The 120726-nt window shown below is 48.7% G+C and overlaps 1 protein-coding gene across 1 annotated transcript; it reads right to left on the reverse strand.

Annotated features, from left to right (window-relative positions):
* Positions 1 to 1530: 1530 nt before the first annotated feature.
* On the reverse strand, positions 1531 to 68390 carry TNFRSF19 (TNF receptor superfamily member 19). The gene is made up of 10 exons (XM_054586663.1): positions 68100 to 68390; positions 51269 to 51371; positions 48390 to 48500; positions 37536 to 37714; positions 32253 to 32338; positions 10156 to 10320; positions 9589 to 9714; positions 7185 to 7287; positions 6233 to 6599; positions 1531 to 1729 (listed from the first exon to the last, which is right to left on the reverse strand). Exons 2-10 carry the CDS (start codon positions 51335 to 51337, stop codon positions 1724 to 1726), a joined length of 1212 nt encoding a protein of 403 aa, XP_054442638.1. The 5' UTR covers positions 51338 to 51371; positions 68100 to 68390; the 3' UTR covers positions 1531 to 1723.
* Positions 68391 to 120726: the final 52336 nt, after the last annotated feature.

A 120726-nucleotide genomic window follows, 5' to 3' on the forward strand; every position in this document is an offset into this window, starting at 1 on the left:
GAAGGAGGGCCCACGAGGCCTTGCTAGTGCCTTGCAGAGAGAGAAAAGCGTGGGGCCCTAAGTTAGACGATAAAAATGTCCAAGGAGAGACAAATGTTTAATGTTCAGTTTGGGTAAAAGACAAAAGACGCTGATTTGGGTGGGGTAGTTCAGAACGAAATATTTGCGTGCACTCTGATGTTCAAAGGTCTTTTTCTTCTTTAAGTGCAAACGGGGCGAGCTAATATAATCAGTTAAAAGGCAGAGGGCAGATCTGGGCATGCAGGTTCAAGTAGCAAAAAACTACCGGTAAATCCTGCTCAGGTAACCCCTCTCCGGGCCGGGAAGGCGAGGAGGAATGAACCACCCGCGTCACGGCTGTGCCGGGCTCGCTTCAGCTGGGGCTCTAGACGCACTTCTCGCACATAAACACCCAGGGGAGAGCGGGGGGAGGGGGGGCGAACGCCCCCAGAGGAGCGCCGCACCCCGACTTCAGCATCATCTGGGTGGGATGGGCCACTCTTGTCCTAACTCAGCTGACAAGATCAGAGGCCACACTGTCATACCCTGGTCAGACTGCGTGCAGCACGTGACAGGCTGTTTGCCTACAGGCCGCTCACAGGCGGCTCCCTTTCCTGGTCCCAGGATGTATGTAATGTGGCCTCAGAAGGCTGCTCGCTTGGTGGTGATGCGTTCCAGCAGCGGGGGGCCCGGGTGTGGTGTAGTTTCTAAATGCCTTAGCAGGATATGCAAAAACAAAAAGAGACAAAACAAAACAAACAAACCCAACCGAGCTCAAAGATGCAGAGGACAGGTGGCTGCCAGAGGAGGGGGTGGGGGAGGGGTTGGAGAGAGAGAAAAGTCATCATCTTTCTAAATACCGCTTTCCTATGAAAGAGAAACGCTGCATCTTCCAAGCTCAGTCACAGGAAGAGAGTAACAGACGCTCCCGTGTCAACTGATTTTCACAGGACGTGCTCAGCTTTGTGTGCGAGTATCTGGAATGCGTGCGGCAGCGGTTTGGGGGGGGTGGGGGCTGGGCAGCCTTTCCCCGCTCGTTCCCTGACTCCGTCCCCTCGCTACCTCCCAGGCGCCTGTGGGAGGGGCTGAGGCTAGGAGTGTGGCTTCTCTGAAAGCCTGGCTGTCCTCTGACTTCCAGGCGGGCCGCTGGCTTCCTCCGAACCACGCAAGGCCGAGGCGGCAGAGTGAAGCCGATTCCAGCCTCCTCAGCCAATGAGCTTGGGTGACCAAGACGTGGCCTTCCGCAGACAGAAGCACTGGTTTCTGAACCCACTGTACATGAAAACTAAAGCACCTAGTCTAACGCGGACTTTTAGTAGGGTAATCGGCTACGTGAAGTTATTTTTGGAAGAAAATACAGATGAAAACATAGGCTCTGGGTCTGCAGGCTCGGGGAGCCATGTGCACCGTGAGAGTCAGCATGACTGCCGTCCTGGTTCCTGTTACAGGCCCGTCATCGCGTGGGCTGCCAAGGGGACACGCCAGCCTGGGAAGTCACGCCTGCATCACAGAAGCTCCTTGTTCAGGGCGGAGGCGAAGCGGCGTGAGCTCCTGCAGTCCTCCCTCGTCCGGCCCGAGGTCTCAGCTCACGGCTGGTCTGGCTCAGCGGCGCGCGGAGAGGCTGCGAGCCATTGGTTTGGTTCAGATTCGCTTTTCTCCCCAGAAGCCACGCGAGGTCCAGGCCGCTCGGACCACGAGCGAGAGCGCAGGCGTGCGCGCCCTCCTAGTCCTAAAACGGCAACAGAAGGAGAGCTTTAAAAACGGGCCTTTTGAATTAAAGCTGCGAAACCGGAACTGTGAAAAGTAATGTGCATAACTTCTACCAGCAACACGCATGACTTTGACCACAGACAGACAAGAAGCTCACGTAATGTTCAAACGCCCAGGTGCCCATGTGCTCCGAGGATAAAATAAAGATTCCCTAACACCTCTGAGCTGCTCGGTATTTGCCAGCAGCACTTAAAAGACGCGCACGTAACCCGTGACACACAACATGCATCAGCAAACAATTCTGCTGGCTTCAACCTCACTTAAACGTGAAAAGCTTGCGTCTGTGTCGCGCTCCTTCAACACATTGGTGGGTAAAGCTCTTGGGAGCCTCAGACTCTCACTTAGAAGGGAGACTATTAATGAACAGGGCCAGTCTTCGTCTGGAATCTAAAACGCGCGTTGCGCTATAGGAGGAAGCTCCCCTACGGGCTCCCTGGGATCCGGCTGGTCCCCGCGAGGTCAAGGCCCTCCGCGGAGTGGGGCCCGGGAGCTGCCCTCATCGCAGAGGACAGCGCCCCCACTGCGCGGCTGCCGGAGACTGTCACCGAATAGGTGAAACCCTCACCTGATGCGCTGGCTCTGCATGAACCTGGGTCCCACTAACGTGGCATTGGTGACGTTATCAAGTGCGCTTACGAAGAGCATTTTCCCCCAGGCCTAAGGAGATGGTGTGAGAGTGGGAACTTCTGAAGTGCCCTGGAAAACCAGAGGCAGTTTCGTCGCACGCATCCATCAAGAGATACAATAACCACATTCACACTGCCGTGGGAGGCAGAATATACTCACTTTGCCAAAAAAGGAAATAGAGATTTCAATAGAATAAAACACTATCATTTCACATCTTTTCTACCATTACTTCCATGGTTTTTTGTTGACACTTACAATGTTGGTTAAAAAAACAAACAAAAAAGACCAAAATGAACTTTTTCTGTGAGGAAAGAGGCTGGCTTCATTCTCCCAAACATCTTCGCAGGTGATGCCCCAAACACCGTATCGGTCTGTTCCCTCCTGGTGGTCGGGGGAGGGATTAAAATGAACCCACAGGCCGCGGAGGCTCTGACGCCTGTTTGCTTTATCCTGAACCCTGACTGTCACCGTCAGACGCTGGGCGGCCTTCACCCACCCACAAGAAAACTGCTGTGTAAAAATACAGCTTTAGGAAACACGTGCATCACACATTAGAAATCTGAGCTTTACAGCAAGTAAAGACCAGGGCGCTGTGACGCAGCCTGCAGCGGACACGCGCAGTGAACCGCGCTGGGCATCTCTGACCGATATGATGCCGTGCGCAAATTGTGTCTCAATACACCAGGGGGAAGAGGGAATGGCTGTCAGCAAACCGAAACTGTAAGTGAATGCCTGGGGAGGAAGGTAAAGGCTTATTTAAAATAAATTAATCAATCACTTAAACAACTGAGGAAGGCTGTCCCAGCTCACACATCTCGCAGGCAGAGGCCCGGGACTCTCCTGACTCACGAATGAGCCCGTGCCCGCGAACCAGGCCGCCGGAACGTGACCCTGAGGAAGCAAAGCCCTTTACTTTGGCTCCTGACGATGAGCCGCTCAAGTCGGATTTTTAGGAGAAGTGAGTATATTCTCCACCTGGACAAGTATAGCCTGCTGAGGGAAGCCTGGATTGCTTTTTGGCACCTAATGGGTTGGAAAACACAGAACCAGCCGAGTTCGCGCCTCGGCTGACCCTGGACCCAGAGCAGAGGGTCCGTGTCCCAAAGATGGGCAGTCACCTCTTCCCGGCTTCATTTTGAAGATAAAGCTTCAGTCACTAAGTTTCCCATGTTCAGAAAACGCAACTGAAGAGAAATGCATTTCAGAATCTGGAAAAGATTATCTCTTAGAATGGGCTCAAAAATATCATTTGCTGTTTTCAATTTTAGGGCAAAAATGGAAGTGATTTACACATTGACAATTTCTTTGCTGAATTCAAAGTGTCTTATTTAGATTTACCAAAATTATGTGATAATTATAACACATCTCAGAAAGCTAACAGAAACCTTTCATTAATAAATTACACTGTACGACTTGAATGTAACACTTTCTCGTTCATTTTATGTGTAATTATAACTTTCTTTCCATAATAGTTTGTGTTGAAAAATACCTTTGTACAGGCCATAATCACCTTGAGAATGCTCTCTGAAAAGGACTTCATGTCATGCCATGCCACTCACACACTAAACTACGTTTCTAAATTTTCACATTCATGTCACTGTGATCGTGGTGCTTATCAACCCTACGTGCGCCTCACCGACAACATAAACCGAAAAAGGGGGAGAATGCGTTGGTTTTCCCGTGACTCAGTGTTGGGATGTTTCCTTCTCTGCATCGCCAGAGTGGAGACAAGCGCAGGACTGAGACCGACACCCGGCTGTTGGCTCGGAGGCCCCGGATTGCGACGGCTGGGGAGGTGGCACAGACATTTGCAAAGGCAAGGTCGCCATCAATGCCAACTGGCTTGATATAAAAGAAACTTCAGCATCTAGTAATGACAATGGAACCCAGGCTAATGCTAAGAGTCCTAAGAGTTTGACTTGGGGGCCCCCGGCCGGGCATCGGGCCGGGATGCCGGGGCCGCGGCGGCGCGTGGGGTTGCCCCGCCCGGGTCTCGCGAGCCCGTCGACGGGCAGCCCCGCGCGGCCGAGCGCTGAGGCCCGCGCCGGCCGGGCTAACTCCGAGGCCCGTCATGGTTGTCGGGGAGGCTCAAAGGAGCGGGGCCCGGAGACGGCCCTTCCCAGCCCGAGGCAGGCAGCCTTCGTCGCTTTTCAGAGATGTTTGTTTTCCCTCCCTTTCCTTCTCTCTCCCTTACCTCCTTCTTTTTGAGAAAACCAACATTTTTTCCTCCAAAGTCAACACTTTTTAATATAATTCCTTATAAAAATGTTTTGTGGTTTTAAGAAAAGGGCGGCAGATTCAGGTCAAACTATAACGCAGGTGCTGCTCTTAGAAGGAACCCATCCCCCTCTGCACTCAGACGCCCACGGGGCCCTGACGTCAGCGCGGGACCCACGCAGGGCCAGCGCGTCCGCGCCCAGGGCCCGGCTGGGGCGGGAGGGACGGCAAACGAGGGCCTGGCTGGCCCTGCGGGGCAGGGGGACGCTGCCCTTCGCCCCCTCGAGCGCGGCCTCTGCCTCCCAGAAGCGCGCGCACTGACAGTGCACCCACAGTGCACGCGCTTAGCGGGGGCCCATATTCATAAACGCCGAGTCCGCCCGCCGAGGCCACCTTGTCGCCTGGAGGACAGAGCAGGCTTGGGGCCCCGGCGTCCCCGAGCGCCGCCCGGTCTGCCTGCGGCCACCGCCTCCACCCCCCCTCCCCCGCCTTATTGTAAACCCTTTGATCTAGAAGGTTCTGATGCGGCATTAAGTCTCAGGTCACAAGTGATGATCTTTTTCCAACCAAGCTGCTCATCGGCCAAAGCAGAGTGACCTAGAAACCACCAGTGGGCGAGAAAGGCAGGGGGAGTTTCGGGAACCAGATGTGGGAGGAAGTGCCTCCGAGCAGCGGGCGCAGGAGGAGCCCAGGGAGAACCAAGGCGAGGCGCCCGCGGCTGCAAGGTGCCCCGAGATGAACTCGGGGAGGAGAGGCGTCGCGGGCGGGGCGCTGGCCAGGGAGCGCGGCCCTGCGGCCCCGCGGCTGGAGCTGGTGGGCGCGCTTCCACGTGGGTTTCTTTCCCAGACCCATGCAAGGTATTGTAAGTGTATTTTCTTAGTAACATTTTCTCTAGCTTAATCGTAAGAATACAATATATGACTAATAAAACATAAATAATATGTGTTAACCTGCCTTCTGTGTTATTGCTAAGGCTTTTCTGGTCAATACAGGGGTGGGCGAAAGTAGGTTTACAGCTGTGAGTATGGGAAACGAAGTTTATTCTTGTATTATTATTTATTGTTTATTTCCCATGCAAACAACTACACGCTTTCTTCTGCCCACCGCGGTAGGACGCTACAGTCGTAGTTAAGACTTGGCAGGGTCAAAGTTATACTTGGATTTTCTAACCATCCTGTGCTGGGAAGGGGGGGCGGGGTTGGGTGCCCATAACTCCCACGTTGCTCAATGTGGACTGCAATTGGATTTACAAAGAAGAATTAAAAAACGGCAGCCAGGTTGGGGGCTCAGTCCCTGGCCAGGGCACATACCAGAGTCAACCAATAGGTGCATGGATAAGTGGAACATCAAATCGATGTTTCTCTCTCTCCCTTCCTCTCTCTCTCTCTAAATAGCAATAAATTTTTAAAAATTTCTTTAAATGCAGCTTCCCTTTATAGCCTTATACATTCCCTGTCAACTTTAAAATATCTTGCAATTTAACGTAAAAGAACTTCTTCTATAACACACAAAGCGTTCAGAAAGACGCCAAACCTCCTGGTCGGGTCCTCCGACAGGTGGTGGTTGGAACACAGCTCCGCCCCCTCTGCCTTCCACGGGGACCCAGCCACCAGCTTACCTGGGCCGGCGTCTGAGTGGTGGGGGCCGGCTGGCGTCTGGTCGCGGCTGTGTCCTGAGCGAGCGCCGGCCCTGCCGGTGAGTTGTATCTAAAGAAATCAGTAGTTTCCGTGCAGTTTTCAGAAGGAGCTTGAACTGCAGCAGCGCCACCAGCCAAACCCTGACTGCTGCCCGAAGCCAAGGGTTCGTTTTCCAGACTGAGCGAGTGAACGTCTTCCGGGAGTTCAGGGTAAGAGTCACAGAAGGAGATGTCATCGCCAGACATGGGATCCCGCATCAGGGGCCATGCGTCGGAAAACTCGCCGCAGATGGAGCGGGAAGGGGACCCGAACAGAGCCGGCACCGTCTCCCCCAGCGGACCTGCGCTTCTGAACACACGTTCGAAAGACCTTACAGTGGCCTTTTGGGACAAAAAACTCTACTGCAAAGCAATGTGAACTATACTTTTAAGTTTTCTAGAGGAAATAGCAATTTATTAAGTCAAAACTAGGTGTTATAAACTGGCTTTAATACAGTAATTCCTCCATTTACTTTGAAACTGAATTAGTAAACCTAATTTTAATCAATGTAGTTATACTTCACACAATGTCTAAAACGTGGTTTCTTGGGTTTTAAATGAATTTCAAGGCTGTTCTAAAGTCTATGAATATATAATATGTCAAAAATTACTTGCAGATGACCGAAGTGCCACAAACCATGACTATAAGACAAAAATAAAATTAACTAAGTGTAACAAATAAAAGAAGTCGCACTGGACATCAGTCACCCCGAGAGACCGACCTGAATCTTGCCGAACACACGCGCCCTCCAACCACAATGTCATTCATGACATTAAAAAGGGGGTTCCCTCATGAAACATTTCCAGGCGTCTTGCATGAACGCTGGTCAACGAGGATAACGCATAACTGCACAAGGGACTATCAGATTCTACTGCGTGAAAGAGGCCCGCTCACCTCTCCTGAAGTGTGGCCTGGGGATGCGCCCTGCACCCGAGGGCCGCCTGGTCGAGGCTGCAGGTGTCATCACAGCACAAGGACGGGATCAGGTGGACGGGCCCTGGGGAAGCCGGCAGAGGTGTGAGGCACGGGCGCCCTGGGCCATGCTCGGTCCTGCCAGCCCACCCTCGCTCCAGGGACTTCAGCGAGCCCCGTTTGGGTAACTTCGCGGGGAAAGGGCATTGGAGGCTTACCTTTTCCCTCTATTTTTATCTTAAAAAAAAAAAGATGAACCACTCACATGATGAACCTGGAGTGGTCCAATTCACGGAGACAGGAAGTCGGGTGGCGGGGGGCAGGGGCTGGGGAGGGGGAGGGGCACGGGGTTTCAGGCTGGGAAGAGGGACAAGTCTCAGAGGTGGCTGGCGGCGATGGTGCGCAGCAGCGCGGGTAGACTCAGTCCACTGGACTGTGCACTTAACAGGTATTGAAGAAAAAATGTAGAAATAGACTAGATACACTTTAAATCTTCCTCAGCCCCATAAACTAGAAATAAACACTGTCAATATTTGGTGAACAGCTTTCTAGACCTCTCTCCCTATATATACATAAACATATAATTCTCATTTGGTAAAACCATAAACATACTAAAGCATACAGCCAAATACAAAGACACACACATATATACAGAGGAAAAGACTTGAAGTGATTGCATATTTACATATGCATATATGTTTGTGTATATTCAAAGTTAACATGAGGATTATCTCTTTTACAAACAGGAAGATGTGAATATGAAACTAATATTTCCTTTTTGGAAAATGCATGTTGTATATTGAGATGCAATTGCACCCAACACACTGTGGCCTGAATCCCTCCCAAAACAGGCCGCGTCTCGGGCGATCTGAGCAGGCACCGCTACGACCGGGGCTCCCCAGTCACAGCCCGGGCGCTCAGCAAACATGTGCCATGCTCACTGTGGAACTTCTCAAAACTATTTAGAAGCAAAAGCCACTGCCATTCTTTATTGAAATGGCTGGTTCTAGGGCCCAATCAGGGGAAGTACAAGGTGAGCCTGGAACTTCTTTTCACACGAGGAAGTAAGAAAGTGCTAAAGGAAAGACGGGACGCGTCAGACGGCTCAGGAGCCAGCCTGGAGGGCGCTGTCGCTGGGCAGGAAGCGGTTTGGGTAGAAACCTGCCTGCACCTGGTGGTAGCGCAGGCAGAGCTCAGTTCGGTGCTCTGTTAAGTGGATGGGAGACAAGGTGGCCTGTGTAGCTCATTTTCTTTTCAGACAGAAGTTCAGGTGAGGCAGAGTTTGCCAAAGCTGTCTTTCCTTGCATTTAAAACTTTATCTCTCAAGAAACTGTCCCCCTCCCCTGACTGCATCAGTGTCCCGGTCGAGTGTCTAGGAGACGGCACTTGGGGCGCTGTGAGGGTCCCCAAGCAGCTGCCGGTGGCTGTCTAAGAGTGGGTGTCTGCGGGGGTACAGGCAGAAAGGGACCCACACACCACAAAAGCCTTACGTTTCCTCCTTAGACCTAGTCCTAGTCCTACAGTAGACTATAGTGATGATCAGTAGAAAAATAATTCTGGTGAAAACTCCTTATTTCACATATAAAATATTAGCTGGAAAAACTGAATCCTGCAATCTCTTGAAAAGAAAGACTGAACAGTTCCAAGTGGGGAAGTCCATCTCCTTGGGACTTGTCGCATGTGAAGAACGAGAGGCCACAGGGCACTGCTGGTGTTGCCTCGAAGCGCTGGGCGGACTGGGAGCGAGGGCCAGGGCAGGCCACCCCGAGTCTGGCTTCGTGAGGAGCCGGGGTCTGGCGGTCGGTCAGGGGAGGGGCGGGGGGCACACGGCGGGGAACCTCGTGTTGCTGAATATAAATAAGCGGCAAAGGAAGTTGGTACGGCCTTTGCCCATTTTTCCTGCATTAGAAACCAACTCCCCTCTGAACGGCTTCCCGAGCTTCCCTTTCCGCCTGCGGTCTGGCAGGTGGTGGCGGTGCGTGGGACTCCCCAGAGCTGCCTCCCCGCTCTGCCCGGAGGCACCGGGGGCAGGAGGGCGGCTTGGTGAACCCGAGGCGTGAAGCCAGCAGGCGGGGGCCGGGGGGCGGTGCACGCTCCCACTCGACTCAAGCTGGGTCGTGTTAGAAATGAACTGACTCAAAACAATGAAGGCAAACCTCAAAAAGTTGCTGAAAACTTCTAGGGTTTCTAATGAGAAGACTGCTTTCTCTTCCATGTTTAAGAGGCATGCCACATGCCACCACAGAGCCTGGTGGAGAACAGTAACTATTCAGCACGACGTGTGTTAAGTGGAAACCAGGCGGAGCAGCCGCCTGGCTGCGGGGCGCCAGGGACAGGTCTCTGCGGCTCTGCCGCCAGCCCCCCCGAGTTCCCCCGAGGGACTTACCGCAGGTGGGGGCCGAATCCCGGTGGCACTGACGGCAGGCTCGGGGGGCGGGCTTGCTGAGCCGAGGTCGGTCAAAGCAGGACAGTTCGGAGCCGCTGTACTGAGAGTCCTGGGCTCTCAGGGACCCTGGAGGAGGGGGACAGTTCCATCAGGGAAGACAGGTGCCTCTGGCAGGACTTCCCTCCCAGCGCTGCGCCACCCCGGCGTGTGGATGGTTGAAGAGAAGGAAGGCTGTTGGTCACATTTAAAAACACCTCTCCTCACACAGAGGCATGGGGATGAGAAAATCTGTTGAGAAAAGCTCAGGATGGAGAGTACTTCTGTTGCCAGGCCTTGGGATGATTTTTATTGTTGCCTGGTGGCCAGGGGACCTCCCTGCCTTTTAGAAAACAGCGGGGCCACCCACCGGTCTGACCCCTCCACGCCCCTCTGGGACCAAGGACCGCGAGGCCCACTATCATGGGCTCTCTGTCCCTTTAAAGGCTCCCCGCCTCCCGTCCCACTCAAGTCCCTGGCGGAACCCGCAGGCGCGCCCAGCGCGGAGAAACAGAGCGGGCGCAGACTCACAGCTGGGCTTCTTCTCCGTCAGCTGCCTCTTGCAGTAGATGGTGCAGAGGGTGAGCAGGGCCAGCAGGACAGCGGCCAGGGCGCTGCAGATGACGGCGGCCAGGGCCGTGTCCCGCGGGCTGGAGGCCGCGGACGGGATCCGCACGAGGTTCACCTTGCTGGTGCCTGCAAACCAGGGCACGGGTCAGCGCCCAGGAGACCCAGGGAGGTCGGGCCCAGCCTCGGCGGTCACCGCAGGCCCTGGCCTTCAGGCTGAGAAATCCGGCCGGGAAACCAGCGGGGGTGGCGGAGCTGGCGCGAGGGCTCCCCCCTCATGGTTTCTTGAATACGACACCTCCTCCCTGAACCCCAAAAGGTGTGGGTATGCCGCGCCCCTGTTCCCACAACACTAGACACTGGATGGCAGGAATGGGCTTCAAGGGCCCCTCGACCAGAACTGTGTATGAAGTCAGGAAGTGGTCATCTTTCTCTCTGTGTGCCCAGTCCTTGGCAACGAGTTTGGCACATAGTAGGTACTTACTATTTATTGGATTGGAATTAAACCAGCTAACTTTTTAAGCAGATGGAACTCAGGCATGCTTTGGAGGAGGGCAACTTCAGGGAAAAACAAGGAGTTGGATTGTTCATGACCTCACACTACGGCCCCCAATTTCTAAGACAGTCAATGCTTTTACATCTTAGCTGATTACGGAATGGGATCTATGTTGTGGAGAAAAGATGGGCACTGCCATTTCGCACGGGGGAGGGCAGGCACGCTGGCAGGTTAAGGAAGCGCCACGGAGGAGGTTCTGCTCCAGAGGACGGCACTGCGTCGTGGCGGAGGGTGAGGCCCTGGGCCCCTCCGGCCCTCGCCTGTTCAGACAAAGGGGCTCCCAGGGCCCGTCTCGTGTGGGTGGAGGGTGAGGCGGGCGACCGCGGAGGCGCAGGAGCAGGCCTGGCCCCGGCGCTGTGCCCTGGAGAGCGCCGCTGGCCCCGGGCCTCTCGGGTCCTGGATGGACAGACTCAGCGCAGGAGGCCCTGCTCGGGGTCACACCGTGTCCTGCCTAACTGGCCTCCAAATAACTTGCGAGGTGGGAACCTAAGTCAGGGCAGCGCCGCCGTCTCTGGCTCGAGTGGCGCGGGGGTGGGGGCCCCCATCTGCTCCCTTAGCTGCTCCAGCTCCTGAGCCACCCCAGCACATGCTGCCCCTGCTGGGGGCTCCTCCGGACCCCAGCTGCCCAGTAGAAGCATGTGCTTCTCACGTACTTTTAAGTGGTCGAGAGTCTACGTTAAAAAAGTTAAAAATAAACAGATGAATTTAATCTATTTCTCTTAACCCAATGTATCTTCAGATATTACCATTTCAATGTGTATTCAACATAAAAATTATTCCTGACATCTTTTGCATTCTCTATTTTGTACAAAAACGTCCGAGCCGGGTGTGACTTCACACGGCCAGCCGCCCCCCCGGCCCGCGCAGGCCACACTGCGAGCGCTCACTGGCTGCGGGGCGCCCGGCCGCCCTGGGGACAGGCGGCTCCAGGGGTCAAGGGCTGGCACGTGTCTCCGTGCAACATGGCGCCACAACCCCAGCCAGCGCGTTAGCCGGCACCTTCTCCCATCCTGGCCGCATGCGACCTGCTCCCCCGCCCCTCCCCGCCCCAAGACTGGCTTCCACTGTGTGACGCTTGAGGCTACAACCAGGCAGAGCCCTTTGGGTTAATGTGATTGCCTTATAAATACAGCAGAAAGGGACTGTCTTGGGACGCTGAATCGTGGCGTTTCCCAGCTCCATGATTCTGGGCCAGCCTGATAAATGTTTCTTATTGCCACCTGGAAAGACAATTATTTATTCAGGATTTATATAACCTGTATGCCTTGGCTAAACAGAATATGTGTTTGTGAACATCGTTAATATAGTTTATCACTTAGAGCTATACTCTATACTCTCAGACATACTGTAATAATCAAAGAGCACATGTTAAATGTTCATTATACATCAAGTTGAAGAGATTATCATACAGCCCTGACTTGATAGAGATTAAGTCTGAAACAGCCTCTACCAGCAAATTCACAAAGGACACAGGAACACAGGTACAGCTGTACGGACACAGACAAACAGGTGAACGACCGGAAATTTACGTCCTATGTCAATAGAACAGCGCGCTTCGTGGAAGGGGAAGCAACTCGGGAAGTGTAAGCATCACCTACGTGGACCACAGGGGAAAGCTGCGGAAACCTGCCGCCCCGTGCGCGCTCGCGAGGAAGGCGGTTTGCCCCGGGGACAGCGGGCCCCGTAGCTTTGCCTCCCCTTCAACGGCCTGGCTCTAGTTGTACCAAAGTGGGGCACCGTACACGGTGCGAGTTGAAGATACCAAAGCGTCTAATCGTGTGGTAACTACCAAGTTAAGGACCATCAATTAACGTGGCATTGGACGTTCAGAAAGACCCCACTACGAACAGCAGTTTCCGGCTAATGATTGGAGTCCTGTAAGTTCTTGTTTGCAAACTTTGTCTCCATACCAGAAGAACTGCTTCTGACCTACAAATAAACTGAAAAGCCCCCCATGGGAATTTTATTTTTCATTTGATGGTTGTGGTTCAGGATTTATTTTCCCCAAGCCAGTCATAAAAGAGAGAAAACTAACACGCTAATGGTGATAATGTAGAGTTGACACAACACCACCAACTTCAAAGGAAGTGAGCCCCTTCGCTCTGTACCTCCCCGGGCGGCGCGTCTGCAGATGAACAAGAAAAATGCCCTGGTTTTACCACTCAGTTTTGGGCACCTCGTTGACTCGCACACGCCCTCAGGGAGGCCCGTGGGAAGTCGGGCCCCGCGAGCCACATGCTTGACTCTTGTTCGTAGGCGTATGTTTATGACGCAGCCAATGTCATCTTTTTTGTAGGACACGGGCTCATCATTCTTAGGGTCACTCATCACAAACAGCAATGCAACCCTGAAGTGGAGGCCATGGGAGACCAGCTCCCATTTGATTTTGGAACAGCCCTGGAAACTTAGTCACTTACATTCCTGCTAGAAGCCCACTTTCTTTTTGACATGAGCAGGGAAAAAAAAAAGTAGGGGAGGAGGTTGGTTCTAATCACAATAATGAGGAGGCTTCTACCCTTCTCTATTAAGTTCTTGCTCGCTGAGGTGCTACTGAGGACTCCTCAGGAAAGGATTTACCTGCTACAAGCTACGGAGCGTTGTTCTGCTGGCCTGTAGCTGCAGCAATGACATTGAGATTAAAGAGTCTTCCTGCCCACAGGCCTCGGCTAAATTCTCTGCCCATAGCTCACCAAGCACGTCAAGCGTCTGCAAGGAATTTCCCCCAAACCTCGTTAGGGTGCTGACCGTGCTCCTGAAGGACTGGGAATGGGAACGCTCACATTCTTCGGAAAGTTTTAACTTGTCTGGACTACGAAGGCCTCTCTCACCCTAACCAATTAACTTATTAAATTCCTCTGTGGTCTTAGTGCTGCCCTTTGGCAATTTACCTTAGTGAGAACTGTTTTCTTAGCTTACATTTCACATCACATTGCATGCATGACATAGGTCCAGTGTTATATTCTACATTTCCTTAGTTCTGCTCAACTGAACATGAGGTGACCGCGTATCTGCTGTACATAAGGCAATAAGGCAGGAAGGCATCCTACACGTTGGATGAGAATCTGAACAGGACAAGAAAAGAGGCGGAGGCCGCGGGAGACACATGGGGTGCAGCGATCTGTGTGGTCGGACTCTGACGAGTCACGAAGAGCCGTAGAGGAGGAGCGTGTCTGCAGGCCCCGGTGGACTTCCGCGGGGACGCAGGCTCCCGCAGACCTCAGGGGGCCCTCGTGCACCCGGGCGCCGCCAACGCGCCCTCCTGCCAACCTGGCGAGGCCGCGAGTGCAGGAGGAGAAAGCCGGGGCTTCGGGTGGCGTGCGCGGCGGCAGAGCCAGCTGGAGAGCCGGAGCCGGGCCTCTGCTCCCTTCCAGGGGCCCTAGTGTCCCGGGGTGCCCGCAGCTTCCAAGAGGGTAAAATACTCTGTGAGAGAAGAAGCAAAACTTGGCCCAAGGCTGTGTCTGCGGAGGCCTGGCCGAGGCCCGCGGGGAGAGACCAGCCGGGCCGCAGAGGTGCTGTGTGTGCGGGTGCGAGCCGGCTCCACCCGCTGCCCCTGCCCCGGGAGCGCGGCGCCCCTGCCACCGTGTGGGCCTCGGTGTCACCAAGCGCGCCGCCCCGAGCAATGACAGAGCGTCCTGAGGCGAGGCGGAGGGGGGCGACGGACAGAGGTGACTGAATGGGGAAGGGCCGATCAGGGAGAGATGGAAAGGATTCGCAAAGATGGCTGCTGGCGGGCGGCTCCTCTGCACTCTGCCTGGGTTCCAGGACCCCCTCCTTCGTGTGGGCTGAGCTCTGCTTTTTGCTGACCTCCCCGCCTGCTTACCTGCTCCAACCTCCAGCCTCCTAGCGGGCTGTGTTTGAACACCCGCCAAACCAATGGCCCTTCTTCCCAAAGCACGTTCCTGACAGAGGCCTGTTCGGGAAGGCCTGGCTTGGGAGGAGGAGAACAGGCCTCCAAAGTCTGGCTTGCGCCCTTTCCTCCCGCGCGTGAACAAGACTTTCCACCTCCGAATCTCACTGTCCTATTGCCTATCTACGTGGCGCTGCTGAGGTGGCATTTGGGTATCTGAACGGGGGAAAGGAAGGTTGGAATTGGAGATGAAGATTTGGAAATCATGAGCGCAAAATGTCCAAGCCAGGGGACTGCTGGTTGCCGACGGGTACAGCGTAGATAAAGGAGGGGGCCTAGGACAGACCCCGGGCGCACGGGGACACGCGGCCCCGAGGCGCGGGCAGACTCGTAGCCGCAGCATCAAGGGGCCCCAGAGAGTAACCCGTGGAAGCTGCAGGGGACGAGTTCTCCCGATGCTTCAATAACGAGGCCGCCTCAGGCTGCCTTATGCTGGGGGTCAGGCACAGAAGGCACGTTTCAGCGCCGCCGAGGAAAGCTAAAGGCTGAGTGACCTTGCCCCTCGTAGCTGCGTGCAGATTGATTGTTGAATAAATCTTTGAATTAAATTTAAACCAAAATGTCATTTTGAAATGTGATGTCACAAAGAGAAGAGGAGCCAAGCTCAGTGGGAGTTTGTAACAAATAGTAAACATGACAATCAAGATTCCATTACTTAATAGCAAGATTATGTAAACTAAGAAAGCGCCATTTTTTTCCAGATGAATGATAAAAGGATTCTACTAGGATCTGCATCTTCTTCCTAAGGAATCGTTCCGATCTTACTTTTGAAGCACCCCCAAACATGCACGTGTATTTTTTTGGCGTGACACCTCTGGGTTTCCCAGCATCCGAGATCAGTAGACAGAAGCAGCCTCTCTGCTAACATCTGCATCTGGAACCAGAAACGTTCGCCCTGCCAGACCAGTTTCCAAACGTTCTCTGAGGCCTGAGCTTCCCAGTCAGGGCTCTGAACTATGTTTACTGACTTTCTTTCTTGAGCAAAGAGCACTGAAAACACAGCCCAGCTTCACCCGCCTTTTTCCTTTGCTGAGCAACGTTGTAACATTTGTTTATAAATTCCGAATTTCTAGCTCCAGTCCTCCTTTTACATCCCTTCTGGCGTGGCCCTCATTACCAGTTCTTTCATGATTCACATGCTAGTGGATCAGGGAAGAGCCCCAAGGTAGCCCCGAGCTTGCTTTCCTTTAATACCAATACACGTGAGTCACAAGGATGGCTTTATTATAAGCAGAACTCACCCCTCCAAAGTAAACTTTTAGATCTTTATTTCCCATCTGGCCAAGCTGTATCAAAGGGCTAAGCAGTGAGTGTACGTAAGGTGAAAGGTAAAAGGTGAAAGGACAGCCCCAGAGTCAAGGCAGGCACCGCCAGGCGCTCCCACGCGCGGCACTGCGGGCCGGGCTGGCACGGCTTTCGGGAGCTGCACAGAGCAGCAGACCCTCCGGTTCCCCAGGGCCTGCTCTCCCCGCGAAGGAGGCTCTGACCCGCCCCGAGCCCTGTGTGCCAGTGCACTGCCTGCCCACCGCTGTTTTATGCCCGTTCTCAGCCTGGCGCCCTGTTCGTTGGGGAGAAACAGTGAAGAAATTGTCAAATGTCCTTCCTGAAATGGGGAGGCAGGCGGGGAGAAGAGATGGGGGGGTGGGATATAATCACCGTTGACCCTTGATCAATATGGCTGCAGACCACTGTTATTCAGGTTTTTCTCAATGAACGCCTACACGGTTTGTGCCCGCAATTGGGGGCCCGCGGATGTGGAAGGTGGGCTGTATGCGTTGACCTACGGCTATTCTGCACCAGGGACCCGAGCGTCTGCAGGTTTTGGCATCCACAGGGGGGTCCTGGAACCAAACACTCAGTTTTGAAGGAGTCAGAGGTTACATGCGTCTTTTTTTTGGAAAAGCGTCTATTCAGGCAGGTCCTCTGCCCATTTTTATTTTTGTTAGATCGCTTGGTTACCTTTCTGGTGTTGAGGTGAAAAAATGAAGAACAGGCTACCATGTGGCCCAGCAATCCCTCTTCTGGACATCTACCTGAGAAACCCAGAAACACAGCAAGTATGCGCACCCCTACGTCCGTTGCAGCATCACTCACAGCACCCACGACGCAGAGACAGCCTGAGCGCCCTTCGGCGGAGGCTGGATAAAGACGCGGTGCCCACACCCGCGGGACTGCCGTTCAGCCAGAGAAGATGAAATACGGCCGCTGCGGCAGCGTGGGTGCACCCGGGGACACCGCGCTAGCGGAGAACAGACCGAGAAGCGCAAGGGCTGTATGATTTCACTGCCATGGGGATATAAAAGGCAGCAAACAAGCGACATAAAGATCCAGACAACAACAAAAAGCCTCCTGGGTTCAGACAGCAGAAGGGCAGTCAGCAGCGGGAGGGGCGCTGGGGGGGGCGAGGAGGGTCAGCGGGGTCAAACACATGCCGACGGAGACAGGACTTCGGTGGTCAGCGCGCAAGAGAGGCTACCAATGTCCTATTATCAAGGTGCACATCTGAAATTTACATAATGTTATCACCCAATGTTACCCCATTTCTTAAATCAAAATTTTTAAAAAGTTATGCATGGATTTTCAACTGCATAGAAAGTCAGCACCCATCACCCCCTCTGTGTTAGAGGGTGAACTGTACCCAGTCTTAAATTTAAAGCACTTAGAAGTCTTCTTCACACTTAGGTTTACTCTCATATTCATATATGAAGTCATTTAAATAATTTCCTTTAGATTATTGATAAACATTCTCTCCATTATAAGACACTTAAAAATATGATTATGGCCAATATTCTAAAATTGATCCAATTATTCCATTATCTTTGAATAATAGAAGGGAAGGTCCAAATCTTGCTATTAAAACATCAGTGATAGGAATCAAAGCCCTTCATTGCGTTCTGTAAAGTTTTCATCAGAAATCTCTCTGAGTTCTTTATAACAGGAGATGTATGTAATTAGAAAAGTAGACACGTCTTTAACGGACCTATCGGTTATTGGCTCTTACCAGTAGAATAAGCTAATAAAAGAAATAAGGGAATCGACTGTTAATAGTTTGGTACTGACAGTCCACTATTATGCATCAAAGAGTTAAAAATAAGAATGCAATGTCAATATTTTAATTATAAAGAACAGCTGCTTTTAACTGGACCTAGTAGTGATGAAGCAGAAAATGGTAGCAATGACGGTCCAGCTATAGTAACACACACAGTAACAAACAATGAGCAGATCCTAGTGGTAAACAGCTCATAGACATAGAGCACACTCAGGCTGTGTTTTCAGGAGCCTGATTTTACTAAGGGAGAATTCAAATAGCAAACACCGCCCCTCCTCGCCCAGAGGCCTGATGCGCCCTTTCGGGCAGGACTCGGGACCAGGCAGCCACCGCGGGAACTGGGAGCATTGCTTGTGGGTCAATTTAAGTCCCTTGCTTTTTCAAGGATGATAGATCAGATTTTTAAGATGCGTGCCTCTTAAAGACTGGAAGACTCTTGGTTCCACTGCCAATATTTAAATTGTCTTGCCTTGTTGCAAATTCTGGCACAAAAAAAAAAAAAAAGAAAAGAAAAGAAAAAACCACCCATTACACAGACATTGATAATGATCTTTGTGGACAAGTTAATTTGACTTAATTTATTCATGAAGGTGGATCAGCGACACGCAGATGAATATCTTCAACATTCCATGTGGCCAGCACGGGAAGAGGAAGGCTCCTGCCTGAAGACTTCAGGAGGCTCTCGGGCTGGCACCGCATTTACTGCCGGAAAGGTGCACTGACCAAGGGGAAACCGCATCCTCTGCCGGTGGTATTTCATCCTACGCCTCTTCCCTCTCCTCGACTTCACCTTTTTGTTTTTGCTTGGCGAAAATCTAGCTCTCACTCAGAGCTGGGTGCGTTTTAGCAGTCAAGGGCGTCTGGGAGAGTCTTCATTTGGCAAGAAGCTGACAGAATGCAGTTGAGGGGAAACTTGGCAGTTTCTAATTCTCATCAACACAGCTGGCCCCATCTTCTGACTTGAACTGCTCACCTCTGTGGCTACGGAAACTGTCAAAAATGAGGCAGAAGCCACCCCGCCCCTCCTGGGTGTGTGGAGGCAGGGGCTTGGTCTCCTGCCTGGCCGAGACCGCTGTTTTCCATCGCAAACCTCCTCCCGCAAAGCCAGCGGCCCCACCACAAGCCTGAGCGGAGCCTCCGGCCGCCGAGCGCCCTTATCCTCGGAGACAGCGCCGCCCAGCACTCTTGGCCACCCCGTGGCTCGCCAGGCTGGTGAATTAGACCCCTGTAAACACTGACTATAAAGGATGGTCCTTAGCAACTTCAGCACAAAGCACTGTTGCGCCGCCAATACAATTTTGTTTGGTTTCTTGGTCTGAGAACCACAGCCTCACCCTTCACTCTGACTGCAATAGCGGGCACTTTGTATCTCAGTTGTTGTAACAACAATGACTTGAACCTACCCTTCACCCCCAGCTGCGCACGCTGCTTTGAAACCCTTCTTCCCGAACTCTGGGGTCTCTCTCCTCCCCTCCCTCCCCTCAGCGACTGACCACCTGGCTGGGGCGCATCACCTCCTGCTCAGCAGGAGGCCTCCCGCCCGGGCGGCCATGGGGTCTCCTCTGCGAGGACCGCACGGCAGTGGCGGAGGAGCGGCCTGTGAAACAGAGGCCCAGAGTAGATGTGCGGAGCCGTACCCGTGTGCGGTTTGCAGGGAGACACCGGGGCCGAGGGGGACAAGTGTGCCCCGTGGGTGGTCGAGGCGGGGCCCGGGTGTGGCTGCTGGCCGGAGGGGGACGGGAGGGGGACGGGAGGGGGTTCCGCCAGGCCTAGCGTCCCCCAAGGGCGCCCTTGCCGGGCGCTCACTCAGTGATTGTTGACTGTTGTCAATGGTGAGCAGCAAGGGTTTTCTTAAAACTTTCCCTGCATTTGGCTCTGGGTTTTATTTATTAGTACCAAATGTGCATGTTTCTATCCAGAAAATGAAAATGAAGTGTATTCATAAGGCACTGAACTGAACAGTTGCATTTCTTCTCAACAGGACAAAAGAAAGTGACAGACAGACAGGATGAGGAGCTTCCCGGGCTCTCAGATGAGTCTGTCCTCAGGTGTGCGGTTGAGACGCAGCAGTGAAACCCAAGGGAAATGGGATCAAAGGGCGTTCTCGGCCCAGGGACGCGACAACGCAGCTGTACGTGGAACCTGGGCGAGCAGCGGGGTCAGGGGGCTTGGGGGGGACGTGCCGGCCCCGGCCCCGGCCCTGGCCAGTGGGGCTCAGCTGGTTGGAGCGTCGTCCCATAACCGAAAGGCTGTGGGTTCGATCCCCAGTTGGGCGCCGATGGGAGGCAACCAATCAGTGTTTCTCTCTCATATCGATGTTTCTCTCCCCCACCCCCACCGCCTGCCACCCCTTTCTCTCTCTTAAAAGAAAAAGATCAATACACAGGCCTGGGAGGCAGTGAGAGTGGTTTGAAGAGCTAGAGGTTAAAAGGGTTCTTAAAGTTCTACCAGGACACAGGTGAGGCTGAAAATCACCACAGCTGAGACTCGGTCAATTATGTACCTAACTTAGTCTCTGCTGTTCTTAATCTTGCTTCCAAATCACCTGGCCTGGTAATCTAGTTGCCACCAGAACCATGTAGGTCAAATAGTACTGACTTGTCTTTAAGGGAGGGGGGAGGGGGAGGGGGAGGGGGAGGGGGAGGGGAGGGGGAGGGGGAGGGGGAGGGGGAGGGGACAGAGAAGGCAGCTATCACAGGACAGTGGCCGCTGAGGCGGGGAGGCGGACAGCAGGCCATGGCTGCCTGCAGCCAGCCCCTGGGATGGGCTGGAGAAACTGCCAGCTGCTGCCCAGGGAAAGCTTGTTTCGCCGAGAGCAGGCTCATTGCTTTACATTTCTCTCTAGCACTTGGTGGATTCTAAGTATAACCGCGTGGTATGTTAATTAAGATAAACACCGTAATTAACATTGAAAAGATCATAAGCCACAAAATGGCAGCAGATTGTCTACAGCATTGCCCTGCAAACACGATCAAGTAAAAGGACTTTCTTCCTGCTTTCAAGGATGTTTTTCTTCTTTTTATTATCCCGCAGAACTATAAGGTCTTGCTGTGTTTATTTGACTGATGGAACAATGAAGCTTTCAAACTTTTGCACCAAGAGGCAGAAGAGACACCATAAAAGAAACACATTATTATGGCCTTGAACATCTGGGCTGAAGGATACACAAGCTCAAAAATAGTTTTGCTTCAATTGGGACCAACAGACAAGGCTGCCATCTGGGAACTGAAACAAAGATATGGAACTCGGGGCAGCTGCCCTCGGCTCCTGCGAGGACTCTGCTTAACCCTGCGAGCGCCGGGCTGCGTGGGGAGCCCTGGGCCCCCAGCCCAGGGGAAGCGTGGCCAGGCCTGCCTGGCCTTGCCGTTGAGGAGGCACAGCGGGGACAGGCACGCTGTCACCGAAGGACAGCTGCATCCTGCTGTCCTCAGGCTCCCTGTGATTAACAAAGTAGATAATTCTTATTTACCTCACTGGAGCATTAAAAGAAGTAATCTTCTGTGAAATTATTCTAAGATGATGAAACCCAAATCATTTCCACCCACTAACTTCCTCCTCGGGGGAAAAAAACGGTTTACTACGGCTGGGTCCGAACTGGAAAGGAAATCTGGGTTTCGACCGTGGACCTTGCTGTCCTCCATTCCAGGAGGCTTGATGCTGCTATCGTGACTTACAATTTTACAGCTGACAGAACTTACGTCAAGGAACAAAACTCTGGGACAGGTTGGAAAGAACACACTTTTCTGGAGGTTTAGAAGATGAAGCGGATTCAGGAATTCAACCAAAACTTTATTCCTCCTTTTTTTTTTTTTTAAATCCTCACCTGAAAATAATCTCACTGATTTTAGAGAGGAAGGAAGTGGGTGAGGGGAAGAGAGAGAAACACCCATCGGTCGCCTCCCGCAGGCGCCCAGCAGATGGAACCCGCAGCCCTTCGGTGTCTGGGAGACACTCCAACCGACTGAGCCGCCTGGTCAGTGCTACTTCTCTTTTTAAATTATTAGGATCTTTACTGGGTACATGAAAAACTGGGGCGACAGTTAACTAACTCATCTGAAAGTCAGGTGTTGGGACGAGGGCTCAAAGTCAAAGCCTATTCCTGGGGAGGACCGAATAATCTAATCCAGGAAAAACAGTCACGTCGACGCTGGCAGGCAGTAGCCTGAGGACGATGAAACGAGGCCGCTAAGAGAAAGTGTCCTTTCAGGGATAGTTGGTATTAGAAGCTAGAAACTCCCCCGTAATGTTATTTTTCAGATCTCTATCCGTGTCCCCACTGCCTCAACATGAGAGAAACCACTTATGGTGAAGTAAAATCTATGCTACACTGTAACGCCTTAGGTTAACCTCTTCCAAATTTGTGTTTTGCCCGAGTTTAGGGGAAAAAAAAAAAATCACCCAGATGCTATGCTTCTGTAATTTTCTTTGATATCACACAGAGCAAGCAAAGCATAACAGATATTATATTTTTATAACTAATAATTAAATAAATTAAATGTATTTTAATGACGTTAAATTAATAAAACTAATAATTAACTCTGGAGAAAGGGGTGGAAAGCCTGCACTTCTGAGTGCACGCACTTACTGTATCAGCGAACACTACCACGTCTACCTCGTCGCCCGGCCGGCCTCCCGCCTCGCTCCCCTCGAGTCCCACCCCTGCGGCAGCGGCGGGTCCCTAGAAAACGCCAGCCCAGTCGTGCCCCTCCTGTCGTCCGTGTTCTCCACCCTCCTCAGAGGGGAGCCGGTCCTTTCAGTGGCTCACAGCCCAGCTGGGTCTCCACCCGCCTCCCAAAGCCTCTGCTGGGTGCGCGGCCCCCTCTGCCCCATGGCTGGCTCCCCCCGCCCCACTTCCTTCCCCCAGGACCTTGCCCTGGGCTCACCTTATTCAGGCCTTGGCTGACCACCTGATTTTAGATAAACCCACACTTGGGAGCGTCAGGATGCCCACTCCTCGAGGACTGGGAATTTAGTCCGGGCGTGTCACCGGAGGGTCCCAGCCCCCACATGGGCGCTCACAGTAGGCGTTCAAGGTGCCAGTCAGTGAACGAGAGGCCCAGACGTCTGCAGGCAGAGGGGGGCGGGGGTGGCGCGCACGGGACGGGGGTCTTCAGGGGGCATCTTGCTGAGACCCGGTGCTGGGTGCCCAGAGCACACTCCCTGACGTGCCTCCTGCGCTAAAGCCCAATCCCACGACTTTTAAAAAGTGATTTTCCTCATTTTGAAGAAGGGCATGCCTCCTGTGACCACTAAAAAGTTTTCCGGAAATGACTGATCTTCAATGACTTGGGTTTTGTTTTTTTTTTAAAGTTTGATACTGAAGATTTTGCAGAAAATCATTTAAAGGCACAATTTAACATTCAATACCATAACCTTTTGGTGTCTTGATAGAAAATAAAACATGGACAGAAAACACTAAAATGCACATGCTTACATTTAAAAAATAGAAGACAGCAGGAAGAGGCCCAAACTGTATCTTCAAGGCCGTTGGTGTAAGACCAAGGGGACCCGCCGGGCCCGCCCCCAAGCCCTGCACGGCGCCCCTTCCCCCTGGGGCGACGCCGGGAAGACCGCCCGCCCTCACGGGGGCCAGGGCACCGACGCACAGCGCCTGTCAGACCGCACCGAGGGGCGCACTTAAAACGGTGCGCTTCCCGAGTGTCCGCTATATTTCATAACAGCGAAGAATTATTTTGCAACAGTTAAAAAAAAATGCCCTTCCTCCCTTTAATTATAACTGTCTATATATATCAAGCAAAGATATTTCTTGAATACTTAAGTGGAGGGTGGTTCTCTCTTCCCTTCTCAAAATCACGTTTCTCACATTCAGCCCCGTCCTGAGCAGCTGATATAGGATGCGGCCAGGGACTCATCTACGTTTAAAGACAAAAGGACCCTACGCCGCTGGCCAGGGCTCTGGGTGGCGGTCCCCTCCGGAACGTGGGCCCACGGGGGTCAAGAGCCGGGCCCCGGCAAAGCGCGAGCCCCAACACACGTGAGAACACATGTTCTGTGTATAAAAGGGAGTGATCGCGCCCTGGCCGGGGTGGCTCCACGGGTTGGAGTGCCGACCCGAAACTGAAAGGTCAGGGTTCGACCCCGGTCGGGGCACAGGCCTGGGCTGCGGGTCTGGTCCCTGGTCTGGGCACGTACGGGAGGCGACCGATCAGTGCTTCTCGCTTGCATCGATGTTTCTCTCTCTCTCCTCTCACTAAAAGCAATGAAAAATAAAATGTCCTTGGGTGAGGTTAAAAGGAATATTTTTTAAAAAAGGAAAAGTAAGGAGTCACCTCTGTGCCGACACTGAGTATCTCCACGGTAGGTTTGGCACAAACTGTGAGGTTGCTTTTCTCCACATATATTTATTTTAAGCATTTAATGGGTACACACACAAATCACTGCTCCATTTGCGAAAGCCCATAGCCTAATGAAACAGGCCTGCTGGATTCCATGTTTTTAAAATAAACTGTACTTAATCTAACATTCATTCAATTTAGTGACGGCCTTTAACAAACCACAACCTGTTTCTTCGCGAGTAAATATTTAAACCAGCTCATTGACTTGAAATGTCGAAGAGACTGAAGATAAAGGCAGAGAAGTTAGCTTTAGAGCTGACTAGGTAATAATCAACTGCTACTGTTCTCGGAGGCCCAATCAAAGCCTCTCGGGTCCTGCGGGGACGCGCCTGCCTCCCGACGGTCCAGGTGGGCAAGGGCTCCCCAGGGCATCGCCCGACCCCAGGCACGTGGTCACCCGACGCGGTCAGGCATGTGCACTTTTCTTGTCTTCACTTGGGGCAAAGTTAATGGCTTACAGGTATTTAGCAGTTCTCTCTGGAGAGGAAAGAATGCATGGAGAGCACACAAGTCTACGGAATTCTTTCAAGAATTATTTAATGCCTCTAATTTTAATGCAACCAGAGCTAAGTAAAGAAAAATATTTGAAATCACTAAATAATCCTCCAAAACGTGGCGTTTATAGCACACTTGTTCTCCAGTGGGGCCAAGCCATTGAACCTGCCCTGCTACTTCGTCACCATCCTGGGGGAACGAGGACCTTGCTCTAACACACTTCCACCGTAATTTCAGGTAACGGTTGCTTACCTCGGAGAGCAACTATGCTTCAAAAAGGACTGTGCTCGATGGAAATCATCCTGAAATAAATGGTAAGTTTTCTGCTTTCTTAAAAAGACTACAGCAAGTTTGCAATCTGATCGTCCCCCACCCCCTTGTCACATCCAGGGTAATAACGAGAACTATCATTATCGTACCGCGTGGTATTAGAGAAACCTCAGGGGTCGGTCACTGGGCTGCATGGGTCTGTTTGCTCTACACTCAATGGCACAAAATTATAGTCTTAGGAGTTCTGGCGGCTGCTTTTTGCTGGGGTTGTGACTCCTCCTTCCCACCGCCCTCTCGCTTCTTGCTGCCTCCATCCCCCTGCCCCTGTTAGCGCGTCCGCGTCCCCGCCCCCCGCCCGCCCCGCACCCGGGCTGTTTGGTTTGGCAGAGCGAGGCTTACAGCACAAACCAGTGGTCCCATGGAAGGGCAGGCACCCCTGCGCACAACGCCCCGGGGCCGGGGGCCCCAGGGGAGACTTGTTGGGTTTCCACAGGCGCCACCTTTGACTACTAGTACTTTACATTTGTTTTTCAATAAAATTAAATGACATTTTGACAAAAAGCAAGGACAAGCAGGGAAGCTACAGAGAAGGGAAGGAATAGAAGAGCAATAGCACCCTCAACCCACACACAGATTAGTGAAAACAGAGGGAATCTCAGCTGCCAACGCAGGCCGGGTGGGGAGGGCTGGCCTCTAACCTGCCTGCCGCCAGCCCCGGGCTGTTTCGCCGCCAAGTTCTCTTTGGGCTCTGGCCCTCCGATCCCCTCCCGGAAAGTCTGACAAGAAAGGGCTACATTCTTAGGACTATTCTTTAGGAAGCTCCCTATCTCCACTGCCCGAGCCGCTTGCCGGGCACACAGCAGCGCTCATCTCGTTCCCGAGGCCGCCCCAGCGCACGGGCACCATCAGCACGGGCGTGGCAGCGGGCCTCTCGCCGGACGCCTGAGGGTCGTGGCCCTCAGACAATTTTCCGGAGGATCCAGGAAATGCTCGGAAAGCCAGGCCGCTACCCACCGGCAGGCTCATCAGGACTCTGCGGCCAGAACAAAAGGACAGACCTGGAGGCAACAAATAATTCTCCCAAAACAAAATCAAATGTGTTTGGACTTCACGCTTCTCTCCTGTGTCCCACTGTGGATCCAGTGGGCGTCGGAGCTCCAGGGCACAGGGGCTGGTTCCTGAACTTCCAGCCGAGAACCCGGGGGCAGCTGACGTCGGCCTGCAATTCCCCTGGCCCTCCGCTCCCTCCTCGGCCGCCGCACCCGTTCTCCCTCCTTCTTTAAAGAAAACCAACGACTTATGTTGGTATTGATTTCAAGACACTCCCAATGAATTTCCTTTTAAATGTGTTTTCTTTAAAAGAGGCATTTACCAGGTACCCTTGTTTTGAAATAATTTAGCATTGTATGCCAAGAGACCAAAAATATGAATACACCTGGGCCCGTAAACCCACCGTGGGCACCCCCTCGTCAGTGTGGAAACACGGGGAGACGCCCTCCCACGGGCGGCCCGCGGCAGCGTGGGACTGACGAGCCGCAGCACCGGCGTGGCCCGCACGCCTCCGTGGCGCTCTGCTCGATGGGTGTCAGCGCCACGGAAACAACGCTTAGACCAGGAGAAGGACTCAAGGTAATATGTACAGCGTAATTACATCGGTTTCTAAAAACCAGTGGTACGGACAGAAAAAAAGACCAAAGGAAACCCTCAAAAGGCTGTCTTTGCTTTGCATGTTCTGATGCAGAAACGTTTTGTACACGGTCTTCTCCCCTTCTTTTTCTACCAAACCTACGGACGATCTTGAATGAGCAAATATGGCTTTTAAAAATGTATTCTGATGTTACTTTGATTCATTACTTGGAAGGTGGGTTATGTTTCCACGGGAAAATAGTCCTTTTTCAATTGTGTGGTGTATTAAAGGCTTACTGGTGCGGAGGCCTGCTCTCTCCCCTGTCTGAAGCAGGGAAACTCCCAGCAGCCCGGGCCAGCGGCCCAGCCTTCCTGGCTCCCCCACAGAGACTTACCTGGCCCTTATCTCTCTGCGATCACATGGCTTGTTTTACAGAGCCCCCAAGAACAAAGCAAACATCTGGGTTAAACACAAATAAAGCTGCACCGCGGTGAAAACCCGCTTTGAATTTGTTTCAAAACCAATTGTTCCAACCACAGTGTTGGTCCCACATTAAGCAAACAGAGCTAAAAGAACGCAGACAGAATCTGCATTTATCAGACCTAGGCAGAGTGTAGTCGTTCTAAAATTTCTCGTGGGTTTTTGTCTGTTTCTCTTAAATGCCCTAAATGCGCGCATGTTATCAGGAAGAGAAGGTACAGAGAGGAGTGAAGCCTGAAGCACAGATTCCCTTTCATTCACCTGCAGTCCACGGCGACGCCACTACCGGCCTTGGGCTCCGAGCCTCACCGGCCACCCTCACACATGAATGCTATTCGTGGCTGACCAAGAGGTGACCCGTCCACCCTGCTCTGGAGGGGCCGGGAGCTTGAAGCCCAGGCCAGCTGGGCACAGGGCGTACGGCCTTGGGCTGCGGGACAGAGAGAGACTTCAGCACAAGCAGGGTCCCTTCGGCCCGCTGCCTAGCCCTTCCAGGGACAAACACAAACCCACTGCAGACGCTGTCCAGCTGTCTTCCCTGGCTCGCCCACCACTGCAGGCGGAGGATCAGCAAGACAAACATCCAAGCCAGCCGCACGGCACGGTGAGACCCTCCCGGTCAGGGGCCACGGCCCACCCCACCGGGCACACCTGCTCCGGGCAGGGCCCAGGGCTGCAGGGCGGCGGCGGCCAGGCCAGCGGGCGGCCAGTCGTCCCTGAGTTCACTCTGTGGCAGGTGCGCCTCTGGGCACCCACTGCGCTCTGTCTGAGGCCTGCCAGCCTGGCATGACTCTCCCCGCCTTCTGGGGGCAAATGGAAGCACAGGTGGTAAGGAGATCTGCCCAACATGATGCTGGCTGTCCAAGGCGGAGCCTGGACGTGAGCCTGGACGTCCCGTGGCGGGTCCTCCACCGTGTGTCGCTCCACGCCACTCCCTCTGGCAGACGCCAAATTGTCGAGGATTTCCTAATGCTGGTGCGGTGTAAACTAGTACGAGCACAAAAACTTCTCTCTTGTTTTCAGATTCACTTCACCTGGAAGACAGGTGTGCCCTACAAAGAGAGGAACTTCTACGTGGACACTTTGTGACCAATCTAAGCTGTAGAGAACCTCTCTGTCACGTGCTGCTGGAGTGCCCTCGCCTCTCAACACACCAGCGCCTGTTGCGTGGGGCGACCCCATGCCTGGCTGCTCACGGGTCTTCTTTGAACCCCAGCCTCCGCCACATGCCAAGCCCCCAGGCAGTTACTTGGTTTTTCCTTGAGGCAGCGTGTCCCGCCAAATGCGAGAGGACAAGATCTCAGCACCCAAGAAGCGTGGCACAGGGGGCAGAGCAAGGAAGGGAGGCGCAGGCCCCGCTGGCGGCAGACACCGCCCTGGACGTCTTCCACGTATTGACTCTTCACTACTTACAATGCCCTTCACAGGTTAGTGTCGCCCATTTTACGGGGACCAAACCTAGCCCTGGGGCGTTAAGGAGGTCACCTGGCCAGAGGTACACCAGACGCGACGCCTGTGGACCTGGGGTGCCCCTCAGAAGGATGACAGATGCGCAGGAAGTTTTCCATCTTGTGTTTCCTGTTGTTACTTGGTTTGCTCCAGGTAGTATAGAAATATTTTAGAAAGTATGACATTAATTTAGAGTTATTCCCGTGTCATTAACACGGACAGGCACCCTTTCTAAGCCCTTGTTTGCGGCGTGCTATGTGGGACACACGTAGGGCGCGACGCCCGTGCATCGAGGCGCATCACAGGCGGCCAGAGCAGCCGCTGCAGCACGGGACACCCCAAGAGGAGCAACGTGTCACCGCTACCCGTGACTCCGACTGCACCCCGGCCACCGGGAAACCATGCCTTTCGTCTGCCTCCCAGCCTCTGCCAGGAGAGCTCCCACACCTGTCTTCCAGCCGCTTAGCCGCGCGGCCCGCCTGGCCTGGCGGAACTCGGTGCCCGCTCCGTGGCACACAGAGGCCCGTTGTCGCTGTCAGCGAATGCCCGGGCCGCTCCCTCTGCCCCGCCCCCTCCCAGAGGTGGCCCGCCGAACCCCCGAGCTTCAGGATCCTTCTCCAGCCAACCTCGCGTGCCTGGTGATTTTGTTCTCTCGATGTGAAAACGTGCAGATGTATCTGCACTAAGAAATTGGATTAAAAAAGCAAAAGCCGTCCCCGGCCTGCGCAGACCGCAGGCCACCGGCCCGGACGAGCGCCTGCAGAGCTGCCCGCAGCCGTCTCCGCTCTCCCCTCCCTGGACTTCCTGCTTCCTTCTACTGTGGCTTCCATCCCTATTAGTCACTGAAAGGGCTCTGGGCAATGGCACCAAAGGTCTCCAGGGCGCAGAGGTCATTTCCAGTGTTGACTCGCCCCGCCAGCACGCAGCGTCCCACGCTGCGGTCCCCCATGCGCCCTGCGTCCCCGGGCCATCCGCGGAGCCCCCTTTCCCCCCGCGTCCTCCTCCGGCTGATCCCGTAGGTGACAGCGGCTCAGGGACCCCGTCGGAGCGCCGCGGCCGCCTGGATGCGGGACGAGCAGTCACGCTGTGCCCCTCCACGCGTTGTCTCCGAGCACCGCTGTTCTCAGAACAGCTCCTGGGCCACAGCCGCCCTGGACTGTCCCCTCCAAGAGGAGGTGGGCCAGGGTCTGCCTGTCCGGCCTGAGTGCCTGGCCCCACACGGCCGTTCCACAGGCAGACGGGGCAGCCTCGGCCGCACAGGACAGGGTACCTGCCCAGACTCTGTCCTTCGGGGCCGGGACGGGGACGGCCAGGCCCCTGCCGCGCGTGTGGGAGGCAGAGAAAGGCCAGCAGGGCCGGCCGGCAGGGCCAGCCGGCGGCTGTGCGGTGCTGCCGCGGCCCCGGGCTGTGGAGGCGCGGTCCCCAGGCTCCCAGCGCCCCCCCTGGGGTCCAGGGGGCTCCCGCCTGCCTCGCCACGGCCTGCCGCCTCGTCACAAACCCCATCACTCGAGGCAGGTGAGTGGTGTCACTTTCTTGCAGCTAACGAAGAGCCTAACTAAACCAGGAGCTCCTCGCGGGGCAGAAACCGCCAAAGAAGCCCTTTTTCGTGAGTAAGGTGAAAAGCCTGAAGTAAGAGAAATGAAAACATCAGGCGCCTTACGTAATCTCCCCCCCAAAACATCAAGATCTCCTTTGAGGAGATCAGTCGTGTCCTGGAGTGACTCCCAAGAGCGGCGCCAAGGGCAGCAGACTCCCCCCTGGAGATCAGGACCGTGGCTCGCCGAAGACCACCAGCCGCCGCCCCACAGCTCCACGGGGGCTCGCTGGCCCACTACCGCTCTGATCAGGAACACTAACGTACTTTGCTGCGCTTTCTAAAAAGTGTCCTATATGGAGAAATATACCTGTATGTATAAACTAGTTAATTTTCTTTTCAAATTATAACTTAATTAGGGCTTTACGAGACATTAAATGTTAAACGTAAAATCAATGTTTAAAGCCTCATTTATGATGTCCAAACGTAGCCAGATCCCCGAAGGCAAAACATTCCAATGCCTCCGACTTATGACTAGATTATTAAACAACAACGCGACATTAACCCAGCGCTTTCCAGCTCGAACCCAGGCAACACCGACTGCTTCCCTAAATCCTTTCACGGCGCTTGGGGATGAGGAGCGCAGTGTGCCTTCCAGACAGAGCGAAGGCTCAGCGGACCCCTGGGCGCAGCCAGGTCGGTGCCTGTGGTGACTGGCCAGGGACCATGTCATTTTATGGGCAGTTTAGCCTAAAGAGGCTCTTTCGAGATCTCTACGCTAGATTTTTAGAGTTTTCTTTAAATTGTGAACATTAAAGCAAACAGTGTAAGAAAACGTCAACATGCGGCAGACTCCATCAGCCAAGAGAGGCGAGACTAGCCAGCCTGGTTTTCCTGGGGGGCAGCGGAGTGCGGTGGAAAGGACGCACCCCTCCAACTGCGGACTTGGGTTCGAACACTGTCTCTGCTAGTTACCAGCCAACAGTGAGACGCCGTCCGCCTCCCTGGGCCTGGCGTCCGCCTTGACAAATGGGGGCTGATGATGATGTGGTGTTGAGAAAATTAAGTAAAGCAAATTGCTTCCCGATGATGCTAATACTTAACAGGCACTCACGACTGCATTCATTAATCGCAGTGAATTATTTGGTGAAAGTTTGGATATTGCAAAATGGGGGTCAAAACACATTTCTATAAAAGTCAGAGTCTGTGTTTTTTTGTTTGTTTGTTTGTTTGTTTTTGCTTTTCTATCACTTTGAATGAAGAATAAAAAAATAACAATATGGACCGCAAAATTCCATGACCTGCCAGGAGACGCAAGTACCACGTGACCTTATCCAATAATGCAATAACTTTCCATCAGGTCAGAAGAGGCTTTTGTCATAGAAAGAAACAACAGGACACATCCAATGCATGAAAATTATATCTAAACAACCCCTCAATGTACACACTGACGTCGACGCTCCCGGACAAGCATGAGCGACGTGTGCGTGGCGCCCAAGCCCTCCTGCCTCCCGCGCCTGCACTTGCGACTTCCTGTGTACAGTGAAGCCTGGCTCACTAACGCCCTGCTCGGCAGAGACAAGCGTGAGCTGGGCGCGCCAGGGGGCCACCTGCTGATCTCTTCCCTGGCCCGACACCTGTGGGTTGTCACTGGCCAGATTCGTACTTAGGAGTCCCACTCAAAATCAATGCAGGTTTATAAAACTTGTAACAAACACCTTTTGTATCTAAGGGAAAGGTATAATCAAAAGAGCCATATTAATATAAATAGAAAAAGATGAGGTTCTCATTTACAGGTATATTCCCAGTACACAATGGGTTTCTCTCTTATTCGTTAAATGAGGAAAGCAGAGGAACGAATGAAGTGAACTGAGACTCGCTGAATGACGTGTTCATTAGGGCAGGCAATTTGCAGAGAGGAACGTGTCCCTGGAATGGCAGAAAAGACGCCGCAGGACAGCGTCTGGGGACTGAGACAGGGACACACGGGCTCCCGTGGGGCCGCGGTGCGGACACAGGAGGCATTAGGGGTCGGACCACCTGGCTGATGGGAGTTGCCTGCGCTCGTCTAGAATGAAAGCGGGGAGTTCGGACGGAGTACAGCGGCCGCAGAATGTCTGCGTCTCACTTTGAGATTCAAATCAATGGGCCCAGCTGGCTGACCGAGGCACCAGCCAGGGGGCTCTGCGCGCTGCCTGCAGCCGGACGAAAGCGCGCGCCAGGAGCCGCAGTGCAGAGAGAGTGCGCTCCATTCGCCGAGTGAACAACGGTTTTAAAAATAAAAATAAAAAAGAAAGGCCCAGAACCCCTCCGCCGCGTCTGCGGGGCGTTCACTCACAGTGTGGCTCATAGGGAGGAGGCGGGTCTCCACAAGGTACGCACTCCATGTCTTGAAAACCGACAAGTTTTGTCTTCCTATAAAATCTAGGAGAAAAAGGAAAATGATCCTTGTTAGCTCATTCACTTACGCTCACAGTACGGTTGCAGTGCATATGATTACAGAAATTACTGCCAGTCTCCTTGACCAGATCTATTATTTTTTTTTAAAAAAAGGTTCTCAAAGCCTTAACCCTGGCAGCCCCTGAGGCAGGCAGCCCCGGAAAGCCCTCATCAAGTAAATATAAATTGCAATGAAAATATAACATTTTCACTTAGAAAATTGAGAAAATATATACATGAGTGGTATATATTGCCAGTGGGAATGTGCAATACCACTTGGAGGAGGGCAATTTAGCAACGTGTCATCAGAACGCAATAGTGTATTTACACCCTTCACCCAATAATTTCATTTTTTGAAATGTATCCTAAAGAAATAATCAGGCAGGTGGAACTACGTATAAGAATGCAATCACAGTATTGTTTATAAAAGAAAACCAGCCAGTCAGGCACAATCTCAATATCCAACAGGAGATACAACCAACTTCAGCAGGACCAAGGCAAAGAACAGAAGGTGGAATTTAGAAACAATGATGCAGATCTATTACGCATGATTTTTTTTTAACTCATAAAATATCATTGGGTGAAAAAGAAAATGTGTGAATGACATAATTCCATTTTGTACAAATAGACTTTGATACAGAGTCTTTCAGACTATTTACCAGTGCAGCTAAAGACATTTCTATATATATATGCACTGAAAAAAATAGAAAAATATTATATGGCAAATATTAAAGTGATTATTTCTGATGGTGAGAATTCAGGCAATTTTCTTTCATTTGGAAAACTTCCAACTTCTTTTCTATGACAAAAATAGTGATATAGAGCATGAATTTACAAATCTAGCCTGTAGAGGACAAGTAGATGCAATTATTTTGTGAAACTGGATAATGTAGTAACAAATGTGTATAATTTATGATTGAAGCAAAATTTGCATTTGAAACTAGATAAGTTACCTCAAATACCCATGATTGTAATACAATGAGTTTCCACCAAATTTTAATTGAAGATATTTATCTTGGAATTTATAAAGTCAAAATCAAAGGATGATGTTGGAGTATACACATTTCATGATATCAAAATATTAGGAAGCTCTCGTAAATCAATGCAATGTGGTACTGGCATAAAGAGACACATGGAAACCAAGGAACAGAACAGAGCATCTAGAAACAAACCCTCGTGGGTATGGTCAAACGGTTTTCCACCAGGAAGCAAAGACCGCCTAATGGGGATAGGACATCCTCGTCAACAGGCAGTGCTGGGAAAACTAGCTATCCACATGCAAAAGCACGAATTTGGCTCCTTATCTTACACCATATACAAGAGTTAATGCAAAACAGATTAAATGAAAGACCCAAAACTATAAAATTCCTGGAAGAAATCATAGGAGAAAAACTTAATGACATTGAATTTGGCAATAGCTTCTTGGATATGACACCAATAGGCAATCAAAAGGCATATATGAAACACACAGAAGAGAGAAAGAAAGGAAGAAAGAAAGAAAGAAAAAGAAAAAGAGAGAGAAGAAAGGGAAGGGAAGGAAGGGGAGGGGAGGGTGGAGAGACAAGCTGGAGCCCATCAGAGCTGACGCCCAGGGCCTCAGCACGCGCCCTGCGTGCACACTTACACCCAGGCTCCCTGAGCTGTGCACATTGCATATGAACGGCTTTCACACGTCACCCCTACCTTACTAAAGGTGTTCAAAAATTAAGTCCTGCTAAAAAGTAGTTTTAAATCACAATAAAGTAATGATTCCTTCTGGGATTAAAAATAAAAGATAACAATCAACATGAAGGGCAACCTGCAATAAGGGAAGAAGTATTTGCAAATCACATTCCAAGCTGGATGAGCCCTTCTCAAACACTCTGGAAAATCTGAGTAAAAATCACCATACAATTCTTGCCTGCCTCATACGCATGTGCACGCTGGCTTAGAAAGGATGTAATTTTAAAGTAGTCATATAAACAAACTATTAAACATCATTCAGATGTTTACACCTAACTTGCCTGCATCTAAGCCTTTATTCAAAGATGAAGCACAAGCTGTAGAAACTAAAGTGTGGGTTCAGGTGACAACGGACGGGCTGAGCGCGGGGAAGCACGTTTGGCAGGCGCTCCCGGGGAGACGGGGCCCTCCTCACACCCCGGCAGCACCCTCCTGGGCTCCTTCTTCGTGAAAGCCTCGTCCTTGGGGCCTGTGCTATCCCCACCCTCTCTGGGCACTGCCCGCCTCAGCCCTGTCCCTTAAGTCAGGCCTAAGGTGGGCATGACCTCCCGCGGGTCCCCCTTCTCCTCGCCCCTCAGATGAAGAGAGCAGACGTGCACAGACGTGCTTTTGTCAAAACTGGACAACAGCAACAACAAGACTGTGTCAGACGTTTACTGCGTGTTCCTCAAATAGACTGGCAAAGGTCGAAACTCGGGGTAATGATATTCACAGCTATGGAGGTCTTCTGAGATTTAGATCATTACTTTTTAATTAAATAACAGATGTACTAGAATATAATTTACAAACTACACAATGCGTTCATTTAAAGTATACAAGTACATGGTCTTTACACACTCACAGATCCGTGCAGTCATCAGTACAATCGATTTTAGAACATTTTCATCATACCAAGAAATGAGCTCTGTGTCCCCCGTCCTTTCGACCCTCCGCCGCCGCCGCCGGCCCTAGACAACCACTAACTTACTGTCTTTATAAATTTGCCCGTTCTGGGTATTTCATGCAATGGGATCATATTAATAGATAGTCTTTGGGGAGTGGCTTCTTTCACTTAATGTTTCCTAGGTTCATCCATGTTGTAGCATGTGTCAGTAAGTCATTCCTTTGCATTGCTGAATAACATTCCAGTGACTGAATACACTCCATTTTGCTTATCTATTCATCACTTGATGGACTTGTGGGTTGTTTCTACTTTTGACTATTATGTATAAAGCTGCCATGAACATTGGTTGATGTGTTTTCAAAGACCTTGGTTATGTATCTAAGAGCAGAATTGCTGGATCTCGTGGGAACAATGTTTAACTTGCTGAGGAGCTGCCAGACATCACAAAGACGCTGCACCACTTTGCATTCCCTCCGAGGCGAACATTCCCAGGTTCCCTGCATCCTCACCAGCACTTGCTTTTGTTCATCTTTTCTGGTAACAGCCATCCTTGCGGGGATGTGGCATACAGTTTCAGTTTGCATTTCCCTGGCGGCTAATAGTGTGGAGCATTTTTTCATGTGCTTATTGAGTGTTTGTGTATCTCCTTTGGAGAAATATCCAATCAAGTCCTTCGGCCATATTTTAATCTGGTTCTTTGCCTTTTTATTACTGAGTTGTAAGCGTTCTTTATATATTCCAGATAAGACAGCCCCTTATCATGGACATGACTTACAAATAATTTCTCTAATTCTGTGGGTTGCCTTTTCATTTTCTTCGCTGTACCCTTTGAAGCCCAAAATATCTTAATTGCATGAAGTCCAATGTAGCTACTTTCCATTCGGTTGCTTATGCTTCGGGTGCCAGACAAGGACGCATTGCGCCTGTTTCCGTGCTGAGTCGGAGCCTGGGGGCCACGCTTGACCTCCAGGCTCCTTCCCATCCTGCTTTGGCCTTTTGGGTCCAGGCTTTCTCTCCCCCTCTGACCTCAGCAAGAGTCCCAGAAGGATCCTGTGCCATTCGGTCAAAACGCCCCAGTCTTGTGGGCACTCGGGCCGGTCCAGCCCGGTGGCAGTTCCTGCTCCGCAGGGACTTAGAGCGCGGGCCGTGGTGGGCTCCCGCCTGTGGCCCCACGCCCGCCACACCCTGCCTCAGTGATCCTGCCCGAAAACCTGCAACCTGGGTCAGACTCTCTTTCTTCATTTTTAAGGCACTGGGAACATTACAGAATATAACTCATGTAAAGTACCCGGCCAAGTGCCTGGCACATTATAAATAATAGCTGTTTGCTGCTCCTGGCTGCTATTCCTGGTTATTTTACTTCTGCAACAAAGCCTGCCTTCCAGGGCTCCAGGCGTCCTGGCTCCCCTCCGCTCTGTCTCCGGTCGGTACGGGGGACCACGCCGTGCGCCCGTGAAGGCCCCCAATGTCCTGCTCGGCCTCCTCCGCCTCCCTCGGGCAGCAACGCCTCTCGCTGCCCCGCACGCACCAGCAGTGCCGCCCCGAGCCCGCTCTGCCCACGGGGCCTGGCCCTGGCGGCTTGTTTCACCGACCCATCTCTCCACTGCGCACCTGCCCAGGGGCAGGCCGGCCTCTCACATCCCTCGGTCCGGGCTCTGCCTCTCCACCCGGCCCAGGGACAGGGCCTCCCTTGCGAGGCCCGGGGCCCTGTTCAACGCCCACCGTGAAGGTCTCCGCCTTTCGCACGCACCCGCTCCCATCCAGCCTCTTCGTTCCCGCTGGACTCTCCCCTTCTCCTGGGGCTGCCCTGGCCTCCTGGCAGCTTCCCGAAAAGCGCCAGGGGCGCGCCCAGCCGCGGGCCAGTCTGCGGCCGCGCGCTGTGTCTGCAGCGCTCTTCCCCGCGCGCCCGGCTCGGGCAGCGGCCTCCCCTCTGCAAGTCTCTGCTCGGCCGCGCCCCGCCCCGAGCGCTGCCTCCGCTTTGGCGCTGCAGCCCGCCTGTCTGCGCCCCTGCGCTGCGCTGGGGTCTCCTGTTTTCCATAGGGATCGCCATCTTCTGCCTTTCTAGGCAATTTACTTCTTTACTATTTACCGTCTAGATATCCTTAAAAGCCTAATTAGGATAGAAGCTCCGTGGGAGCAGGGACCTCTGCTCCTGGCCTGAGCAGTGTCCGGCTTCACCTGAGGCCCTGCCTCCGGCTGCTGGACACGTACCCATTGAAACGGCTGAATAACCACGCTTTGCATCTCTCTGATCCCCAGCAAGGACGAACCATATGATCACGGGCCACATGTGTTTCCCTTTTGTCCGTTTGTCCGCGTTTTTCTTACTGATTTATAGCAGCACTTTAGAATTACGTGGCACTAATCCTTTGTTGGCGTGCGTATTCATTTTATTTACAACCAGCACCTGGCAAGGGCCCGGGGGTGGCCGTCCTGACGCAGAGTCTGACCACTCGCTCCGCCGGCCCCAGTGCGCAGGTTCGCGGGTGCATCCGCCGTTGGAAAGGAACGAGAAAAACGCCTGTTTAAAAATGACGGAAAAATTACGCGGGAAAGGACAGGAAGCGTCCGACCTACCCCGGCAAGCAGTCCCCGCAGACGGCGTCGCTGGTGGCGGAGCAGTTGGCCTTCTGGAAGCGGTTCACCCCGGCGCAGTCCAGGCACGGCTTGCACTTCTGAAAGCCCCAGTCGTCCTTGAACCTGTGCGGCCGGCAGGTCACACACTGAGCATCCTCCCCGTAGCCAAAGCCACATTCCTGCGGGGATTAACGGGGATGGAAAGCTATTCAGACACCGCAGGCGCGAAAAAGGAAAGACGCAGCCTGAAAGAAGACCTGCTCTGGTAATTGCCGAGGGCCCGCCGCCCCAGAGACAAAGGCGGCTCTCCTAGCAATTTCCAACGTGTCTCCCGCTGCTAATCATCTCTCTTACTATGACAAGTATACTTAGTCATCTGCTTTATTCACGGAGCGGAGAGCATTTGAATCATAAAGGCCCCCCCGCTGCCGCATTATTGCAGCGGCCCAGAATTACGGCAGTTTCCTCGGCTCTAATTAAGCCAGTCTTGGGAGTGTTCAGAAACTGAAGTTGGAGAAATGTTCAGACCAAAGTCAGTGAACGTTCATTATTCACTTATCGAGGCAGAAAATAAGTACTGCGGTATCAACAGGGGTATTTTAGGAAATGAAGTGAGCTCATAAGAAGTTTCAGAAGCTTACAAGTCTGGGAGTCCACCCAGCCGACAGCACCCTGAAACGTTTGGCAGCTTAACATTGTCTGAGGGTAGGAAGGTTCTTACGTATTTCTTAAAAACAACAACAACGCTACATTCTTGTCTGGATAAAGCTGTAGTACTAAAGGCCTTCGGCGTCCCCGGGGGCGGACGTCAGAACCCAGTGCTGCTCTCCAGGGATGGGCGAAACAAGTAGCTCTTTGACCCACATTATGACCCCTCCCACGAGTTGAGGCAACTTGCTGGTAGAGCAGGTCACGCAACGTAATTATAATGCCACCGTGAAAAGATTGAGGCAGGTGTGTGTTCATGATTGTTCAAAAAATAAGCTGTAACAACAGAATTAGACGTATGATCCCATTTCTTACGAAACATTGGGGATGAGTACTAACCCTCGCTGGGTGCATACTCTATGCCAGGAACTTTTTATTTTTTATTTATTTTATTTTTTAATCCTCACCCGAGGACACTTTCATTGATTTCAGGGAGGGAGGAAGGGGGCGAGGCAGAGAAGCGCACCCTGACCGGGGAACAAAGCCGCCCCTTTCGGCGCACAGGTCGGTGCTCCAACCGGCTGAGCCACAGGCCCGGGCTACGCCAGGAACTTCCTACACAGCAGCTCACTAATTCACACTCCGCCCCAGCGAGCTAAGCGCTATCATTGTTCCCGCTGCACGGCTGGCCGTCTGGGGTTCCCCGGAAGGTAGCACCTTATGCAGGGTGATACATTCGATAGCTAATGTTAGAACCAGGAACTGGGTCTACACGGTTTAATTCGAGAGTCAGACTTCACACCACTGCACTGCACGGGCTCTCCGGCACTTTATTGGACATCTACAGAGGAAGACGTCCGAAAGGTTGCGTACCAAACGTCAGCGCCGGTTATCATACTTTGTGATGGTCTCTATAGGACACGGGTTCATTAAAAAAAGGGAAAAAGCAGCTGCAGAGCGACAAGGAGGAGGCACACGCAGAGGGCAAGCCGAGCAAACGCGCAGACAAGGCTGGAGGCGGGAGAGACGCTCACCAAATACACCCTCCGGCGCCGGCCTCCCCACCACAAACCGCAGACGCCAGGGGCGCATCCCAGCGGGCTTGAAATTCCCGGTTTTTAATAAAATTCATATATTTTGATTTCTTCATCCATATTTATATACACCGTCAACTAAGCAATACTTATTGGCCAAATATTAAATCAAAACTAACACAAAGAAAAGTATTTCCTGTACTCAATAAACTACCCAATAGAGAACATTAACAATAACACTTCAGTGTAGATTTCTCTTTTTTTATTTTTGACTGAGGGACGCATCCACATTTCGGAGGAGCGACGCCCACCTCCTTCTGTCCGCCCTCCGGTCTCAAATGTGCGCCGGGGGCGCACTGCCAGGTGGGGGGAGGCACAGGGCAGGCCGCCGGCCCGGCCCGGGCGCTCCGCCGCAAGGCGCTCTGAGCCAAAGCTCAGACGGGCAGAGGGAAAAGCCAACCATTCGACCTGAAGAGCTACTTCACAAAATTGGAGTTTCTTTAAAACGGTTAATGGACATTAGTGGAATTACGAGTTATTCTCAATTTTTAAAATTCTGTAATAATTTGTGTATGTGTGTTGTGCAAAAGGCATCCAGTGTGTGTGCTCTGTCTGTGGGCAATACGGTTCTGTGTGGGGGCCGAAGTGCGTCCGCACTGAGCCTTTAGTTGCTAAGAGAGCCGAGCGCATCCAAAGGCTTTCTCTCCGTGTAGAAGCGGGGCTCCAGCCGGTAGCTCAGGGTCAAGGCATGCCCATGACTCCTGGGCGGTGGGGACCTCGCTGACCCCAGGCTCAGCGTCTGCACGTCAAAGATTCAAGCAAAGGCAATGTTTCAAACTCATGGTCTGATCCACGCAGCTTGGACCGTACGGTCTCATAGACAAGTTAAAACACAACGAGGAAGAGAAAAGGGACGCGTTGAAGGGAAAACAAAGGGAGAGAAAAGAGAAAGAGATGGAAGAGGCTGCATCAGCTGGAGTCCATGTCGGACGTTTTGTTTTCTAAGCCAGGCTGGCAGAGGAGGAGAAGGAATATGTATTTCCCTGCCTTGGAGCCAAAGTCACAGGAGTCTGAATGCCAACCCTGCCCCTTGTCAGCAAAGGCTTCTGGGGGATCTCTGAGCCTCAGTCTCTTTGTGCGTGGAGTGGGGATAATGACACCTGCCCTGCGTAGCTGTTTTGAGGAATAAGCCGGAAAACTTACTAAGCCTCTAAACTGTAAATGAAAACAAGCGATACCTACAGCTATAATTATTTTGGGGTTTCTACAACACAACAAACCAATGTTCCCTATTCAAGTATGATCACCAATGAACAGGGCATCTTCGGGCCCCAATTTTTTTTTTCTAGGTTACTTAACACATTACTTTCCATCTAAAACATTTTTACTGAATAAAAATTTTTGTGAAACGAACCGCCTTCTAGAGACGGGCACCTAAAATAGAACCTCACCTGGTCTGGTTGAACCAGCTGCCACCGGCGCTCCAGCACCAGCAACCAGGCCCCGCGGCGCGCACGGGTGGCGGAGCTGCTTCAACGCGCCTGCCAGGCAGCCCGCTGCCCCTTCTGGCCCGTCTCTGAGGACCCCCTGCCTCTCCCTCTCCGCGCCTAAGAACTACATTAAATGGCCCAAACAGAAATGCACCTGAAGAAACAGAAATGGGGGCTGCCGTGCTCTCGCCTCTTTTGGGAAGGATCACAGGCCGGAGTGCCGGGGGATCTGGCGGTTATTTGTGGGTGGCCTGCGCTCTGAGTCCATGTGGTGCATGGGACTATGGTCACCAACACGTACTTGCCACCGATCACCGTGTGCCATTACTAGTCATTATGTTTTATGGAATGAGGATGTCGTGGAAAAACATCAGGGTTCTATTCTACACTGGCCCAAAATCTTGTACAGAAAGAAGGGCCCCCATGCATGATGGTTTGCTTTTGCTGTCTGGGTGTCAACTTACTATGTCTGCTTAGAGTGTGTGTTTTGGTGACAACAGGCGTAACCTTTGTGGTGGATTTAGGTGAGGGGTTGGGTTGACTAAGGCTTTGTGTCAATTGCTACCACAAATAGTGCCACAATGGACTGAGCGTGCACTGTGAACTATACAGTCTGCTGGGAACTTTTATAGACGTTATTTGGAGGAATGTTATTGAAATATATTTTCTCTAACGTATGGGCCAATATAAAAAAGGCATGAGAAAGCCAGCCGACTATTTTTAAACTTTTAAAACTAATACAGTTTGCAGTCTACGACAGTCTAAGAAACTGATGAAGTGACCACCAGACATGTTACATTGACCAGAAACACTGAATTAATTGAAAATTAAGAGAAGTTATTTCCAAGAAATTAAAGTACAGTATAGTGTACACGGCAGCAGTCACTTAGAATGAGCTGTCTTGTTTCTACGGCACTAGAAACACAGAGACACTGTAATTATTGGAAATCCAGGCTAGAAATTAAACAGCATTGTGTATGTATTTTCAATCTGAGATGAGGACTCTGGATTTATAGAGCTGTAAGGGAGGGGGGTGGCGTCCCTAACCCCTGCATTGTTCAAGGGTCCACTGTACATTTTAAATTACCCACAGTAGAACTGTCTACTTTCAGGTTCTTATTTCATGCAGTAAAATTAGGTGGTTAAAACGCCTTGAAATCTTCCCGGCTAAGTTCAGTAAATCCCTACAAAGAGAAAAAGAAAGGAGGCTGGAGACCATTTCTTTCCCCTTCTCGTTTTCACTTTTTATATCCCGCGACATCCTCACCGACAAAACGTGATGACTAGTAAATGGCACACGATGATCGGTGCCAAGTACGTGTTGGTGACAACAGTCCCGTGTACCATGTGGACTCCAGAGTGCAGTCAGCCACCCCAAAGCTACTCTAACACGTGCGATGTTATTCTAACTCAAAAAATACACCTTCCTCCCTGTCCCTGGGGCCTGACTCCCTCCTTCCTCCCTGCAGCCGACAGCCGCCGCGACCATCTGCTGGGGTTCCCCCGCCAGACACCGCCCCGTCTGCACCCCTGCCCTGCAGCTAGCACCCCTGTTGCGTGCTCAGTGCACCCTGGAGGGTCCCTCAGACCCGCAGGCGGCGAGACCATGCCATCCTGGGGCTGCAGCCTCCTCGGCTCTGCAGGCCGTATCCTTGGCCACGGCGGGCGGCGGGGGCTGGGACAGAGGGAGCAGCATCAGCGCAGGCGAATCGCGCCCGCCCCGATCCCCGACCTGGCTGCGCACGTAATGAAAAGAGTATCCAATCTTTGGGGTTTTCTCGCCCGTTACTTTTGGACGGAACGGGGCCATTTCCTTAGGCGCACTGTGTCCTGGGGCCAGCTGTACACCGCACGTGGGGGGGAAAGGCATGAGAGCGCTGCGGTGAAACGCAGCAGAAGACTGGAGGCAGGGAGGCCCTCGGGCTTAGCCTTCCGCGGCGCGGCCCTCTGCTGGGCCAGACTCAACGGGCGCCTCCGAGCCGTGTCCAGCGAGGCCCCTGCCGAGGCTTGGCCCCTGCAGGCCCCGCTGCCCACACATCCCGTCAAGTCAGTGCGGCTGCTTAGTCTTCTACCAGCGCGCCCGCCGCCTCCTGCAGACCCCCGATACCTGATCCAATTTCCCCCTGGGCCACCACCCACGCACCCCCAACCCCCAGCAGGTGCCAGCCGACCCCCTGGCTTGCCCTCAGCTGTAGTCCTGCTGGGTCTGTTCAGCCTGAGTCCCCTTATCCTGGGGTTTCCTCTCCGTACGGTTCCATCCCGGGGGCCTGGCCCCACTCCTTGGTTACAAACCGCCGCCCCCCGCCCCATGTTATATTTGGAACTAAGCCCAGTTCTATATGAGAGCTCTTTTCCCCTATGGCAATAGTTCCTGAGTAAAATGGGCTTTTATTGCCTTAACCTCTGTCCTGCGCTTTGACACCTTCCTGGCTGCTCTGGGGCTCTCCCTCCCGTTGTCCTTTCATGGGAAGGAGGCGGCTAAGGATGTGGGCGTGGGTTTGGGGAGGGAGGGTGAGGAGGGACGGGAAGGAAGCCATCGCTGGGCTTCAGAGAAAGCTGAGTGCGGCTTGTCCTCTGGGAGCGTGGTCCCCGACTCCTACCAAGAGCAGGGGTGCACCCAGGTCGGGAAGGGCCCCACCCTGCAGTCCTTATGCATTCACTTCCTTGAACGCTGGAGGGACGCGCCTTCCCTGAGTCCCTGAGAACACCTTTTTTCTAAGAAACTCCAAGCTGGGCATATGGATAGTGAATTTTTTTTTAAATGCAATTTAGAAACAGGCATTTCTGTAGGGCTTCTACTGCTGAAGATCACCCCATGTGTGGACAGCCCTTTGTGCGGAGCCCCTCGCTCCCCAGGGTCCCCCCTCGCACCTGCTCCTGACCGGGAGCCTCTGGGGGACCAGACCCCAGCCGGGCCCTGAGCCCTCGCTGGGCCCCTCCGCGCGCCCGGTGGCAAATACCTCCCGGAGTCAGCCGCCCAGGAGCCCCATCCGCGACCTACCATCGGGTTCCTCGTCCCCTGTCCCCTGGGGGCATCTGATCGCCAGGTCAGCTCGGCCCAGCCAGGACCCCTGTGTCCTGCTGGACCCCTCAGTGTGTGCTGCCCACCGACGACCCGTCCTGCCCGGCTGTGCGGACGGGGAGCCAGCTCTCCCCCTGCCGCCAACCCTGCTGCGCGGTGCCACAGCCGCGGGGCGGGGGGGGGGGGGCCCTGAGCCCAGGCCCCGCGCATTCCCCAGCGTCACCGAGTGCTGCCTCTTTCCCTTCGCAGCACACAGCGGGCTGGTGAGCGACGCGTCCTTGCTGAATACAGGGACGGATGGGTGTGGTCTGAGGCAGTGTTTCCTCACGTCGTTACGCTTATTTTATTCCAGGGGGCAAAGCCGTGGGACGCTCACGGCCATGTCCCCCACGTATGAGATGCCCCGGGCCGCCGGGCTGCGCCGGGGGCGGCCGCCTCCCTCGGGGCGGTTCAAGGCGGGAGAGGGCTGCTTCCCCGGGCTGGTGGCAGAGTGGGCTCTGTCGCTCTGCCCCATTTTTTTTTTCCAGCCACATCGGGTGGCTCTGCAGCAGCAAAATGACCCGAAGTCAACAGTCCCCAAGTCCCCTTCTTCCCTTCCTGCCTCTGCAAACCCAGCACGGAAGGGGAACAAACGCAGGCGGCCCCCGCCCACGGCTACACTGTCGGGGGGCAGCTGCCCCCGCGGCCGCAGCCCCTCACGGAGGGGTGGGGGGCCCGTCCGGGAAGCACGGGCTGCGGCCTCGGCCCAGAGTTACGGGCTTCGCTTCTCTGAGCTGCAGAAGCTCGAGCCTGGACCAAGGAGAGGTTTTATCTGTGCAGAAGGCCCAGGGCCGCGAATGGAACGACAATCAGACCCACGCGGCTGGCGTTTAGAAATCAGCTGTTTAAATTTCCTTTCGTAAAACAACACCAAGGACGCGTTTCTCCCCAACTTTCAGTTTATGAAAATCTTCAGCTGAGTTTTTTAAAGAAAAAAAGTACAAGCTAGAGCGTGTTAATATCTGCCAAACATCACAGGGCTCGATTAGGCGTAATTAAACATAAATAAAGTGAGCAACGCTGTAATTAAGTGGCCAAAATGAATCCTTTTTTATGCTTGCAAATAACATTAAATTTTTTTCTGTGTGTGTGTGACTTTCTCCATGTGGATGAAAACAGTTTTCCAAAGAGTGGCTGTCTTTGAAAATCTGCAGCCAGCCACCCATCCGTGTGGAGAGCAGTGCGCTGTTGTTTACAAGAATTCATTTTCTCACATTAACTAAAGTCACCCCAATAATTGGTTAGAAAAGCTTACTTTGAAAACCGTGCCAGAGACTTGAAGTCTGTTTCAAGTGGTTCATGCAAAAACGCGTTTCCTGATTTACTGCTGGGAGGCGGGCCTGTTAAAAGCACATTGTTGGCACTGCCGCTCCGCAAGGGGGTGGGGGCCGTGCCCGGGCCAAGCGTCACCGGAGGGAGGTGGAGGTCTACGCGGCCGCCTCGGGGAAGCAACCCGGTCCCCTCCCGCGCCCCGCGGACCCGCCGCCCGCCTTCGTGGCTCCAGCGCCCGGCAGCACGCGCTTCCCGGGGAGCGATGGGAGCACCGGTTCGCAGTTCTTGCCTCGGACTCAGGAAAGGCACCAGCGAGTTCCCTTCGCAGCGGCTTTCCCAGGCTGGACCCTGCGGCAGAGGCGAGAAGACTCGAATACGGCTCGGTGGCTAAAATCCTCACTCTGGACTCCCAAGGGCTCAGGGACGGGTCATGGGTTTTCTCAGAGATACAAGGAATCTACAGATTAGGCTGAATTGCTAAAAAGAACCTGAGTAAGAAGAAAGGGCGCCTGGCGCTTTCCGGGAGGAAACTGGAAACCCAAAGCGCTGAGGAGGTGGCACTGCGCGGGGACGGCTCAGGCGGCGTGGGAAGGGGGCCGCCCGGCACGAGGGACCCCGCGGGACCCCGCGGGCGGCTCCCGCAGGGCGAGACCAGGCGGGCGCCGGGGAGCAAAGGGGCCGAGCGCGTGGGCGTCGGACCGGCCGGCGAGGCGGCTCCAGAACCGCGCGCGCGCGAGGCCCGCGGCACGAGGGCAGCGCTCTGCTTCCGGAGTCGGTGCCAGGCCCGAGTCTGGAGAGGCCACGGGCCAGGGCTGCGCGGCTGGAGGCGCAGCGGCCGCAGCCCGGGTGGGGAGGCGCGCTCGGAGCCAGTGGGGAGCACGTGAAACAGCCACTGCAGTTCTTCGGTGCGCGGGCCACGCATTTCCGTAGGCCTCGGACAGGGAGTAGCGCAGTAATATACAGTGCGATGCGCAGTCTCCCCGTAAAAAGCAGTTAGATTATTTACCAATGTAGTCACCTGACAATTAACAAAAAGTTGAGTCTTAGTCAAAAGATTACATTTTCCCTTGATCTGTAAAGCGAGAAGTGGTAATTAACCAATTAAATGTTTGTTAATTTATCCAATTTTAATATATTCAAAATTTTTTCTTTCCTATGAAAGATACATGTTACTGCTAAAAACTTAATAAAGGCAGCCCGAAAAGGAGAAACTGAAAATCTCTGAGTGGACAGTTTAGGAGTTTTAGGCCAAAAGTAACTGCTTCTAAATACCCAAGCCCTTTGCCTTGATAAGTTAACTGGGAAGCAGAAATATAGTTATACTTTGGTTGGCACGTTCCTTTGCATCTCTCATAGTTTGCATCTCAGACCAACAGGCAAGGCCCAGTGCTATTTTTATTTGCTAAGAGCTAAAACCAGGATAAAAGACTTGGTGAAATATATCATTAATAACGCACACAAATTTGTTAACTTCTATATTACTAGATTTAAGTGTACTTCCCCCCAAAAACTATCTGAGGTTGACTGATCCTCTGACTCCTTTAGCAAAGCTGAGCTCCGCATCGGCCGGCAGCTGAGCGCCCGATGCAGCGGGCAAGGACGTCGGCTGAGGGGGCCCTCGGGACACACGGGGGCACCGTGGACCTCTGTAACATTTGCGCATCCCTCTGTACCTGGACCATCTAATTTTCCGTGACATCATGACCTTTACGTTTATCCTTGCTCACTCAATTTGTCCTGGTCTTTTCTTTAAGTGAAGAAAATGATCATACATATCGAAATGAAAATTAATTATTAAAATAAGTATGTAAAGAAGAATTACTTGACCTGCTTCCCAATGGAATGGGGCTGGACCGCTCTTCAATGCTCAGGGAAAATTACTACCTAGAGAAAAATATTTCTTTCGGCTGTCTGAAGAACATTGTGAAATATGCAAACTGCTATCAGATAGTCTCAGAAGACAGATTTTTTTTTTTAAATAAAAAATATTAGAGCTGACAGTACCTTCATCCCTGGTTTGATTCTCCAGGAATTATTCTGAGCTTATAGCCTCTGGATTCAAAGGAGGAAGGTGAGGGAGCAATTTCTTAGACGTGATTTACTCATCTCGGCATTACTCATCTGTAAAGTTTCCTTTAGATTTTCACAGAGATTGGGTAGAAACCTCATGGCCTATTCTCCTCATGGGCACTACTGTACCCTTAACTACTTGTTCACAGATGCGCGCCTCTTCTCACCCAGCAAAACCTTTGTCTGAAAATGCGTGTTACTACAATGCACAGACTGGAACACCCAGCTGAGCTGCTGGTTAACTAGGCATCACACGGAGTTCAAAGGTCAGCCCGTTTCAAGCCAAAGGGGTAGTCCCGGGCACCCCTGACCTAACACAGCCACCAGAGAGAGGCCCTCACCAGGGGAATGCGGAAATAGTAGTTGCCTGCTGTTTGCAGATCATTGATCACAAAGCTATGAATGACAAGACTCAACTTTAAGTAATGGCAGGCTGTAGGAGCAAAGGCCTTCTCTTTTAAAAGTCACTTTAAATAAAAAGAAGGATCTTTTGTTCCTTCTCTAACAGGAAGACTTTGATGCTTTATTTAGAACAAATAAAAAAAAATGACACATCAGTTCTCCACAACTAGTAACATCTTCAAAAGATCAGAAAATAAAGCAAATTGATGTATAACTCTGAGCACACTCACCAAAAAAAAGAGACCCAAGAATATCCAAGACTCGGAAATATGCTAGACCACAGTGTCTTAGCAAATAGTGATTAAAATGAATATATGTTAAAATGATCCTGTAGTCATGTACATTCAACCTGGGGAGACTGAGAATCCTTGTCTTGTCAAAGTGGTGTCCAAATCCCAGGTCTGGAGGAGAGCTGCCACTCGGAGCAGCACTAGTTAAGACATCACTGAGCTCTGCTTCCTGACTCGCAGTGACAACATTTATTTTAAGAAAAAGAAGTCTCAGTAAATATTGGCATCACCACTTTCTCTTATCAACACTTAATTTTTCAGTCTTTAGTAGACTATCGCTTCTTTTTAATTAATGCAAATAAACCTTAATTCTATTCTTGCAATAAAACATGCTAAACAGTAAGTTACATAAAACAATAACACTTGAGCAGAACCTATTTCTTTGATCTGAGTGAGACACACACAGACGAAAGTGTTGAAATGGGAATTGTGTTGTATCTGGCTAAAGGGACACCATGGACCAAGCATTCTGTCACGGCGTCCAAACCTTCACCAATAATTACCTAAAAGAATTTAGCTAAAAAGAAAGCATCGGAAAAGCACCCATCGGCAGCCCGCCCCCCCCCCCCGCCCCGGGCACACCGCACCTTCGACAGCTCCAGGCCGGGCCCGCATTGCTCGCAGAGGATGCAGTTCCCAGACCGGTCCCGGAACTCCTGCCGCCTGCAGTCGCCTGTTTCACACAGCGCTTCGCACGCCTGGAAAAGAGTGGAGCAAAATCGCCCCAAAGTAAGTTCATTGCTTTTTTGGCAAAAAACAAACAAACAAATAATATCGTCAGTATCATTCCCACAAATCACTGAATGTAAACACTAAGTCAGAGCGAGGCCAATTTAATTTTCGCCTTAGGAAGAAAACATGACTTTAGTGGTAAGTCAGAGGAACTAATAAATCAATGTGCCTGATCCTTCTCTGTGTTCCCTGAGTGAGGTCCTCCTTTTTCTTGGAATCAACTGCTATCTTCCTCTGATACATTTCTGAGGACCCCACTTAGAAAATGACTTAGGAGGAGCTCTCTTTTCTAAGAGGATGTATAAAAGAACAGACATGCAGATAATCAAGGTCCTTTTGCAATTTGAAAAAATTCTGATTTCCAAAGCTATATTTTTTGATCAAGAAATATAAGTGAAAATAAAAGAAAAAATATGAGCATATTCAAAAGTAATGAATTGAATAAATTAGTGTAGCTTCTGTCCAGAAAGTATCCAGCCATGTACTGTGAAAAAGAGCTATTTACTGAAGAAGATACAAGGTATAAAAAGCATTGTACAGAGGACAATGACACCTCAGTCCCCCTTCAAAGTAGACACTTGGGGACCTCACACAGTTCTCCCAATTGTCATCAGCTGCCCCACCATATTTTCCTGAATCTCTCCAATGGTCTGAAATCTCTTCCCTTTCAAAAGTGATTTTACTTTTGGGAAAAGGCAGAAGTCACAGGGCGCCAAATCTGGGGTGTAGGGGGGTTGAGTCACCTGAGTGATCTGATGTTTCATCGAAACACTCTGCATGATACTTGATGCATGAATGGGCACGTTGTCATGCTGAAGCTGCCAATCATCAGCTGCCCATAGCTGTGGCCTTCTGAATCATCCGAATAGTTTCCGTGGAAGAATGTTCAAGCTTAATGCAAAATTTGATGCAGGTTTTGTTTCTCTACTTGCTCAGTTTGGATGCGACAGCCACACAGTACACATGCTCACTCAGCTGTGTCTCCCGCCCCCACTGACTAGCACAGTGAAGGCCTCATTGTTCACGCATGCGCATTCCAGCCCACTCGCCTTGGCTGCCAGATTACGTTGATGTCACTCAAACTGTTCTTTTTATATTAACAATGGCTGGACTTTTTCCAGATAGACCACATATCTGCCACCCAATTTTGATGTAGAAGTTTCAGTCTTTTTCAGGTGAACTGAATTTATTTAGAGATTGTCTTTCAAAAATTTCTGACAATTGTGAGATCAGTAAAATTCTCAACACTGATGAAGATGACAATACTAGCCAAACTTTCTGGACAATTCAAAGTGAAAGTGCCATGAAATATGAACTTACATTCTTACTGATAAACATTTAACCACGTTCATGGAGCCGAACGCTGTACTTTGGCTCAGAGCATAGGACTTAAATACAAAGATTATCTGTTTTGGCCAGAAGAAAGCTTGTAAGTCATTTTCCCAAATATAGCCTTTTTTTTTTCTTATTTTATCTAAAAACAGTAAATTCACTTTCTATACTACCATCCTACATAGAAACGTAGAAAGTATGTTCATCTGCTCTTAACAGTATTTTGTAAAAAATGTCATAAATAATAGCATTTCAGATTGGGGACAACCTTCTGTTCAACCTTTTAGCATTAGCAGAAACACCCTCAATGACATTTCTGACTACAATTTTGTTTTCTGAAATAAAAGCTGAAAACCTGAGGAAGTACCGGGAGGACAGAGGCAATTTTATGGATAAAGCCTATCACATGTAGGTACCCAGGAAACTGCTTTTGAAGGTTATAGTAACAAGCAATTATTCAGTGCAAACTACCTCCGTCTTGAAGCAGGAATATCTACAGTGCCCGCCGGCCCCCTTACATAAGGTCAGAGCCTGACCCTCCGGAGCAGGCAGGAGGGAGAGTTCAAGGTGGGGTTCAGGACCAGAACATAATTTGGGGCTAAAGGTCTAATACTCTCCTCCCGCCTCTCTGAACAGCCCTTGACTACCAATCTTAGAGGAGTTTGATTTTGTTTGAGAGAGACAGGTTCCCTCCCACCACAAAGAGACTGTAAAGGCTTTGACCTTCTAGACCTTCATTCCGATGTTTAACAACCTCACATCAAAGAAAGGAGGCTTTCCTTGCTGTATCTGCCAGAATCCGACTCCAAATGGACACCATTTCCTCTTACTTTGTCTTCCAAGAAGACTTTGGGTACTGCCTTCAGGGTAAATAATTCTTTTCATAGTTGTAGGTCATGATTATATCTTCAAACTAAATAACTTTCGATTCTTTTGAATACCTTCATAGATCTTTTCCGTCAAGCTTTCAAACATGAAAATTCTCCCTCTGTCCTTAATGTTTTTTGGATCCAAGGATATAAATAACTATATAAAAATAATAGAACTTAAAAAATCAATTCTAAATACTTTACAACTGTGTGACTCAGCGGCTCCCAGTCAGACTCTGCGGTCTTGTAGGGATCTGAGATGTGCTGTGGGAATCCCTGTAAACCCATGGTAATCTTTATAACGGGGTGGCAAGTAACGCTGGGATTTTCACTTCATCTAAATTTAAATAAAATAATTTCAACAATTGTTACAAAAGTCCAGACTCAGAAGCAATCTTTATTAATTAATTGTAACAATTATAAAATGCAATTTGAAGGAAATTTTTAAAACATGGGATCAGACATAGGAAAGAGTTTTGGTACGACTTGTGTGAATCCTTTCACCACATTCTCACGAAACAGAGTTGACTTACCAAACAGGCTAGTAAAACTACAACGGTGAGAAGTGGCTTCTCTTGTTCCAGCAGCACTTTGAACGCCATGGTGCTTAATAAATGTATTTATTGTTGAAGAGTTCTGAAAGGTAAAAAGATACAGTTAACATTAATGACAACTAGTGACTGTGCTTTGTATTTATGGTATAATGTTTACTATTGCTTATATAACTAGAAAATAGTATTTATGTTTTAAAAGCAATCACCTTTAAAAAGATGCAATAAACTTTAAAAATTTAGGTTACGAGAGTTAACACTTTCTCTCCTTACACACCATAGGCAAAACTCCTACTGGTTTTAAAGTCCCAGGCCTTTATTGATTACCCAAGTCCCTATAGTGTCCAATCTTCTTCACCCAGTAGAGAATTACATTCGAACAGTGACTATGTAAACCTTCCATTCTATGGATTCAATCAGTGCCAATAGGATAATAATAATGATTCTTTTAAAAAAAAAGAAAAAGAAAACAATCAACACCTTCTAAGAGCTCTGAGCCAGGTACTATTTTCAGCATGTTAACTCGTTTAATCTTTACAGCTACTCTAGAAGGTAGATACTATTGTTATCCCCATTTTAGAGCAGGGAAACAGGCTCAGAGAGAGCTGAGCTACCTGCCCAGGCCGCATCGCTGGTAAGAGGCAGAGCTGGGTACAAAGCCAGGTGGCCTGGCTCCAGTGTCCCTGGGTCATTCAACCCTGCAAAACACTCCGTGTGCATCCTGGCCCTTCAGCTCCGCAAAGAGGCAGACCCAGCTAACATTTGGCATTGGTTCCCCAAACCACTTCGTGCAAATTGTATACCAGCAGGAAAAAATATACATTCATTTAAAAACACGCACCAATCATTTACAAGTGATGAAACTGGAGGCACTAATCTGACATTTTAATAAAAGATCATCCAAGCCTCTTTATCTTCTCCAGAAATGACCTAGACTGTAGAAATAAATGTGGTTGTTTTTCACAGCTCTACGTTCTCATGCGGCGTCAAGCAGGCGGCACCACGACCATGCTTATTTGTGTCTTAGTTTACGCTCCAGGTTTCATGCTGCTTAAAATAGGGACCACACCTTATTACTCTCCGCGTTCTCAGTGCCTAGCATGGTGCCTGGCGCCTGGACAGAGTAAACATTCTAATATATATATAATCTTATTACATCCTCAAGGCATTAAATAATACAGTGAAATATTTTTTTTAAAACCCAAATTCGCTATTAAAAATGCAGGGTTTCTGACATGGGGAGCTGGAGACTGAAACGTGCCACTGAAACAGGACGCTTCTCATTTCTGCGACTTCCCTTGTGTCCTGGCTTTTTACACCGAGAGGCTGGGAGACCCTTTGGCCTGAGCACATCGTCCTGAGTGGTCAGCGTGCCTTCAGGGCCAGGTCTACCCCGCACGGGGAGAGCAGCCTGAGCTCTATCCGGAAATGTCATGGGGAGGTGGCCACTAGAACACTGGGTTTTCAGTCCCGTGTCTTAACCATGTCACTTTGAGACGACCCAGCTGCAGACAGGAAACAGAACCGGTTCCCGGGGGGCGCAGCAAGGATGGACTGAGATAAGGCACCGATGAGAACTGTCTAGAACGGAAGGCGGTGTTGCGCTGATGTTGGTGTGTGCCCGCTGTTCTTGAAAACGCCACCTATTAGCTGTGCGAACCTGAGCAAGTCACTTACGCCAAGTCTCAGTTTCCCCATCTCTAAACTGGGCGTCGCGACAGTCCCTACGGCCTCCCGAGACAGCTGTGAGGGATGAGCGAGTTTAACAGCGGTAACACACGCACAGGACAGTTCGCTGATGTAGAGACAGCTTCGGGCACACAAGGAGGGCTCGGTGAGTATTAGTAATGGTGGCTGTCGTTATGAATGGCATTGCCATTGAGGATCAAAGGACCTGGCGCATGGGACAGCCCTTTGAGTTTGTAATAACCTGTGAGACAAATGTGAGACATCATTCGAAGGGCTGTAGACCGTGAGACACACAGGCCTGCAGAAAGCGAGGGAGACTGGGAGCCAACGCGAAGCTTGAACTAAGCATTTCTACTGTCGGGTATTGTGTTAAGCCTTTCTAAAAATAGAACTTTCCCCCTTACTGCCACCTTCTGAAGTAGGCATTTATCCCTAGTGGGGGAGAGAAAACTGTGGGTCAAAGGACACGTGTCCTGGTAAGAGTGGAAATGAATCTGATTCGTGCCTCTTGACCCCAAGCAAAACGGGACTCAGGGCCATTCTGCCGGCCGACTTCTGGTCATGTCCTGCCTCGCAGCATCCGGGGACCCCGCGCACCTGGCAGAGGAGGCCTCCATCGACAGAACTGATGGACGAAAACAAGTGTGTAAGGAGCACTGGCCTCCAGGCGGGGGAGGACAGGGACACAGGTCCCTGGGGGCTCGCAGCTCAGCAAAGGTGGCAAGAGGTCCTACGCACCCCTCAATGCAGCCCGGCTTGTTCACTGTTTATTTACATAGAACTACACCAGTTAGCTAGTGGGGTGTTACGAGTGTGACCTTGAACTTCTTGGAATAAAGTGAAATGCCTTCCGAAATGCTTTGGCATTCAGAAGAGGAAGGAAAATTTAATGAAACAACAAGTGTTTAAGCACTAGTATTTAAAATTAAAATAAGGCAATAAAAAAGGTATGCACTGAAATTGGTTTTAATTTCTGGAATCTTGGGTCTGGCCCAAATAGAAAAATGCTTTTATGTACTTCGGTCTTCTATTTATTTGAGGCTACTCATCAGACATGAGACATGCAAATTACCGAGACGACGCACAGCGGGTCCCCTGGGGCTGCCGCAGTTTGCCACCACGCACAGGCTAGACAACGCCCGCTAACTATCCGGCGGCACAGTGTTGGCAGAGTGGGCGCCGAGCCGTGCGCCCTCCCCGGCCAAGCAATAAGGAGACCCGTAATGCCCGGCTCGCTGCGCTCCAGGCGTGCGGGGCTTCTGCCTCACTTTCTGCCATTCAGCAGCATCCAGCAGGCTGTCCGTGTGGGCAGAGCCGGGCAGGCAAGAAGGAAGAGCCAGGGCCTCCGGCCCGGAGCTGGCAAGCACCCTGCTGGGCGGCGGAGGCGGCTGCTGACCGCACCGCGCGGCTCAGCCCGGCCGTTCGTTCGAATGAGTGGGAACTGCCACGAACGGGCCCCCAAAGGAGGTAAATCCAACAGATACTGCGCCGCACACCTTCTCTGCTGCCTTGCCCAGGCCGTGGAAACCTGTGCTGGTCTGTCACCTGGCAGAGGGGCGGGGCCTCGGGGGTGGCTGTTTCCAGGGGCCAGGCTGGGACCGAGCAGCTCCAGGCCACATCTCTTACCGCTGGGCAAACCCCTGGATGGAGCCCAAACCACGGTGGTTAGTTCCACCTGCCCCTCCCTCCCTCCCTCCCCGGCTGCACCCCTTCGGCCCTGGGCCCTCCTACACCCCGTACCTTCATCTACCACGTGCACCCCCCCCCCCCCCGCCCCACTTGGCGAAGTTGTGCCGTCTCCTGAACGGGGCGCCTCTCCCGGCCCGTCCACTGCGCCCTGGACGCGTCCCTGCCCCGCGGCACGATCAGCCCGGGCCTCCTCCCCCTGCGGCCCTTGTGCTGCGGCAGCAGCACCCTTTTTGGCAGTCACCGCAGCACTTAGTTTTTAAAATAAGTTTTCGGTATTAAAAATGAATAATTTTCTCGAAAACCTGGAGAGCTTGGCCGCCATGAGTCCCCACAAGAGAGCGGCAAGCGCTAAGGCTGCATGGCGGCTGTCCCTTACGCACATAGGCGCACCTGCGCTTTCTCGGGTCCCGTTGCCACCGCCCCCTGTGGTCCCGCGTCCCACGGGGCTCCCGCCCTTCACGTCATCACTAACCGCGCCGCCGCGGGAGCGCCCCCGCTGCGGGAGCCGGAGGGCTTCGTGACAAGAAATGTGATCTTGCTCTAGAGCTGTAAGTCGCCCAAAAATGTGCCCAATACATGTTGAACGAATGAAAACAGTTCACTAATTAGGGAGAGTATTTTCCCCCTTAGGGTTGTTGTGAGGACTAACAATATGTTTGGAACATATGTGCACCTATAACTTAAGACTGAAACAGAAGTTGCTATGATAGAACAGCTTAGGTCAGGACCCCATTTCTTGAATACAGCGCCACAATATTGACTACAATCACTAAAGAGGGACAGCTGGTATTTACCTTTCTAATTTTAACAAATCAGTACCTTTCTGAGAAGGATATTGATTTCTGATCTTATAAATGACCCAAATATATGACTCAGAGTAATTCCAATAACTTGGATAATTTTTTCAGAATAAATTAATTTTCTTTATTTTTCCATCCTTTAAAAGCTATTTGATTTATTATCAAGCATGCAGTACATGCATGTTTTTATTTTAGTAACAGCTTTTCTAGTAAAAGTATATTAACATTATGTAATGAAATATATTGAACTCATACATTTTTCCAATATGCAATAAGCTGAAATACTTTTTTAAAAAAATCAACATTAAAGTCAACTGGCAGGCTTACAATTTATAAAATCAGCATTGAAATAAAGCCTGTCCTATACACACAGAATTTTACATTTTAATGGCGGAGCATAATAATAAACAGCTTAGAAGTAATGTCAGTCCCATATGCAGAGAGAATAAAAAATTAACTAGACATTCAGGGCGCTGCTAGTTCCAAATGCGACAGTGGCCCCTGTAGCCTCTAGTTAGTCTACACCTCAGCCTTCAATTTCACTATATTCTGAAAACGGTTCTTCCTTGCATCACGGAGTTCACAGCCTTTGCCGTAGCTGTGGTTGGCTAGGAAATGAGAATGATATTTCTTTTTTCAAATCATGCAATATTTCCTACTAAAAATGCTACAAGCTCTAAATTGTTCTGTCGCCAAGGACAATATCTTCAATTCCCCCAAAGTTCAAAAACATTAGGGCCTGCTCACTGTCAGGCTCTGACAATTCTTTGAACAGAATTTAAACTAGGGTAGGGTTTTTCAGACATTCCTTTCAGTTCTCTGAGTTGTAGACTCTAGTCCTCTTGCCTTAGGAAAATAACTGTCACAGAGTGTTCTCAAACTGTCCGGTGAACAAGCACATTGTAACTAAGGTACTTTTCCCCAAATTCATCAATGTTTATCCTAAAATACAAATAGAACAATTGCAGCATTAAGGACCGAGGGGACCTCAAACATCGACCAAGTCTATTCTAAGAGAATTAGGCAGAACCATTTCTAAAACACAGCTGTTTAAATTTTTATTTTAGAAGTGAGCCTGGATAGACTCCAAAACCACTCTCCGTAACATTTGTACTGTTCTCCAGTATAAGTAGCCCCCATTCTTCGAGAATTTCCTCATGTTAGACCCAGCCAAGCTGACTCAAGACTGGCTAAATAACATTTTATCTTCCCGTATACAAGTTCCTTTGTCTTCTGTAACTGCTGATAGGTGGCTGCTCTCTTTTTAAAACCCAGGTTTTAAAACTTCAGTTTAAAAGGTCCATATTCTGTGATGTGTGGACCAGAAGATAACCCAATACTGTTTAAACATCTCACTTTTAAATGCAAACATTTTAGACAAAATACGATGAATGAACTCACCGCCCCACCAGTAAGTCATGAAAAGAAATTGTGTTCATGCTGCCTTAGCATTCTCTTCCTTCAGCTAGAAGGTTACTTTAAAGGCTGTGGCCGTTTAATAATTAGCTGCCATGAGACAAGCGTATTTTACTGCTCCACTGTTCCTGGCTCTCTGAGCACATACGCAGCTGTGTGTTCATCTGGTGTACAGTTATACAAGGTGGGCATTCTCATTCAACCTGAAGTCAACGCGGAGGCCGTCGGCCTTCTCCAGAATTTTGCATGCTTGATTTTACATATTGGTTTGCCAAATTTAAAAGGACTTGCCTTTTTCCTGTATGAAGATGCCTGCAGGTTTTCATTTGTGTTGTGTTCACTTTCGAATGGCAGGACTAACTAGTCGCAAGAGATTGGGTTAAATGTGGGTTCCGAGGTCGAAACAGGTGAAAAAGGAGGCTCAAAGGAGGGTTAGCAGGATCCCTCCCTGCTGTTGCAGGACACCTTAATACATTCATAGAGCAGAGCTATAGCTAGTAAATTCATCTATTCAGCACAGCACGTGACTACTATGTCTCCGTTCTTTTCCCATCCATTCATGTGTCCTCAACTTCCCATTCACGATCAAACCTGGGCTCAGAGTCAAAAGACACTCCCAGCCAAGAAACAAATGACTTCCATGAATGTCCCAGAAAATACTAACAACAACGTCCCAGAGTTCGCACTTACTATGGGAAAAAAATTCTAAAGTCAACAAAGCCATGTGGCCTCGGTAATAAAGTCAATGTAACAAGACCTCGCCATGGGTTGGAAAGCAAAGAACTCACAGAGCTCACGATAAGGCACCAGGCATTGATGCTAAGGCGATATGTAACAAACGAAATGGCATCGCTACGTTTTGTATTATTTTCAGAACAACTTGATAGATATCATGCAAAGACTTTTTTTTTAAGTACCCACATCTCTACAAATAATAATGTCCAAAACTGTCTTCCACAGTAGAACTCAATTCTCACCCTCTCTAGTTACATGTCTTTAAATCAGATGATAAACAGTGCTTGACATGAAATATATTTTTAAACTACACTGAAAGTAGCATCGGCAAAAACGCCTCAGGTGAAACTGCACAACAGAAGACATATTGAGTAAATCCCAAACTAATGCCCTATAATCCTCCCTTTTGCATAAAGTATCTGATCATGGAAAAACAACATATTAAAATGGATTCTTCTGTTTGCATAAGACGCATTTAACAACAAATGTTTTCTGTTTACATAAAAAAATCATCTTCTAGGAAAGGTAAACCGTCACTGGAGTCAAAACCACAACTTCATAAATATTTTGAGTTAAATTGTTTCAGTTAAAGAAATACTGAGCCATGCTTATGGTTTTGTTTGCAAATTGCATCCTTTTACTAAAATGCAAAATAAGTGACATGGATTTCCTACAATGGTAAATGGAGGTTTGATGCACAGTTCCTTGCCATCAAAACAGATCACTGAAGTGTGTGTAAGCTAAATTTCAACTCCTTGAAATGACATCAGAACCTTGACAAGGGCTATCCAAGCTAGCCTTTCTCTCTCATCTGTTGTATTGCATGCTCCACCCAAGAGCACTGTCCTAAGAAATAGGCTCACGGTGGCGAGAAGTTCTTTCTCTACACAATGACTGTGTTTGTGGACCAGTCACAAGCCTTGCGAATGTTCTCTTTCCACTCCTCAGCCCGAACTGGGGAGCCCAGGCCTGCGCACGGCTCCCTCGGAAGCGCGCTCCGAGCAAGGGCCGAGCGCGATCAGCAAAAGGCCGGGATGGGGCCGCGCGCGGATAGATTCAGACGCTTACACACGTCTGCCTCACAAGCAGATGTTCTACGTCCAAGATCCCTGCAGAGAAAGACTGAGTCCGGTCACTCCGGACGCCAGCGGAGACCGGGATACGTTCACTCCCTGCCGCCCCTCGAGCAGCTGACCGAAGCTCCGGCGTCTCGGGAGCCTCCCTCCCCGGCAGCCCAGGCTGTCACTCCTTCCCGGGGTCGCCCTCGCCCAGCTCAGTCCGCCTACTCCCTGCCCTGTGCAAGAGCTGCCCTTGCTCCCCTCCCTCCGTCGGGCAGCTGTCCTCTCTACCGCCGCCGTCGCTCGGGGGTCGGCCAGGGTCGAGGGCTAGCGACGGCCGCGCAGCGCCGCAGAGCCCCTGGTGAGCGCGACACCTACCTTCCCTGTCACCTGAGAGGCTCGGCCCGCCGCGCCCCGCGTCGCACCCTGCAGGTCCCGGCTGGAGTCAGAGGCACAGGGGCGCGCGGGGCACGGCCGGGTGCAGGGTACAGGGTGCGGAGCTGGGCTGGGGGTCCGCTCCTCGCGCGCAACCGAATCGCTGACCCCGACCAACGGCTCCGCGCTCCCGGTAGCCCGGCAACGGCTGCCGCCTCCTGGGCCCCGCCCACGTGGAGCTCCGCCCACCTCGCGGCCCCGCCCTTGGCACCGCCCCTAGGCTCCGGGCGGCGCCCCACCGCAGCCTCCAATCCGCTCCACGGCTTCCCTAGCCCGCCTGGCTCGCGGGTGCCAGGGGCCCGCCCTCCGCGGGTGTGCGCGCTGGGATCGGAGAGTGGCGGGTGGAAGGGGCCCCAGGACCACCGAGAGCTTGAATGTGTTAGGTCGCCTGCCTTGGCGAAGGGAGGGAGGCTTCGTTTCTACCCTGCACGTGTTTTCCCAGGATCTTTCTGCCCTGGCCTTGCGGGTGCCCTGCCACCCAACTCGCGCTTCAGCACGGGAGCAAGGCCCCGGGAGGACGGTGTGGCCCATCTGCTCTGGTCTACGGAGACCACGAGGACCTAACTCCCCTACAGCGGCCTCGTGCCTCATCCGCGGATGGACTTCTCCAGCGGGTCCTCGGCTGACGCCCATTTCGGGGAGGGTGCGCTAGTTAGCCGTCCACCCACCCCCTCCTCGCCAAGACCAGCCCCGGCCAACTCCCGGGTGCTCCATAGACTCAGAGCCGCTGCAGCTATGGGGGAGCGCAAAGCCCAGCCTCCCTGCCTTCGTGAGCACGTCGTAGAGCTGTTAACACTTCTGAATTAAAGTTTGTTAATTTATGAAGCAGAGCCAACAGTGCCCACTTAATAGATTTGTCGGAAGAAGGGAAAGAGCTATGTATGTAACCAAAGTACTTTCGCGGTAGTAGAATGCTGTCGATACATAAGCAATTATTGTTTTGTCTGTCCAGTGCGTGAATAATTAGACAAATACCTTAAAACCCAAGGTACTGGGCATGACTTTGGTACAAAGAAGCATCCACAATATCTTGTGCGTTGGTTTCATCTTCCCTGCCCAACTGCACAGTCTCTTTGGATGGGACCAAACCCTATGCCTTATATACCCCAAGGCCCTTACTGGCCTCTCAATAAATAATCGTTGAGTGAACAAAAAAGTTATTGGACTTAATTACCGATAAACACATCTCCTGACCCATACTGAGAACACTGTAGTGTTGTACAAGTTAACTTGTAAAAACTACATTAACCTATTATTATCCAGGTTGTCTACTTCAAATATAACAGGGTCAGGATGTAAATCACAATCACGATGTATTTGTAAATGATTTACAAGTGACATCCACTAGCTTATTTGAACCTTGAAGCAAGTATGCTTTCCCCTGGCCTCGTGGCTGCTGCCTGGCTAGTGTGCACTGCTCTGACACACTCACTGCTCTTTCGAAGGCACCTGTTTGTCTGGGCTCCTTTCCCCGGCTCGGCTGCAATCTCCCGAGTGCCCATAGGATTTTCTCAGTGTCCTCAAGCCTCACTAGCACACGGGATACTCAGCGCTTTGTTAGGTGGAACCGTCACGTTTTCCTTTGTAGGGGCTCAACGCACGCGCCCCTTCATCCTCGTTTTCTCTTGGGCCCACCATGGCATGCGCCCCCCCTTCCCCTGGTAGTGCCCCCACTCTCAGGCCTTTCTCCTTGCTGCTTCGTCCAGCGGGCTGGTTGCCTCCTGCCTGTCATCACCGCCACTGTCCAAGCGAACCATTCCCATTCCTCGTTGTAAAGAACGGCGTCCATGCTCCTTGAATTAGCTGAAGAGATTTCCAAGCCTGGACTCTACCCGCACGTTCAGCCTTACCTTTCTCTCCACTAGACCGTATGCTCTATATTCTGGCCAAACTGGTCTGCGTGCCTTGCCCTGGAGTGCCCTGAACTTGCCCTTCCCTTTGCCCTCTAAACTTCCTCTTCATACCTATTTCCCTCTCAGATGCCTTACTTACTTGTCTGACTCCTACTTCAGGACCAACTTAAAAGCCACAACTCCCGTGAGTCCCTCCAAAGTTTGTGGCCTCCTTATTAGAATAACAGCACTTGCCACATTCTTTGATGTGTCAGAACTGTGCTGAGATTTTTTTTCCTTGAAGACTTAAAAGGAGCTCTGCTTTCAGTGAAGGGGCATACGTTGTTCCAACCTGTATCTCCGATAACATCAAACATTCACATAAGTGTTCAATAAATGTTTTTCTGAGTGGAATTTATTCTGCCAGCTCAGGCACTACCTCTTTGACGTTAGCCAAATGTTCTTTTTTCTGTGGCCGCCTTTTGTGCTTAGAGACAGTGACACATGATGTAGCTGATTAGCTCTTGCATCATTTCCCGTGTGTGTATGATTGATCTTCCCAGGAAGCCTGTGAGCTCGCTGTGGAGAGAGGCCCTATGGTGAACACACTCGGACTTTGACATCAGACAATCTGGTCTTAGATGCCAATTTGCCATTCACTAGTTCCATGCCCTTGGAAAAATTACTTCACCTCCCTAAATTTCCATTTCTTCAGCTGTAACAGGAGTTGTTTCATTGGTGGTCACCTTGTTTAATTAGGTAACATAGATCCCTTAGCCCAAGCGCACGCTCAACGGCAGCCAGTATCCGCAGCAGCACATCCGCACAGGGCAGGCGAGGCCTAGCGTCCACGTGAAAATGGTCCTTGAAATAAGGTCTGACAGTGGAAACAAAGGACACTGAACGTCTGTAATCCAGCTATTCAATAAATCTGTTCTCTAAAGAAGAGGCATGTTCAGATAATCAATACTCCCCACTTCACCTCACTTTGAATGTGTATATGACCTGGAGACAGCATGTGAAGGAGAATCCAGGCCCACAATTAAGCACTGCAGGTGGCACAAGGAGAGCTGTTTGATCCCTGCGCCCATTCCAAAGGGAACGATGCTTAGAATTAGGGCTGCGAGCACTTTCCTCCCTTTAAACACTGGCTATTGCTAACAGGTTGAAATATGCGCTATAAAAGCCAAATTGGTGTAAGGACCTTGGTAGGGGTGTTGTTGGTTAGGTGTTGGTTTTTCTGAAGCTGGTTTTAGCAATATCTAAGCTGATACCAAATGTATCTGTTTAGAACATCATCCCCCAAAAGTTGAACTAATGAAGTAGCAAACTTCCTGAAAACATCGTTTCAGTGATACGCTAGCTCGCTGGAAGAAAAGTTCATGGAAAACTACTTGACTTCCTAGTGTGAACCACTATTCCCTGGAGAAATGGAGGAGAATGCAAGCTACCTGAAAATCCTGAATTTTGTCTTTGAGTTTACTGTTCCTGTATATAGTAGGTACTCAAAGATTTGCTTTAATGAATTATTGAATCCCAAAGGATAATAAAGTTTGCCCAATATAGTTAAGAAAATAAGGGGAAACAAATAACCAGGACTCAGAGATTTAAGTAATTCCCAACACCCATTGCTGCCAATTACAGATAATCAGTGTGGTGCTGGGGCCGGTCATTGACTGACTTGCCCGAGGTCACACACCAAGTTAATCATGAAGCTGGAATAAAAATCTGGGCTCCCTGATCCCTACTATAATCTTCACCATACCACCAGTGCATAAGCCAATATACACGAGAAGGCCAAGGAGGGTATTTATTTAGTTTATATAATGTCAAACTCATGACATTTTAGAGCAAAGTTGTCATACGTTGAAGCACTTGACTGATCTTTGGGGGTTTATGACACACCTGTTGTCCAGACTCTTTTCGTGTGTTTAATGGGAGAAGAAAAGAGGCATCGACTCTCCTCCTCTCCTTCTGGATAAATATGGCGGGCTCCTCAGCACATGGCTGAACTACGGCGCAGGGCTTGCTGGGCAGCAGCTTGTGATGCTGGGCCACGGGGCTGCCAAAGCATTGGGGACACTTCACAGAAGGGAGAGAGCTGTGCTTGTCAGAACTCATCTCAGAAAGAGGGTGTTTTATGTGGGAAGGGATGGTTTGATAAAGTTGCTCGACACCCCCCACCTCGCCCTTCTCACTAGGGAGCAAAGATACGTCACCGTGAAGGATGTTAAAGTACTTCTCAGTCTAAGGACGTGAAGCTTGCTGAGTAGTGATTTCAGCGCATTGGGGGACTTGGAGCCAAAGCCGTGACATGTGACGGTAGAGGAGAAACTAAGCACAGCTGCCACGGAGACTTCGGCTGCCCTCCTCTCACTGCCCATCCTTCCACACTGGGCTGACAAACTTTTAAAGAATCACTCTTTAAAGGGGCACCAAATTATTAAATTTTCCCGGGGTTTCTTGGACTGGCCCTGCCATCAAAGGATGCTTGAGTGTGTTCCAGTCCTGAAGTAGAGGAGTAATGGATTATGTCTCGACACCCTTTATAGCTGAAGATTCTAGGTCAACTGATGGAAAGCTCGATCCAAAACTTCTAATAGCTCCCATAAAATATATTAAAAGAAAGAAAAACAGCAGAACCCATTTTTCAGCCAAAATTTTGGCTACAATGTTTGCTAACAGTTCAGTTCAGCTCTATATCATTCTTATAACAGAGAAACTTAATAGACTTCCGGTCAAGATGGAGGCATAGATGGACATGCTTTGCCTCCTCAGGCAACCATAGAATGAATTACAACTAGATCTCAAAACAACATGCAGACCCATCAGAAAATCGAGCTGTATGGAAGTCTGACAACCAAGGATTTAGAGAAGCCACATTCACCCAGACAGGCAAGAGGGACAGAGACAGACAAAGAGGCAGAGAGAAGCAGTGTGGCGCAGAGAGGCAGCAGCAGAAGGGACAGTCCCACATTCACTGTGTGGTGGATAAAAATTGGGAGGGATACTTTGCAGGTGAGTGGTCCCAGGCCCAGGCCAGACCGCAGAGCCCCATGTTTCAGTGCCGGGAAGATAACTCCCCATAACTTCTGGCTGTAAAAACCAGTAAAGGTTGGGGCAGGGGAAGAAACTGCCGGATTTTCAGGAAACTCCATTTAAAGGGTCCACACTGATTTAGAATGTACCCAAACCCACCTCTCTGGGATTCACCACCAGGGCAATTGCTGGAAGGGCACCAGTCGCATAGGGAAGTGGTTGAAGTGACTGTAAATGGGGCGGGTGCCAGGCAAACATACAAAAGCCAGATGTTGATACTGTCCCCTCTCTGAGCCCTCCCCCCACACAGAGCCACAAAGTGCTAAAGCGGGTTGCTCCACCCTGGCAACTACCTAAGGCTCTGCCCCACACAATTTAGAGATGCCTTTTCTACAATAGGCCATGCTACTAAGACAGGGAGTCAAAGCAGCTCTACTAAGACAGGGAGTCAAAGAAGCGAACACAGGGAGGCTGCCAAATTGAGGAGACAAAGAAATATGGCCCAAATGAAAGAACAGGACAACGCCCCCCCCCCCCCCCCCCAAAAAAGAACTAAATAAAACAGAGATAACTAACCTATCCGATGCAGGGTTCAAAAAACTGGTGATCAGGATGCTCAGAGAACTCACTGAGTACGGCAGCAACAAGAAAGAAGAAATGAAGGATACACTAAGTGAAATAAAGAAAAATCCACCGGGAACCATCAGTGAAGGGGAGGAAGCTGGCATTCAAATCAATGATTTGGAACATAAGAAAGAAATAAACATTCAACCAGAACAGCAAGAAGAAAAAAAGAATAAAAAAAAAAAGAAAACAGGGATAGTGTAAGGACCCTCAGGAATATCTTCAAACGTACCAACATCCGTATCATAGGGATTTCAGAAGGAGAAGAGGAAGATCAAGAAATTTAAAACTTATCCAAAAAAACAATGAAAGAAAATTTCCCTAAATTGGTGAAGGAAATGCAAGGCCAGGAAGCACAGAGAATCTCAAACAAGTTGGACCCAAAGAGGACCACACCAAGACACATCATAATTAAAATGCCAAAGGTTAAAGATAAAGAGAGAATCTTAAAAGTAGCAAGAGAGAAGCAGAGAGTTACCTACAAAGGAGCTCCCATAAGACTGTCAGCAGATTTCTCAAAAGAAACTTTGCAGGCAAGAAGTATTCAAAGTGGTGAAAGGCAAGGACCTATAACCTAGATTACTCTATCCAGCAAAGCTACAGTATTCAGAATGGGAGGGCAGATAAGGTACTTCCCAGACAAGGTAAAGTTAAAGGAGTTCATCATCACTAGGCCAGTACTACATGAAATATTTAAGAGACTTAAATAAGAGACTTATTTATCCCATAAAATCCCACTGGGAATTTCCCTTGAGGAGTAACAATGTTTAATTAGCAATTAAACTTCCCATGGACCCCAGTGACATCTTCCATTCCTTGGCAACACACAAAAGATGTGCTTACACAATGCCAAACCTGTAGATACACATACACACAGGCACATATATATAATTCCACATTGCATGATATATTAAATTTTGGGGGAGTACTATTTTAAATGTTATGGTAAATTATGTGCAGTAATAATTGTGTTTAGACTACTAAGAAATACAGCAGCCAAAGGAACAGTTGGGAAATAACCAGACGAATCCAGTTGACTGGCGTGTCTATCACAGAAAGGAAAAAAAAACGTATTGCCATAGGAAGTGGCTGTCTCTATGATTCAAACCAACACTGTCCTTTGATCAGCTGCCCAGTGCGTTTGTTTTTGCAGTTGTTGGAAAATGGACTACGCATGGTGAACTAGAAGGGACACGGCATTGCAAAACTAGCCATGTGCCCTTAGTTAAGATAATCCAGGTACTTCTCTCTAGTCTCAGTTTCCTCATCTGTGAAATGGCTATGAAAATTCCACCGTTTATTTCCTGAGGATGATCTGATCGATTCCTTCAGCTTGCACATGGGAGAACTGAGTAGTGAAGTGAGTCTCTTTAGGTCACATAGCTAATCAGTGACAGAATCATGACTAGAAATAAAAGTCTTTTGAAGAGTTGGACTTTCTGCAGTAACAAAGCTGCCATTGAAGCAACAGATAGGAAAGTGCTTTGAAAAAATGTAATATAAAGGTTTCGTTCAGTAGGAGTGTTATGGAGTATATCTACTTAAACCATAGTCAAGATCACCAGGGGGCAATTAAAAAATGTCTTCTGAAACAGTACCTGCACATTCAGCAATAGCCATCTTGCTTTTCAAATCAAACAGAATCTGTTTCATTTCTCAAAGAATATACAAGCATGAAGTAAACAATTGACTGAATTAATTCAGACACTGAAGTGGATTTTCAAAGACTTGACTTGCCCAAGCTAGTTTTCGACAAAGTCTAAATTAATCAGATAATTGCTAATTCTCCCTTTTGTTTTGTGCTGAGTAGAGGCTGCATTTGTTGATGTGAACCTAGTAACAGAATAAACAGTCATTTGAAAAAATTTTTAAATTCCCAAATCTGAACTAAATGGTCGAGTTCCTAAGCACACTATTTCTTTAGGCATCTTCTCTAGTTATTACTTTAAAAGCTTAATTTTCTTTACCTGACAATATTAATACTCCTTTTGTGATTTAAAGAGAATTTTTAAGTAAACAAATGAAAAATCAAACTAAACTGATAATCCAGGACATTGTGAACATGCTTTGTTATATGGTCAGTAAAACAAAACCTTAAATGTCTCTCCTGGAATGACTACAAGCAACAGTTTAGTCTTTTAGATTCAATTCTTACTGACACATTCAGAAAAATATGGTCAGCTTAGTATGGTTTAAAGTAATCTCCACTTCACAGCTATCAAAGTTTTAAAATTAAGCCAACAGTGCTAATTACCCTCCTTCTAATATTAGGAGGAGAGTTTAGAAAGTAATTTAATTAATTGGCTCCGAAAAATTAATTACGTCTGAAATGAGCCTCATTAGGTCTTTCTTGTTTCATCAGAATTTCAGACGAAAGGATGACTGGCCTTTTCACTTACAATTTCTTTGTGGTTCACAGAGCATAAAATAGACTGTTGCTTGTGATGATAATTAAACACTTCACCCAAATCAATTTAGGTCTATACCGGTCAGATGAACTGACCTAAACATGGAACTCTCACTTTTCCACTGTAGTAAGTTCTTGCATCGCAATGTAAAGATTTTACTCTGTGTGTATGAGTGTGTGTATGTGTAGTGAATTGACCCAGACACACACAAAAAAAGTTAACTTTCCAATTTTGCACACCAATATATTTTGGTTTTAGGTTTTACCCCGTTGAGTATAAACCAAAGTGAAAACGTGAGTAACAGCTTCATGTCACATAGTTAACTGTTGATTGCTCAGATAGTTTTCATAAACAGTTGGCCAACTGTAACTTACAACAGCTGTCACTATACACTTAGTCAATATTAATTTAGGAATATTAACCTTGCAAATGTTTGTGAATATAAGGCTTGTGCTGTTTTCAAAGATTGCGGAGTCGAGTAGCACTAGAGCATTTGCTAACCCAAACTGAGCCCCCACGGCACCCTCGCTGTCTGAAAAATTCTCCAGGCGTGCACAGAAAAAGCTGTAATCACACTTGAAGGACTTTCCCGGGCTTCCCTCGGGGATACAAACCACACAGAGAAATGTGTTTGATGGGTTTACACCTTGGAGGTGAGAGAATACAGAAACGACAGAGATGCACCGCCCCCTTTTATATAAGAAAACATTGGCCTCAAGGAGAGTCCCAGCGCCTGTTTACTAAATAAAGCAGCCGGTGAATTCCTAGAGCAGCCAGGGTTCCCTGTGCTCAGCCTCTGGAGTCTGGGTTCTGTGCTCAAGGCAGCACTGTTTTTTTTTTTTTTTTTTTTTTTTTTGTCCTGTTTGAACAACTCTTTTCCAAGTAAAATCCGCATGACAGATTGCAAATCGCCCTTTTGCACAAGCTACTCACACGGCCCCGGGTGCCCTACAGACCCCGATAGAGACACCGAGCCCAGCGTGGCAGTCAAAGGCAGAACGCTGGGTCCTCCGACGAGCCCAACCCTCTTTCTCGGAACCCACCGGAAAAGCGAAGCCGAAGCCGCCGCCGAACGTAAAAAGCTGTACCTGCAACGGGCTTGGAACGCTTTCCAGCCCTCACCCTTCCGGCAGCTCCGGCAGCCTCGCTCCTCCTTGGCAGCGCGGCCGTGCCAAACGCTTCCACCTCCCCGAAGCCGTGTGTCAGCACAAGCCCAGACGAAACTCCCAATCCAGGAAAATAAAATTAACCACGCAGATCAAAGGCGGGGCAGCAGGGAGATGAAATGCCCGTAATCCGATCGGTGATCAGTGGCCGAACATCAAAGGCAGGGCTCGGTTCCTACGTAAGCAGGGATGGCCCGAAAGTGCACTTTCGGCAGGTAGGCAGGCAGCCTCCCGCCGCGGAGTCCGCATCGGTGCGCAGATTCTTTTGTTTAACATGGATCACGTTGTTTTCCTCCCCCCACCCCCCACCGTCCCTTTTTTTCCCCCCCCCAGGAGGCAATACCGGCGGTTCTCCCCAGCCCGGGCCGAGGGGCGGGATCCGCGCCGCGCGGCGGTTCCCGAGCTGAGCCGCGGGCTGCGCGCTGGAAGCTGCCGAGCGCCGGCGGCGGGCTCGGCTTTATCCCTTTCATCTCGCTCCACTGCAGATCCCATGACATCATCCAGCGCCCTGGGACTGGTAGGAGAGCTATAATTCAGCCCGCGGGGGAGGGAGCCCGAGCGGCCCGCCGTTCCCTGATTTCTAATCACGCTCGGCGCTGGGGCCTCGGGCAGGACACTTTCTGTTATCTGCTTCCCGGTGGGGAAGGTCGGGCGACCGCGGCGGGCAGATGCCGCGGCGATAAGACCCCCGGCTCCCGCCACCCCCCGCCAGGTTTCCAAGGACAGCATTTGCTGAACTCTTGGCTGACAAAAATCACAGGCTTTTACAAAGACTGTCAAAGGTTCAGGGGAGTGAAGGATCACTCTGGGACCATTCCAGAGAACACCCAGCGACACGGCCAGTTGGAAAGGATGGCATTTTTTTTTTTTTAACGCGTGTTTTTGTTTTAGATGGGACAAGTCTCCGAGGATTTTAAGTAAACGGTCTTTTCCTTGAAACGGAGATTATTAGAATCGACTGCCAATGAAACAGCGGTGCTTTAATTAAAGTGATGAGTGGGCAGATAAGCCACAGCTCATCGTTGGCTGATACTGCCGCTTTCTCCCCTAAGCCCTTGGGCATGAATTCGGTCTAAGATTCCTAGACTGAATCTTAGGCCAGGTCTTAGTTTGGGGTTCTGACAGTTAGATTTTACAATATGTAGTTCTTAGATAGGTGTGATTCATTAACACCTGCCGAGCATTTTAAAGTTTAGGGAAGAAAAGAAGTGTGCCCCACAAGCACAGCCCTGGGCTTGCCTTTTGGGGCTCTTTTCTTCTAACGCCATGGCTTGAACGCTTAATGCACTGAAAAGTACCCCATTAGTCTAACTCTCCATAAGTTAAAATCAAACCCATTTCTCATTATTTAGAATTTTCATGCTATTGTTTCTTAACAATGGCAGAGTCAACAAAATAAGGTTATTTTAATTTTAGTATTTACCAAAATAGAAAATACTAAGAAATTCCATATTCGTTACAATCCAGGGTACAGTGCATTTCTGAATTCCAGGCCACTCTTTCATGGAATGATGGGAAATTTTCTGTTTTACAATGGAAACTTGCCAACTTTGAGAAGGTCCGTCAGCCCTGGCCAGCGTAGCTCAGTTGGTTGGCACGTCATCCCATAAGTGAAAGGTTGTGGGTTTGATTCCCAGTCAGGGCACATGTCTAAGTTGTGGGTTTGACCCTCAGGCCAGCATATTCACATGTGACCCCTGGTCTTCACAAGTACAGGAGGCAACCAATCCATGCTTCCCTCTTGCACGGATGTTTTTCTCTTTCCCTTTCTCTCTCTCCGAAATGTGCTTGGGCCCCGGCTGGTGAGGCTTAATTGGTTTGGCATCACCCCACACACCAAAAGGTTCCCCTGATCAACACTTCTATCCTTTTTCTCCCTCCCTTCCCTCTCTTTAAAAAAAAAATAAATAAAACCTTTTTTAAAAAATGTCCTCAGGCGAGGATAAAAAATAAAAGTTAAAACTATTTTCTTTCCAATACAGAAGACAGAAGAATGTAATCTTTTTTATATAACTCCTCTCTCTTATTGGTTTCATCTAATTTTTTCTGATGTGATATTTGAAAACATAGTTTATGAGGTGTTTATTTCCAGACTCGCATGATTCTTGAACAAATTTTAATAGCAGCATATTTGCTTTGAACAGTTAATGAGTTCAGTATTACGTTTAAACAGTCACGTGTATTTTTCACCATTTCTTTTATCACTTTTCTACCTCGTACATCACTTCCCAAAGATGCGCAGGGCTCAGCTCATCCTTGAAGTGCAGGCATGCTCCTCCGTGACATCTGGCCCACGCACAATGTTTCCTGGGCCCCTGTGAATACAGAGAAAATATTTAAAAGGAGAAGCCGTTTCCAAGGGGGCAGTGCCTCATCTCTCCCCGGAGGCCAGGCAGCGTGGACTCCATAGCCCTCCGAGCTCTCCTCTCCGCAGTCAGGCTTCGCCATCCACTGCCATGTTAACCCATGACGGCGCGGGGCTCGGTGAGGGCCTTTGGACAAGCCAGTAAATCCTAACGTCTTGATAGAGTTCAGCAACAGTAGAAGTAGGTGAGGAACCGACCTAGGAGTCTGACCATTCCCCCAGAAGCTTCCAGGATGCATTTGGAAGCGGGGGCTTAAATGAGAACATCTCAAAAGACCCTCAGCTTATACAAATCTCACCAACAGTATCTCCCATGGAGGAGTTTTTTCACCAAGCGCGGGCAATCAGTTTGAATGGATCCCCGTATGGCCAAGCCCCCTCATGTGCGGGAGGAGAAGGGCCTGGCACGAGGGCCCCGCCTGTCGCCAGGAGCAGTGTGGCGAACAGCCAGCTGCGGCGGGCGGTGGCCTCTGACCCCGGGCCCCCAGCGGGGCCCCAGCCCACTGGGCTCCCCTCGCGGTGGCCGTTGGGGCTGCTGGGCGGCGGCAGGAGGGCAGCGGGGGCGAGACCCCTTCTTTCCCCCGAGAAGCTGAGGTCAGCGAGCGCGAGCTGATGCGGTGAGGGGGAGACATAAGCTGCCTACTCCCCGTAAGAGTGTCAACGACAGGGAGTCACAGTGTTTTACTCACGCTTGCTGGTGCCACAGCACAGCCCACGGGGCTTTCTTATCTCCTTCCACGGAGTTGCCTTCCAGCCACGTGGTGTGTAACGGGGCCCAACGCTGCACTTCATTGCGCTGAAGACCAAGGGAACGTCAGGGAACGGAGGGGGTTTAACTGAGATTCCTGAGGAGGTGCTCATGCACCCCCCAATTGCCACTGAGTGCTGTTTTCTTTACGACCCCTGAAACATGCTTCCTGGACAGGCAACAGACAAAAATTCCTGTGATTGGGAGATAGAAATTCGGGGGGAAAATTCCTAATATTTCTTTCCAAGATGTTTCAGTGTTCTTAGAGTTACATAGAACTCTTTTGTAATATTATCTTTTCTAAAGTTTCTATTCAGAGGAGACTTCCTGGATTATACCAGGTAAGCACAGCTTTGTACATAAGTTGGGGGAATGATTTTGGAATTTATTTCATTGGCACACTTGCGTGTGTGTGTGTGTGTTAGAGGCGTGGGCGCTGGAGTCAGAAAGGCCTGGCTTTAAATCTCTCTCATTATCTGCAAAGTAATAACAGCTTGGATGGTTGGGACAAGCTACCTGATCTCACTGAGCTTCATTTCCCTTGTTAACGAGACGGAGGCAACAAATGTACACAGAGAACTTCAAGCAATCCCACTCCTGGGTGCTTATTCAAAGACATGTATTCCCTCTGTCTTTAAGAGATATCTGCACCCCCAAGTTCACTGCAGCATTATTCACAGCAGCCAGGAGGGAGAAGCAACCACAGTGTCCCCAGGCGGACGAGTGGATAAGGGAATCCTGATGTTTGCAGTAACACATATGACCCTGGAGGACATGTGCTAAGTGAAGTAAGGGAGACACAGAAACTTGCACATTGTTTTCCAAAGTGGTTGTACTATTTTACATGCCTGTCAACAGGGCATGAGATTGCCATTTGCTCTGCATCCTTGACAACACTTGATATTGTCAGTTATTATAATTTTAGCCATTTGAATGGAATTTAATAGTACCTCATGATGGTTTGTAAATTTTTTATACATATAAATTTTATTTTTAAGAGTAGTTTTAGATTTACAGAAAAATTGGGCAACTTGTAGGGATATTTCCCATGTATCCTCTGTACCCCATGCACAACTTACCTTATTATTAGAATTTTGCATTAGTGTGACATATTTGTAATAATTAATGATCCAGCATTCATATATTATTATTAATCGAAGTCTTTACACTGAAGTTCACACTTTGCATTGTACAGTTGTATAGATTTTGACAAACACATAATGTCATGTATCATACACTGGTTATTGATTGAGACTGTATTAAACCTGTGGGTCACACTGGGAAAAACTGGCACCTAAAGCAACAGTGAACCTTCCTACCCAAGGCCATGAAATAGCTCTCCACCTATTCAGATCTTGTTTGATTTCTCTCATCAGCATTTTATAGTTTTCCTCATGTAAATCTTATACATTAAAAAATGTATACTTAATTATTTTAGGGTTTTTTGAGGGATGTTAATATAAGTGATGCTGTGTTTATAATTTCGAGTTTCAATTGTACAGTGCTCATATATAGGAAAACAATTGGTGTTTGCATATTAACCTTATATCCTGAAATCTTGCTATTACCACTTATTGGTTTCAGAAGTGTTTGATCAATTCTTTGGGTCAATTTTGTAAAATTTTGGGGGTCAGCTCTTTGGGATTGTTTATAGTCATATCATCTGTGAACAAAGAAATTTTAATTTCTTCCTTCCCTATCTGTTGATTAATTGTAAATGCACATGGCACAGTCTAGGGCAACCACTAAAAACTACTTTAAATTCACTTTCATTATAATACTATACTGATTCATGGGTAGTACAGGTTCCTTATATCGGAACATTCCCATTTCCTCTCTCCCGTCCCTTATAACATTGCTGTCATTTATTTCATGTATCCATATATTGTGATCACCCAGCACATCGTTGCTGTTAAAACATCAGGTATCTATTAGGTCAATTAAGAATAAGAAAAATTAAAGATTTTGTTTTACCTTTATTTTCTCACTCTTCCTCTATGTAGATCTAAGTTTCTGACCTTTATTATTTTCCTTCTCTCTGAAGCACTTTTTTTAACATTTCTTGCAAGGCAGCTCTACTGACCACAGATTTCCTCAGTTTTTATTTGTCTGAGAAAGAATGTATTTCTTTTTCTCTTTGGGAGGATAATTTTGCCGGGTACATAATTATAGATTGGTGGAGTTTTTTATCAAAACTTTAAATGTGCAAATCCACACTCTTTTTGCCTTCCTAGTTTATTATAAGAAGTCTGATATTCTTGTTCTTATTTTTTAATAGGTAATTTTTTTCTTTAGATTTTCAAGATTTTCTCATTGTCTTTGGTTTTAGCTTAAATATGTAGTTTAATATGATTTCCTAAGTGTAAATGTTTCAGAATTTGTTTTTGTTGGTATTCTCTGAGCTTCCTGAAATTCTGTGGTTCAGTATTTGTCATGGATTTAGGAATATTCTCAGCCATTATTATTTCAGATATTTCTTCTCCTCCTGCTCCTTTCTTCCTACTGGCATTCTGATTACTGGTGTGTTACACCTTCGGTAACTGTCCCAAGGGTTTTCTTTATTCTTTTTTTATTCTTTGCATGTTAGTTTGGGAAGTTTCTATTGATACTTCTTCAAGTTCACTGATTCTTTCTTTCACTGTGTTCAGTTTACTGATTAGTACACTTTGATGAGCGTCAAAGGTGTTCTTCATTCCTGTTACAGTATTTTTGATTTGTAACATTTCTTTTTGATTCTCCCTGCTTTTACCCATCTGTTCTAGCATCATATTGTTTACTGTTTCCATCAGAGACCTTCCTACTATACTAATCATAGTTATTTTAAATTCCCTGTGTGATGATTCTAAAATCTGTATCGTTTGTGAGTCTGGTTCGGATGCTCGCTTTGTCTTTTCAGGCTGTGTTTTATCTCATCTTTTAGCATGCCTTGTAATTTCTTGTTGAAAGTGGGGCATGATGGATGAGGTAATTAAACTTTTCCTGCGAAGTTAATCTCTTATGTGATGTTAGCCTAGTGTTATGTTAATCTGGCTTGGATCTGGGCTGTGTTCAATGTTTGCTGTAGTTGTAGGTGCCAGAAGTTTCAGTGACCTATACTTGCCTGGTTCTGTTTGTCTCCTCGGTTGTTACTGGAGTCCCCTAAGAATCTGCAATAGAGTCAGTGTCTTATCCATTGTTATCGGACTGAAGCCGTTTCGGTGTGGCGGCAAGGTTTGGGGGAGGGGAAGCTTCCTATGCTCTTAAGATTAAATCTCAATTTTGTGTGGGGCCTGAGTCAACGGGTTATGAGGCATTTCTTGGCCTTTAAAGGCGGGGATTCTGGAGTGGCCTGCGGCCACCCTGTTACAGGCCAGACAAGTCTCTGGGAGAGCAGTGTCCTTTAGAGGACAGGCTTTTGTTATCGAGAATGTTCCAGGTATGTTTTTAAATGGTTCTTTTTCTCCTTCCTTGACCCAAAATACAAGCATTTTTTTCCCCTCTGATCCTCGTTGGGAGAACCTGCTGGATTTCCTGGAGGTACAATATCGGAGGGGTGGTCCCGCTAAAACTGGGCCCCCTGGAGTTGTTAACTCTCACACGAGGCCACACTCAGCCTCTGGGAATTCATCAACACGACCGTCAGAGCGTTGCCAATAGCTACTGCTTCCTGTGGCCTGTGCTTCAAAGGATCGGGTCTCTGTCCTGATCCTCTGCTTTTGCCTGTCTCACCGGATGTTGGGGTGGCAGTTGGTCCTGTGACCTCAGTTTTCTGATGGACCTAGAAAAGTCATTAGGTTTCTGTTTTTTCAGCCTTTTTTCTTATTGTGATGAGTCATGACTTCTAAGCCGCTTCTATGTAAGAGCCGAAACCAGAAGTTCTTTGAACTCTACAGTGTTTTAGTAATCATCATTATTATCTAAATATGTGGTTTTGATTTTTTTTCTTTGAACCACATGTGGTTTAAGAAAGAATTTCACCATTTCCAAGTAGTTAACATTTATTTCGATTCTCTTTATATTAAAAATAAATGTTTAAATAATGTAAATTACCTTATTTCAAGTTTTGTTAATTATTGTGGTGTTCTTTGTGACCTTAAAAATATATCATTGTACCATGGGGTCTAATTAAAAGATTGTATATTTTCTATTATCAGAACAATAAAGTTAATTTTACTAATATTAGTACTTAATTTTTCAAGCTTTGCATTTACTTTACATCATATGCTACAGCATTTTTAGCTTTCATTTTTAAATGTCCTTTAGGTAAAATTGGAAATTAGAAGTATTCGTCCGTAATTACAAGACAACAGAGCCATTAGTTACTGCAACAATCTGTCAAATTCAAGAGGTTTCAAAGCAGTGATCCATCACTAGTGAGCCTGACAAAACTGCTTGCAACGCAGTCGTTCTGATTTTGGTAAAATGGCAACAACCAATTAATTCAGTGGCTACATACCTGCACACCCATAATCGGTGATCAAAAGTGCGCTTTACCCACAAGGAAGTCACCTCAAGGCACCGGCTGCAACTCTGCCGCTCCCTTTTGTTCTCCAACTTGGCCTAAGAAATTCCAAAACCATTCTTATCTGCCACATCGCCCTAACGAACTCTTCCGAGCCCAGACTGGCTTTCAGATAAGCATCAAACTTACTTTATAATTAATTATATGTTTTCCATTTCCTTTTCTGCCTGGTTAACATTCATGCTGATTCACACACACTAACAATGAATCTCAGTGAAGTTTGACAATGCTAACAAAACTGCTACAGGATGGTGAACAAATGCAGAAGGAGACAGTAAGAAACGTCTTCAGAATAATACCACCAAGAAAGAAAGCGGGGGGGGGGGGGCGGCGGGGAGAGGAAAGAAAAGGAGAGGAGGGAAGGGAAGGGAAGGGAAGGAAAAGGAAAGGAAAGAGATTTGACTTCATCAGAAGTGTGATGTTAGATATTCAGGCTGCTTTTCAAAGTCTGCTTTAAGAAATGCCGATGTAAAATCAAAATATTTAAGGATGCAACTATTGATGAAATTGAAAAAGCATTAGCCTAAAATTGAGGGCATAAAACACAGAGAATAGTCATAATTCCTGACGAAAATCAGGAGAAGAGAAAATTGATTTTGTAAAAAAAGAAATATAATAGAGTAGTCCTGCTAAATGAAATGGAACTACAAGGAAAAGTGCTAGAGTAGGTAGAGAATCATCCACTTTCAGATGGTGAGAAATAGGTTGGGAGAATGCTTAGGAATGCAGCTTGTAGTACATTTTAAACGAAATTACTAAGACCAGATTAGTTTTTTCTCTCTTAATATGTTTAACAGGAAACAAAAGAGAGTTTGTGTGAAAAATCCTATTCAGCACAGCATACTCAGTTTATTATAAAATTACCTTTGAGAAGACTTTTTGTTTTGAGGTAATTTCCAATTTACCAAAAACTCGCCCAAGTGCTACGAAGTTCCCCCATAGCCGACACTCAGTTTCTTCACGTGTGAACATCTTACACAACGAGAGAGCCATTGTCAAAATTCAAATACTAACCTCGACAGAATACTATCCGAAACGCCGCGGAAACGTTTCAGAGCCTTTACTCCGTAGCGCAGGGCGCTGGGGGTGTTGACGGCTGCCAGGCCGCGGTCCACCCGCGCGGCCACACGTCCCACGGTCCGGCCCGCCACCCCTGAGACCGCCCGGTGCTGCCCGTTCGGTCCCGCGCCCCGCGCCCTCCGCGGCCCCTGGCAACCACTGATTTTTTCCTCTCGCCCTATTTACTTTTGCCTTTGCACGAAAGCATATAAATGGAATTATATATATAATATGCTGTTTCTCGAGGCTTGCTTGTTTCACGTAGCAAAATGCATTTAAAGCTTGTCTATGGCGTACGGATCAATAATTGTTCCTTCTTATTGCTGAGCAGAATTTCATTGAGTGGATGGACCACTATTCGTTTATCCATTCACAAGCGGAAGGACGACCCAGTTGTTTCAAACTTTGGAGATCATACATGAAGCCGGTAAATACATAATGTGTAAGTTCTTGTTTGCACAAAATGTGTTTATTTCTCTTGCGTAGATACCTACGTGCGGAATTTCTGAGTCACCTGATAGATATTTTTAGTTCGATAAGAAATTTCCAAGCTGTTTTCTAAAGAGGCTGCACCTGCTTTAGTTCCTTCGGGTAACGTGCGGGGCTTCTAGTTGCTCCGCACTCACTTGCGTTTCTATTGCCATTTTTTAATTGTAGCTGCTCTGATAGGTGTGTAGTGTTATCTCATTGTGCTTTTAACTCTCAATTCCCTGCTGATTCATGACGTTGAACATCTTTTCATCTGCTTATTTGCTGCTTGTATACATTTTTGGAGAAAGGGTCTGCCTCGCTGTTTTGTCCATTTTTCAACTGATGTTCTGTTTCCTTATTTTTGAGTTGTCAAAGTTGTCGGAAATATGATTTGGAAATACATTCTCCTGGTCTGTGGTTTGTCTTCCTATTCTCTCCTTAGTGTCTTTCACCGAAGAGATCCCTTAAATTTTAATGAAGTCCAGTGCAGTAATTCTTAAAATGAGTCATGCTTTTGATGTCCTATTTTAAAACTCTTTGATAAACCCAAGGTCACATGGATTTTTCTCCTAGCAGTTTTGTAGTTTTATACTTTACATTAAAGTCTATGATCTATTTTAGGCTAAATATTGTGTAAAGTGTAAGGTGTAGATCAAGGTTCAGTGTTTTGTTTTTTGCTTTTTGTGTGTTTTGCCTATAACCCTCCAGTTATTTCAGAACGATATATGAAATGACTCAGTCTTCTCTATTCCATAGCCCTTGTAGATTTGTTTAAAAAAAAAACACAACAGTTGTTTTTTTAAAAAACCCGTTGACTCTATTTTGTGTGGGTCTATTTCTGGGCTTTCTGTTACGTTCTGTTGACCCATGTCTCCATTTTTTGCCAATACCACACTATGTTTATTACTGTAGCTTTATAATAAGTCTTGAAATTAGGTAGTATGAGTCCTCCAACTTTTTTTTTTTTAAAGAGTTATTTTGGCAATTCTAGTTCTTTTGACTTTCCATATAAATTTTAGAAAAAGCTTGTTAAAATCTATTTAAAAAGCTTTCTGGGATTTTAATTATTTTGACTCTGTAGGCCTTACTTATGAGACTTGACATTCTAGCAATACTAAGTTTTTCAATTCGTGAACACAGTAGTATATATCTCTCTGTTTTGGTTCTCTTTGATTAGTGTATTATATTTATAAGAATAAATATTATTCGTATATTTTGCTAACTTTGTATCTAAGTATTTAAGTTGTGGGTGATATTGTAAGCTATATTGTTTCCTTCATTTTGAATTCTCATTGCTCATCACTAGTCTTTCATATATAGGTACAGCTAGACAGTGAGTGAGTCTCCTGCCATCGGAGAGGCGGAGTCCCCCAAAGAGACAAGGAGCTTGGTCCTTCACAAGTGCACAGGCTAAGAGTATAGTGGAGAGCAGGAGTCTCCATGGAGACAGAGAGGATCAACAGCAAAGACAATAGAGGTGGCCCGGGTGTGTCAGGGGCTGGGGAAGGGGACGGAAGCCTTTCGTGACTCTGCTCTCCTGGCGTGGGGGGCTTCTGGAGGGAGGGCAGACACCTGAAGGTGCTGGGAAAGAAGTGACCTTCTTGTGCTCAGTCTACGGGTATGACCTCGAAGGACTGCACGTGGCGTGGGTGGAGAGCCAAGACCTCAGCGCGTGAACCGTGGAGGCTGTCTCACAGGTGAACACTCAGAGGATTAGAAGTGAAGGACCTTGGGTCCCAGTGGCACATGGGACACAGGCCGGAGAGGTTCTGTGATCAGAGACAGGCCGTTGTTCGGCCCTCCTTTTCATGCCTCAGTGATCTAGCAACTCAAGGGGGGTCTCCAAGAGGTGAGGGACGCTGCGGAAGTCTCCGTTTTGCATACCTCCTGTAGAGCTGTCACCTCCAGTTCCTGGCTGACCAGCTCTCTTCAGCCTGGCGCTCCGCTGGCTTCGAAACCAGCCTCTGCCATTCACAGGCCAGGAGATAAAAGGGTCACCGGAGGCACGTCACTTCCCCGGGTCACATGGCTAAAATCAACCGCAAGGGCACGTGACTCTAAAGTTGTGTTCTTTTACAAGCTCACACTATTTCACTATTGTTTTCTGTTCATTAAATGTCTTTCTAAAATGCTGTTTTGGTTTTCAGAAGTTGGAAGCCCTGCCAACTTAAGTGTTAACGGCCTCTGTGAATTATTAGGCTTCTTGGGCCACGGACTCTCCCGCAGAGGAGGCTTGTGCGTCCCAGTGTGAAACATGTTAAATTTCAATTACTGGGGTTTTTTATTACAAAAGCAGCATCTATATATTATAGAAAATTGGGTGAAAACAGACAAACAGTAAAAAAGAAAATCAACCACATCGCCCATGATTCTACTTCATTCTTTTGAAAAGAATGGAGTTTTCAAAAACTAAAGCCAGAAGCAGGAGGCCTGTTCTTCCCTGGAGGCCACCCCCGTCAACAGCTTTGCTGAGCATCCTTTCAGAGAGAGATTCTTTGGGTTCAAGGACATGCATGCAGCCCAGCCCCGGGGGTTGCCGCCCGCCTTTGAACTGTCCTGCTCGTTACTGGCAAATACTGAATAGAGAAGGTAACCAACGCGCTGGCTTCTGCCAAGGCCGTCCTTCCTTTCCTATTTATTTAACCTCTGGCCGCTATCTTAAGTGCCACTTTGGTGTGATATTTAATACAGGAAACGCGTTGCCGCTGCTTTATCTCACAGTGTATCTGTGTGTGAAGCTTATGAAACAAATGTTTCGGACAATCGCTCCCTTTATTGGGAAGGTCTCTCACGCTGGGGGGAAGATTGCAAAATCAGGCTCTCTCCTCGAGTGAGGCGCCGAAGAAAAAGGCCTCTTGTGCTGGACTTCGAATAGAAATTGCACCATTTCCTCCTGAAAAGTCTAGCGTGAAAAGAGGAGCGTGACTCGGGGATGGGAACATGGGGACAGGGTCTGTGACAGGAACGCAAAGGACACTGAAATGGGTGCGGCGGCTGACAGTGAGCTCCCCTCCTAGTCCTTCTTACTCCGACCCCGGGTCGCTGTGCCAACCGACGGGGGGCGGGGGGAGAGGCCTTCCAAAGGCGTTCACGCAGGTAAACACACGCACCGCCCACATCGCTTTCCCTCCGCGCCTCCTCCACACCCGCCACGCACACGCGCCACGCAGCCCACACGCAAACTCACTGCGTGCACACGCACACACACATCACTCACACACCGCCCCACAAGGACACACACGTGCACACCTGTAATGTCTTAAACAAAAAGGCAGCTATGCTCTGCTCTGCTCTGCTGCATTGCTCTATAAGTTATCCTCGCACACTAAATGTATCCGAATGCTCATGTGACATTCCCTTACCAGTGGGTACTAAGTTGTTCCCAGTTATTTTGTTATTGGTTATCATAGTTAGTATTTTTGCCAGTGGGCGCTGCGGTTTCTTTGGGAAAGGTCGCTGGAAGACTGCTGGGTGGAATGGTGTGCATTTAAAATTTTACGGCAATGCCATCTTATTCTCGAAAAGGTTGTACCGATTAATATTATTGGCAGGAATATATGAAGAGGAACTGTTTTCTCCAACCTCATGTTTGCCTCATATTGAATTTTATCAGTATTTGCAATATCTTTTGTCAATTAGGTGAAAAATATTATCTTACTGTTTTAACTTGCATCCCTCATTTGATTCTAGAAAAGTTAGGAAGTTTTTCACACGTTTGTTAGCATTTGTATTTTCACTGTTGTGATTTCCTCTCTTTTTCTATTATTTAAGATGCTTTGATTAATTTGGAACAGTGACTTTTATATTATTATAACTTGTCTAGTATATATGTGGCTAATATGGTCTCCAAATCTCCCACTTGCATTTTAAACATGACTTTGTTTGTATATGCCTGTTACCCAATCAATCAATGGATTATCCTTAGTTTGCGACATTCTATTATTAATGTACAGACTCTTCCAATTTATTATTTTATTACGTTCTGTTTTGTTGTTGTGTTCCATTTTTAACCTCATCTTATATAACTTGTTTTCCCTTCTATCTTCATTTCTAATTTTATCAATTCCCTTCCCCCAGAACCCACCACGGTGTATTAATGAGGGATGAAAAGAGCCGACATCTCCCCCAGATCTGGATTCGTGTTCTGATTAAGGAAGCTTGCTTCCCTGAACTAGCTATCCTGGTTTTGAACAGCAATATCAAGCTGTGGAGTCACTTTCGGGAGTACTTAGCTTGCATTCAGGAGGGTTTTTAGCATTTGTATGCCCAATATTAACATTCTTTAGCGGAACTGCTTTTAAGGCAGAAGTTTCTTCCTTACATACGTTCTTTCACTGGGATAAATTCTCCCCTACGAGCTCGCCGCTCACTGGGATAAATTCTCCGCTACGAGCGCGCGGTGTTCCTCCGGAGAGGAAAGACCAGCGTCCCCTCCACCACGCCTCTAAGCCTGGGCTCCTTCAGTCCCTTTTCCCGCGTGATCAGGTGTCTCGCTCAGGTCTGGCTGCGGCACCAAATTACCGCAGACTGGGTGGCCTAACTACAAACATTTACAGCTCACTGCTCGGAGGCCTGAGGCCGAGGTCAGGGCCCTGGGAGCTGGCCACCTCCTTGCTGTGCCCTTGGAGGGAGGGGACGGAGTGGGGGAAGGGGCAGAGAGAGAGGAAGTCCTTTCTCTGTCTCTCCCCCTTGGGTCCCTTTCTGAGGGCCCTGCTCTCATGACCTGCTCCCCTCCCAAAGGCCCACCTCAAAATACCACCACGCTGGGGACTGGAGACACAAACGTTCAGCCCATAGCATTGTGTCATCCCTCTTTTGCTTATGGAATGGGGACCAAGCTTTGTATGACTGTGGGTCATCTAACCTCCACGGGGCTCCCAGCCTGGCTTCTCAGCGACTCCGCACTTTGTGTTCCTGCTGTCGGCCTGCGGTGCACGCCAACGCCTCGCACAGTGCGCAGCGCAAAGAGGAACGTTGGCAGGACCGGTGCTGAAGGAGGGTGTGCGTGAATGGAGTTCTCGTATGCGTTGTCTTTCCGCTCTTGTCAGCGCTGCTTCATCCAATAGCGCCTCCCGCATCCCTCGTACCCTTGTTCTCCTTCCTGCCCAGTTCCCTCCCATCCTTAAAATTCCTCCTTCACATCTGACCTGCTGGAGGTGCCCAAGGAGAGGGAAATTTGCCATACATCAGCGGTGGGATCCGGGCTGTCCTGACCCCTTCTAGCTCCGAGGACGTGCCGTGTGTGAATGCAACGGTCACAGACAAGGACACGCATCTCAACTTTGCTCGTGCGGCAGATAATGAACGACGGCACAGCTTCGTCTCTGCCCTCAGCGGATACATACTGGGAGGGCAGAGGAAACGTGTGCTCACGGTGCACTCGCCACGCGGGCCCCGCGAAGGCGTCCTCCGACAGCGCGGGACCTTGGTACCGGGGGTCAGGCTGGGAGAAAGGTGATGCGCCTTTGACATAGTTCAGCCAAGGCCATTGTTCTGTAAAGAATCGGATCTACACCAGGGTAATGGAAGGAACAGTCTTGCTCACAACTTCCTCATGCAGATGAGTAGTAAATGATGTTTCCTCGGGTGCTTCCGGAGATGAGTCAGCCTCCTATTTGCTGATGGAGAGGCACCGAGACATGCCTGTGTCTGTGGCTTCTCCTTTCGGGATGAAGGGCTTGACCAACCTTCCAGAGATGAGAGCCCTGCAGGGAAGAGAAAGAGGGGCCTCATTGGGTCCCTCCCAGGGTGGGGCTGACTTCCCTGAGGGGACGAGACAACCTAATGTCCAACTTCAGCATGGTGGGGAGCTGAGGGGAGGCTTGGGGAATCGGGGGGACTCCCCCTAAAATGTCCCCAAAGGACTAAACAGAGACACATCGCCCCTCTGCGGGGAACAGCAGGGGGAATTTGGTGAATAAACAAGCATTCTTGGCTACCACTGCCCTCCCCTTCCTCCCTATTCTGTCCCCAAACCTGAAACACTTCAGGATACCCAGAATTCTTTGTCTTTCAGGAAAAGTGTTACTTCTAGGGCCCTTGTGGGCCAAAGTGTATTTGATCTGAGAAAGAGAGATAATGTTGTTTGTTGGGGAAGAGTGCAACCAACCCCTCATCCACAGTTTTCTGAGATGTGCCAGTCACGCAGCCGTGCACCCCTGGAGGCAAGGAGGGCCGGCCGGTCCAGAACCCCAAGTCCGGCAGTGATAGGGTGACCCCCAGATCCCCCCCCCCCAGTCGCCAGTGGACAGAGGGACAGCGCTTCTGGCACCAAAGTGAGGGGAAAGGTGCCACTCAGATTATGTTAGTAATTAGTAAAAAGTAGAAACACAATCATCCTAAAAAAGAGGAACGGTTCAATAAATGATGGAAATACATACTTCCTGGCTATTTGAAAAAAGGAGGGAAACACGTGCGAAAGAGTGGCCATGGCGTTTCCTGAGTTTTTCTTCAAAACAGGTTGCATAACAATCTGTAACTAAACTCTCCGTAGAACAGTGGTGCACATATAGAGAGAAATAGAGAAGGCAGGGTGTTTAACAACAATAACAACAAAAAGAAAAGCAAGAAAACGCACCTCTTCTGGGAAGCCTGCCCTCGCCCGACCAGGGCTGGGAGCCTCACGGGTCCGCCACCCCATAGCCATCACCATCTCCGCCGTCGCCCCTGCCTCACTCTGATAAACCGGTTTCTGTTTCCAGTTTGCACCTTGGACCCTGAGCTCTTTGAAGGAGGGAACCATGCTGTTCCCCTCCGGTCCCCTGAAGTCTGGCCCGGAGCCGAGAACCCAACTGGGAGTCGATGAAGAGTGAGGTCAGTGGGTAGGACACATCACCCCTTATTGTGGGGCGCTGCTCACACGACACAGTCGTCTTGCACGAGTGAACGTTTTCCGTAAAAAGCAATGGCCATAGTCCTATCTGCAAAATAGTCCCCCGGTACCCTTGTCCCCTGCTGTGGTGAAGATGCTGCGGGGGCCCTCGGCAGCTCACGGACTTCCGGTGCAGACTTGGGCGCGCCCCCGGCCCGCGGTCTAGGCAGGGCAGCCGGGCAGAGCTGGCCACTCGTGTGTGAAGGGGCCCTTCCTTCCCTCCCTTCCGCCATCTCACTGCGGCCGATGGGCTAACCTGCCATGAGGCCCTGCTGCAAAGTCGTAATGTCAAGTTAAGAGCTGAGTTGTTAAGGAGCCTCATTTGCAATTTCAATAGAATCTATGCGCAATTAAGTCTCTTCCAATTTGCAATTAACGTAAGTCTATACTCTCAGCAATACTGAAAGTGTGAAAGTGTCTGAGGCTGACGAAAAATATTCCTAAAATTTGCTCACCATGTCTTTCAGAACAAAATGAAACTGAGCCTGTCACACGGGGCCTGAGAGAGCTTTGCATTCTGGGAAAGGAAAATGTATTCTGCTGCACGATGGGCATCAGGCCCCCCTGGGATGCAGGCCTGGGCTTCAGTCTTGGGTGCTGTCCTCAGGCGTGTGCGGTCTCCCCAGGACAGCGTGCCGCCAGCTTGCTTCTGGTCCTTGCAGCGCTGCGGTTTTAAACTACGCATTCCTTGCCTGACGTAGATGCTACACATGGAACACATACAGCGATGCAAGGATGCACATGTCTTCTGATGTGTGTATACCCATAGGACTCGGATATGTAAAGCGCTTTCTGCCTAAAAATAGATAGACCCCATGCCTTTGATGGGACCTAGAAGGATGTGGAAGATTCAGTAATAGGCCTACATAGCTAAGTATGAGAGGGTGGACCATAGAAGCAAGGAAGACAGCAAAATACAGTGATTCACAAACCAGGGAAGTTGTTCATGGTTTTTCAGTTAAGGACGTAGTAGATAGAAAGCTTCCTATTGTCTAATTTTGCAAAAACCGCAATTGCTATTTGTTGGAACCGTGTGCTGGGTGCATTGTCCTTTCTTTATTTTTACCTTTGTTGTTTCCCGCTGTGCCACATCCAAGCAAAATGAGGGCTTGCCTCCTCTGCTGTTAACACCTTTTAAATATTTGTAGACTTTTATCAAGCACCCAGGTATCTCCTCTGCCCCGTTCCTCGGCCAGTTGACACGCTGCCAGGTCTTTTGATCTTAATGCACAGCCACTCCTTTGATCATCTGGGTGCCTTGCTCTGGACCCTCTCGACTATATCAACTTACTTCTGTTAACAAACACCGCTCCGCGCAATCCAACTGTAGTCTTTGGAGGAGCAGATTGCAGAGAGAATATTCTTTTATTGTTCCATAATGTACACCCCTGGAGTATTTGACCCAGCTCAAGACTTGCTTTATGGCTGTAACTAAAGTTGGTTCAAGCTTACAGTTAAGCAGGCTAGCCTTTCAAGTGCTGAGCAACAATAAAACGTGGGATAGCTTTCCCAGGGGGCGAGAGACGGGGCTCTTTGTTGGCATCTTCTGTTGACGAATTGGTCTCCACCTTCTTCTGACTTGTTTTATGAAAAAGCCAGTCAAGCCTTTCCATCAAAATAGATAAGCTTTTCAAGTAGGAATACCGTTGGGAGAAATACATTGACCTAAATTTCCACTGAGCTGTGCGTGCACCAACTATGTACATTTCCTAGGATAAGTTTTTAATTCTGATGCGTGGAATTAGAACAGTAATTGCAGAGAGGGGAAGGGCTGGGAGAGGGTGCACAGAGAGGGGAAGGAAAACTGAGGGCAAATGCTGGACTGTGTATTTCATAAATTAATTGGCACGGGGCCCAGCCTGCCCTTGGGGCTCCTTTGGGAACTGGGTCAATCCCTTATATAAATAAGTTGGTAGCTGTTCTTCGCTCTCCTGTGGGGTGTGGCTCCGCAGGTGACCCATAAACGCTGGTTAAATAAACGAATGACTCATTTCTGTTAGGAATGATCTGTTTCTCAGACTTGATCTCCTTGGTTCTGTTACCCTTTTAACGGGTGGATTAGCATGTGTTCTCTTTTCTAAGCCATGCCTTATTTTGTCTTACGCTCTCTCTATTTTTCTGAGGTACATTCTTCAGCATTCTCCGAATCAATTTTTTAACAATGTTGCTCAGTTTCACGTGAAAATTTGACTAGCCTACTTATTCCTGTTTTCCTTCATCCAAATAAGACAGGTTGGATGCTCTTCAGAATTGTGCCTGCTGAATCTAATGTGAATTAATATGAGGGATATTAAGAGAATACTCTCTCTTCAAGACCCAACTGCACATTCCCCGAAATTCAGACCTTTGTCTTTTAAGCGGTAACAGAGCCCAGCATTTTAATTACCATGTAAGTGCGCAAAGGAAAGCAGAAATCTCGGAGGAGTTTTTACCTAGACAACAGAGCTTTGTAGATTAAAACCAGCCCTTCTGAGTTACCTTAAGAAGTAAAATAGAAACCTTCTGTTAGAGGCCAGAGAATCCAGAATTCTTCAGGACTAGCTTTCCAAAGCAGACTGCGCTCCTTCAGGCAGTTGTTGAAGTTTGTGAGTGAGAGGCAGAGAAATTCTCAAAGGAACTTTTCTGCTGGAAACTACAAAGAGACAGACGGCTGCGGTGGCATCTACAATCAGAATTTTAAAAGACTCACACTTCAAAGAGATTTTCAGTTGGATACCTGTGTTCCCTGCCCCATGTGTTTATTCTGCAATGGCATCTGCTGTATCTGGAAAACGGAACGTTTGTCAACAAGAATTGCTCCTTGTTCTTAAAGTGGTAAGAACTGTTCTTCGTATCTCAAATGCTTAGGAAAAGAATTTTGCCTTGGTTTCCTAGGTGACCAGAATATTTATTACAGTTTTTCAACGTGAGGAAAATACTGTGGTTGACACAGAGGGCCTGAAACAGCCGCGACCTTGAAGAAGCTTCTTCTATGTGGTGACAGAGACGGATGTGCCCCTAGATAATGTGAACAAGCCTGGAGCGTGGGGACAAAGCGTCCCCAGGAAGGCTCGGGATGCAGTAAGTTAGGGTTCAGGTTCTAAACCACAGTGCCGAGGTTTAGCGTCGGCTGCTGTGGTGGAAATTGGAGGTAGTCGCAGATATTACTTTCATCCTCGAAGACATTTCCCCTGTGTCCATGGAGTGCCAGGTTCCCGCTCTCTCTTTCTGCAGCCCCGGCAATAACCAGGATTGTAAATCGGGCTGAATGTGCAGCCATTAAGATCACCCACCATGACGCCCGTTTCCTGCCTTTCCCTTCTGGGCGAGCCGCGGGCTTCTCAGCACACTGATCAAACAGCTCTTTTCCCTCCCCTCGGCCTTCCTGAAGCTAACAATGCAGAGTGGACGCAATTAGTCTCATGCAAAATCTGGGCTCTTCATCCTGGAGCAAATGTCTGGGCACCCCTGGATCTGAACCAGGTGGACTTTCCAGGACCCGGCGAGGCAGGAGCCTGGGAAACCTTTGCCCCCCGCGTGTGCGGCTCGCAGGCCGCTCCCCCAGCACCTGCCGCCACCGCGCCCCTTCCCTTCAGGTGTGCTCTGGGCTCCCCTTCGCACCTGTCACTGGCCCGGACAAGGGCTGCCGGCAGGGGACACGCCGTCTGGGAGGGAGACCTGTACGGGAGAGGGCAGGAGTGAAGGCGGAAAGACACAGGAAGAACAGGCTTGGGGGGAGGCGATCCTGCCTGTTTAAAAATTAGCCTCCATGTGGATCTTGGAGTTAGATACTAGTTAATACAACATACAATGAGGAAAGAAAGAGAAAAGGGGAAGGAATAAAGAACGAAGGGAGGAAGGAAGGGAGGAAGGAAGGAGGGGGGATTCTTCTATGTTCTAACTGGGAGAAAAAGGGAAATGCCCTCTTTCCTCTATCTTTTTTTCCCACTTAAAATTTAATTACAAAATATTTTAAATATCCAAAAGTATGCAGGTGGATCTCACCAAGACTTTAGATTTCTCTTCACCAAAACATCATGAGGAACAAGCCCTGGACTAGGAGGGGCCGTTCCCTCGGCCTGCGCCTGAAAAAGACTCGCCCAGACTGGGTGAAGCCCCCTCACCAGCGGCAGCCGTAGGAAAGCAACCCAGCGTTCAGATCGGGCCTCCCCAAGACATCCGAGAGGCCAACAGGTAAGTGAAGGCGCTCGATGTCATTACTCGTAAGGAAAATACAAATCGAAACCTTAAAGAGCTGCCGCCACACGCCCACCGGAACAGCTGACCTGTTGGAAGATGGACAGTCAGTGTTAACGAGGGTGAGAGCGACTGAAGCTCAGGAATCGCTGGTGCCGGCCTCCATGGTGCGACCACCTCAGAAAACTGGTTGGCGCCTTTTACGAAATCTACGCATGTGCTGACCCTCAGATTCAGGAATTCTAGTTCTGGGGCATCCGCAAGAGAAATGAAGGCACGTGTTCACAAATAAACCCGCCCAAGGCATCTATGGGAGCTTTACACGGTATGGACACAAACTGGGGAAAATCACAACGGGAGGCTAGCTAAGTAATGGTGTTTTATTCACACGGTAGAATGTAGTTTCTCTCAGTGTCGTCGAGGGGCGGGTTCAAGCTTCTTCCGTTCAATGATGTAGGTTTGCATACGACCCGTGTTTGCCTTGAGCTCACAGCCGCAGTGGCCTACACAGCTCGTTACCCCCTTGGATTCGGCCTAGGGCTCGGCACGTAGCAAATTCAAGTTCTCCTTTTTGAAACTTTCTGGGATTTTTTTTTTCCAGAATATTTGTGATCTGCAGGGGGTTGAGTTTGCAGACCGAAACCCACAGATACGGAGGAACTGCTGTATGCGCTGCATTTTTAAAAAGCGACCTACGAGCACAGACAACAACATGGGTGAACCTCAGCGATGTTACGTTGAGTAAAATAAGCCAGACACATGAGAGTATACAGCATATGAATCCATATAAATGGATTTTAAGAACAGGCAAACTTAACTGATAGTTGATGTCAGGATAATGATGACCAGGGGCGGAAGTGACAAAAACCGATGCAGCATGAGCAAGAGGTACAGGGTGCTGAACATTTTCTGAATATTAATAGCAGTGGAAAATAGATGGGCGATCCTAACACACCACACCCTTCCTTTGACGTCATTTCTGAAAGTGCCGACTGACTGATATGTAGCTTGTTGATCAACGGCATGTTCGTACAAGGACCCTAGGACCTGACTTCAAAAGATACAGACTCCAATCTTCAGGCATCCCCGCTCTGGGAGACATGCTGGCCTCCAACTGTGGAGCCCAGTGACATGAAGCCAGGCTGACACACGCGGGACCGTCGCTTGCCTTGTTGGAATGGACTGTGCTCGTGTGCACAGAGAGGCCTTTGCAACCCCCTCCCTTGACCTCTTTGTTCCATTCCCCTCTCCCCCCTTATAAGCCCTCTGCCTCCACTGAGAGAGGGAGATGGCCTTTGTGACATGAGCCCCGGGCCTCCCGGGAGACGGGCTCTCAGGCTTGAGTCCCCACCTTCCAGGTGGCCGGCACCTGCAGGTAAACCGCTTTCCTTTATGTCGGCACCTGCCTCTCGATGCCGGCTTTCGCGGCGGCAGGTGGCCGTCCCTGCGTTCGGTTGCATTAATTTAGCTAGTGGCCACGTGGGTGTCTGTACAAATAAAAAGTCACCAAGCTGTACACGTAAGATTAAGGTACTTAGTTATATAGATATCATTCATCAATTTAAAGAGTATGAAAAATAAGGTAACAGACGGACAACAATAGACGTCACTTAGATTTGTTTAATGCTAGCATTTGTTATGTTTGCTTCTGGTTTTTTGTTGTTGTTGTTGATTAACATAGAAAACAATACAAACTACATTTGGAGCTCCCCTCCACACCAGACCCTCATTCCTCGGTCCCCAGGAGCGGTCCCTGTCCTGAGAGAGGTCTGCGAGCTGGCGACTGTGCCTTCCTCTTTCGTCCCGAGCCCGCTCTGCCCCAGGCGGTGTTCTGGTGCTCGGGGACCCAGGTGGGTAAAACCGAGGAACGTCCCTGCCCTCCGGCAGCTGCCCTTTGAAAGGCTGCGGGGACCAACCGAGAGCAAACACTAAGTAAAGTACAGGTGTGCTCGCTGAGAGGCTGTGCTTCGGAGAAACATAAAGCAGGAAAGGGGAGTAGGGAGAGTGTGTTGGTGGGCGTGGGGGTCTCTTAAGGTGACAGGGTAATATTTGAGGAGAATCTGAAGAAGGTGAAGGAGCAAGGCACGCAGACATCAGGGGACTCATTCGAGGTCCAGGGAGTGAAGGTTTAAGGAATGAGTAAGGGGGAACCAGGGTGGCAGACGGAGACGTGACTCGGGGCAGCAAACACACAATACAGCGTTGAGAGGATGGGTGGTGGATTGTGCGCCTGAGACCGGTTTAATTTTGCTAACCAGTGCCACCCCAATAAATGCAATGCAAAGGAGAAACAATGGAAATTAAAATAAAATAAATAAAAGCAAAGTGAGGCGCGACGCTCGCAGCGCCCACCTCCCAAGGGCTGCCTGAAACGAGTCTGTCCCGCCCTCGCTCCCCTCCCGACTCTCCGCAGCTGCCCCCCGCCCCTGCCCCGAGAGCCGTCGTGCTGGGCGGAGCTGTGGCCTGGCACAGAAACAGTTTCAAAGCTCTTCACCCTATTGACAAATTAAGTGACAAAGTAAAGACGCCCGGCTTAGGAAGGGACCTGGGCCCCATGTCATACAATTAATCTTTGGGGTCTTTAGGAAAAAGCATTTAGGTGTATTTCTGGAAAAACCGGGGGCAGGGATTGGATGAAAGAATTCCAGGGCCTGAAGAGTTTTCAGGGAGAATTTTTGAGCTGGAGTGAAGGTTGAAATCAGCCGACCCATCATTAATCAGCGGGTCGGCCCCACACGTGTGGCAGATGTCAGTCGCTGAGCCGGTGCCCAGAACAGCGAAGACCTCAATTGTTATAGTCAGTTATTATCGTAAATGTTATCCATATCTTGTTTTGAATTTTGTTACCATTGAAATCTGTACTCTCTCCTCCCTTGGTACTCTTTCTCCATGTTACAACAAAATAGAACAAAAAAATTCCGGAAATTGTAGTCACAGTTAAAGCCAAACAAAATGTCTCCTTAATGTCTCTTGCTTAGGAGAAAAAAAAAAGCCAGCAACAAAAATGAGTGAAATAATTTGTGGTTTTCCCACTTTACTAGAAAGCTGGAGTATTAAAATCCAAAACGAATAAGGAAATTCCTTATAAACTTAACAAATCTTCTTTTATATTCAGAATCATTGATTCAGCAATCCAATTCATGGGATTTATCCTGAAAAAATTAAAGAAGTCTTTTAAAAATACAAAAAAAAAAATTTTGAAAAAAGCTGAAATGTGCAGCACATGTCCATGGTCTTTTTGCTGTGTAAGTCACATGGCAAAAAGGGTGAAGGGTCTCTCTGGGATTTCCTTTAAAAGGGCACTAATCCTTGTCATGTGGGCTCCACCCTCATGACCTAATCACCCCTCAAAGGCCCAGTTCCTGACACCATCATCTCGGGGGTTAGGACTCCAACATATGAATTTTCGGGGCACAAGCACTCAGTCCATAGCAAGCCGTTTAATGCCAAAGTGGCAACACGAGAGATACATAACGTTTCCAAGGACGGTCGCTGTTCAGGGGCTGACTCCCCTGCTTGGCCACACGCCTTCCCACCCAGCGCCCCCTCTGGAGTGCCGTCCTGTGTTTGAAATGGACAAACCGGCTCACGCAAGGGTGAAAATGGGGTCCGCTGGGTGCCGCAGTTTTGCTGGGAGAAAACAAGTCGGCTCAAACTTCTCTGCGGCCTCTAAGGACGTTTCCTTACAGGCGGAAGGCTGGCCCGTTGTGTGGTTGCCTCTGGCCCTCACCCAGCTCCGGGCCCTTGGGTACAATTATCCAACAGGAAGCAGGGCTCCCCGGGGCCCCCTCAGCCAGGGGTTTGCCACCAGCAGCGCGCTGGAGGAAAGAGCGCTTTGAACGCACAGGCCTTGCATGTGAAGCGACTTGCTTCTGCGCCCCATCCAGGGCATCTCTCCTCTGTTTAGCATGTATTTAACTTGACTCTACTCTCTTCCTAGCTACTCCTTGCATGTGGGTGGCATTTTAATCCCACGATTCTCTTCTGGCAGAATGGTCCCAGTGGTTGCCTGTGACAGGTAGTTTTTAAAATCCCAAGGATTGCAAGAATGGGCACAGCGGTCAAATAATCATAGAGTCTTTACACAGAAATGATGACAAAATAAACAAACCCGTACTTGAAAGCAATGGAAAAGAGTAAACATTAAACGAACCAACTGTGCATTAAGAAAGGACTTCAGAAACCCTACGTTGTACTTCGCGTTCAGGAAAATGCGAATTATTACTCTTGGTTAAAGTAAGGTCCTCAGCAACATGCTCCGCACTGTTTTGGCAACATTATTTCGCTTCAGCCCACAGCTACTAAATGACCCTTTGTTGCTTCTGAGTGAAGCGGAATTGCCCTGTACCATTTTGAGTGATTCTGAAGTAACTTTCCAGAAGTGCTCGCTGAAATAAGATCTGCTTACTCGAGTTTTCCAATAAGAGACTTTGGAATCTTTAAATAGCGCTGTCTTTGAACTGAGACAATTAGGAAGGTCTCCAGCAGGATGAAGAATGTGGCTGTAAAAGCTCGCTGGGGGCGTGTCTTATGGAGTCTGCCTATTTTGTGATTTGGAGATAATGGGCTAAAAAAGAGAAAATAAATCTCAGTTGTCTTTTTTTTTCTCCCTCCTGTGGGATGGGAGCTCTCCATGAAACACACACACACACACACACAAATTTCTTAAGCACTGAATTTCGTGTTGCACTTTGATAAATGCAGAAAACCTCCCAGACCTCCTGGTCTTAGCGTTGTTATCATTGTCCATTTTATGGATGGAGTAGCCAAATTCTAGAAGAGTTAAACAACCTCCCCCAGACCCTCAGCCTTCCGTGGGAACTACCGCCCGCGTGTCCCCAGCAAGCAAAGGCCCCCGGGAGGCAAGAAGACCCTCAACTGAGCAGACTCGGCAAGGTGTCCCTTCACCGTGAATATTCGCTAAGGGACGGCACACTGGGCTCACAGCCTTAGGTAAAAAATAGGCACACGTAAAATGAGCAATGAAAAGGATAAAATGTGTATCAAGCAGTGATATTGTAAGTATGGTATTAGAACATGTGGGGATCAAAATGTGTCTCAAGGTACGATATCTGCAAATAAAGTGAGCAGGGCTCTCACTTTGGGGTCCCCGCCCGCCACAGCCAAAGAGACGGCCCTTCAGGGTTGGAAAGAATCTTCCTGTATGACCTGTATGGTTTGACCAACCAACGTCGCCCCAATACATGCAATTACAAAATAAAGACCGACACCCCCCTGCCCGGGCCCCGTAGGACTTCCCGAGAGGCCCCCGCGAGCGCGGGCGCGAGTGGGGGCCCACGGAGCTGGCCTGGGCCGACGAGATCGCCACCCTCCGGCCCCGGCAGGCATTTCACGCGGCAAGGCTTTTCGAGAGACAGCGACTTCTCTGTCCCTCGGCCCTGAGCCACCCGTGAACGAGTAAGTGGGAGCAGGTGAGCTCTGCTGTGCGCCCGAGGAGGCACTCTCCGCAGGGGCTTCTACACGCCGGGGCGTGTGCTGCCTCCGCTGCCTCCACAGCCACCCACTGCCCAGCGCAGTGCGATGTGCCTTCGGCCCGGCTCGTCTCGCCCACCAGGAGCCCCTCACCGCCCTCTCTGAGGTCTTTTCTCTCCAGCCTCATCACCGTTGCCCGGACGCCCTCGACCGGCCGCCTCCAGGGCAGGTAGGATTCACTGGACTCAACTGGCGTGGACCATCGTATTTTTGTTTTTAAACTTGAGTGGGTCGTTAAGGTGACACATTTACACGTCTAGCTGCTTTCCAGCTTTCCCTGACGCTGTGGCCCTTCCTTCGGCTCTTGCAGCTCCGCCGGCCACCTTCCTGCATCCAACGCCACGGCCGCCTCTTTTTTGAAAACTCGGCTTTTGGGTCGTCCGATGCAGCTCGGTCCGCTCCCAGCCCCTTCTCCCTCCTCTGTCTGTGCCCCCCTTCAATCCCCTTTCCCACCGCCTCCCGTCCTTTAACGGCGGGTGCCTCTAGAGGGGTGCTCTCTCCTTGGTCTCTTCCTTCTCTCTTTTTACTCCTTCTCAGAACCTCCTCTAGCTCCGTGATTTAAACGAGCAATACTCTGAAGGTGATGTTTATTATACACCTTTATCAATTCAACCAAATACGGTTGTGCATATGCGTGAAAAAGGGAACAAGGCACTGTTACTTTTCTTGAGGATCTCAGTGAGGTGTATGCGTAAAAAAATACAGCGCCGCCCGGCAAATGCTGCACCGGCGGTGCCCGACAACCGTCTCCACAACCGAGCAGCCTCTGAGCCGCATCCTGAAGGCCGAGTGGCAGTTAACCGTGGAAATAACAGGGAAGGGTAAATGTAGTAGATTTTTGTTTTTCTCGGGCCTTAGAAAGCGCCTCAGACTGCTTGCTCTCCACCTGTACTTGGATCTTCCACAAGAGGTCAAATTGAACACACCTATTTCTCATCTCCTGTCTTCTTCACCATGTACCCCGGGGAGTTCTCCACACGCCAGCTCCTTCTGTAAACTTGCTTGTACCCGTTGCTTCCTTCCCCATTTTCCTGATAATCTAACCTTGGAAATGTCACCCTCGACTCTTCTGTCTGATACTCAACCCCGTCAGGGTCTGAGATCCTCCCTTCCAGCGCCCCTGGGATCCCCACCCTCCTCATCTGGGGCGTCAGCATTCATCTCAGCTGATGCCATCGGCGGCCCTGAGCAGAGTCTCCTCCGGTGTCCCCGGGACAGCCTTACACCGTCCTGCTTTTGAGCAGACATGCGCACCCTCTTAATCGTTTATTTTTTTTAGATAATCGATTCCTCGAGATTCAAGAGCATGGCTTTTTCATTTTCTTCTTTCCTGGGGCTAAGCTCAGTGACTTGTATGTTTTATACTTAATAAATACTTATTGAATGATTTGGGTAAATATGAAAACATGATAGGTGAGCTCTGCAATCTCCTGGATCGCTCCTTTGGTAATGCAAAAGTTGAGGAGAAAAAATAGGCACAACTAAAATGAGCAATGAAAAGGATAAAATGGGTATCAAGCATTGATATTGTAAGTATGAATATTAGAACATGTTGGGATCAAAATGTGTCTTAAGGTACGATATCTGCAAATAAAATGAGAGTCAATGGGATGATGTGAATCAATACGAAATATACTATCTAATACAGGCTTATAGGATTATATAAAAAAAATCTATATTCACACTACAGGTATATAAAAAACCTCTGCATTTAGGAAGCATATAAAGCTCTCTGGTGAGAATTGGGTTGGAAAAACTAACCTTGGGGATGAATCTGAGCTGCCCCAAATCCTCTATTAATTGTACATAAACACACACCTAACGAAGGAAAGTGGGGCTTTGCCTGCCAACCTCAGAGTCTTAGGGTCTCGGGGAGGGAGGCTGTTTGGGCCCCAGAGTGGCCCGTGTGAAGAAGGCCCACAGGGCGGTGAGAGCAGAGGAGGGGAGGGGGACAGGCTGGGTGAGGAGGTACAATCAGAGCGGTGAGCCTCTTCGAGAGGTGGGGGGGGGTGGCGGGGGGGGGGGACCGTGCTCTGGCTTTGAAGCTCAAAGAGCCGGTCTTGGAAGTGGTCCTGGTAGCAGTGAGGTCACTGAGGCTCGGGCAGGGTACCCAAGGGTCTCTCTGACTGTCACGGGCAGTGGGGACCAAGGGAACATGGGTCTACCCTTCTACTGGCGTTGGCGCGCTTAGCCCTAGGTTGACACCAGTTGGAAGGAAACGGATCACCCGTGGTCAGGCAGTCAGCTGTCTCTGGGACACCAGACGGAATGTCCAGTCTTTCTAGGATCATTCTATCCTTTGTCAAAGTCGAGTGCATTTTCAAGTGAAATGGAAAGCATTTAAAAACACGTTAAAGGCATGTGCCTGGGAGGGGGCTCTTCTCTTATCAGCATTCCTGCAACGGCAGGTTTCTCAGCAGCTCGGGAAGACCACAGACGGTAGCATTCGGTGGCACTCTTACCCCGTGGGTGCTCTGGGATCTGCATGGTAGAGCCTTTACCCCAGGACTGAGGTAGCGTGCGGGCACCTGTATATGAGGAGAAACGCACTGGGAGACCCGAGACTCGAATTCAGACGCGGGGACGAGTGCTGGGGCTACCGCTGTGTAGACGTTCTACCCTTGTTTGGGAAGCAACACGGGGAACGAGGACTGAACTCGGGTCTCGGCTACTCTTCCTCTGGTGCCTACAAGTCAGGAGACCTCCCCGGGGCCCCTCGCCAGCCGGCAGCACAAGCGGTTAAGGAGATAAACGGAGGCACAGAAGAGCTGGGAATTTAAAGGAGATCATGTAGGAAATAATCAAGCAGATTTTAAACGATTCAAAATTTCTCTGATCATTTAATGTGCCAAGTGCTTTGCATTTTTGAACCGATTTTGTTTATTCTCCACATCACGTCCCATGGTCTATTATTTGTGTCCCTAAATGATAACAGTAAATTGCTTTTAATCAGTCTTGGTTGGATGGCATTTCAGCTGTGATTGGAAGCAGAGAGCCAGGCAGAAAAAGGGGACAGAAACTTAGTAGACAGTGTCCCTTAGGTCTGGGGACCCCAGTTGGTCCTGAGACCTACCAGGTGGAGCGAGAAGAGGGGAGGGGCATTCACGGACTCACATCACAAATAATTTCTCTCTCACGGGAATGGCCAGTGATCCCGAATAAGCCTGGCGTCCACTTCAACAGTCCGGGGAAAACATGGAAAATGAGATGAGGGCGAACACCTGTGAACTGTGTCACAATGGCTAAAATGGGTCAACGGAAGGCCCCACCATATGTGTGGAATTTGCGAGGTGACTGAGGTAGAGAGGGGGCAATGCATTGTGGGAGTAGCGGAAATGGATACTAAATAAGAAGCATGCCTGTCACTTTTTTCAAAAGCCATGTCCACGTGTACCAGGAATGCCCGACTTGAGAGAGCCTGTTGTCTGTCTGTGATCATCCTCTACAATATGGTTTTTGCACCACCTGCTGGCAAAGCCCAGTGGTCCTACCTCTCCTGGGCGGCCAGTCACGTGTTTCAGCGGCAGAGGAGAAAGGGTTGGGGAGGTAAAAATCAACGTGCTTTAAGGGAAATATGTAGCTACCACTGCTACACAGCATCCAATCCCTTGTCACCACCTTGTTGACAAGTTTTAAGTTGTGCCAGGTGATATGCACAGGTGTTTTCTTTCTGAAAGTGTCATAATAATATGAGAAGATTATCCTGGATTAAGGTAATGGGAAAGAGAATATTGCTTTCCGTGATTAAGAGAGACCGTCTATCTAGTAATCTGTCTAACATCCAGACTAATCTTTTTTTTTGGAAAGCGTCTCCAGGCTACTCCTGTTTTAGAATGCTGGGGCAACTTTGTTTACGTACTTATTTGTTTACTGCCCCAAAACCACTTAGATTTTAGAGATTGAACAACACTTCTGCAGCAACCCAGGAGTAGCATGTTCCGCTTTGCGTGTTGGAAGTGGCTTTGCTGAGTGAGAGTTTGGAGGCTGTACTGAGATACTTCCATCACACACTTTGGAAGGAATTCAGCTGTTCTTTTCTTTTTTTCATGGTAGGGGTGAAAAGCCTGAGCTAAAACGATTAGGGGTCAAAGAGACCGAAGACTTATCCGTCACTCCCCCGCCCCCCATGGGTGTGGATGTTCTGCGCCGGGAACCGGGCTGGGGAAGGGATGCAGTGGAGCCCCGAGTCCGCCTGGAGTGCCCAACAGGCGCGTTTCCTGTCCCCTCCCTGCATGTGCACACACCTTCTTTTCTGGGAGGGAGAAGTGGTTTGTGAGCAGCTGTGATGGAACCCGAATGCTTTTCTTTAAATAGCCGCCCCTCTCCCTGTAGGGTTGCGCTAAGTCCTTAGAACCCTTTCCTTTATTCTCCGAACGCGTTTCTGTGAAGGCCTTTTGACTGTGAATAAACATTGTGAGTCTCTTGTATCTTCATACTTCGATCTCTCTTTGCTCCCTTCCACCCACTCTACCCCGTCCCACGCCCCTGCCTGTCCCTCCATGTTCACGGACAGCTGCCCTGCACAGGATCCGTATCTGGAGGACGCTGAGGGGCACAACTATGTAGGCGTGGAGCAGACGTTCGACGAACCCGGTGCTGCCTTCGGGAGAGAAGGCCAGTGCCCTAACCCCCTTGGCACAAGCACCTCATTTTTCTCAGCAGGACCGTGAAGACAAGAGCCAGTGAGACGCCACAGAGGGCGGGTTGCTTGGGCGAAGTGAACGAGAGGGGAGCTTAGAAAAAGAACCAAGCAGAAATGTTCCAAAGGAAATCCATACCATGCATCCTCATTCTTTCTTTTAACTGACTTCCTTTCATCCCTATTTTTTTCTAATGAAAGCAACTTTCCCAGACTCAGATTCTTATCTGTTCACGTCACTAGTTTCCTTCTGAGCCACAAGCACAAGGCCTGAGGAGAAGGTCAAAGGCGGGCGGGAATTTAACAGGCTGTCCGACTCCCCCTGGATCGGTGCGCAGTGTGTCAGTGGCCTTTCAAAGAGCAGGCTCATGTTTGGGATCAGCAGAACCCGGAGCTGTTCCTGATAAGCATGGCTCCAAGTGTCGCTTCCATGGGGAAGCAGACTGTGAAGCTCTGTTTGTTTCAAAGTGGCATCTGGAAAACTACTTTTGATCTAATAGTGAAGTCCTCTCGAAATGCCTAAGCTGTTCCACATGAACCCAGATGCGGAGAATGTGTCTTGGGAGGCTATTTCAAAGACGGAGGAATGGAATTCAGGTTTGGTGGCAACATCGATGTCTTCCAGACTCTCATAACCCTTTTGTTTTCCAAATAAATCCATGAAACAGATGTGACTAGAGGACATTGAAGAGATGCCAGCGTGACGTGAAGTAGCCACGTTAAAAGCAGAAGGGGCTTCCTTTAGAAAGAATGCCTCAACGTGTTGTTTCCCATCTTGTATAGATCAATTGCAATTCTGTCATAAGCAGATGGCGTCACACTGAGTGTCTTTTGAGACAAAGGGACTAATGCAAAAGGCGTGATGGTGTTTCGAAATAGCTTGCGCAAATCTGAACAGCGCAAGGTGACGGAAAATCTCAATGGTTTTCTGACGCAGAAGTTAAGTAACTGCAGGGAACACATTTTCTCTCAAAATATATTTTATATTTCTAGTCAATTAGAAATTCTCTGATCAAGTAAAATCTTATTTGTTTGAGGGAAGGCATAGAAGAAGATCTTAATACTAAAAAACATTTAGATTCCAAGTAACTCATCATTAAAGAATAAATATACGGTCAGTTGATTGATAAGGGTGAGTTAGCATAAGAAATAAGATTATGGAATTGGATGATCTGTTACAAATGTATAAAGAAATCTAATATCCTCATCTAAAAATGGTATTTTGACGTATAGTTTGGTTTTGGTTCAAGTAACTGTCCACTCAGCAGTTTTCATTCTAAGTGTGTTTTCTATCTCACAAGTGTTTGGCTGCTCCTTTCACATTAGATATGGGATTGTCATTCATCTCTTCTCTGGAGAAGGGTCCAGCCAAGTTGGCGCCTGGAAACACATTCTTGCTGCCATTTTTAATGGCACAAGAACACTTGCAAAGCTGGGCACACAAGCAAACAGATAGACTTTCTCTACTCTTTTACCTCAGAGCCATAATTCAAAACCCAAACTTTCCTATCCTTCACGATCCCTCCCATGCCGCTGCTTGGGACGATCCCTCCCCTCGGAGGCGGGCACAGTGCCCCCCACCCCAAGGGTCCCCCGGAACTCCCGCATGTGGGAGCAGGCCCAGCCCGCTGCGAGTCCCAGCCTTCCGCTCGCCCAGGCCTCCGGCCGTAATACTCAATTAAAGAGGTATGTGTTCCCTCTTTGGCAGTCTGGGGTTTGCGATACCAGAATTGAAGGCTTTGATTATAAACGTTCAACTTCTGGTATTTGTAATTTAAACTATAAAAAGTTGCTTCAAAAAAAAAAATTGCAGCATGTGGCCCCTATAACTGAGTAACTGTATTTATAACTTTTTTTTATTAGGAAAAAACCAGTCATCTGCCATTATTTAAACTTAAGCCTACTTGCTTCAAAACTTGAAACAATATAATTTCTCGGTACAGTCTTCAAGCCGCTTAATGAGAGCTGGCATTCGCTTGACGGCTGGAGTTTGAGAGCTCAAATGGACACTTTGCCCGCTTTCTCCAGGCCTGATGGGACGCCAGGCAGAAACATTAACCATAGAAGGGCAAGTTAACACAGAAAAATGAAGGCAATAAGAAAGTTAATTAGTAGTCAAGATGTTTTTATAATGGCCTCCACAGTTTGAAAAAAATAACTTTCAGAAGGTAGCAAGCCTTCATTTTTCCATATAAGTTTCATCATATTCTTCCCTGAATCAACAAAGCTCAAGAAAAAGTATAAATCTGGTAAGTCCTGATCCATACCAAACAAGCTCATGGTAGCTACTGTCATGGAGGCTTAAGTTATTTGGACTGATTTTGTTGATCAAATTACTATGTGTTAATTACTAAAAGGCTTCATCTCTAGTTCTCTTTGCACCATGTAAGCCTTGAAATTTGCTTCTAAGGATCCTGAATTTAAGAGGTCTTGCCAAAACACCACCCTGATGTGACGTGGTACCTACAGGAGGCTCCCATTCCCCACCCGTGTCTTGTAATCTAATTTAACACGAGGTGGCCCTGTGCTAAGGAAACCCGGGTCACGGTGTGATTGGTCCGCGAACCCTGGCAAAGGATCAGAGCCCGCCCTGTGGCTCCCGATGCCCGCTGCTGGAGGGAAGGAAGGCGAGGCGTGGAGTGGGAACTGCGAAGCCGTAGCTGAGAGGGCGGTGGAAACACAGTCGGGGTCCTTGCCCTAGAGAGAGTCCCCAGAGCCCCTTGGGTGAGCTCAGCCGCCACTTGGGATGCAGGGCCCTACCGGGGAAGCTCGCCCCCAATGACAAAAGTCTGGGTCATACACACAAGCATAACTTTTCCGGAGCCCATCAGAGAACTGAAGTTCCAGTTTCCAAGAGAGACCAAAGAGCCAGACTCACCCCCCACTGCCCCTCTGGTGGAAGCACGTGCAGAGAGACCAGTAAGATGTTCTCAATCCCCCCCAGGCCGGGGTGGGCCCGCGGGTTCCTCTGGAACAGCTGGGAGCCGAGACACGAAGGGAGCTCTCACGCAGAAGCTGCTCACCAGGGAGAAGGGGCAGGTCTGAAGACTGGGGGGAGCCCCACTCAGCGCGGGGGGCAGAAGTGGGCGCTGCCCCCTGGGGTGGCGCAAAGCCCACCTCCCCACCAGCCTTTCTCCTGACCGTGTAAAGGCCTAGCGGTTCAGGGAAGGGAGGAAGCCCTCCAGCCAGGGCCCCGGCAAAACCCTGTACCCCTGGAGGGGCCAAAGGGGGACCCACTGCCCTGGAGGCGGAGTGGAACTTTCTCGGCCCCCAGGACAAAAACAACACTCCTTGGTTTCCCAGGGAGAGGAAGAAACTAAGTTTCCAGGCCTCGGGGGAGGGACGCCTCCTTGAAATCATGGCTCAGTTAACTCGGCCCCTGTCTCCCTGGCTCTGTGTTTTTACTTAGTCACTGAACGATGGCTATCTTTCCAAATCCGAGGCAGCTTAGAATAAAATAAGGTTAAATGATAAGATTAAGAGACCAAAATGAGGAAAGGAAATACCCCGGCTCTAAGGGCTAATCCAGTGACTGAGCTGGAACAGGACAGCCGGGGCAAAACGCAGGGTTCAGTGGGTTAAATAGCTGCAGTGTAGGATGCTTATAAATGCCTTCAAAGAGACAGCACCTCCTTGGTGGCAAAGTCTGAAGGGATCATGTTAGCTTTACACAAGGGACCTTGGCTGATAAAATGGTGTTATTTATTCACTCGATGAATATTTGTTGTTCATCACGCTAGCGCTGGGCTAGATATGGGAATGAAGAGGGTTAGGAACTTTCGATCAACTCATTAAGAGGATCAATATGTGTCGGTTACCAAAAGTAAGAGTGAGCGGCTGTCACAGATGCTGAGAAACCTCGCCAGGGTTCTTGCTGGGACGGAGGTTCCCCCACAAGGGCCGCTGCAGGCCGAGCTGGGATTTCCCTCAAAGTTCAGCTTTGCATTCATCCCACTGACTCCCAAGGGTTCATCCCAGTCTGTGGACTTCCTGCCGTGATGCATGGCAAAGGCCTAGTCTTCACCGGAAACCTTCCCTTGTCTACGTCACCGCTCCTGGATGTGGGTAAAGTAGCACTTTGCACTCCCCGGAGGGGACGGTCTGACGTTGCATTCCGGGTTGTCTGATGGGACTGATTAGCCGTGTGTGTCTGTGTAGCAATTGTGCCATCGATGTGAGAGAGGAAGACAGTGCTCAGAGTATCCCACATGCAGTCGGAAGATATAGCAATTCATTTTGGAGAAAGTGTTTAAAACAGAAAACATTCGCATCTCCATATTGGCTAGGATAAAACAAAAACGTCTGTGTTTTGGTGAGAATGAAATAGAATTAAGATGTACAGTCTGCCCTACCAGTTACGAAAGCATGTTGGCTGCTTGATGGTGAATTAGTACTGGAACATGAGGTCGATCTAGTCCTCCTCTCTCCCCCTCCCTCCCTCCCTCCCTCCCTTCTTCTTCCCCTTTCTGTCCTTTCTGGCCTTGGAGAGAGAAACAGCCGCTGTGCCAAGAGCTTATCAGTTGTAATGTAGGACTCGATGCCCAGGAAGTAGGTGTCCTTTCTCCCCACAACCCACAAGAAACATCCAGAAAATACCTGGCTTAGCAAACTTTCTTTAAACTGGCACTGCAGAGAATGATTAGGATTCTAGGGGGGAAAAAAGACTCATAGCCGAATACTTCGCCCTAGATAAATTCTCTCCAGCTAGAACTATTCCAAATCTGTTCCCTGGCTCCAGGCAGAGGTGTCGAAAGAAGCGTGCTTATTATCACTGCTATGTGCTCAGGACTTGGAGACTCATCGAGGAAAAAAAGCCCCACCTGCCCGTTTGAGCACATTGCTATCATTCACCAACATATGGACTTAGTATCCACTTAATACCTAATTTTTTCATGGTACCTCAAATTATCTAAATAATGCTTCCTATTTAAACTTTGAAAGATACTTTTTTGCATCAATCAAAACCTCCTTCCACTTCAGAGAGGGACATCTCCCATGGACCAATTGTATGCAATTGACTGCGGAAGCAGATGATTACCCACAGAGCTTCTGGAATGTCTCCTGGGGTGAATTTGTCAGCGGTCCGGTCATCAATAACTCACTGTGCTTATTTTTAGTTCAAGGGAAATTTCAGAAATTTTGCATGCACTTTGTTTATCCCACTTTTGGCATAAGTAAGGGAGCTCATGTGGAAGCTGCTTCTTGCTTCCTGGAGGATGAGCTGGTTCTAATTCAGCAAAGTCGAGGGAAACATCCAGATGTTCATGGTGCATAAAATGAAGCAGAAAGGTGCCCACCATTCTCTGTAATATTAATTTTCCAAAAAAATGGCTTGAAACTCAATTCAGTTATGACTCAAGCCAATGTGTTAAAAAAAAAAAGCTTTGCTTTAGTTATTATAGAAATTATCTGCAATTGTGATAGACATTTGATCTTTTAAGGTGTTGTAATTTTGAAATTCCTCAAATTTCACATCGCTCCATCGCCATTGCTAATCCCCAGGCTCCACCCAGTTTCAGCATGTTTTCCGGTCAGTACCTGTTTCCCATCCCAGGAGCCCACCCCAGACTCCACAGCACCTTCACTGTCAGGCTCCTTGGTCCCTCTGGTTTCTCAGCCTTTCCTCATTTTTCATAACCTTGAGGTTTTAAGAAGCACTGGTTAAGTATGTGGGGGAAGGCTCCGCAATAATCTGCTTCAATGACTTGGAGGTGACTGGGTAGTTCTCAGAATTCTACGGGCAGCGAGTCAGTCATTGAGCCCTTGAAAACATAAAGGCCCGGGCCCCTTCCTCCAGACTGAATGGGGGTCTGGGGGGGTGGCAGGGCAGGGAAGGAGGCTATGACATCCATAATTTTATAACCTAAAGTGTGTGTGTCTTCATGACTATTTTGCAAACTGAGGTCACTTTAGAGATTACAAAGATTATTAGTGCATGTGCGTGTGTTGGTATATCTTTTTCTCTCTCTACTTTCTATAAACATATATCCACGTGTAAATAGACATACTTTTTGAGCTCGTGAAAAATCGCTTTCAGGTGGGGTCTAAGTCAACGATTTTGAATCAAATACCAGGTGAGCTGGTTATTCCCTGTTTTCTCCTTCCCTCCCCACTTCCCCTCCTGACCTTTCCTCTCCCGTCTGAGTCCTGGGAGACTGACTCCTACGCCCTTCGATTTCCAGCTCCAAGCAAGGTGTGGCAAGAGGCCGGGGAGCAGCTGGAGAGAGAAGCTGGGACCCTTCTGCCCTTGCCCTCCTGGGTCAGCCGACTGTTCAGGTAGCCACTGTCCTGCTCCGTGAAGCCCAGGGACTGCGCTGGCTTCCTAATGCTGGTCACCTCTGGGTCACCGCGGCATCATTGGTGGGTCCCTGAGGGTGGCACACAGCTCTGCGAAGTTGTGTAAAGTGGCCTTCTGAGCAGACTCTTGCTCAGACTGACCCCCAAGAGGGAGGGTGGCCTCTCTTCCCTGAGGAGCCTGCATGGTGCGTGGGGTCAAAAGAAGAAGAAGGGACTTCCTGTTTCAGTTAAGGAGCCCGGGCGTTATGATTTGTGAAACACTAAGAAGTCTGCCCCTTAGAGAATAACTCACCTCCCTCCGCACGCCACCTTTTTTTAATGTTCAAGGGGCAGGATTAGGGCTTATTATCCAGCTTTATAGTTGCAGTTAAACTTCATTTCAGACTTATAATTAAATCAGCCTTTGGGAGTCTCTCTTCACCAGTCCTTCACCTCCTTCGGCTCTGATTTCTTAGGTCCTTTATGCCATATCTTCTTTTTTATCGGGGGAACTCATCTTCTGATAGCTTTTCGTGAAAACTATAAGGGACAAAACAATTTTTTCGAAAACTTGTACACTTTAAAATTCCATTATTATGTGCTTACACTTGATTTGTAATTGTCTTGGTATATAATTCTAAGAAGAAAACATTTCCTTTAGGTTTTCAAAGGCATTGTTCATCCTCTCTGGCTTTCGTTGCTTGGGTTGAGATGTCTAAAGTTACGTGGTATTTCCTTTTTTGCATCATCAGAAGTTTTTAGGATCTTCTTGTCCTAGGATTCTGAAAATATTTGGTAACGTGCTCTGCTATGATTGTGCTTTTGATTTGCTTGGCTACTTGGTTGACCCTTTCAACAAAGAAACTAGTGGCTCTTGGTCCTGAAGACGTTTCTTGCTTTATTACTTTGATGAGAAATGCGCCGCCCCCCGCCCCCCGCCCTAGTTTTCTCTGTTGACTTTTTATGGAACTCCAACATTTAATTTTTAAAGAAAATAGAAAAGGAGAAAAGTATTAGATGTCTTCTTGACTCTGTCTGGTTAGATATCCCAAGAAAAAGAAATGACCCAACAGATGATGTATGTCCAGTGAAAGTCAACCAAAGAAAATAGAGTCCAGGGAAAATCACAATAATTCTTCCAATTTTTTTCCTTTTCTGAAAAATAAGGTTCTTGGCCTGGGATAAAGGTAAAGAGGGATTTTGCGTGTCTTTCTGTAACTTCCTATTGGAGGGAAAGGTGCAAGGAGAGGGGACCGTGTCCCTCGCCTACATTTTGGGCTTTACAGCCCGAAGACGTGCTCTGATAGGACGCTTGGGTGGTGCTGGGTCAGGGGAATCGTCAAGAGTATGACCCTCTGTAGTGAACTTGCTAAAGCTTTGAGTTCCATGATCATCTTGACCTGGGGCTTTACCTGAGCAGACACATTGGTAGATAGGGTTAGAAAAAGGGGTATGTGGTGAGAAGAGAGCACTACTCATCATTTATTCTTATGCTTATTTTCCTAATTCAATGTATAAGACGTTCAGCATTATCAGCCTCCTCTCCAACACGCCCAGTGCTCCTGCACACACATGGACCGGCTCACGTAGCCAACCACAAAGTGACACCAAACAAAATTCAACATCTGCACATCCTTGGGTGCTTTACATGCTAGTCTTTGTTGGTATTTATTATTTAATTCATGTGCCCTGCACAACTAAGCCACTGGGAATAAAGTCATTGTTTTACGCCCCATGAAATACTTTGCTTGGCCTACTCTATCTAGGTGCCCATAGGCACTGAGGCTGATGGTAACCCCGTACACTTTCCTGTAGGTCTGAGAGAAAGACAGAGGGGGCTGGCGATGCCCGACTCTCAGCCACATGTCCTAAGAGTCGGTCATGAGGAGCATAACCCGGTAGCTAAAGATAAGTGAAAGAGTGCTTCTAGCTGGACACATGCTGTTAAGAAAATCTTCACATAGCTTTTCCTGTGCATTCCTCATCATGTTCTCTTAGATTACCTCCTCCTGCATTTTCTGCTAGACTTTCACCGACTAGTCAGTGTGTGAGGTCAGTAAACAATGACGAGAGGCTGATTATGTACAGAATTCCCTTTGGAAAGTTTAATAAGGACAGAAAGTGGTTGGGGTGACATCAAAAGGCCAGCAGGGGATTGTCCGGTCAGTGACAGCAGCAGATGCCGGGCCTGCCTTCCAGCGCCGCTGGGTCTGAGGCCCAGACTGTCCCTGTGCGTCCGGCCCCGCCCGACGGGGCCGGGGAGGGGGCAGACACCCCCGCGCCCCAGCACAGGCCCCGGGGAAGGCGGGCCCCGCTTCTCTGGCTCCTGGTCGGCTCTCTCCCATAATTCAATTTCAAACTGGGTGAAGGGCCATTTTACACAGAAATAAGATTCTGAGAAAATAAACGAAGACTGTTATTAGGCAAAACTGTGTATCATGATCAAATGCCACTCTTTAATTCTAATGGTTTCTTTATCAAACAAAGTTCTGGTATTGCATTTGAACCACACTGAAACAGCCTTTTTTCTTTTTCCCCCTAAGAAAATGAGCATTTTCAAAAGTAGCTTAAAAAAACAATCACCATTCTAATGTGAAATGCTCTGTTTTAGAAAGATTATAGCATTACGTTCCAAATTTCAGTTCAAAGGAAGTGGAGATAGTGGAGCCGGAGTGCCTCAGCCGGGCTGCCAGCCCCTGTAAGCTGACCCGCCGCGGGCGCCGGGCAGTCAGCGTGAGCTCCGAGCCCTGGAGCTGGCGGAGGTCCCCGCTGCCTTCCTCAAGTGTGCTTTTATTTTATTTTATTTGTTTACTTTTTAAATGTTCTTATTAATTTTTGATGTTATTATTATCCTACGTGCCTTGACCGGGGATGGAACCCTCCGTCTTTGGTGTGTGGGACGACACTCCAACTAACGGAGCCACCCGGCCAGGGCTCACGTGGGCTTTCAGACGCCTCCTCGCGGTCACCCCTTTTCCCATGCGGTCGCCTCTCCGTCGAGGTGCTCTCAGAAGGAGCGTCCTGACAGACCACAGCCCTCAGCGGGCAGGCCATCGCCGGCGCAGGCACTGTACATGCTGTCTCAGGTTACCTTGTTTAGCCCTCACGCAAATTGAGGAGGTTGCTATTGTCACCGTCCTCGAGGTCACAGACGAGGAGCCTTGCACAAAGTCTCAAAGCGTAGTGACTGTCGAAGCTGGGGTCACGCCAGCCTCATGGTACCTGGCGGCTGGGACATCACTGATTTGCTCCTTATCATCCCCTCAGACGTGGCAGGAAACAGTGGTGGTCGGGTCTGGGCGTCCGTGAAGGAGGGACCGGAGGGCGCCTGTCCGTCTCGGGCCCAGCTCCGCAGCACGGCGTTCCCTTTCAGCCCGTAGTTAATCCTCAAGAGCGACGTCCAGATTGCCAACCTGGCTCTTTCTTTTTTTCTTATTTCCATACATCATTTCTCCTTCATTACAAGGTACGTAAATGGGATGATGTTACAACTCCAAAAGGATGGGTGGCTCAGAAATAATCACCATCGCATTGTGTAAAAACCATTTAGTCAGCAACTAGAATGCCCGAGAAGCTTGTAAAGGTTTCAGTCAGTTCCTTTGCCCGGGGCCGTACCCATTGGGAAAAGTTATTTTCATGTCTCTGTGACTACCGCACGCCACCGATGTCACCCACGTCCGGGTCGCGGGTGTACGTATAACACGTTCCAACTGCAGGGGGCGACGGAGACCGGTGTCCGTGCGGCCCGGGGCGTCACTCCTGGGGGGCGGCGAAGGGAAGAGCTGAGGCGGGGGAGGCAAATGAGTTCATCCCAGAAGAGCTGGTCCCTCTCAGACGCTTTCTCACCACGAAGACTCTCCTGAGCGTCTTCCCAACGCGAACTTTCTCAGTGTGTGGAGCAGCGTGGCTCCAGGGCGCCGCCTTCCAACCCCAAGCCCAGTGACCTGAGCCGCTTCCTTGGCTTCTCTGCGCCTCAGTTCGCTTATCTGTAAAAGGACTGGTGACAAGAGTCTCTACCTGTGTATGTTTTAAGCACTGTGGTGCGTGCCTTACGCATGCGCTCATGTTTAAGCTCATGACAGCCTTGTAAGGCCCAGCGATGGAAGAGGGGAAAGCTCAGCAGTGTAAAGACCTTGAGTGAGATCCCAGAGTCAGCGCGTGCCAAGTCCAGGAAGCAGCCCTGATTCTCCCGGAGCCCACAGTCGGGCGGCCACGCAACGCCATGGAGGTTTAAGGGCCTGCCGTCTGCAGAAAGGCCTGGGGAGCTGCTGTTTGCCAGCAGCTTCTGGCGAGATCAGAAAGGGAGGAAATCTCATTTGTTTCTATTTACAAAGAGCAAGGGTGTCTCTCTGGATGCCGTGAGAAATGTTTGGAAGCTGGAACTTAATTATGGGTAAGAAATTCTTTCTTAGAGGCTCCCTTGGCCCCCGAAATAGGAAGTGGTACTTTAAGATTTACGTCCGTCTCCCATCGGGGTGGTCCTACCAGCCAGCAGCTTTCACAGCAACATGCAGGCTTAAAAAGTATGATTTTATACTTATGTTATTATTTTATATTTAGCTCTTTATCTTATAATATTTGTCTAACTGTAGTTCTCTTCCATTCGCTGGGAAGTGCATTTTTACAAGCTCACCAAACGATAGTACCGGTTTAGTGAATAAGCTCTTGGCCATTTTTGTTTTCTGTTTTGGTTTGTTTTTAACATCATATAAATGGTAACTAGAGAATTGTTTCGATATTGTGACATAATTATAAGAAATAGATTGTGCGGCCTTTGCCCCTGTTTCTAGCACAGAACTCCTAAAACCCTTGACATTTCCTAAGTAATCAGAGCAAGAAAGATGTCTTGTGTTCATTACAAACCCCTTTCAACCACCCCGGAGTTTTTGTTAATGGGGTGACTTTTGGAAACCACTAAAGATGGGGACTGGTGGCCAAGGGGAAGGAACCACGTGACAGGAAGCTTGAGGAGGGGACAGCATCTGGGGAGGGGAGAGGGCCTGAAGGTTGAATTGACGCCCATGGCCAATGAGTCAATCAATGATGCCTAGGTGTTATAGCCTCTAAAAAACAACAAACACACAAATTTAAAAAAACAAAGTCTAAAAAGGACTTGGGGGCTGATGAGCACATGGGGATTCCTGGCGGGGGAGAGGGGTGCCTCACCCCACATACTGTGCCCTCTTCATTTCTTCCATCTGGCAATTTCTACGTTACATTATTTTATAATAAAGCGGTAATCTAGCCTGGCAAATGTTTCATTGAGTTCTGCGAGCCGCTTCAGCAAATTAATCAAACCTAAAGGGAGCCTCCAGTCTATGGCTGGTTGATCAGAAGCGCAGGTGACAAGCTGGACTTCCCATTGGCACTTAAGTTGGGGAGGTCATTCTTGTGAAACTGAGTCCTTACCCTATGGAGCCTGATACTATCTCTGCATAGACAGTATCAGGGTTGAGATGCACACCTGGGAAATTCGATGGAAGGATTTGGGCACTGTTTTATCTCTAAGCCCAACTCCTACCAGCCTACTGCTGTCCCCAGGCTTGCTGCTCACTCCTCCCTGGACCAGGCGCCTGGGGGACATGTTGGCCACAAGCGCTACCCTACCTGACCTTCAGTGCCGGCCGGGCTCCACGTCTGCACATCCAGGTAATGAGCCAAGTCCTGGGCTCATGAGTTCAGGGCCTGTGAAAGGCCCGGTTCCACTTTTACCAGAGAAACGTGCGTGAGCCCGAGTCTGCAGGAGGGCAGAGGCTCATCCCCACTTCCTGTTCTCTCGAGTCTAGAGCAACCGTATCTACTTGGCTGCACACAGTCACCCTGATGGACTTACTGTTATCACCACCACTCATTAACACTTAATCTAAAGGGAATCCATGTCTAAGGCTTCTTGTAAGCCAGGAAGATTATACTGAGAAAACCCCGTATGTTATCAAAGTTCATGGGCCTGATGCTTCACAGGCCAAAACTCATAATGTAGTTCAGAGTAAGGAAAGGTTCATTAATTGAGAGGGTGCCAGCTGTGGAGATGGGAAACCCAGTGCTTCCTCAAACCCACCTTAAGGAAGTGCCGGGTTCAGACTTCTTTTATGTTGAGAAAAGGGAAGTGGCGGGGGGGGGGCAGCAAGAGGTGATGGGTGATCTAGACATCTAGGTGCCGGCAGGGGGCCGAGTTAGATTGTGCTGGTTGATGTGAGTCTGGTTAAGAGGGCCCTGAAAATCTTGGAGAAACATGCATATTTCTCTTATCTCCTCAAGGGAGGCACTTTCTGGTCAGGGACTATTTTTGTAAAACTCAAGCCACAAGCAGAAGTCCTCTAATGATAGTGTTTCTATACGCAAGACTGAGCAGAAGCTATTAGCCTGAAGGCAGCGGGAACAAAGCAGGCGTGAGCAAGATGGAGTCAGGGAAGCCAAGCATTTTGCTCGGCTATGCATGCACTTCGTAGTGACTTGGGTGCCTAGCGTGTTGGTTGCTAAACGAACTGCATCAGCTTGTAGCTTTCAGTCTTCATGATCCACCACGTTACTTCATCTCTCAAAAACTTCTTAATCTTCGTTTTCCAGCGTCAACAGTCTCTCCTCCGCCACCGTATCAGTTTCAGCTCAGGTGAAGAAGGCCGTCTCATGAGGCTTCATGCCCGAGTGTACAGACCGCGACTTTGGCCATGTTCTTACGTAAACAGATAAAGACAGCTGACAACATGAGCGGCTTCACCTGTCATCTCGTTTTTCTAGGGCACTTGCTTCCCTGAAAATTATTTATGTTTGATCTATTGATCCATGGCAACCACCGAGCACAGCTGTAGCAGACGGCGTCTGCAAGGCTGTCAGTTGCTGACTCCCCTCTCCTCTGTTCTATTTTGGGAGCAGCGTGGACTTTTGACTCTACTCAGCGGGGCGCTTGCCTCCCTCAAGTTACCCATGTGGCTTATAAAAGAGTTGGCCCCTTGGCCTTCATCTTTTGGAGAAAAATAGAAATTCTGCTTATTGACCCAGGTTGCATCACCCCTCATATTTAAATTCTCAAAAATCAGAAGGAGGGAACTTTAATAACATATTGTAGCCATTTATGCATTGATTAAAAACTAGGTAACTACAGCAAAGCATGAATAATGAACACGATACCCCACTTCACTCTTCTCTACCCTGTCCAACTGCTCCTAGATAATGCTTGAAAACATTTCTATTTTTACTCTCGTTGGTTAGCTAGTAATTTTCATTATTTTATCTGTCCATTTTAATCAGCTCTTTTCTCAAGCACAGCTTTATTGATGTTTAATGCACCTACCATAAAGTTCAGTTTTTTAAGTGCACAATGAAACACATTCTAGTAAATTTAGAGAGTGGTGTACACACCGCTGCGATTTAATTTCACAACATTTCTATCGCTCCAAAAAGACTGCACCTGGCCATTTGCGGTCACCCCGCATTCTCAGGCCCAGCCCCATGCAGCCTCTCGTCTGTGTTCTGTCTCCATGGTGTTGCCTCTTCTGGACACGTCCCAGAACCCAGAAGTGGAAGTGACCAGTCAATTTAAGGCAATATTTATTGACTTCCTGATAGGAAAGATAAAGCGTTTTTTTTTTTTCGCTTACAGAACTGCCTTTCCCCACTGCCATTTCTCCCAATTTTTGACAATTCCATATTATTTTAAAAATGTCTCTGTTGAGTAGTTTTGCTGTGTTAAGCAGCTACTTCCATTTTTGTTTGTTTGTTTGTTTGTTTGGTTCATTAATTTTGGTGAGTCTTTTGCTTCCCTTGCCTCCATATAAATATCTTGTGCTTTTCGTTCTTCTTCCCTCTCTTGATGATTAATGACTTCTCATACCTTCTGACATTTATGCCTTTATTTTATATTATTCAGGCTGATAATATATATATATTTTTTATTCTACAACTATAAGTCAGTCTTTGGTGTCTACAGGTGGATTCCAAAAGAGGAAGCTAAGAGCAGCCTGTGTGAGTTTGTGCCCACGGCTCCACGTGGATCGGGGTGGGGGACGGCGTGTCCTTCCCTTGGCATCTAGCGCGGGACTGGGCGGCTCCGGGGCGCACGCAGCTCCTGGCAGAGGCAAAGGCACCCCCTCTCTGTCACCTTCGTCAAAGGATCACAATGTTGCCCCAGCGTAACGCATGCCGCCCTGGAGCCTTGCCTTTATGGCCTCTCCGGTTTTCCCATGGAGCTTTACTTTATTTTTTATCTTTCTTGTGGGAAAAGGAATCGTATACCTTCACCGTACCCTAAAATGTACCCGCCTGCCACGCTGGCTACATGAAGCCCTCCTTGTCCCTGTCTTGCGTGGCTCTCGTTTCCTGTGGGTTTTCTCCGGGTGGAGTGTGCGAGCCGTCACCCTCGTCCGCTCTGTCCCCGGATCCTGCGTTTCCCTTCATACTGTGCCCTGGCTGGGTTTCCTCTGTCACTTGGCTGGAGTGTGTTCTCCAGTAAACCCTGGGGAAAACAGGATGTGTGAGAAGCGAACTTTCCAAGATCACATAAACCGTATTTCTTTCTCTTTCACAGTTTATTGCTTGTCTGGGCCTATTAGTGAACTTTTGAACCCATTCTCCTCTGAATTTGTGTGAGGTCCCAAGGTGCCTACTTTGAAGGGGAGTGCGGTGTCACTGTCCTATGTACAATGTTCTTTGTATCCTCTGACAAACGTCTCTATTTTTCATAGTACACGCTGGATCCCTTCTGGTCAGACCTTGTATTTTGATGATTCAGCTACGATGACAGGAAAATCTTTTCCCCATATTAAAGAGATGGTGACAGAATACAGGTATCAGTGTACTACTTGGTTCATGAAAAAAGACTTTTTTCAAGAAAATCAGCACAAACTGTGCCTTGAGACTTGGTAAAATTTGAATCACATAAATGCAATGTGTTAAATTTGAGATTATTTTACTTTTACTAGTGATATATGGAAGTTGAAATAATGGACTTTTAGTCTTTCTATAAGATAAGAAGCAATTGTAGTCTCATTTTTTAGAAGATATGAATTGGAAGTCAGTCTTGCTAATTTTTCAATACCTTTGATAATTTAAAAATGATCACCAGGCTTTTGTGCCAGGAAGAAAACTAGTATGATTTTCAACATCACATCAGATTAAAGAAAAGATAGTATTTAGATGCTTGGAAGAACAGCATTTGTATGGAGTGTTGTGAAATGTACTACATCTTATTGACAATGAGGCTAGAGATACTGATATTGCAGAGCTGTTAAAATTTATCATCAAACACCTTAAAATTTGATAAAAGATGATCAATTTTGTTTTCTACAAAAAAGGAGACTACACATAGGAAAATCGCAGATCCAGGATCTGTTTCTTTCATCAAAGATAATTGAAAGTGAACTAAAATTTGAGAACAAATGATTGAAACTGGCTACCAATGAATGGTGGAAAACGAATTTTGAAAACACAGTATCACTTTATTTTGAATTAGAGTTAAAAATGAATATTCTGAGCTTACTAAAAGTTCTTTAAAATCTCTTCTTATACTTCCATCAACCTAATTCTGTGAGGCCAGTTTTGTACCGTGAAGGTTATCTAAACAAAACAGAGAAACAAGCAGTATCAGTAGAGTGGCGGAGCAAGAACATCCCCCAAATTGCCCCTGCATAAAAGCAACGAAGAAAAAAATGAACATATCAGATTCTTTTTCAGATCTCTTCAAATGCTTGCAGCCACCCAGGGAGATTTATTTGAGAAAAATATCGGAACCTTAGTAAGCATAGCGATCTTTGTGGAATTTTCATTTCCTCAAGTCCCACCGCCGACTCTAGCCCCTCAGGAGTCCAGAAAGAACAGCCGCACTCCCGCTACTGAGGGGTAAGGACAGAGCTGGAGCACCTTTAAGGCCCCCTTCCCAAGGGTTGGCATCGTTTGACCCGTCTGGCGCTTCCCTGGGAAGCTCCGCTGCAAAAGCTCCTCTTGACCTGACTTGAATCATGCCAAGTGCCTAAGCCTCTCCCAGGGGTGAGCAGGCGTTTGTTCAAACCAATGTCCAGCGCGTCCGAGGCTGCTTGGGGTGGGTAACAGTTGGGACCAATAATAGACTAACCCATGGAGACACTGGGAAGTAGAAGGTCTGCAGGGATTTGGAAAAGCTCTGACACATTCCTGAGAATCTAAGAGGGCATGGGCGCGTGCAGACCTGCGGGCATGCTGAAGGACACCCCGAGAAAGCTGGGGTCCAATTCAACTGGAAAAATCAGAGACTACTGATGTCGTGGATGGGCCACAGTTCGGTACTCATTCCCTCACGGAAGAATAATCCCTTTGACTCTGTGTCTCTGTGTCCAGAGCTGCAATTATATCCCTGCACACACATTTGCATGCACGAGTACTTACCCATCAAAGAGATCTATTCCCAAGGGTGGAATTGTGTGCTCAGGTGTGCATATATTTTCACCTTTAACAGATATCCGCTTCCTTCATTTTTTTTTCCTGTCCATTTTAGTATCGTCTATGTAGAATGAGAATTATGTATTACTGGAGAATCTAAAGTAACCTGGCTCTAAAGCCACCTAAGACTAGAATAGTGTTTCTTTAAGCAACTTTATTGAGATATAATTCACATACCATATAATCTATTTAAAGTATACAATCCAGTGTTCTTTCATACATTCACAGAATTGAGCAACCATCACACAATCTAATTTTAGAAATTTTCTCCCCCACCCCCCAAAAAAGAAACCCTGTGCCTATGAACAGCCATCCCTCATTCCTTCCCTCTACCCCAGGCCTGGGGACCATTAACCTATTTTCTGTCCCTGCAGATTTGTAAATAGGCTCACATTTTTTAGTAAAATCATTTCAGAGTCTAATGCCATAATTAACTAGTAGCTTATTTAGAAGAGTGGTTTTCAAACCTAACTGCATATTCAAATTACCTGGGGAGCCAGGCTGCATTCCTAATGAATGAAATCAGAATCCCTGGGTTGGGACACAGATAAAAGGGGGGAAAAAAATGAAAGACTCGGTGATTTATAGTTTGTGCCAGATCTCCTATTTTCTGATTTTGTCCATAATTGGTCCAAGTAAATATTGATTCATCTGTAATCTGCTTGCTACCGGCTCACTGATGAAGTCCAACAGCCATATCAATGACAATGGCACTAAAAGCTAGTCTCTCTGCCTTTATCTTATTTTAATCTTACCCCCAACTAGTGAGGGAAAGCAGATAATACAGTAACCATTTTAAAAGCAGAGTAAGCTGAGACTTTGGAAGGTGAAGTGGAACAGCCTCTTAACTCCCATCACTTTGTTATTTCAACCAATAATAGAGTCTAAAGACCAAACAGGAAAACAATGGTGAACATACAAGAAAAGAAATACGAGCTCATTAACTAATCAGGTCTTATTTCCAAAGAGTAAATCTGATTACATCGCTGCCTGTTTAAAAGCCTTCAATGGATTCCTTATGCCTAAAGGGAAAAAAAATCCAAATTCCTTTGTGGGGCATAAGCGGTCCTTTGTGGGACACAGGCTTGGGCCCCTCATTACCTCTGCAGCCCAGTTTCTCAAAAAGCCCTCTCGTGTTCCGTACGCTCAGTCATGCAAAATGTCTTACAGCCCTTCGCTTCCTCAGGCTTTGTCTCGGCCACGGCTCCCGTTGTTGGCTTTTTCAGCAAAGTCTGTCTTCCAAACCCTCCTTTCCCTCTTTCTCTCCAGCTCAGTCGACCAATTTATCTTTAAAGGCTGATTCAGTTCAAAGGCCACTGCCTCGAAGACCTTCCTCTCCTCCTTCCTGCTTCCAGAGTCCCCCTAGGAAACAGCGCCCCCCCTCCCCACTGTACCCCCCAAAGGCAGCAATCATTTGTTAATCAGCCTATCCACGTGGCCTGGAACAGGCCACACTTGGTGTTTATTTTTGTTGCCAAACGAAGGCCAGTCATCACCAGTCTTTGAAATATGTAAAACACACAAGAAAATTCCCCGTGGGGTTAATATTAGGCACTGCAGCAAGTCTGTCTATTGAACCCAAGACCTGTCTGTTAAACTAAATCTTCGCTGCCGCCTGGCCTTTGTCCCCTGGACTGTCGAGGGGTCTCCATGGAAGAGGGGGGCTAAGGAAGCTGGTAGCCATCGACATACTGTTTCCATAACTTCAGAACTTACTCTTTTCCTCAATAGTGATCGTAAAAATTTGAGAAAATAAAAATACTCTGCACTAGGGGAAAAAAAAGTAGGGATTCCTTCTTTAGTTGGTGGTTAGATTTTTGATGAGGTGAAAGTTCTGACAAGATCTCTAGCTGTCCTTCCATAGCCAGCCAGCTTGACGGTGTGTGGCCCGCATGTACTGTGCATGTGAGTGGTGTGTACACAGGGGTTAGAGTCTGTATGTACTTGGGCACTTAGACACACACCCTCAGTTCAAAAGACGGCCTCGTGCGTAACCAGGCTGTACACGTGTGGCACAGCCAACGTCCCAGGCGCGCGGGTGAGAAGCCTGGGCCAGGCTCCCCGGCACCGTTCACGTCCTGGGTTGCGCATCGCATCCCGTTGCCGTGCGCCCTGTGCCTACCCACCTGCCTGAGAACAGGATTAATGTTGATGAGAAACGTGCCCGGTTCTCTGCACAAAAGATGATGCCTGAGTGAAGGCCGCCAAGGGAGGATTAAGAGAAAGAATGTGAGAATGTGCCCAGAACTGGAGCGTGAGAAGAAGACGGGGTGAGCCGACAGCGGTCCGGGCCGCGCCCAGCGTCTTGCTCATGCGCAGGGTTTTCCTGCTCCTCCTTCAGCCTTCCGCATCTTAAACGGAGATTTTTTTTACAAAAAGATCTAACAGCAAACAAGGAGCTACAGTGAAAGTTGGGGAGTCCATCTGGACCTGGGTAAATATTTGGCAGATGGAGAAGAGCTGAGTGCAGTAGGACATGTGGGTATTTCTTTCTTTTTTCTTTTTTTTTAAAGATTTTATTTATTTATTTTTAGACAGAGGGGAAGGGAAGGAGAGAGAGAAACATCAGTGTTTGGTTGCCTCTCGCACGCCCCCTGATGGGGACCTGGCCTGCAACCCAGGCCTGTGCCCTGACTGGGAATGGAACCAGCGACTCTTTGGTTCACAGGCCAGCCCTCAATCCACTGAGCCACACCAGCCAGGGCTGTATTTCTTATTCTCTTAGGCATGAAGAATGATTGTGGCAGATAAAGACCATAAATTTTTCTCTGGCCACTCCTTTTCGTGATGGCTCTGCCTTCTTTGAATTTGCACTTGGGATTTTGACACATTAGTACTTACCAGTCCTTTAACTGTAACATGTTTTTTTGTTTCTCCTCCGACAAGAGTGTGATATTCATGAGAACAGATGAAGCATACTATCGTTTTTTTGGGTTTTTTTTTTGCACCCAACACAATACTGGGCATGTTAGAAACTGATACTCAGGTGTTGATTAATTTATTATAAATGTTTAAAAAAATAAGTAAATGTGTACCACTAAAAAGAACACCAAACTGTGAAGAACTTCTCTCTTTCAGTTAGTGCAGACTTTCTATGGATTTATAATTTTTTTAAGGCGCGGGGAGGCGGTAGGCATGCTGTGTTTTCAATTGAATATTTTGCTGCCAAGAGAACCATAGGGTATGAGAAAAAACAAAACCCGAAGCCAAACGAAGCTGATATTTTTCAAGCGCTCATTTAATTTGAAAACCACAGCATTTTTCATTGCTTTTTACCTTAAAAAAAAAAAAAGAGAGAGAGAGAGAGAGTAATGAACATCTGCTCAAAATCCAATCCAGAAATGAGATGATGAACTAAAGCTGGGTCCCACATGGCGGGGAGATGCCCTCCCTCACGCCCTCCCTCCCTCCCTCCCTCGGTGTGCCCAGCCCGCCGGGCCTCGTGTCCCCAGCCCGGAGTCTGCGCCCGGGGCTGCCAGGAGGCCAGATTCGTGGCGGATAAAAATCATTCATAATTTTAAATCAGAGATGCTGAATTCTTGCAGACTCCTGCTTTAAACAATTCCATTTGGGCTGGTATGGGAACAAGCTGTCGCCAGCTCTTACGCCCAGCCCCAGGCACAGCGAGGTCGGTGAAGAGACGTCTGTCCTCGCACGGCTCCGCTTGCGGGAATTCCAAGGTTTTCTTCTGAAGTTTGTTCACGTTAGCCTAGAATTAACTTTACTGAGTTGGGCTGTAATGTCAATTCTAATCACCTTCAGTTTGTGCAAAAGCTCTCATGGAGTATATTGTCTATCATTTCTTTGCTTAAAGCCATGCATAGGAATTTTGACATACAGTAATTCTTTGTTTTAGATTTGAAATCTAGGGAGAAAATATTTAAAAATGCTAAAAAAATTTTCTGTCTGCTGATGATATTACATATTTCTCTTGTTTCCACTTATTTTTTATTAAATTTATTGGGGTGACATTGGTTAATAGAGTCAAATAGGTTTCAAGCGTACATTTCTATGATCCATGATCTTGTAAATTGCATTGTGTGTCCACCAACAAAAGTCACATCATCCTCTGTCACCAAATATTTGGCCCCGTTTACCTCCCACCAGCCTCCCACCCCCTTCCCTCCGGTAACCACCGTCCTGTGGTCTGTGTCTGCAAGTTTTGGTTTCATGTCCCACATGTAAGTGAAATCATATGTTCTTAACTTTTTCTGCCTGACTTATTTTGCTTAGCATAGTATTCTCAAGATCCATCCATGTTGTCGCAAATGGCTGTATTTCATCTTTTATTATGGCTGAGTGGTAGTCCATTATATCTTCTTTATCCAAAAACCTACCAAAGGACCCTCTGGTTGTCTCCATGTCTTGGCCACTATGAATAATGCTGCAATAAACATAGGGGTGCATATATCTTTGTGAATAAACATTTTCAAGTGTCTCTGGTAGATACATAGGAAGGTGATTGCTGGGTCATATGGTAACTCTATTATTAAATTTTTGAGGAACTGCCAGGCTGTCTTCCATAGTGGCTGCACCAGCCTACACTCCCACCAGCAGAAAATGAGGGTCCCTTTTCTCCATGGCCTCTCCAGCACTTGGTATTACTTGTCTTGTTGAGGTGGTATCTCACTGTAGTTTTGATTTGCATTTCCCTAATAGCTAGTGAAGTTGAACGTCTTTTCATATATCTGTTGGCCATTTGCATGTCTTCTTGGGAGAGATGTCTGTTCAGGTCCTCTGCCCACTTTTTAATTGGACTGTTTATTAGTTGGTGTTGAGTTGTATGAGTTCTTTATATATTTTGGATGTTAACCTCTTGTTGGAGCTGTTGTTTGCAAATACCATCTTCCATTCAGTTGGTTACCTTTTCATTTTGTTATTGGCTTCTTTTGCTGTGGCAAGTTTTGGTATCAGGGTTATGTTAGCCCCTAAAATAAAAAGTATTGCCCTCTCTTCAATTTTTTGGAAGAGTCTGAGAGAGAGAGAGGTATCAAATCTTCTCTGAATGTTTGGTAGAATTCACCTGTGAAGCTATCTGGTCCTGGCCTTCCACTTTTGGGGAAGTTTTTGATGGTTGTTTCAATTTCCTCACTATTGATTGGTCTGTGTAGGTTTTCCAATTCTTTGTGATTCAGTCTAGACAGATTATACATTTCTAGGAACCTTTCGATTTCTTCTAGGTTATTGAATTTGGTGGCATATATTCTTTCATAGTATTCTGGTTCGATCCTTCATATATCTGTGATGTCTGTGGTAACTTCTGTTTTATTTCTGATTTTGTAAAAATATAAGTCTTCTTTTTTTTCCTTAGTGAGTCTAGCCAGGGTTTTATAAATTTTATTAATATTTTCAAAGAAGCAGCTCTTCATTGTATTAATTTTTTGTATAATCTTTTTGTTCTCTATTTCATTGAATTCTGCTCTAATCTTTTTTTTTTTTTATTAATTCCTGTCTTCTGCTGACTTTGGATTGCTTTTGTTCTTCTTTTGCTAGTTCTTTAAGATGCCATGTTAGGTTGTTTACTTGGGATTTCTCCTGTT

The sequence above is a fragment of the Pteronotus mesoamericanus genome, unplaced genomic scaffold (genome assembly GCF_021234165.1).
Source record: "Pteronotus mesoamericanus isolate MK-2021 breed Mesoamerican mustached bat unplaced genomic scaffold, CSHL_Meso_final contig_94, whole genome shotgun sequence".
Taxonomy (NCBI): Eukaryota; Metazoa; Chordata; class Mammalia; order Chiroptera; family Mormoopidae; genus Pteronotus; species Pteronotus mesoamericanus.

What these genes read in the sequence shown, in the direction of transcription:
- TNFRSF19 (XM_054586663.1), bottom strand. Translation starts at nt 51,337, where the DNA reads ATGGCGTTCAAAGTGCTGCTGGAACAAGAGAAGCCACTTCTCACCGTT. An exon ending in TAGTTTTACTAGCCTGTTTG is followed by an intron (nt 48,501 to 51,268) that starts GTAAGTCAACTC and finishes ACTCTTTTCCAG; the next exon opens with GCGTGCGAAGCGCTGTGTGA. An exon ending in GGATTCGGCCCCCACCTGCG is followed by an intron (nt 7,288 to 9,588) that starts GTAAGTCCCTCG and finishes CGGCTTCCCCAG; the next exon opens with GGCCCGTCCACCTGATCCCG.